At 40.9% G+C, this 109,194-nt stretch overlaps 15 protein-coding genes across 29 annotated transcripts; 9 read left to right on the top strand and 6 right to left on the bottom strand.

The window, feature by feature from the left end:
* Nucleotides 1-4,897: 4,897 nt before the first annotated feature.
* On the top strand, nt 4,898-5,303 carry RB195_013760 (uncharacterized protein; the record flags this gene model as incomplete). The annotated part of the gene is made up of 3 exons (XM_013451128.2): nt 4,898-4,973; nt 5,053-5,144; nt 5,214-5,303. 3 exons carry the CDS (start codon nt 4,898-4,900, stop codon nt 5,301-5,303), a joined length of 258 nt encoding a protein of 85 aa, XP_013306582.1.
* A 726-nt stretch (nt 5,304-6,029) lies between these two features.
* RB195_013759 (uncharacterized protein) lies at nt 6,030-12,618 on the bottom strand (the record flags this gene model as incomplete). The annotated part of the gene is made up of 10 exons (XM_064203735.1): nt 6,030-6,153; nt 6,216-6,310; nt 6,635-6,758; nt 6,908-7,027; nt 7,511-7,619; nt 11,310-11,419; nt 11,475-11,580; nt 11,665-11,775; nt 11,879-12,046; nt 12,576-12,618. 10 exons carry the CDS (start codon nt 12,616-12,618, stop codon nt 6,030-6,032), a joined length of 1,110 nt encoding a protein of 369 aa, XP_064059616.1.
* Nucleotides 12,619-14,211: 1,593 nt separating this feature from the next.
* Nucleotides 14,212-18,565, top strand: RB195_013758 (uncharacterized protein; the record flags this gene model as incomplete). Of its 2 annotated transcripts, XM_064203733.1 has the most annotated exons (9): nt 14,212-14,223; nt 14,282-14,315; nt 15,454-15,535; nt 16,645-16,726; nt 16,796-16,909; nt 17,213-17,248; nt 17,314-17,418; nt 18,304-18,389; nt 18,466-18,565. In XM_064203733.1, 9 exons carry the CDS (start codon nt 14,212-14,214, stop codon nt 18,563-18,565), a joined length of 651 nt encoding a protein of 216 aa, XP_064059615.1. The 2 variants fall into 2 exon arrangements, with proteins under 2 accessions (XP_064059615.1, XP_064059614.1); XM_064203734.1 differs by lacking the exon at nt 16,796-16,909.
* A 2,998-nt stretch (nt 18,566-21,563) lies between these two features.
* On the top strand, nt 21,564-24,906 carry RB195_013757 (uncharacterized protein; the record flags this gene model as incomplete). Of its 2 annotated transcripts, XM_064203731.1 has the most annotated exons (6): nt 21,564-21,580; nt 21,646-21,740; nt 22,107-22,246; nt 22,363-22,479; nt 24,530-24,659; nt 24,719-24,906. In XM_064203731.1, the coding sequence occupies 6 exons, from the start codon at nt 21,564-21,566 to the stop codon at nt 24,904-24,906; spliced, it is 687 nt and encodes a 228-aa protein (XP_064059612.1). The 2 variants fall into 2 exon arrangements, with proteins under 2 accessions (XP_064059612.1, XP_064059613.1); XM_064203732.1 differs by lacking the exons at nt 21,564-21,580; nt 21,646-21,740 and adding an exon at nt 21,988-22,063.
* Nucleotides 24,907-26,298: 1,392 nt separating this feature from the next.
* Nucleotides 26,299-33,193, top strand: RB195_013756 (uncharacterized protein; the record flags this gene model as incomplete). Of its 2 annotated transcripts, XM_064203730.1 has the most annotated exons (10): nt 26,299-26,315; nt 26,403-26,487; nt 26,807-26,858; nt 30,089-30,268; nt 31,383-31,445; nt 31,524-31,636; nt 32,186-32,238; nt 32,766-32,815; nt 32,906-33,006; nt 33,104-33,193. In XM_064203730.1, 10 exons carry the CDS (start codon nt 26,299-26,301, stop codon nt 33,191-33,193), a joined length of 804 nt encoding a protein of 267 aa, XP_064059611.1. The 2 variants fall into 2 exon arrangements, with proteins under 2 accessions (XP_064059611.1, XP_064059610.1); XM_064203729.1 differs by lacking the exon at nt 30,089-30,268.
* Nucleotides 33,194-34,337: 1,144 nt separating this feature from the next.
* On the bottom strand, nt 34,338-36,124 carry RB195_013755 (uncharacterized protein; the record flags this gene model as incomplete). Its single annotated transcript, XM_064203728.1, has 5 exons — nt 34,338-34,389; nt 34,530-34,628; nt 34,799-34,864; nt 35,864-35,922; nt 36,041-36,124. 5 exons carry the CDS (start codon nt 36,122-36,124, stop codon nt 34,338-34,340), a joined length of 360 nt encoding a protein of 119 aa, XP_064059609.1.
* Nucleotides 36,125-39,535: 3,411 nt separating this feature from the next.
* RB195_013754 (uncharacterized protein) lies at nt 39,536-49,741 on the bottom strand (the record flags this gene model as incomplete). 3 transcript variants are annotated; one of them, XM_064203725.1, is made up of 21 exons in its annotated part: nt 39,536-39,590; nt 39,641-39,688; nt 39,825-39,875; nt 39,926-39,979; nt 40,214-40,267; nt 40,337-40,396; nt 41,531-41,575; nt 41,878-41,925; nt 42,031-42,105; nt 42,461-42,610; nt 42,673-45,804; nt 45,861-45,920; nt 46,077-46,127; nt 46,520-46,588; nt 46,652-46,735; nt 46,857-46,958; nt 47,523-47,591; nt 48,671-48,755; nt 48,824-48,909; nt 48,979-49,078; nt 49,681-49,741. In XM_064203725.1, 21 exons carry the CDS (start codon nt 49,739-49,741, stop codon nt 39,536-39,538), a joined length of 4,539 nt encoding a protein of 1,512 aa, XP_064059606.1. The 3 variants fall into 3 exon arrangements, with proteins under 3 accessions (XP_064059606.1, XP_064059607.1, XP_064059608.1); XM_064203727.1 differs by having other exon boundaries at nt 49,720-49,741; XM_064203726.1 differs by having other exon boundaries at nt 48,824-48,897; nt 49,720-49,741.
* A 2,557-nt stretch (nt 49,742-52,298) lies between these two features.
* RB195_013753 (uncharacterized protein) lies at nt 52,299-55,844 on the top strand (the record flags this gene model as incomplete). 2 transcript variants are annotated; one of them, XM_064203723.1, is made up of 12 exons in its annotated part: nt 52,299-52,380; nt 52,471-52,584; nt 53,117-53,170; nt 53,315-53,475; nt 53,602-53,671; nt 53,730-53,815; nt 54,412-54,486; nt 54,680-54,772; nt 55,268-55,342; nt 55,410-55,542; nt 55,607-55,672; nt 55,744-55,844. In XM_064203723.1, the coding sequence occupies 12 exons, from the start codon at nt 52,299-52,301 to the stop codon at nt 55,842-55,844; spliced, it is 1,110 nt and encodes a 369-aa protein (XP_064059605.1). The 2 variants fall into 2 exon arrangements, with proteins under 2 accessions (XP_064059605.1, XP_064059604.1); XM_064203724.1 differs by lacking the exon at nt 53,117-53,170.
* A 232-nt stretch (nt 55,845-56,076) lies between these two features.
* On the top strand, nt 56,077-58,338 carry RB195_013752 (uncharacterized protein; the record flags this gene model as incomplete). The annotated part of the gene is made up of 1 exon (XM_064203722.1): nt 56,077-58,338. The coding sequence occupies one exon, from the start codon at nt 56,077-56,079 to the stop codon at nt 58,336-58,338; it is 2,262 nt and encodes a 753-aa protein (XP_064059603.1).
* Nucleotides 58,339-59,149: 811 nt separating this feature from the next.
* RB195_013749 (uncharacterized protein) lies at nt 59,150-77,988 on the top strand (the record flags this gene model as incomplete). 6 transcript variants are annotated; one of them, XM_064203717.1, is made up of 20 exons in its annotated part: nt 59,150-59,202; nt 59,443-59,567; nt 59,619-59,737; nt 59,798-59,898; nt 61,944-62,060; nt 62,115-62,199; nt 62,293-62,422; nt 68,500-68,645; nt 69,817-69,906; nt 69,966-70,050; nt 70,249-70,329; nt 70,520-70,598; nt 70,674-70,760; nt 70,849-70,909; nt 72,572-72,575; nt 74,289-74,372; nt 74,762-74,846; nt 74,941-75,047; nt 76,672-76,826; nt 77,501-77,635. In XM_064203717.1, the coding sequence occupies 20 exons, from the start codon at nt 59,150-59,152 to the stop codon at nt 77,633-77,635; spliced, it is 1,929 nt and encodes a 642-aa protein (XP_064059596.1). The 6 variants fall into 6 exon arrangements, with proteins under 6 accessions (XP_064059596.1, XP_064059599.1, XP_064059602.1 ...); XM_064203716.1 differs by lacking the exons at nt 59,150-59,202; nt 59,443-59,567; nt 59,619-59,737; ... (3 more) ...; nt 62,293-62,422; nt 77,501-77,635 and adding exons at nt 67,712-67,832; nt 77,953-77,988; XM_064203718.1 differs by lacking the exons at nt 59,150-59,202; nt 59,443-59,567; nt 59,619-59,737; ... (2 more) ...; nt 62,115-62,199; nt 62,293-62,422 and adding an exon at nt 67,712-67,832.
* Nucleotides 65,612-65,942, bottom strand: RB195_013751 (uncharacterized protein; the record flags this gene model as incomplete). Its single annotated transcript, XM_064203721.1, has 2 exons — nt 65,612-65,749; nt 65,865-65,942. The coding sequence occupies 2 exons, from the start codon at nt 65,940-65,942 to the stop codon at nt 65,612-65,614; spliced, it is 216 nt and encodes a 71-aa protein (XP_064059601.1).
* Nucleotides 66,053-66,265, top strand: RB195_013750 (uncharacterized protein; the record flags this gene model as incomplete). The annotated part of the gene is made up of 1 exon (XM_064203720.1): nt 66,053-66,265. One exon carries the CDS (start codon nt 66,053-66,055, stop codon nt 66,263-66,265), a length of 213 nt encoding a protein of 70 aa, XP_064059600.1.
* A 2,286-nt stretch (nt 77,989-80,274) lies between the features above and the next one.
* Nucleotides 80,275-82,029, bottom strand: RB195_013748 (uncharacterized protein; the record flags this gene model as incomplete). The annotated part of the gene is made up of 2 exons (XM_064203713.1): nt 80,275-80,456; nt 81,933-82,029. The coding sequence occupies 2 exons, from the start codon at nt 82,027-82,029 to the stop codon at nt 80,275-80,277; spliced, it is 279 nt and encodes a 92-aa protein (XP_064059594.1).
* An 819-nt stretch (nt 82,030-82,848) lies between these two features.
* Nucleotides 82,849-99,173, top strand: RB195_013747 (uncharacterized protein; the record flags this gene model as incomplete). Of its 2 annotated transcripts, none has more annotated exons than XM_013438779.2 (11): nt 82,849-82,903; nt 83,428-83,481; nt 94,023-94,130; nt 95,921-96,029; nt 96,103-96,160; nt 96,247-96,341; nt 96,402-96,492; nt 96,549-96,688; nt 96,761-96,917; nt 97,502-97,623; nt 99,167-99,173. In XM_013438779.2, the coding sequence occupies 11 exons, from the start codon at nt 82,849-82,851 to the stop codon at nt 99,171-99,173; spliced, it is 996 nt and encodes a 331-aa protein (XP_013294233.2). The 2 variants fall into 2 exon arrangements, with proteins under 2 accessions (XP_013294233.2, XP_064059593.1); XM_064203712.1 differs by lacking the exon at nt 99,167-99,173 and adding an exon at nt 97,891-97,900.
* A 1,472-nt stretch (nt 99,174-100,645) lies between these two features.
* Nucleotides 100,646-108,064, bottom strand: RB195_013746 (uncharacterized protein; the record flags this gene model as incomplete). Of its 3 annotated transcripts, XM_064203709.1 has the most annotated exons (12): nt 100,646-100,757; nt 100,833-100,951; nt 102,131-102,298; nt 102,743-102,900; nt 103,643-103,774; nt 104,075-104,144; nt 104,202-104,333; nt 105,797-105,867; nt 106,810-106,908; nt 107,604-107,751; nt 107,807-107,941; nt 107,993-108,064. In XM_064203709.1, 12 exons carry the CDS (start codon nt 108,062-108,064, stop codon nt 100,646-100,648), a joined length of 1,416 nt encoding a protein of 471 aa, XP_064059590.1. The 3 variants fall into 3 exon arrangements, with proteins under 3 accessions (XP_064059590.1, XP_064059592.1, XP_064059591.1); XM_064203711.1 differs by lacking the exons at nt 104,075-104,144; nt 105,797-105,867; nt 106,810-106,908; ... (1 more) ...; nt 107,807-107,941; nt 107,993-108,064 and adding exons at nt 103,961-103,979; nt 105,042-105,133 and having other exon boundaries at nt 102,131-102,229; nt 104,202-104,364; XM_064203710.1 differs by lacking the exons at nt 100,646-100,757; nt 100,833-100,951; nt 102,131-102,298; ... (4 more) ...; nt 105,797-105,867; nt 106,810-106,908 and having other exon boundaries at nt 107,590-107,751.
* Nucleotides 108,065-109,194: the final 1,130 nt, after the last annotated feature.

Genomic DNA, 109,194 nt, shown 5'->3' with positions numbered 1-109,194 from the left:
TCTGTTTTCGAATGTCTGCAACGTCTTCGTTGCTCTACGGCTGTGGCGTGGCCGTGTAGTGGTGTCCCGCAGCGAAAACGGGGCGCAGAACAAAGATAAGAGATAGCAAAGATAACATGTTCCGAGTGTTCACGGACTCTAGTTCTGTGCAGTGCCGAACTTTTGGAAGGAGGTTTAGAATGCCTCACGTTCACATCCAAGATCTATCAGTACTCACGCAGAGAAACCGTACGGGTATCCTAGTCTGTTCACTCTTTTTATCTAATCTCTTTTTCTGGTATCCAGAAAAACAATGGTAGCGGAAAAAGTTGGTCTTTGGGGCGCTGGATACTGCTTTCAAGACTGAGGGGGCCCTTGCTGGCGCATTCTTCGTTGCAGTTCGCCACGGTCCCACCTCGACTCCCACCGCGTCGTTTTGAGCGCAGCCGTTTACGCAACTGCAGCGTGCTTCAATTCGTTTTGACTAAAGTTCTGCATCTTTACGGCGTTCATTGAATCACAGCAGCCTAACGAGTTGTACTGCAAATCACTTCAAGTGATGTCATAACTGTTTGACAGTCTTGTATGGTTGTCACGACCCATATCGGTTGAATGGCGGGATGATGGCAAGATTTGTGTGGCTTTCTATGTTTACAATCCTACAAGCGAAGTTGAACTGATATCCAGGATTTCTTTCATCATGCTGAAGCCCCCGTACTGTGGTGTACCCACATACTACCATGATTTGATGCTAAGTCATCGATAAAAATTCCGTACTGTACTCCACCGTGTCTGAAATCCATATCGCATTTCTTTTTTCACTCATCCGCATGTAAACTGCAGATGGCGTTGGGTAAAAGTGCAGAACGCATAAGAATTGCGGTCCTTCTGTCTTTGTGGGAATGAATCTGTTTGCTCTGCTAATCATTTCAGTGCAAGCCATTTTTACAGTCTCACTCGGTCATTTCCTACAGCAATATGTCGCTGTGGATAGGGCGTAGGCATATGCAGTATGCATTGGCAACTCGTCACCACTTCGATCTGCGCAGTCGATGATTCTGAAATGCTGCCCCAGAGCAACCGAGGACGTTAAGATTTTACCTCTCCGTGGTGGATAAGCTGGTGCAGATTTTTACTACAATATGAAAAACTGACTTAAAGGCATCACCCCACGAATCTGAGGTGGTACGGATTTCAGGTGGAGTATTCGTATACGGGATCGTAGATAATGGGGAGGGTGGGGGTTGGTGATTCCGTCCATTTCTTCCTAATTGCCGCAAAAAACGGCCCGGAAACTGCGGCTTCGAGCGCTCCGGGGCGCTATTTTCCACGACGAGTTCGATTAGAGCGCGTCAGCTTTGTGCACACGCCGGATTTTCCTGGCCGTTTTTACACCAATTAGGAAGAAATGGACGGAATCGCCCTCGTCCACATAATTTGGGACCCCGCGTAGGCATAACTCACCTGAAACCCGCACCACCATAGATTCGTGGGGTGATGCCGTTAATACATCGGTTGACTACTGCAAGTCACCGTATCGCTTCGCAAGAGTCAAAGAGTTTTTAACGGGTTTTCGACGAATCGCAGGCGGGGCGGGGCGCAGTAGTTGCGCATTGCAACAGAAGCCGTCGCAAGAAACAGCGTTCCGGGGTCGTCCGTTTACACTGGTACGGGGAGAGATGAACGGAACCACCCTCTTCCCCACAATCTGTACCCCGTAGGGGCATCACCAGGCTGAAACCCGTACCACCCCAAATTCATAGGTTGATGCCTTTTCCTAACCGCTACGATTCTGAATTAAAGTCGAATGGGATGGTGCACTTCAAAGAAATTTGTCACTCGATCATTATTCATCCTTGATTCCGGCTGAGGAACTAGTAGTGACCGCAGGACATTAACAATAACTTCCCCAGAGAATTCACCTTGCGTAGCGGATGGGACCTATCGGGTTGGAGGCGTGGCACGGCCTCGCAATCACCCACCTTCACCTCTTTCAACAAAGATTTGTGAGCGAAGTAGCAGGGAACCATCGCCACCAGCGGTCCGCCCCCTCCGATAGCGGTCTTCATTCAGTTTTATGTGCACATATGCCACTTCGCTAATATTCAGCGTGTTTTTCATTTTTGTTTTCGCTGCCTCAAATTTATGGTGGTAGTCGAGATTAAATAATTAGAAAACCATACACTTCATAACAATATTTTCTAATCACTTGCTCCTGCTCGCTTGATTTTTTTTTACATTTTGTATTTACGCTTCTAAATGCTTTTGCGAAAATTGTTTCCAACTCTAAATAGTACACCACAGAGCGCAGCGTAGCAAACAGTTAATTCCAGTAATAATCAAATAACTAATCTATTCCAGTTCGGAAAATCGTCGCAAAAAGAAGAAGGAGTAAATGTTAAGTAGTATGTGCTCATCCCTGACTTTCTGAGAATGCTGGAATAATCAATACTAGCTGTGGATCTAAACGATTATCGATCTTTACCTATAACTGCAGTAACTTATAGTTATAGTCGGGCCAAAATGACATGCAGCACGGTGCATTTGGTTACGCGCTCGAAACGGCGCGGTGGAGGCAGGAGTTGGAACCGAGGTGAGACCATCGCTAGCTGTAGCGATGGCTGGTCCCAGCAAGGGTCCCAGTACGCTCCCAACCGCCACACACCCCCTCAAGACAAGCTGCGCACAGAGTTGCACCGTGCTTGATGTCGTTTTGACCCTGCTATACTAACTTGTTAATTCACTCATATTTCCTCGTTTAGAGCTCCTCAGAGGCCGTTAGGAAACCCAAAATCGTAAGTGACCTATCTCCTGGAACGTTTCGTCAGTTTACAACAAAGTTTTTGGATAGCAAAATCAAAGACAAACAAGCAAAAAAATAAAAACTGCATAGGAAATAATGTATAAAAATTATTGTTTACCTTGAATCGAGAGGTTTACTGGATAAGAGACCGCGTCCTGCCATAACGTAACCTTTGAATTTTAGACTTTGTGACAGACATCTTTAGAACTCCTGTAGATCAGAATCAGCCTGCCTGCGTTTGGCAGCGATCGCAATTGTTTCTGATAAACTCAAAGTTTGGTTCCTATTTTCTCGCCATTTTTTTGCGATTTAAAAAAAATCCAAAGCAACTTTTATGTCCTAGGAGGTATGACCTCGGATTCGTACCGCACAATGGTTACTTAAATTCGTTCGTCGGATTTTTCATGGTTCAATAAACGGAAAGCTCCAAGACAGGAGAATAATTTGCATTTTATAACCAAATTTGCATTTATAAATAGGTGAACAGGGTGAATGTAGAGAAGCCGTTCCTCGCGCCAGACATCTAGTCGTAACAGGCCATGTCGAGCCGTGCATAGCTGTGCAGCCTTCGAGTTCGGCCCGGTCACCGTTCTGCAGCCCTCTGTCGAGTGTCTGCAGTGTGCACATTGAAGGACGCTCGGTGGTCGCTGCAGATGCTCGAAAACGGAAGATCAGGTAATTCTGAACTGGTTGCATAAAGTGTTTCCGTTCTAAACTATGCTTTATTGAAGCTAGGAGCTAAACCGACGTACAGAGGACCCGTCCAGGTACCACACCACGCCCACACATGAGCATTAGGTTTAAAAAAAGTTCCCTGTTCCCGCCCCAACAGTGTCAAGTGCAATAACGTTACCTCATACAAATGGATGTCTTCCCTATGCATGCATGCGCTTGCTTTTCTGCTTTTCGACGAAATTCGGCGAAATCAAGAATTTTTGTGGATATTTCACATGGATCCCTTGATTGTTAACTCTCTCAAGCTCTGTCGATTTTCTATGTGTGTCTTTGAACAGATATGTCAATCACCTTTCCTTTCTTTTTTCTACGATATTTCAACGACGAGCAGTGACATAATAATATCTCATTTTAGATAAACTACCTCAGTTGTGATTCGCTTTGTTTATAGTACCAAATCGAAATATAAAGGAAAACTCCTTTCATGAACAAGGCTTTCACCAAACAATGTGATTGCGACATTTTTGAGCTTTGATTATTAACGATCGTTACTTCTACTCCATCTATGTAGAATTAATTGAGAATAATTTGTGATTTTCTACAGTGGAAGGTAGCAAATACACTGCCTACAGTCGAAACATGAATCACGACAGTAGTTTCGGTGCATTTGCGTACGCACTCGAAACGGCGCGGTGGAGGCAGCAGTTGGGACCAAGTTGGGACAGTCGCAACCTGCAGCGGTGGGTGGTGCCAGCAAGGGTTTCGCCACGCCACTAGTCGCTACGCTCCAGCGAAGCGCGTCGAGAGAAGTCGCGTTCGCAATTGCGTACGTGCTTCATGTCGTTTTGACTCCGCTATATTTCCTTCCTTTCCTATATACTATATTTCTTTGAATCTTTAAACTGTAGTCGGGTTAAAAGGAGAGTATAGTAGGCATGATGGAGTAAGTGTAAGTGTAAGCGATTGCGCTCGCAGCGGGGCGGTTAGTGGTTGAGACCGAAGTGGGACCATTGCGAACAGCAGCGATAAGTGACGCTAGTGGCAAGGGTCCCGTCTCGATCCTAACCGCAACACTCCACAGTCAGGCAGCCGCTTATGCAACTGCATGCCGAGCGTCAATTCGTTTTGACTCAACTATATCTGAATTTCAAGAGTTTTCATAAGTTGAGATATGGAATGCGTACTTGCTCGCGTTGCTCGACGTGACGCGTTACGCGGCCGTGATGAGTTCACCGTAATTCGCTCGCCCCATATACTCTTCCCTTGCTCTAATCGAACGCGCTTCGCAGTCGTCTGAGCAAACTTGAGTAGCGTTGTTTACAAACACTTCTGTTTCTTGTCGCTTTCCTCAGTTCTGTTTCCGCTTTCCTGTTTTTAGAGCGAGTCGTGAGCTGCCGACCGTATCAGAATAGGCTTTTTTACATCCCGTTTTTAGGTAATATGAGGAGTTTGCAAGTGATCGTCCTGTTAATCGCCATCATACAAGCGACGTTCACGTACAACCTGAAATTAGCAGGTAGTATTCTGTTGGTGTGATTCTTCTCGAATGAACGATGAACGAACGATCATCCCAGCCATTACCGTTGCAAATTTAGACGCATTACAATCGATGCCAAAAAGAGAGATCAAGCCGGATTGGGAAGATTTAGGATGGGCGTGGGGAAAGCGTAGTGTTCCTGATTCTGTGGTAAGCACTCTACTCCAAACATATCTTGGTTGGATAATTTCGTCCACCGTATATCAGTATCCTTTACAGTACCCTCAACGATTTTTACGACCGATGCAATTAGTGAAGAAGACGCCAGACTGGCACGATTTGGGTTGGACGTGGGGTCGCCGAAAGTAAAAGATCGCCACTAGCAGCATACGCACAGAAACACGGCCATCGTGAATGAAACATCCACACGAGGCGTATCGTTGGAGTCGCTGTTATCGCCATGTGCTCTCTTCCATTTTTCGCCGTAATTCCGTACCGAATTGTCATCATTTCAGCAGTTCAAGAAAATATAAATTATCGTTGTTATGAAATAAAACATACACTACACGTACAGTCAAACTTACATTAATAAAATGGATAAAACTTACAGTAAGCAAGGGAAGTACAGACGAATAACAGTTCCACTTGCTATGTTGAAAATGTGTAGGTTGAAGTTCTCAATGTTCCGTATATATTTGAATGTAAGTATCTGTACTTTTTTTGCTTTGGAAATTGCTAGAAACATAGTAAGCTTAGGTGTAATACCGCGTGAACGATCACGTACAAAATGGCTACGTTGCGGCTCACACTGACTGATGCAGTATTACGAGCCGAGTGGATCATCACCAGTCCGGAGGTGTAGTTGAGCGTTTTCCGCCATCCGCTGTGGAAAGCGCAAATTTCTCTCTGGATCGTGCTCTTCTTCATCAAGGTAGCCGCGACGCAGCGAATACAATACGCGCTCCAGCGTCGCACAACACAAATAAGCCTACAGAACAACGTAGGTAGGTTTTGTGTGAGTATTGAGAAATATCATACATCAGTTCGGAGAGAACAAACAATTATCCTCCGCTAATATTTATTCACCTGATAAACTCAAAATGCATTCCACAACATGTGCCATCCGGAGAACTGAGCAGCGCCGTCGGTGATAAAACGCATCGTTATTTGATTTCCACTGCTGTTAAGGCTTGTGCCGGTTACACTATGCCCGGAAAGGCTAAAATACCATTTTAAAGTAGATCCAGTAGATCTTGATTAACCTGAGAGAACAAAACTCACTTAGCTATTAGTGGAGCACTGATGACCCCACCATCATAGATTTCCAGGTAGTCGTATTCCTCCTCGGTGGAGAAGGCATCGAATTTTATGTTTATCTGTGAGGGATTATTTTGTTTTTGTTGGTTTTCACACAAATTTTTTAATACTACGTAGCATATAGTAGGGTTAAAACAAAATGAAGCACGGTGCAATTGCGTAAGCGGCTGCGCTCGAAGCGATGCGTAGGAGAGTAGAGGTTGAGGCCGAAGGAGGACTTTTGCTAGCACCATTCTTTCCTGCAGTTCGCAATGGTCCCACAACGATCTTACCGCTTTCTCTACTTCGCCGCTTCGTGCGCAGCTGCTTACGCAAGTGCACCGTGCGTCGTGTTATTTGGGCCCTACTACACATCACCCAACGACACAAAATCTCACACAAACCGATGTATTGCTTGGAGAAGTGATGTAGTACATTTGCTCCAAGAAGGTATCGTAGTTACTGGGATAATTTGGTGACGACATTGCTCCGGTTGTACCAGTCTGATTTACAGCTAGAGCGCTGTTTCTGATAAAAGGTAGCATAATTTTCAAAGAGAGCATTTCAAATGATTTTCCAAACTAGCTCTGAAATCTACACATAATAGCAAATCCACATGTGTTAGCTTCAATTTGGCCTTGGTATTTTCCTTACAAACGTATGAGAACACGTCACACTTTGCATTCCATTGCGCAGACCATCCTTTGTTAGTGATCATACCGTCGGTGTGGAAATAAACCAACATTTGGTTTGTGGTGCTTTCAAAGGTGGTTTTAGTTTCGGCAGAAGAAGACAGCCTAAAAACGAGAGAAACTGTTTCGCAAAGTCACAGTGATGTTGGTGGAAATCGTATAACGAGAGGGATAAGCAACCTTATTCAATAAATGCCCCGCATTGCTCAAAGAAATTTCTTCCGCAAAATACAGATACAAAATACATATTAGATCACGTCAGATCTTCTAAACTTTTCAAAATCGAAAGTAACCGAAGCATGAGCTCCAGCGCTTATTTGTGGCCAAGAGACCGTTGCGCGCGAGCGAAACAGTCTCGGGTCACGGGATCGTGTGTCAGTCAGGAAAAGTTCATGAGGTCCAACGAAAATACTGGTGGCTAAGGGAATCACTGGGCCTCTGCACATTGGATCAAAAAGTTTACTGATTCAGGATTAAAGTGTAGCCGGTTGAACAGTTGGTCTGAGGTTGATTGGCCGGATGCTGACGGAAGATAACGGGACGCAAAAAAAAAAGACTTCTTGTAGTTGTGTTGTAGAAAATACTCACTCTCCAATCTTTGTCCCCGTTGTGTTTCCTTCATAGATTTCCACGTAATCAAAGTAGTCTTCCACAAGGTATGGATCGAAATCTATGGTAATATAGGTGCTAGCTGGACCTGTAATTAAATCGAAGCAGAGCATTGTATGGCGTCAATAAGCGTGAGTGTCAATAAGCAAAATAAAAGACTTTAAAAATAAACTCATGAAAAATAATTGATGGCTGAGAAGTCTCTTCTCTGTTTTTACGAACATGGTTTAACTACAACACTTACCCTAAAATCCCATAGATAAGAGCGGTTTAATTTACCGGTGAAAAATGAATTGGAATGAAATTGAAATTGAATGCAGTCACCCCTCTAACTTGATGGATGGATAAATAAAAATCGGAGAAGAAGTTTAGAAGAAGCCCGCCCCTCAACTCTAAACCCCGCCCACTTAATAAACAATTCATATAGAAAAATAGCGATTTTAACGGAATTTCTGCCGGAATCTCTCTAGAAATGCCGAAATTTGATCTCTGGATAGAACTTGAAGAGCCCATTCGATCAGTAAAATTCCATAGATAAGAGCGGTTTAATTTACCGGTAAAAAATGATTTTGAAAAAATATTTTTAAAATTTTATTTGTATATTAAACAACAAGGACTCCAACATACCTAAACATAACACTAAACTTTTCCAATTTCTACTTCGTCATCATCGTTTATATTCATCATGGCAAAATCGTTTTTGAGATTTTCCAAATCACACAATGCTTTTTCAAAGCTATGTTGAATAACATCAGATGAAATGGATTGGAAACTTTCGCTAACTAAAAATGCAGCTTCTTCGTAGCTCATCCTTCTCCTTATTCCACTTTTTGTGTAAGTTGCTTTAGCTTCATCTCTCATCCATTTTTCCCAGCCAGCTTTCAAGTGGTCTTTAAACGGTTTGTTGATGCCGACGTCTAAGGGTTGCAATATTTTAGTCAATCCTCCTGGTATTACGGCAATTTTGCTATATTGTTGACAAAATTGTTTCACTTCATCAGTTACGTGGTAACGAGCAGAATCAAATATCAGCAAAGAGCGATCAGGGTCGGAATTGTGATTTTCTCTTTTGTTCCATACTTCAACGATCCATTCTTTCATCAATTCCTAATTCATCCAACCATTTTCATTTGTTTTCACAATAAAATTAGATTTCTCATGGCCGGTAGAATCAATTTTAATGTTCTCTCGTCCCTTCACATCAACTGTCCGTTCGTAGATGATATCAAAGGGAACTGGTACTTCATCAATATTTCCCAAATTGAAAGGGGATACGTTCAAGGCTTCAGCTGCAACGAACTTTCGAAAATCCGAGCATTTTTGTAGATGGTCAGAAGGTAATGGTTGACCGACACTTGTTCTTCTTCGTACAGAGAGCTTTTTTCGCGCCATAAACAAGATGCACCAATGCGCAGATGCTTTAAAATTTTGGTGACCATGCTCTTCTGCTAATTCCTTTGCTTTGGTCCTTATTTCTTTCACCGTGACAGCTCTATTTTCTTCTCGTTTTTTGACAACCCAGTTGTAGATGGCATCTTCAACTTCTTCAACGCTTGGTTTTTTGTATCGTCGGGCTCTCTTCGTTGCTGGCATCTCTTGAAGATTTTGTCGATCAACAACCCACTTTCTTATCATTGCTTCAGTGACTTCAAAATGACTAGCCGCTGCCAAGGTTCCATGCAAATCACGATAATTGACGGCGTCTAGCTTGAAAGCTGCTGTATACGATTTACGACGTTTCATAGCAGGTGATACAGGATAGAAAGAGTATAGAAAACAGTAAGAATAAAGGTAGAGTTGTAGGCTATTATTGCGATAATCATGAGCACACAACGCCAAAAAAACGTATACAAACGTCAATTTTCATTTTCTAGCACAAACCGCTCTTTCTATGGGATTTTAGGGTAATTGAAAGATATGATGCTGGTCTTAATAGGTGTTATAGTCGGGTCAAAATGACCCGAATCTTTGAGAAGTGTGCGTAAGCGGCCGCGCTCGAAGCCGCGAGGTGAAGTTAGCGGCGTGGGTCGAGGTGGGACCATCACGAACTGCGTGTGCGAACGTGCTAACGAGGGTACCTCTTCGATCCCCACCGCTGTGCTCTAATGTGCCGCATCGAGCGCTCCCGCTTACGCAACTGCACCGAGCTTCATGTCGTTTTAACTCGACCATGATTCTGCTAAACCATAATCAACCATGATATTAGGTTGGGTCATAAGTAACTTTCGTCCAGGGTCATGGTACCTATTGTTATTGTTTACGCATAGAATGGGTTACACGAGCAAAGGATTTCCTTATCACTAAGTAGGCAGAATTTCGGTTAGTTTTTATACAGGAGTAATGTTGTGCACGTTCCGTTTAATTTTCCTTGTTCACTTTGAGAATGGAGATTCAAAAAATACACTTACGTCATGTGATGCTTTGCGAATTTCAACGAGGGGATATTGCTGCGGCCAAAGCCCCAACTATGCAGTATGTGTGGGAAAGGAGTGATAACAGATCGGGAGGAAAGGGGAAATTGGTTTGTCTAATTCCGATCTGGAGATGTTCTAGCTTAGAAAAACGAACCAAAAGATCGGCCTTCGGATTTCGATACACGTTATTTCAAAGTAAATATTGGAACAAAGCATAAATCGTTCAACGAGCCACTTAGCAGAGAAGTTCAATCCTTCACAATCAACTTTTTGCAGTCACCGAGATAAATGTATGAGAAACAAAACGGAAGTTATTTTTAACTCAACAATTTCTTACGAAGAGTCAGTGAAATTATTTCATTCTTAGGTCCCATTCACAATGTTCGATTGTTACAAACTGTAAATCAAATATTTACGCATAATTGATCGTAGTGGTGAGTGGGTTAAGTTTACAAGTTTTTCTAGCGAATTGCGTTTGTTCAACATCACAACAGACATATCATAGAAACTATTAGGTTGTTCGGATATAAACGAGACGTTCGAAAATTTACGAATTTCGAACAGCAATTTGGACAGTTTTGGTTCCATTTTGTTCCTCGTTTTCCTGTATATTTTACTTTCTTTTTTGTTTATTTTTGATTTCTGCAATATTTTTTTACTTCATAAAAATAAAATTTTATTTATTTATTTATTTATTTATTTTTATTTTATTGAAGATGTGATTTCGCGAAGTCAATGCTACAAACGGTTTCAACGCTTTGAAAATGGAAATGAGAGCTTAGAAGACGAAGAACACCGACGTCGTCCTCAATTGGTAGACGACGAATTACTGAAGAAGGCGGTCGAGTCTGATCCGACACAAAAAGAACAAGAAAACGTGCCCTAGAGTTCGGATGTTCGAATTCGACAATTGACGAGCATTTTCATACAATCGGGAAGACAAATCGGTGCGGCAAATGGGTTCCTCATAAGCTGAGTGTTGGAAATAAAGCTGTCCGTAAATCGAAAAAAAATCGAAGAGTGGGGCTGGAAAGTTTTGCCGCATTCGCCGTATAGTCCGGACTTGGCTTCTTCGGACTACCATCTATTTCGATCGATGCATCACGGATTGTTGGTTAAAAGTTTAACAATATCGACGAAGTCCGATCTTGGGTCGCATCATATTTCGACTCACCGCCAACCAAATTCTTTAAGGACGGCATCCACAATCTGCATGATCGATGGCGAAGCGTTGTTGATAGTTGTGGAGAATATTGTTTGGAATAAAGACTTGTTATAAAAAAATTTTGTGATGTTTGAAAGTTTGAGTCGAAAGTCTCGTTTATATCCGAACAACCTAATATAAATCTCCTTTAAAAACTCACCTTCAATCTGATAGTAACAATCCAAACCATTGTAGTATTGATCTGGATAACCGGGACTGTTGAAAGTACCGAAGCGGATATTTGCTCCACCAAATTTTCCGCCATTACATCTACAAATAACGAGTTGACATCTTCTCTGACAGTCCGATTCGGCGTTCAACCTACAGTGGCGGTTTCAGCTTGCACATTGCCGGCTGCTGGTTGTAGCACGGACAAGCGGACATTCCATTCGAGCGCAGCGTGGCACAATCACCGTAAATGGACGGTTCATCTGAAAGTAGCATCGTGACCTAACGAGATGTCGAAAGAATGGGCACTGTTAACAAAAATTGAAAAAAAAAAATTAAAAAATTACTAGTCGCCCAATAGGTACTGGATACAGAGACACCAGTGTTCCATTTCCAATTCCCACTGGAAGTTCGTGATGCGGCGACCCATGGTGGAAGTCGTTGATTACTTGTCATATCTTAAAAATATCATCGGTTGAACTGGATAAAATTAATTAGGAACATTTGAAGAGGAAATTCCAACCCAAATAAATAAACTCCTCTTTCACAGTTGGAGCTTACTTGTAAGCGCTGAAAATTCCGTTTGTAATAGAAGTGTGGCAAGATCCGATCCTTGGGACCGGCAATAGCTGCTCGCATCGTCGGGTGAGAAAAGCTGACTGCTGATCATAACACAGTACGAGGTCTGTGTGATAAATTGCCATCCTCTCTGGCATAACTCGGATTGAGCTGGAAATTCTACTTTTCTTTTGTGTAATAAATTTCCTAAGCGTTTTTTTTTCTGGTGAGTTCCATGTGAGTCACGTAGATTATAAGACATTGACTGTTTTATTTTAGACCTATGAATACTAGTCTTTCAATCTCGGAATATCTCTCATCCAGATCAGTAACATACAGTAGTTGATAATCTATTTTACATTTTTAAAAGGAAACTTTTTCTATAATAATAACAATGAGGCACTTTCCGTACCACTTCCCGATTTTTACAGCTCAGTGCTTCTTTTCTTCGATTCTTTATAATCAACGACGTGGATGTTTCTCGAAATCGCAGTGCGAGATTAACTATTTCAAATAAGAACTGAAAGCCATCTAGAACGTTACGCACTTTTTTGAGCATCTAAAACTAGCAAATAAGGAAAGTATTTATTGATTGACGCTATGTGGAACACCTCCAATTTGTTGTCATTGAGTACCATCAAACATTTCCCGAAAATACTGATAAACAAGAGAAACGTTTTTTTATTCGTGAAAAAAGCACCTTGAAGAATGTTGATAAACAGTAGCAAAGTTGGGAGCAACATAATAACGTGCAATAAATTTTCGCAGTGATAGCTTATCACTTGGAGTCAGAGCTGTTGAAGCAGACGTCTTCATCGAGAAACTCTAATGCTATTACGATCCTTTACCGTAATGAATTACAAGATGCAAATGGAGGTGTTTTCTTTTTGAGTTCTCATAAGAAAAAGGTTTGAAAATATCTAACAACGGATTTTTCGAAACATCACATTTTTCTGGCGCAACTGTTGCCAAAGAACTCACTCTAACCGCTCTTATTTTCCTCTGGTATTTCCTGAATTTTCGCAAAAAATTCGGCACAATTTTTTTTTCTACAGCGATGATGTGTGATGTTGTGTCGATTGCTCGAAAAAAAATTGAAGATCATATCACAATACAACCAACTGATGTTTTTCACTACTGACTGAATCGGTTGTAAATTATTTCTTAATTATTTATTCTAGAATACAAAAGAAAATATTCGAAGAAATCTCATCCAGAATGAAACCTATCATGCTGATGTTTTCTATACAACAATTTCCAGCAATGTTATAGCAATGTTATATTGGGCGGAACAACTGAGACTTTATTGAATTGTTGTGTAGTTGGTGCCAATGGTTAAGTGGATAGCGATCTAGCGTAATGCACGTGCGCTCAAAGGTTCAAGTCCGCCCAATGATTTGAAAGACTATATGACTCCTAGGCCGTTTCGAAGCACTTTGCTGGAGCTCTGCTCTGGCGAAGAGCGATAAGGATCGGTTCGAATGATACAGATTATGAGAGATGAGGGCTTTTTGGAGTTGTTGTAAAATATTTATGCAACATAGGGTACTGAAGGCTCTCGATGAAGGTCCGTAGGCAAAGATCCACATTCTTCTTACAACAATTTAGTAGATATCTCAGGATACCTATTTCAGTAGAAGGAGGCTTAGTCGCGAAGGAGATTTTTACAGGGTAATTTTTCTTTTGTTTTACCTACGGCGTAGTAGTGGTTCAATTTCAGAAAGAGGTTGTATATATCCAATTTATGTAATTCGGAACACGATAGAAATCCCACGATATCGATTAGCTCTGATATCAGTACGTTGCGATACCTTGTAAAAAAATCGGTAGCAATAGTTTGAATTTTGATAATTTAAAGCTCTATTTGTTCAGATCTGTCAACAAATCGCAGAACTCCTCTATTCCCCTTAACTAACCAATTCCTTATAATTTTCTCTTTTTTTTTTTTGCAATGAAGAACCGGAAGAAAATCACTTTATTTGGTAAAGATTCGCTTGACATACAAAGCAAAAAAAAACAAGAAAAACAAAATTATATTCTTGAGAAGGAATCGTGAAGAAGAAGGAGAATTCTTAGAGTTTGGGATGTCGCCGAAGAAAATCGTGTCCTACGCGTCAGCCATTTTTTCAGTTCAGAGAACGAGATGGAAATTGCCAAAAGGTTGTTTTTTTTTGTTCCGGGACGAGCAACTCAGTTCTTTCATTCGAACACGGCCTAATCAGCGGCACTGATCTCATCATCAACTTTGCATTTTTCATCGTTAATGACTGAGTCATGAGTGAAGCGCTGTTCGTTCGCGGTGTAGTGTTGAGTTCAAAAACATCACATCCGTTCACATGCGCTGTGTGGTAGGTTTTTCGCTTTTCTCGTCGTTCTCATTGATATCACAGCTAATCGATATCCTAGGGTTTCTACCTCGCTCTGCTGGCCATTACATCAAGTGAGTTCCTAAAATTTTATTTATGATTCGATGTATTATTAGATTGAAGGAAAAAATTTATGCTGCTAGGAATGCCGATCACGACTGAGTTTATTTTCGCTAAGATAGGAGTCCCACAATTTTTTTTCTAATTTTTTAAATGAATTTCCTAAACTGAACAAAGAGAAATGTCAATTTTTGATCATCTACCTCAAATCAGGGCAATCGATTCATTGATTGTGATGAAAGTCACGTAGTCACAGATTCGTTCACCTTCGACTTAGTTATGAGGGTTCTCATTTAACACCGTACAGTCTGAAGTGAATTCCAGCAAATTTTCCGCAACACACACTTCTGCACTGTGCTGATATGAGTAAGATTGTAAAAGTTGTAGTGGGTGGTAGCAGTGGCCCATTTTTTCCGGTTTTTTCCGCCACTTGCTGCATCCAGCCGTCGAGTTTCTTCACATCCCTTCACTTCGCACACACTTAACCGATCCTCGCTCGCTCTGCGACTTTCCAAGCACTTTTCGGAACTATGTTGAGCACTGCAAACTTGTTTTCCTGAAGAACAGCGAACTATTCCCGATGCTTTCCAGTCTCTTTCGAATTCGTTTAGTACAATCAGCTCAAAACGACTTCAGTTGTTGTGTAATTGCGGGCAAAGCGACGCGGAGACTCTCTTTGCACCGGGGCTTGACTGAAGGCATAGCGGGGTCCCGTTGTTGGTGCAATGGCTTAAGGAATTCCAGCTTTTTGACTCCTTTTCACTCCCTATCATTTCAGTTGGTAAGCGGAGTGTGTGAAACAAATATACAGTGCTCAACTGCTACACGCAAAAGCTAGCTTTAAATAGGTTTTCACATGGCGCATATAAAGGTACCTAACATTTTCTAAGGAATTCATCCGAATATGAAATAGTTAACTTTGGCAGTGCAAAAGTAAATTCTTTCCGAAAGAACCTCAATCTACAAATCTAGCGAAGCTTTCTTTTTAACAACACTGGAAGGAAAACCAACATCTTTTTCTATGTTTTTGGGCTATAGAGTAAAGGGAACTAGGATTTATCAACACAATAAAGATAGTTATTTTTGACAAACTAATCGTTGTCAATGGAACTTTTTAGCCGCATACCCGTCCTTTGTTTTTGTATCGTTCAGGCGGCAGCGAGATATGCCCCGAGAACACAGAACAAACCGATGAACTGCGGAAAAAATTCCTGGACCTTCACAATGACTTCAGGTGCTCATTCAGTTCCTCATTGTTTTTTTTAAAATTGACGAGCTCCAATGTCTTTGAATTACTTGAGTTCAATGACCAGCCATAGCATCATACGCTAGATTTCGCTAGATTTAATAATATCTTATATTTTGTGAAATACTTTCTGGACATGAATTTATGTGGTTATTATAACAGTTATTATAACAACAGACAGTTATAGAGAAGTCTTCTCCATTGCTTTTGAATCTTTCTCGGAACCATGTTACAGATCTTTCATTTAGATAGTACTAGTTTTCCGAAGCACCAATTCGTTTATTGAATTTATTGAATTTTTGTTATATTTTGTTCTTGAATGCCTTTCCGTCCAGCCTAAAGAAGCAGCCCATAGTCGAAACTCTCGGATTTTTTACAATTTCTGATTGGAGCTACTCAAAGACTCATAGCCCCACTCATTCGACCATGAAATCAGTGATATTTCGGTCTCGTCAGAGTTTCGAGTCGAACTACGGTGTCAGTCGCTTGTTCCCTAAGTTTCTTTCCATCCATCCTTATCTTCGTGTTTCGTAGTGGCCTGGGCTCTGGGCCAAACGAATTATCATTCGATAGAGGAAGACCATTAATCACCTGAGTAGTAACATCGCTAACTGAAGAATCTTCGTTGTTCAAGAAAAACATAAGTAAAAAATCGAAAAAAAATTGAAGGAATCTTTCTGTTCAGCTCCTAAATCACTAAACTTTGTCTAGTGTAAGATGATTCGTCACGTGAAACGTGAGGTACAGTTCTCTCAAATGACCGATAAATAACTGCTAGAATGTGTTTTTCTTGGATGGGGACTTCTTTCTTCATTTAAGAAAAAATTGTTGGCCATCACTCTAAGTATGAGTTGTTAGGTTGTAGAAGACCTGAAACACATCGAGTTCACTTGCTTCTCTGCTAGAAGACTATCTTGTATTAGTACCCAGAGGAATCGATTGAGAGATTGGACAATGTTTTTAACATGGATGTCTAGCGACTTATCCAGATACTCATTTCGTTGTTGATTTCTTGTTTACTCTCCTCGCTGGTTTAGTGCTAATTGCAGTTCTCCTGTTTTGGTGCACTAATATTATAACTTTAGCCCTTTTTTCAGATCGAAACTAGCCAAAGGCCTAGTGAAAAATAAACTTCTATATAACGAAACGGCACTTCAGGCTTCGGCAATGCGGAAGCTGGTTAGTCAGACTTTATATATAAATTATTCAGAGATGGATGAATCGCAGGAAATAAAAGTAATATGTTAGAAATATGACTGCGTCGCAGAACGAGATGCTCTGCATGTCGCCAAGAAATGTATGAATATTCGTACTCCTTGTAAATGGTTACATGGATACGGCGAGAACATTGCAAGGGTTATGGTGAGTAGCTCAGGATGAACTGGTCTTGCCTTAGTATTATGCTACAGAAAAGCATTCGTATTGCGGAGCACCGCGACATTTTCTACGGCAACCTTGCAAGAAAGCGCTGACCTCAAAGTGCGTCCTTTTGTTCGAGTGCCGAGTTAGCAACAGTTCCTACCGCGCATTCGTGCACTGTACGCCTGTTAGAAGTGCTGTGGAATTTCTATTCTATGACTGGACTCTATGGTTCATGATATTTTATTTTCTATGTCACTTTATGTACAGGTATTTATTTTTTGAAAGTGCCCTCCGCTGTTTCAGGGAAGCGACCTTAATCAACAATTCGCTGCAGAAAGGGTTAATGTCTTGTTGCTTCTTTTTATGCTTTGTAAGTGAAATGAATGTGCATTTTGTCCTCTCAGGCTGTAACAAAATGGTGGGAAGAATTTACTCGTCACGGGAATCATTGGGACAACGTCTACACCACAGAACTTCACGAGAATGGTTCCCTCGAGCATTACGCCCAAGTAGTTTAACAATATAATCTTTATTATTATTATTCTTACTATTTTTGTTCTACTTTTTTCATCTTTTACTAACTTATACAGCAGTAATGTGGAACATTTTGAAAACCAGCAGAAATTTCCTTCCCTGAAAGTTTTTGTTTTGGTGTAATTGTTGGTGAAGGCTGTATAGTGAAAATGACGTGCAGCATAGTGCAGCTGTGTAGGCGGCCACGATCGAGGTGGGACCGTCGCGAACTGAAGCCAAGAGTGGTGCCTTAAGGGGTCCCCACTTAAAGGCATCACTCCACAAATCTGAGGTGGTGCAGATTTCAGGTGGAGTATTTGTATACGGGATGGGAGACTATGGAGAGGGGGGTGGTTCCGTCCATTTCTTCCTAGTTGACGTAAAAAACGGCCCGGAAAACACCGCTTCAGGCGTTCTGGCGCACTATTTCCTACAAGGAAACGACTTCGACTGGAGCGCGCCAGCCTTGTGCGGCGCCGCATCTTCCGGGCCGTTTTTTTTTACGGCAATTAGGAAGAAATGGACGGAATTACCCCCCTCTCCATAGTCTCCCATCCCGTTTACGAATACTCCACCTGAAATCTGTACCATCTCAGATTCGTGGAGTGATGCCTTTAATCGTAACCGTTATACTCAACCGCACCGCTTCGAGCGCAGCAGCTTACGCGGCCTCATCGTGCTTCATGTCGTTTTGATGCATGGTGCTCCACCATATACATGTTCCAGAACACTGTGATGTAGCCAGATTTAGGCGCTGTAACCCCGGAAAGAAGTCATACTGGAGGCTTTTTCTCAGTTTAGCTAATATCTTTCATAATCCTATGTCTCTTCAAGAACTGAGCACCTCCCTGCAAACTCCAGCTCTTGATAGTCTTTTCCAGATCGCTTGGTCACGAACTACACACATTGGTTGCGCCGTTCAGGACTGCAGTAGTAGTTCAATGGTGGTTTGTCGTTACAAGCCTACGTGAGTTTGTTTCCTGCTGAAGTATTGTGTTTACTCTTTGCTTTACAGCCTCGATGTTTTTCCTCTCGAAATTTAGTGGGAAACGGCTTAACGACGTGATATACGAAGTCGGTGACACATGTTCAGCATGTCCTCGCGGTACGATATGTGAACAACAAACAGGACTTTGTGTCTGAAACACTGAGCAAAATGTATCTATGACTCAAAGATGCAGTATTTGCTCTGTTAATACTGTTCACTCATAGTTCACATTCAAATTTGGAATTAATAAATGTACAGTTCCTTGCAGAGTGATTCATTTATTATAGTACGTGATCAAAATCTCATAGCTGTTGAGCGCATTGAATTCCGTTGCGATTTATGTCCGTTCGGCACATCGCGAAACCAACACACCACATCTTTGAGAAAGAGAGTCAGTCTTTAAAAGTAGAAAGGGTGGGTGGTGTATGTAGACGCCGGATTTGGTCAAAAAAGGTGTTCTGGAGATTGATTGCTTTTGTCTGAAATGGCCGAACTAGCATATAACATACATATTGGGTCGAAACTATATGAAGCACTGTGCACGCGGGTTCTCTCGAGGCGCTTCGGTGGAGCGTAGCGGATTAGAAGCGCACTGAAACTCTAGTTGGCACCATCCGTCGCTGCAGCTTGGGATGGTCCCACCTCGGTTCCAACCGCTGCCTCCACCGCGCCGTTTCGAACGCGTACGCAAATGCACCGCCTTTTTACACGAGTATAAAGACTATAAAAACTAATTAAAATAGTAACCTGCTGGCTGGTGCAAATCTTCTTCTACTTCATGGAAAATCTGCCCTACGCTCACATACACGCCTGTTTTTCACGGAATTTAAGAGCAGCATGTACTGGTTCATTTACGAGAAAAAGAAAACTGTGCGCAAAAAACGTTCATGTAGCGTAAAGACCATTCTTAAACTGTAAAATGTTTCTCTCGTTGGACCATTTGAGAAGGCGTTCATCAATTGACAGGTCATTACTATAAGTGCATAGCTGAGTCAGTCAGGACCCTAAAACCTCAGCATTAATCTTCTAGGATGACATGACATTCAAGTATCCTAGAAAACTAAGACGTACTGAGGGAAAAAAGGAAGGTGAAACTAGAACTACTAATGTTTTACCCTTACCAGACTCGAAAGAAATGACGGAAATGAAATGGAAAGAAATGACGAAAATGTAGGAGAGGGAGGTGATTCCGTCCATTTCTTGCTAATTGGCGTAAAAAACGATCCGGAAGATGCGGCGCCGCACAAAGCTGGCGCGCTCCAGTCAAACTCCTTGTAGAAAATAGTGCGCCAGAACGCCCGAAGTCGTATCTTCCGGCCCGTTTTTTACGGCAATTAGGAAGAAATGGACGGAAACACCACACTCCCCATAATCTACTATCCCGAATACGAATACTCCACCTGAAATCCATACCACCTCAGATTCGTGGGGTAATACCTTTAATTGACTTCTTCATATTCCTCGGTATGTAGTTGCTAACTGCGTTTTTTCTGAGGATTTGTTGCGAATTCGATTGCATGCAATATACAAGGTTAGCTTCACAGACCTGGTGAATTCTTCCGGCATGACGCCAGAATCGATTTGATCACGACATCCGGAACGTATCACCCATCGGTCAGCTTTCAAAAAATTGCCGAACCTAGGGGACGTGGGTAAAGTGTCATTGGGGGTTGGGGGTTGGGGGGGGGGACTCAGTGGCGCTCTTATTTCCCGAAGCTCTAACTTACTTTTCTCTCTTAGTAACTTAAGTTTACATGTTATAGATCCTCTAAGGCTAATGCTTAGTCCTTAGGGCCCCGACTGATTTGATTATTTGCTTCGAGAAATAAAGGCGCCACCGAGTCAAAACGATCTAAAGCTTATTGCGATTACGTAAGTGGCTCGAAGTGGTGCGGTGGAGCGTAGCTGTTAATATCGAGGTGGGACCATCACGAACTGCAGCGATGAGTGGTGCTACGTACATGGTGGTCTCGTACGTTACCAAATTCAGCAGATGAGCTTCTTACGAAGGTGATAACGCCGAAACTGTTAGTAAATAAAGAAAGATCAGTAGTAGTCGCGTCTGCAGTCCAAGTAAATCAATCAGAAGCTACGTGATACAATTAAATTCCAAATTGCTTCATTCGTAGGCTACGCTTATGTGACTTCTTTTTGTTATCAACTCTAAACGTGACTAAATGGGAGGAAATGTCTTTTGAAAGTGGACTAGGTCAATTTCGTAAGATAAATGAAGTAAATCGATGCTGCAACTTACTTTTTCTCTTAGTGACTTTAGCTTACATGTCATAGATCCTCTAAGTCTAAGTGCTTAACTCTTAGGGCCTCGACCGGTTTATTTATTCACTTCGAGATATAGGGGCATCATTGACTGCCCACTTCCCCCAACTACATTTTACACTAACTCTTTCTAGGGATGTTTTTGAAGTCATAAATAAGCTATGTAACCAAGGACCCTCATACAACTAATTCGCAATGTTTCATCCACTTCCACATCCACAAGTCGAAGCTCCATCTTTGTGATGAAACTCGTTTTCTTCCTATTTTGAAATTGTCAATTTCCATGGTCTTGCAGGCAGCTGCTTCGTCTTCCCATCAAAATTTTTGCATTCTATCCTGTACTGATGTTGCTCTCTCAAGCTCTTTTCTTTCTTTCTTTTTCTGTTTGCAGTTCTTCGTATAACTTTTTATGTCAGATCTTACTCTTCTTTATAATGGTGCCACTTTTCCAAATTGACGTATTCTATTTGCTCTCGTTCATTTTTAATTAGGAGACTTAATTGAATCCAAGGTGTGGATATGATGCCACGGATCTTTGTTCGTAAGTGCTCAATTTTTGACCTTAATTAAGCATCCAGGCTATGTCGAAGAATTCGCAGGCGGTTCTACGTCTTTTATGGAAAGAACCACTCCTACATTCATTACCACCTTGCTCCATTTAGTGATTTTCCCTGACATAGATGTGTTTGCAGAATGTATCTAACTATAACTGATCTGGTTTATCTGACTGTAGTTACTGTATTCGGTACGAGTGGTATATGCTGTAACTTGATATTGTTATACCTGATCATTTGGCAAAGCCCTTCCTATCTCACTCCTTACCGTATCTTTTTGGGGAACACTGCCGTCACTCAGTTGCTGTATTCTGTAGTTTCTATGTTGGTTGCGCCAAGGTAAGCTGCATTATAACTACTTGAGGATAATGACTTTGGTCGATTATTAATAAGTTTCCATTTAGAATAATTTCTAAAGATATGCGTATAATGGTTGTTTATCTGGGACCTATTCAACATCTTGGTCCATTTTGGTCTTATTTTATGCTTATAGTTCTACGTAAGTACATATTTCCCGCAGTAAAACTGCCTGGTATCATTTTTTAAAACTATGCCAGTATAAGGCTGTCGCCTTTCTGTATGAAGTTTATGCGTGTTCTAACCGATATGGAGCATTGTAAGGGAAAAAGAGGATGGAGTTGCTATGACTGGCTCATTGAAAGTTTAAGGTGCCTTTCTCCACGATTGATTTATTTATTTTATTGCATATTGATTTCAGTGCAGACCAGATACACTTGGCTTCAAATATGTCCAATCGGGCGGACGCGTCCGCGGCTGCGCGAGCTGCGGCAGACGCGTCGCGTTGGCCAAAAAAGCTTGCGGGTACAGAGGGATAGATCTGTGACATGAATCCTTTCTTTTGCAGTGCATTTTGCTGTGAACTCGTTCGTCTCTATTATGCTTTCCATGGTGTTCAGATGGTTGTGCTTACGTAGTTTGCGTTTTCCTACAGAAGCTGCTGTTGCAATGTGTCTCATTGGATACGTGATGCCGTTTTCTATGGTGGTCAGTCCCGCTTCTTTAATTTTGCTTCGAAGAGACAGTCATTGAGATTAGCGAGTTTCTTCCGTACTTTTTTCCCGTCGAAGGTACATCTCTAGGAATGTTTTTCTGAATTCCAGGTATTCGCGCCTTACATATCAGTGGTCAGCGATGCAGAAACAAACGACAAATATGTGAATTATACAATCCCAGACCTTCACAAATACACAACTGCTGTTGGAACTGAAGTGGCACAGGTACAGGTTGCCTTGCGTTTGAATAGTTGTTTTATTTCAAGTAATATTGTAGTGGTTCCGGGAGTGCGCTCGTTTTTCGAAGAAGACTGAAAAATTTTAGTTTTGGATGGTGCCATGGTCGGGCAATCCTATGAATAGTAGGGTCAAAACGACATGAAGCGTGTACGCAATTGCGTACGCGACTTCTCTCGATGCGCTTCGGTGGAGCGTAGCGACTAGTGGCTTGGTGAAACCCTTGCTGGCACCACCCATCGCTGCAGTTTGCGACGGTCCTACCTCGGTCCAACTGCTGCCTTTACCGCGCCGTTTCGAGCACGTACGCAAATGCACCGCAACTGCGCTCGTGATTCATGTCGTTTTGAACCGACTACATGTACACGCAGTTATTGAGGAAGTGTTTGCACTAGGGGCACTGCAGCGGCGATTAGGCAGTAGACGCGTCATGAAAATCCTCATAAGCAAGAATATCTGAGTTCAAAATTTGCAGGAACAGAGCTCGGAGTCCACATTTCGTCAATAATATTCTTGGATCAGTACCAATCAATATCAACATGTTTGATTCCATTCATCTAAATCATTCCCTTTATACGTTTCTCTTAAGTAGCTGAGAGCTGACAACTGAAGTCACTTCTAAACATAAGCCAATAGTTAGTCATATTTGAGAATGCATAGGCGGTGCAGGGCAGTCGGCAAGAGGTTCCGCTGTTGCTGCAGCATGATCGATCGGAGGTTCGATTTCTCCTTGGTGCCAACCAATCCTTTCATCCCTTGAACAAATTACTACCAGACGTGTCTGGGAGGATATAAACACTGAGTTGACAAGTGGAGGCCCACGCAATTTGAAAATGAGAAAGCTTCACAGGAAACAAAGAAAACCACTTTATTGATATTCGACGTTGGCGAAAACCATTTAAGAGCACGGAGGTTCCCGGACTTTACCAGAAAGACTTTACCTTAATTTATCCAGAAAATGAGCAACATCATACTCTGGAGTTACTTCGACTTTTTGCACATATTACCGAGGCTCGCCGCATAGTCCGTAGACCCAACGGAGTAACAACTGCGCTCCTCGTCGCTAGGCGTTTATCCCCGTCGAGGATCAGATAACTTGTGATATTGGTCAGACCGTGTCTATCCAAAGCACTTCACTTTGACATGTGATGTGATTTCATTGATACTTTACAGAAGAAATACTCGAATAGAGAAACGTCTTTTTTCAAGGCTCCTCTTCTTTACATCTTATTTTTCATCACTATATTCTTAATCCTGATATATTCTATAATGTATTATTCACGAATGAAGATTTACAAGTTGATCAATGCTCGACGATCATTCTTTCAACATCAGACAACCACTCATCATATTAGATTGCTAGTACAGGTGGGAAACCAACCTTTTTTCAATGAATTTTTTCTCATATTTTATCACAAACCTTAGTGTAGTAGGCGGCTGCGTATGGTGCATACGTTGAACTAGCGATGGCCCCACCTCGGAACCGCCAGTTTTACAGTGTAGCGCCGAGCGCAGCCGTTTGCGCAACTGCACAAAGTCTCAGTTCGTTTTGACTTAAATATGAATCACGAGCGTAGTTGTAGTGCATTTGCGTACGTGCTCAAAAAGGCGCTACGGGGGTGGCAGTTGGAACCGAGGTGGGACCGCCGCAAACTGCAGCGATAGGAGGTGCCAGCAAAGGTTTCACCGCGCTTCTAACCGCTACGCCCCACCGAAGGCCTCGAAAGAAGCTGCGTACACAATCGCGTACGTGCTTCATGTCGTTTTGAGAATACTATATATAATAGGGTACAAACGACATGAAGCACGTGCAACTGCGTAAGTGGCAGCGGTTTAAGTGGCGCGATGGAGATAAGAGTTGGATCGAGGTGGGACAATCGCAAACTGCAGCAAGGAATCGTGCCAGCAAGGGTCTTCACATAGATTCTAAGCGCTACGGTCCGCCAAACCGCTTAGAGCGCAGCCACCTACGCAACTGTACCATGTTTCACGTCGTTCTCACCCTACTACAATTTTTTCTAGAGAATTGCTATTACAGGCATTAACTGTCCAATCGATTGTGCCATTAGTTAGTCAATTCCCGGCTTCGTCAATGTTTGTGCTGGCTCAGATCGGACTTATCTCTTCCTACACCTACAGCTACATTATCATTCCATGTTTAAGTATAAGTGAGTAGAAGTCCGAATTAACATCATTAACGGAACGGAAATATTGTGCTGTCTTATAGGTTCGTTTGTCGATCCCATTGTCACAATTCACTACGTGGTCCCGTTCCGAATTTATATTCGAAGGACTCTCGGTATGACTGTAGAGGTGATCAGCACAGCTGGAGCAACACCAACCCATGGTGTATGGCGAGGAAGCGGTTACAGGAGCACAGATGGTGTTATAAAATCACGATCTAGTCTGTTTTGACTCACTTAATAAATTTCTTCAATGTGCTTCTGCTTATTCGCAGCAGTGAAGCTTAAAACCTATGATTTAAATCCGTTATTACAAATTTGTTTGCTATGCGAGTTTCGCCTTCAGTTTCTTAAAACTGCAGACGTACTAGGTGTCTTATATGGCCGCCTCAAATGGGCTAGTGCTACACGGTGCCGCTAAAAAAGAAATTCATCAATTGATGTTGTTATTTTGAAAATTTGCTCATTTGTAGGTGTTGGGTTGTTGCACATCAGCGTGATTCTACTGTACTCATGAAATTGAAAATTCGCACCAAAAACGGACTGTATTCGAACTATTTCCGCTATTTAAAAGCGCGGTGAAGCGATTTTCTGCGGCTCTAGTTCTGCAGCTCGTCCTACTTTTGACAACGGCTCTAAAGAACAACACTCTTCCACCAAAAAAGTGCTGGGATAGTATGATTCGGGATGAGCGTCGGGCTGATGGTTCAATACCAATTTGAGTGAGTAAATGATCAACGCATCATCAAATGCTTCCGGTTCACTTTCCCACGACCTTAGCATGATCAGGAACTTATTGGTATTATCAAATAAGCGTTGGATTTCATCGTATTCTTTGCTATACATATAATTCGACCAGGGAGCAAGTCTTCAGTCCATGTCTCCTTAGTTCTTGGTTGGATTTAGTCAGACTGAGATGCAGGTAACGTGTTGATGTGGTACGAGTTTTTCGTGGTGCATGGAGGTGCTATTCAATGGTTACACCTCGATCAAAGCGCTCATTCCAAATCGTATTATTCTGGGACTTAGTATATATTTAAAGTGAAAGTAGTATATTTACTTCCTTTCTATTTCCTACACTATAGCCGAATCAAAACGACACGAACTTCAGTGTAAGCGGCTGCAGTCGAAGCGACTTGGTGGACTGTAGCGATTAAGACCGAGCGGGACTATTCGAAGAGTCTGACCAAATCCACCTTTCTAACACCACTTATCACGGCGTTCGCAATGGTTCCACCTCAATCAAATCGCCCATTCCAAGTCGTATTGTTCTGACTGGATTTTTCACTGATGTTTTTCAAGCCACTTTAAGAACAACGATCGGGAACAGAACCATAATAACGAAAAATCGAAGCAGAAAAGCAGCGAAAATAAGTTTCGTTTCCAAAAAATTGGATGGGAATTGCATTCCACGAATCAATGAGATCCCATGGATTTGACTGCACTGTATCGGTATCGATATCATTTCTGCTATAAGCTCTATCTGTTAATGCGAGTAATCATCAGTCATTTATACACTTAACTTGACCGTGGTAAGTCGGTACTAACGCAGCTCGTTCTAATCTGGCTGTTGCCCGCTACTCCTCCAAATTCCAGAATCTGTGCGACCCTTTTCATTCTTATAATGTTTTCAAGGAAAGAGTGAGTTCTTATACTGGCTACACCAGAAGCTAAGTCTCTCCTTTTTATTTTGCCATCACACAAATTTTTAGCCAATGTATCTCTTAGGAGTTCAAATTCCGATGGTGAAATCTTCAATACCGATAGGGCCATTAGCCCCAGAACCTCACAATCGAGTTTTAAAGAAGCGCAGGTGCGATTTTTTGTGTGATTCAGTTTACGCAAGAAATTAAACCCTTTGACGACTGCGTAATTGGAAGGTAAGCCGCATTTGTTTTTTATTCCCCTGGGACAATTTGGCTTACCGATGAGCTGCACACATCTAACTGTTATTTTTCACGCTACCGTAATTTTTCAAATGATCTTTTTTGCACTCAATGTGTTTATTCTCACTTATTAATGTTATCTCTCTGTTCAAATATAGCTCATAAAATAAATAAATAAATTATTTTTGGTTTTGTATACTGTTTATATGTAATGCTTGATGTTCTTTTTAGCAACTTTTCTTACAGAGGAAGAAGAGCGGAAACACACCGGGGACTTTGTTACCATTCGGCGCACATGGTAGGAAAGAAACAGTTTAGGATAAGTTGAGCCAACTATCCGGTCACAGTGAAACGTTGTTCAGGCAAAATTGAAGGGCAAATCATTGCTAAATTGAAAACTGCACACCAAGAAATTGACGATGCTGGAGAGCACGAAAAGATGTGCTTGATAGCGTAGATCACGAGTATGTCACGATCACGCTCAGCTACCTCCAATGCTCTTGAAAAACGGCGTGTGAACGCCCATGGCGATCGAATTTTCCTACTAGGCACCTAACAACGTGTCACATCTGCCGGCGCATGCGTACGCGTTGCATCTAACAGCTAATGGAAAATAATTGGGGTGCTCTGGTGCTGTCTCTCTTTTCTCTCTCTCTACTTACAGACACGGCTCGTACGCCTCCGATCGCAGGCCTTCCGTTGCTAAGCGGATCGTTGGAAGTTTCAATCGCCAAGACCATTTCCAACGCCGTTTCTCATGACAGGTTGGGAGAATTGAGCGTGGCCGCTCTCATTCTTGTGATCTACACCTATAACTCCACTTGTCTGGATTCAAGACGATTCCCATCCACTCGTAGCTGCTTCCGATCGATTGACGTGGTCAAATAACTAGCAATCAGTAGGTAGAAAAAAGGAATTTGTCATTAACGGTCATTAACGGCGTAGTAAAATCTTGTCAAAACAACACGAAGCCTGATGAAGTTGCGGTCAACGTGGGACCACCACTAGCTCCACTTGGACTATGGAGAAGAGCGGAGATAGCGAAAATCGAAACGAGGTCTCCTCAGCGCTGCTTTCATTTAGCGGCACCGTCAACAAACTTCCTTTCGCTTTGACTACATAGCAGAACCTAACCCGGCGCAATATAAATAAAATTTTTTTGACTGAACTCTAACCTCATTTCAGCGAAATTCCTTCCTTCCTACAACCAAACTCATTTTTATTTTGTCCTTTGATTGAAATTTTCTGTCGATTGGTACAATTATTGCTACAAAGGCTTCCTTTCGCTTTGACTACATAGCAGAACCGCAGTCTAATTGTTACATGCTCGTGGTGTCCCTGCTTATAATAAACATCACTTGAGTATACCCTCGGGAGTACACGAGCCATAAAGTCTCCAGTGTTATATGACAAAAGCTTCCCATATATTGCGAAAGGTGATGTCGTCCAGCACCATACCAGAGCCTATACCCTGAAAGGTCGAATGCCTGAAGGAAACATGGAATCTTTGGCAACAAAGATCGAACAAGCATCGAACTGCTGGTCGCTGTCAAGTGAACTTTAAACAGCCGCTCCATACAGACCTCTGCGATATCTGCATCCACCGTTGCTGCATTGCAGGAAACACGGGATCGCCCCATCATCAATGTTGATAATCACCCATTTATTGCGACGACGCTGATGAAAGGAAAGTGGGATGCTATGCAGCAGCTCTGTGGGACGACTACAACAACCTGTTGTAGGAGTTTGGATCAACGTCATCAAGATGCAACTACGGAAACCGCTGAGGCCTACATCAAGGACGTTTCATAATGAACTCAATACGCTAGTATCCATGATAACGGAATCGATGCGAATGCAAAGATGGGACCTGAATAACAATCCGATGTGTTTAGAAAATTTTTCTACCCCACAATGGAAACATCGGATCGCCTAATCACTGAGTCCATTTTTAAGTGCACTCATCGACTCCATCAGCATACGTGGCAAGAGACAACCTCTTTACCGCCAGAAGAGAAGCGGAGGCGAGGATCCCTACTCCTAAGCTTCAGCTTCAATTCGATTACATCCTGACAAAGAACATCCCATTGTCATAAATCCAAAAATCTAGAACCACGTGAGGCATTGGATTCGATTCTGACCACAGTCCAGTTATTATCAGGTGAATTGTACGGTTCCAAAAAAAGGAGTCGCAAAGTTAAACATCAGCCGGTACATGACTTGGGAGGACTGAATTGCAATGCGACGAATGCCGAAAGAAGTCCCGCCAAAGAGTCTCGATCAACATTGAATCACGGACCAAGAAGACACTGGATGACGCTGATTCATTAATTAAATGCATGCAGGACGCTGCAAAGAAAACGCCCCGGTTTTAGCATCCAAGATCTGAGTACAATTCTGTAAGTGGCTCGCATCACTGGTGACTTTATCTAAGAGAAGCGCTTGCGAAGGAGGTTGCGTCGTCAGCCGAAATGTGATCGTGAGAACGAATAAACGACAAGAGCGAAGGAGTTTGAAAAGGCGTGGGAGAACAGGAACCAGAGAAAAGTCTATACTTTGGTAAGGCAGTATAGCGACAAGATTAAGAGGTGTACACCTCTCATAAATACTGCCAACGGAGTCGCTGTTGGGGAGGCAACTCTGCCCATCTGGAGGGAACTTTTCAACTCCTTGCTGAACCGGCAAACACCGTCAGCCCCTGAACTCGTGCTCAGCCAAAGTCCGATATACACCACGGTTAGCGAAGAACCACCTACGAAGTCGAAACTTCTGGTCGTATCCAAAAAATGAGGAATTGAAAATCTTGCGGAGACGATGGAAGTGGCAAATGGAATTAAAATGCGAAAATCTCTCCCTCTTTTTGGGATTCGTGAGATGACAGTTCTCTCATTTAAAGGCATCACCCCACGAATCTGGAGTGGTACGGATTTTCGGTGGAGTATTCGTATACGGAGTCGTAGATTATGGGGAGGAGGGTGATTCCGTCCATTTCTTCCTAATTGCCGTAAAAAACGGCCCGGAAGATACGGTTTCATTCGTTTTGGCGCACCATTTTGTACAAGAGGTTGGGTTGGAGCGCGCCAGTCTTGTGCGGCGCCGCATCTTCCGGGCCGTTTTTTACGGCAATTAGCAAGAAATGGACGGAATCACCTCCCTCTCCGTAGTCTTCCATCCCGTATACGAATACTCCACCTGAAATCTGCACCACCTCAGATTCGTGGGGTGATGCCTTTAATATGGATTGAGGAAAGGATACCTGACTAGTGGAGACACGCTATCATAATTCCTCTCCACAAGAATCTATCCGTCATAGAACCCAGAAATTACCGAGGAATATCAATGCTGCGTTTAATGTACAGTGTTTTGGAGTGCATCATCCTGGATCGGTTAAGCAAATATCGCCAAACCACCTGCGACGAACAAGCCGATTTTCGTTGTTCTCGATCGACGATTGATTAGGTGTTTATTGTGAGGAGAGTGTTTGAAACGTGGTAGCGGTATTCGAAGCCACCACAGTTAGCTTTTCAGAGAACTTCGAAGCTGCTCTTGATTCTACTCACCGATGCCGTCTTCTCAACGCGCTTCGCGCTGATGGAGTCCGAAGAAAATTTGTACACGTAATAAACGACAGTAATAGAAGAACAACCACCGCGATGCAAACACCAGCAAGATGTGTTCCAGCGTTTGAAGTGGAAACGAGAGACAAGAGTCCGTTGCGGGACCCTTCCTATTCATTTTTGCTTTCGATGAATTAATGCGAAGAACAGTTGAGCAGTGTCCTCCGATGCCGTTTGAACACCGTCTGCTCATCCCTTGCAGGATTCCGAGTACGCCGAAGATGTTGTGATGTACGCTTCAAGCTAAGCTAAGTTACAACACGTGCTTAACCTTGTATCCAAGTTAGCCTACGGACTGCGACTCCAGCCTGACAAATGTAAACGGACGTCGGTATCCTCAAGAACCTTCAAAGGGAATCAGGGTGAACAGGCAACCTATTGAACGCGTGGATTTTATTTGGGTAGTATGCTGGAAAACGATGGCAGCTACGAGGAAGGTGTTCACCAAAATGCGTTAAGCCTATCAAATGATTGACCAAGTGCATGTGGTCGGTCCCGTCGGTAACGAAGTGAAGCTGCAACTCTACCTATCTGAAATTCGCCCCATCATTTGACATGGGCAGCACCGTCGACGGAGATGGAGAAGCTTGACTGCTTGGAGAGAAAGCTGGCTAGTTCAGTATTGGCCGAGTGTGTGCCATAACGGAGAACTTTACACGGAAAAGTGTATGGTGTACGACACGCGGAAAACATCAGCATCTTACCCGCGCTTCTGAAGTACTCATAGAAAATAGTCTTCCCTTTTTTGCTCACATTATAAGGAGATTGTCTGAACGCCTTGACCAAGTTGTCCTGAGGATGCTCCCAGACTCAAACTCGAAAAAGCCTCCTGGTCGTAAAAGAAAGTTCTGGAGTTCGGAGGTCAAAGAAAATCTGAGGATATTTGACAGGAGGCAGCTCAGTCAAGACGTAAAGTCCCGGCGCTCCTGGAATAGCGACAGACCGATAGATTCTATGTGTGCTCTAGCTGAGGATCGAACGGGATGGGCTCCGATATTTTTGAGAACGACACAGCGAAGGTGTGACAGTAGCAGGTCAAAATCCCTTTTTTCTGCGGTACATTCCTTCGGGAAGCGTTTGCAGCATTTTCGTTATGGGACGTTCACTTGACGCTCCAGCACTGACGGTGGAAATTAATGTGCAGTGAAAAAGAAGGCTGACAACGGGACATAATATGGAAATCATATACCTGAGTATTATTTCAGCACTTTCATCCTCTCGACTAGCTGAGAGATCAAATTATACAGCCACTTGCAACAGTCCCAAAAGTTTGTTACCTCTTTACTGCTTAGGATCTTTCTCGTAGAACGTATTGAAATTCACCACCTTTGTTATTTTTTTTCCAGTGGTCCTATCGATTATCCTACCAATTCTTGCCCTACTTTCTGTGCTTATCGCCACAGTAGTGCTCATACTCACATTAATACATCAAATATTGAAACACCAGGATACTCAAAAAGTACGTTCATTTGGATCTCTGGGGTGTTAATCATATTTTGGTAAGAAATTAACTCAGAAAAATGCGCTTACTATTGTTCAGCGCCGCGATGCTACTTGGTGTAACGTTTGCAGAAGCGACAGCATCATACTATTGCGTCTTTACAAACTGCTGGTTGTCAACTGAACTCTCCCGCATCATTGCGTTCGATCGATAACCAGATCAAGGATTGTAGAGCAGGGTTTTCTTTCGTTTTGGTAAAGGAACCTCAGAAAGCTCTAATTTGTGAGCTTTTTTCCTGGGCCAGACGATGCATGTTCGGTCAGGGCAGCGCAGAAGGCAGTAGAAGCGTGCCCCGACAGATCGAGTGCACGAGTTACTGCGGACGCGTCGTGGTCGCCCTGCTAAGCTTAGGTGCTAGCAGATTCTGTTGTACTAGTCCATTGCGCTTGATCTAAAGCAATTTTTTCAAGGTAAAAAGAAACTCCTCCGAGGTGATTGCGCTCCATCGGCATTATAAATTTGTATGAATAAATTCTTATGAAAACATCATTGAAAAAGATTTTACAGTACGACACACAACCTCGGTTGTATCAAGTGCTCCGAATGGCCAGTGGAGACGAGTAGGCTTTGCATTCTCCATTCCATCCCTTTACCTTCAACGTATCTGTTGATTTTAAAGGCAGGGCATCACGAAACTGACGTAGTCTTGAAACCTTGTAGAAGATATAGATTACGGAGAGTAGATTACGAGTATTAACGTAGTCTCACTCGGTTCCCCCTAGTCGTTCGGAAAAACGGCGTAAAAAACTGCGTTTGTTTCTAAGAGGTAAGTGGAAGCGCTTTATCTCGGTGCTTGTGCTGCATCCAGGAGAGAGCGGTTAAAGATCGGTGAATCTGCCTTTTCAAGCAAAATGAATAGAGGAAACGTGAGGAGACCGAGACGTGTACAAAGATGGCGCCTTCTAACGCATTTCGTAGGAACAAATGCTGGTCCCATGCCATTCTTCAGGACGATTACGAGGAATCGAGTGGGGACACCTTAGTAGTCGTAATCTACACCCCAAACCCTATATTTTTCTACACGTTCCCCAACTGCGAATGTTTCGTGACACGCTGCCTTTACGAATAATGTCAGGAATTTTTGAAGGATTCAAAACAGCAGCCTGGTCAAGCTTAGCTATCCTAATTGTGGAAAAGGTATGCTACTTTTTTGTGTGCCACGATAGTCTCGCCACCATCTTTAAAGACATCATCACATTATATGGTGTTGTTAGAAACCAGGTTCAGATCTGTACATAGGCTGCTGGAGAAGGGTGGAGTCACTGTCTGTGATCAGTGATGACAAAAACTCAGTTCAGGACTTTTACGTAAGAAACGTATTCGCCTATGTGCGTTAGTGGTTTTTTTTTGTTCTTTCGAGTTTATGAATTTTTCTTAGCATATATTCTCGGGGTTTACGCGTACATCACACCAAAGTAATTTCAGACGCTGCCGGATCCCGATGTTTTCTGCCCCCCATCAATTTTTGTCGGCAAAAATTCACCAATGGAAAATTGCACATCACCGTATGACTGATGAAGCGTCTGTGTTTGAAGATGTTGTGAAAATAGTTTGGAATATTATTTGTACCGGAAATTTGAAATTGAAATAAATTTTAGACAATTTCTTCTTTTATGACGTATTTATAAAATCACTGATTCTTTGCCGCAGTCATTTTGACTTCCATTTATTTTCACTTTGTGAATTTTTTGAATTATTTTGAGTTCCCTGTTTTTTGAAGCTGGTTTTCTAACTTTTACATTTTTCAGAAGGCATTTATTCAAACGCCTTTGCTAATTGGTGGTTTCCAGGAACTGCCCATTACCATTACCATCGTCTTTTTTTCATCGATTTCCTTCATTTCATTCCATTTTTAGGAGATTTTGACTGTGGGCAGAGCGACTGCGTATCGGTGCACAGACCCAAAGTTGGGTCCCCAAGCCAACCCTCGATATTGTTCCAAGTACACCACACAAGACCTTAAAAGGAAAACAACTGCCCAATCAATAAAGCAAAACCCCGTTTTAGCCTTCTTGGTTAAATGGTGGTGCTGGGTTCATCATGCGGAAAACCGCATAATAGTCCTGGAATTGTTACAGGACCTACTTTGAGCTCACTGCCAAACTTCGACACGAAGCATTCGACGCACGCGTCTAGGTGGTAAAGGTTCGTAAATGCACAAAGATAGAAATATCAGCAGGAGGAGGAGGCAAAAGAACCGGTTACAGTATTTCCTTTTGATTGAATGAACAGTAGAGTTCAGTGATAAAATCAAATATATCAACAGAAAATGATTTTACAGTATTCTTTTGAAGAAATACTGACTTAAAACTACAAACATGAGATATTCTCAAAGTTCTGAGGACTTTAAATAGGAAAAAAACATAAAGATCAGCGAGTGAAGAGAAGTACAAAAGTGATGGAAGAGGTAAGTCAGATCAATGAGAGTGACCGTTGCATAAATGGTCGGCGTTGAGTGTGTTCAAAGAAGCGCACGCGACGCGTCGGCTCTCTGCTTGTTATCGCGACAACAGAAACAAGCAGAAGCGGTAAAATTAAATTAGTCGAAAATTAATCAGTCAACTCTCTTTTAGGTACTTATTACGTGACAATCTGTGGATACTCTCTGGTGCTGAGTCTGTCCGTCGTTCACTAAGCAGCGTTTGAATCTGTGGCAATCTCAGGGAGTTGTCTGATCCGCCGCTTCTGGACGACTGTTGCTCGATGCTGCCCTGAAACGTATACGCAGGATTTCGACTTCCTTATCTGCCTCTTCGATAATCAACTCAAGAATTCTAATTCTACTAAGAAATAAGCCTCTGAGAATTGCCAGAAATTATCCTAGTACAAGAAACTCACTTCTGGAACATACCTAGCCTCCGACGCATTGGTAATTGTATGAAATACGGGTTCCGTGGCACGATGCTGGAATCGACTACGCATCTTCACCAACAAATCGGAAGCGCTTGGTCTAAAAAAGAAAATTGCAAGATGATGTTATTTTCGAATAGTATATCTTATTTTCTCTAACGTAAATCACGCGTATTCATGCAACAAAGATCAGAAATGGAGCATTTTCATGATATAAAATTAAATTTGTAATTCCTCAAACTTATTTTTGAAAAAGTGCTAGAAACCAACTTCTTCTCTATTAGTTTTTTCTTGTCATCATCGCTTTTGGGTGTGGCCACTTTATCGGAAGACCCACTGCAAGAAAAAAATTTCCAAGAATATTTTAACACCTACAATTACCGTAATATATATATATATATTTTCCTGAGGAGAAAATATTAAATTTCTACGGGAATATTTTTCTATAGTTGATCAACTGATCTTCGCTTGTGACTTAGAGACCATTTCGGCAGCAACATCCAGAAATAGTGTGCGGCTAGAAGAGAGCAGTTCTTTGCTTTAATAGACAGAAAGAGTATTGCACGGTGAAAGCAAAGCGTAGTGTTACCGGGAACACATCTCGGCTGAGCAATAGAGAAACTTCTGGAAGTGATTCATGTGTAAGCAAGAAACCTTAACTTATAGTTCGTACCCTCACCTACTTTTTCCTTTTTCCAGAAATTCATTCGATTCTTTGTTGTTTTTATTTGAACTACATCATACTATTTCTTTCCGTTATTTATTTGCTTGCATTATTCCTTTAAACCAGATTACAATAGAAAAAACAGATCCATAATTGATCTGATTTAACTCCTGTAAATACGCTAGGACATAGCTCGCGAGCTATTTAGCTGTTGCGGGAAGTCAGACATTTATTGGAATGTTCTGATGGAAATATTGCTGAAATTTTCCCAGTTTCCAACGAGAAAGAAGCACAAAGTAAAGGATAAAGTATCCGGCGTTAGCCAATCCGTGGGATGCGCCCCCACGTTCACTTCAATTCAGAATCGTCTGAGGTTCACGAACGTGTAACTGGCCTATACAATGACTTGCGGTGGCCAGCCGATGTGTCAATTCAGTGTTTTTATCCTCCCAGACAAGTCTGGTACCAATTTATCGATCCCGGAGGGATGGAAGGCCTGGTGAGCACCAGGACGGATTCGAACCTCCGATCGATCGTGTAGACAGCGGAACTTCTTACCGACTGCGCTACACACGCCACATGAGAAAGAAAAGATAGAAGAAATTCGATGAACAAGTCTTGATTTAGCTATATATATTGAAAATACTCTTTAAATAAAAGGATAAACTTACGACACACTCGATTCACCACTTTCTTGAGATCTCTTTAATCCATCGGCAGCGGCGTCAACCTTAATTTTGAGGCTTAACAAAGAGAACGATGAATTATTATATCCTTAGCAAAGGACGGCTTCTAGGACTCCATCCTAGAAAAAATTACGATCTAGTAATAGTTTACAAGTAACAAACCTTTCTTAAAGTCTTGATAAATTCCACAGCACTTAATTGCTCGTCCAGATTATCACTTCCTGTTATCAACGTATTTATGCTCATCTGAAATCTTTGGTGGTGAATTGAAAAAGCAACTGCGAATACAAAACTATAGAAATCATTCTTTTGCGATAATAAGAACGCACAAGAGTACAATTTATTTGTAATATAAGAAAAAAAGTTCAAAGTAGAATCAATTCGGTGAATTATTTGAACAAAATAAAATTTCTTAGTTGCACAAGCGGCTTCGAAATGTTTCGATCTGCAGTTACGCAAACCGTTTCGCCTGACAGTGATCACAATATGAGTGAGTGAGTTTCAGCGAGAATGAATGTAAAAAAGGAGAAGAGGTGGATGAATGAAAGATCAGGAGATCAATTCGATCGATGAATGGCCGGGCGCCATCGCATCAGTGCTGGTTTCATGCCTGTCCAAGTAACCCAGTGGTTTGTTTCAATATTTTACTGAATTCATTGTGAGATGTACGATTTTTCTGTCATATTTTCGTCTAACTTCTTTTTCATTTTATGCTCATCTTTACTTGTTGCATATTTTCGTATTTTTGATAATTTTGATGTTTGATTTCTTCTTGTGGCTAGATAATTATCAAACTGTAGAGCATTCGCAGTTTTTCTGTGAATTTTTTTATAATATAATATCCGAGAATTGTTTTGGTGCATCCAGAAGAGTATCACGTAGAAATCATTCAAAAAAAGAAGATTACTATAGTTTTTCTTTCTTCAAAGCCATTAGAAATCTAAACTGCGTTATTATAATTGCAGACTGATAGTTGAGCAAAAATTTGAGTTCTTTCAGAACAATACATTATATCTAGTAAATCACTTCAAAATATCAGGCTTAATAATAAATGGATTTTTTATAAGGCGACATTTAATTTATTAACAATTACGTTGAACTGTTATTCAATTTATTAGTAATTCCCCCGTTTACGACCTGAGAACAATCGTCAACGTCTTGTTTTTCTCCTCTATTTGGTGTGCCTTGTGGTGTATTTAGATTAATTACTTAATTAAAGGTAAACAAAACACTGCGGATACAAACGACGATTAGACTCAATGACATTTCCGCTCTCGATTTCTCATAACTGACTCCCACACGAGTGTTGGTGAAGTATTATGGATATATGTATGCATGCCAGGTGCATTTTCAGCCGTAATTCGAGTAATCGATGTCGTAACAGTCAAGAAAATAATGTGCTATCAGATCGAATTACCAAGAAAACGATTAATTGCTGGCAGCTGTAGTGAAGAAAATAGCGAATTGTATTATTATTATTATTATTATTACTATTATTATTATTATTATTATTATTATCATTATTATTGTTATTATTATTATTATTATTATTATTATTATTATTATTATTATTATTATTATTATATCAAACCATTTAAAGAATTAGAACCATTTTTCATTCAGGGGATATGAATGAATAATAAACTAAGCACTTTATACGCCAAAAATCTATCGGATCAACTGAAAATTTCTCTAGGGTTCGTTTCTAAGATAGTTACCCGGTAGGAGAGATCAATTGCCGTTCATTCATCTATTTTCATTGTAAAAGGTGACTTGATATTTCAGTGAGTTCCAGAGAATGAGAGAAAAAGAGGTTAAATATAAGAGTAAGGAAAAACTGGAGTTTTTTCCTGGTCGTGGAGACAAATATCAGAAGAGTTATTTAGTCTCCGAATTGTAGTCGATTCCCACTTGCGACACTTGTCTTGTGATTAGCCTCACTACTGAGAGAACTCATATTCACACACAATCGTGAGCTACAGGAGCTGCAGGTGTAGATCAACGAGTTCAGATTTCTCCTTTTAAAATTTCTGACGAGAAAAGAAGCCCTATAATCCCATTTCAAGTACAGGATGAGTGGGGTAACGGCCTAACTTTAGAGGATTTTTAATCAACTAAAACCAAATGAATTACAGTTACAATAATTGCGCAAACAGAGATATTGTACGGACTCCAAACATTTTCTGGAAATGTCCTTTCTATTAATCACATGGAGCTATCACAATATCCCTACAGAGCTATTGATTTATGGGTAGAGAGTTTTTTAAATGAAAAATAATGGTCATTAATCATTTAGAAATGTTCATGAAGGTACAATAATTTTTTTTTGAAAAAAAAGAATTACTCTTTATTAAATTAATTACATTGACTGCATGCTGGCTTGCACTGCTACATCATCTTCATCTTCATCGCAGGAAAAAAGAACTAAAGTGGTCGTTTGAAGCAATTTCTTTCAGAAGTATCCTCCAGTATGATTCATTACTGCTCTTTCTACGTTTTTAGTCTCAGAACAATGAAACTTGAGCATTGAAAAAAATTTAAAAGTTAAGTTCTAAAAAGGTGTATAAAGATAGAAAGAATGGGTGAAACAAGAAAAAAATCGGAGATTAACGCCTTTTCTCTCTAGTCTAATCAAGAGAAAATGTGTTGGAAAGCATGTGGTAAAATGTATAAAAAAAGGTTTGAAATGTTCCCAAATGCGTAACTTGCCGTTGTACACATATGGTGATTATAAAATACATCTTTTTCTGTGGAGAAATTTCTTCGAAGAACATATATGAGGAACCAAGACGATGTGGATAGGCATGAAAGAGCGATTGGAATGTTAGGAATCGATCCGGGCGCCTTGCGGTAGGAATAATTTGTAGTGGAGTCGACATTGCGAGAAACGCATACCACCACCACCTCCGCTACCACCTCTATTTCCTTGACGACCATAAAATTTGCTCTTCGCTCACTCTTAAGCTTTGGAGCTGTAGAACAAAAACGAATTGGGGAAAAATGAGGACAATAGCAACATAATATAGGATAGATGCACAAGGAAATATATAAGGTACAATTTTCTTTGTACTAGAACTTTGAAGTCAACACAATACGAATTTTTTGGCCTTGGAAAATTTGGAGATTCAAGTGCTCAATGAAAAATTAGCCAGCAGAGTACCAAGTATTGAGAACTGAAAAGCAGGGAGGGCACAATGGCAGTTGATGTCCGAGACGATTTTTTTTTCGAACCGCAGCCCCGTAGCGACGGTTCATTGTGGTAATTGATCACTCATGAATTTGAACTAAGCATTAAACTTAAATCTAGTACTGAGCTTTAACATCATTAACCTTGCACCTTGAAGTGTAATAAATGGGAAAAATGGATTTCTATGACGCCTACTGTCCTTATTCGTTCATCATCATTTCTACGGTACTACAGGATTTTACATTCTTCGAGCAACAACTAGAAATTCAAGAAAAAATACCAGTCGTGTGCTTTATTTCACATTCGAAAATGTCCATGGTTAAACTCAAATTTTAAAAACCTCACAAATTTAATTAAGCCACAAGTAAGAGTCCATTTATGTATCTGTCGTAAATAATTAACAAATCCTCAATATCCGCTTAATGTTTCCTTTTTTCTTTCGATTTTTCTTCCTATCTTATCACGAATTTCTAAGAGTTTCTTCGATGTTTTCTTGAGAGACCACCATGCTTATTTTCAGGATCACTAACAAAAAAGAGTAAAACATTTGAAAATTAATTTTTCAATGCTCTTACCGCAGTTTCTTCCGCTTTTTAACAGAATCCGAATGCTCTGCTTGGGGTCTAAAATGGACAAAAAGCTTTTTTTGAGAACTACTTCAGAAGATTTTCGTATTGCAGGTTGAATTTGCGATCTCATTTGAAGAACTGACGGCATATTAAGCTACCTACTGTGTATTGGTAGTCAAAAACTGCTCACTTCTTAATTTTTGCTGAGTCCCCTTCTAGATCACGTCGTTTTATCTTTTTGCTGCAAGGAAAAAATGGTGTTTCTAACGTATCAGGAAAAATAGATCCAACCTAGATCCATCTGGTTCATTTCTGTTTTCCTTTCTAGATCCTTTCTCTTTCTGTCTAAAGAAAAAGATTGCCAGAGAAAGATGAAGAGATAGCATAAAAAAGAAAAGACGAGAAAGCTAGACATCAGTTCCAGGCATCCAGAAATTCGCGTTTTACAGTGGGCTACGTTTATGGATAGAAATCCTTCATTTCATGCTTTTATTGCATGGTTGAACGTTAGAGATGAACTCTAACAGCCCGATGAATTTCTAAGCACTCTTGGAAGAGAAGCATCGCAATCATCCTCACACTTTTAAAGATTTTCGGGACTTCATTTTCTTCTTGGAAGACGAACTGTCCACCCTGATGATAATTGTAGAAGTAATTTAACAAATAAATTATGTATGTGGGATTCGATAGCAAATTCCTTACTTTCTTGCATTTTTAAATTTTTTGAGGCTTTTCTTTGACTCGTTAAAAGGAAGCCCATATCTGAAAAAATTCGTTGTATTGAAGGAAAATATCGAAAAATATCAGCGGTTCTCGCTGATCATATCTCCTTTCCGAGATTTCAGGAGGACGAATTTCAAAACGTTTTCGTGCAATAGTTCTTATAAGTTTCTTTTCTACTTTTTTGATGTTTTCAATTTTTATTCAACGATAAAGATATTCCAAGCAACAATGTAGTCAGCAGAATAGTCAATACTCTTCGTCCATCGATGGGGCAGATTGCTAATCTTTTTGGCCGAGTACTCAGGCTACTGTGAATTCAAGTTTTGATGACCGTGGAAAGAAGGTTAGTGGACAATCTAATAGTAGGTAGGTTGGACCAGTGGTATTAAGGAGTTAGTTTTATTTAGTCTCATTTCTAATGAAAAAGAGTATTTATTTATTTATTTATTTATTCGCATACACAGATAGTGCACCAAAAAGAAAAAAAAACACATTTGTCTATGTCAGGAAAGTTAAGAAAAAGTCGACAAACTCAATGTCAGTGGGGCCTGATGCAGTATAGAAGCTATGGAAAGAAGGAGCTATGGAAATTTGCATCGATTGTAGTATAGTTACAGTCTAGCTAAAGTGACGGTCCCCGTTACCGTCAACCATCCCCCAGCGATCCGGAAGTTACTGGAGAGCACAATGTAAGCCACCTTGGTATCCCGTCGATTGCACCCCCTAGTCTGCTTTCGAACTCAACCCAGTCAGCGGGTACATTTACATGTATCCATTTTTGGTACTTCAAAACAAAGATAACTGACAAAAGTTAAGGCTGTATCCTACTAAAATCCTACCACCTCGTCTGCAACGCTTAGCACTTTTCATTCTGTACCTTTTCTACTATCTTTTTCGCTCCAAGTTACCCATTAGCCTAGTCTAGTAGCAGAAAGAAATGCACGAAAATAACCGATATTTCCAAGTCGATGACTTCTGAACTATGAAACAGATCTGAAAACACACAAAATGCAAAATAAGAGGTACATTTCTCTTTTTCTTGAGAAATTATCATTTTGTGAGTTCATCTGATACCGTTAGCACTGATCCTGTGTCATTTCCATAGCGATGGAATTGAACTGTTATTTTTCGTTGTAGAAATCAGCCTTGCTGACTAATAACTGATTGACTCACTCTTTACCATTTCCTCGATCTTCCACAGCATTTGGGTCTTTTCGGCTGAAATTTGTGGTATTTTACTTCACGAAAAGTCGTGTTGTGTTCGAATCAACTGAAGGGGTCAATCTGATTTGAGGTTAGAATTTCAGCTTTTTCTTCGTAGATTTTGTTTAGTATTCATCCTTTGAATGAATGAATGGAAATCTTCGAGACCACAAATTTCTTCTTTTTCTCCTATGCAAGCACTTCCCGCTATTTCACATTTCGTCACATTTATTTTATTCACATGTCTTTCTACGCATAGATGACGTCCACTCAATTGGTTGTTCCATAAATTTTATCTATTTGATGGCATCACTTACTTCTTTCCGTTTTCTGGTTCTTCTATTGCATTCATAATATTCTGACCGCTGGAAAGGGGCTTATTGAAGCACTTGCTTAGCAAGACACAATATATGTTCGATAATTCTAGATTTTTATCGTGCTATGGAGAAAATCCACATTAAAATAGTTACCGCTTTATTTTCCCAGGCTTGTCAGCCTTATTTCCATCTTCGGATGAGTAGTATTCGCTACGTAACATCGGAACTCTGAAAAAAAAATTTATACTGGTCTTCCTTGAGGACCACTTAATATCCAGCACTCTCTATAAGACATTTCTCTTGAATTTCAGCTGGATTCTTTGGAGAAATCAAGTTTGAAAGTATTCTATTCCTTTTTTCTCATTTAAAATGACCCTGTTGGACTTGGCGACACCACGCGACATGTGAGCGGCGTACTTACGTTCATCCACAATTAGGAATCGAATATTAATAAACACTTTCAGTGTTTAGATTCGTAGGACACTACCACGTTTTTCTTCGAAGTATGCATACATTAAACGTAAATTTTTTTCTCGAACGCTAATGTAACTCAGGTAAGCTCCACTAAATAACTAAACCTTACTGTTTTTTCGCAGGAAGAAACCTTGCAGATTTTTCAGGTCTTGCGAGTAGTACAGAACCGTCGTCATCGTTATTTCCAACAATATTTTCCTTACTGCTTTTTGCACCGTCATTAACCTCTTTGAATTCCATAAACTTTCGTTCACCCATGCTGGAAAAATAAGTCTCCCCCTAAAATAATCATATGGAATGCGTAGGGTGGAATCAACCTACTCCTGGAGATCGCGACTTCGCTCGTAGGACGGTCCTCCTCTCTCTTTCTGACTCATCATTTGAACTATTTTTAGTGCATCTTCAGGTTTTAATTCGCGACCTTTCTGAGGTGCGCCTTGATATCGAGCATGCTTCTTCCCTATCTTTTCCTCCTGCCTTCCAACGCGATCAATGTGGTCATCCCCAGCCGGCAATCTCTCGGAGTCGTCCAAGAGTTTTAGGAGCGATCGAACCTTTGCACTTGGTGTTTCTTCTTTCTCTCCTCCTTTCTTGGAACGCTCTACTTGTTTTTTCTTCGGTGAAACTTGTGAAGTAGGACGGTCTGCAGGTTTCTCACCAGAGTGCTCCTTTTTCTTTATTGTCTTGTCATTTCCAGAGCCTTTCACCATTTCCTTTCCCTTGGAAGAATCATCTTTTGATTTCGTCAACTCCTTTGCAGAGACATTTTTTCCGGGCTCTTTTTTCATGCTGCTCAGGGGCTTTTCCTTTTTTGAGAGATTTTTTTCTTCTACCTTCGTCGGGCCTTTTGAGTACTTCATTGAATCTTCTTTACTCTTAAATTCGTTCCTTTCCTTCACGGAAGACATCTTGAAAAGTTGTTCACGAGTCATTTTAATAACAGTAGTTTTGTTTGTGGAATCTCCTCTTCTTTGGAAATCTGCCGATTTTGCTGATGGAACGTGATCGTTTTTCGTTAGCTGCGATTTTTTGGAAGTCACTTTTAATCGCCCACCTCTTTGCAGCGACTTTTGGTCGTCATCAGAGTGTTCCAAATCCTCTGATTTCTTCGGGATCCCCTTAAGAGATCTGCTCTTTTTTGAAGAGTCACTGGCATTCTTTAGACTCCCAGACTTCACCGAAGAGCCTTTACGACTTACGAACTTCATCGAAGAGCCCTTGTTGCCTTCGGATTTCTTCAGAGTTCTGTCCCTCCCTGAAGGATCTTTGTTGTTTTTGGAATCCTTCAATATAGGGAGCTTTTTCAGGGATTCTTTTTTTTCTGAAAAATCTTTGCCGTCTTTAGAACCTCCCAGTGTCTTCGGTTTCCTGAGCGATCCACTCTTTTCTGAGGAATCTCTGCCGTCTTTTGAACCTCTCACTAAGTCCGGTCTCATCAGGGATCCTTTCTTTCCTGAAGAATCTTCGCCTTCGTTGGAACCTCCGGATACGATTGGTTTTTTCTGAGATCCATTCCTTCCTGAAGAATCTTTCCTATCCTTTGACCCTCTCGCTATGGTCGATTTTTTCGGAACCTCTATCAGAGGTGTACTTTTTTTCGACGAACTTTTAATTGCTACGGCATCGGTAGACTCCCTTGGTAAGTCGTCGTTGCTCTTCAGTGCTCCTGATTTCTTGGGAACTTTTTTGAGAAATCTATCCTTTCTCGAAGAATCCTCGCTCTTTTTGCGACCATTAGAATTCAAAGGAGCTTCTTTTTCTTGCGATTTCTCTGATTTTTTGGGCGATTCAAGAGATTTGCTTTTTTTCGATGAACTCTTGATATCCTTTCCACTCTTTCCATCCTCGCTACCTCTTGTTGATTTTATTTTCTTCGGAATTACGTCCAGACGTTTATTCCTTGAAGATTCACTATAAGACTTCGAAGCGCTTGATCGATCCTTCTTATTTCCAGACTTTTCTACTCTTCTATTCAGATCGTTGTCTTTCGTTCTTCCCTCCATCTTCGGTTTGGGGTCCTTTTGACTCTCCTTCGATTTTTTCGATCGATCCGACGATTTGATCTGGCTTGCGAATTTACCGGTCTTATCCGACGTATCGCTCTCCCTTTTTGGTTTTTTCCTAATTCCCGCTGATTCTTGTTCCTTTTTTGGTGATTTATCTCTTTTAGAGCTCTTTCCACTCGCAGACTTTTCTTTTTTCTTCAACAGATCTATTTTACTATCCGATTTTTTCTTCTTTTTTAGAGAAGACTCCCCTTTTTTCGACTCTCCAGACTTCCTCGTTTTCGCAGCCTTCTTCCCAATGTTGTCATTTCCGTTTTTACTTGACTTCGTGGAGCTTTCACTACTTTTTGATTTCATCTTCTTTTTCGAAAGCGAATTCTCACTTCTAGACACTTCAATCCGTTTTAGATTTGTTTTCTTTTCCACATCGCTTCTAATGCTCTCTGTCTTTTTCAATTCATCCTCCTTACTTCCTACCTTTTTCTTCCTTTTCAATGATGACTGCTCGCTTATTGACTTTTTTCCTTTACTTGAATGTTTTGTCTTTTCGGAAGAGGATTTTTTACTCTTGGATTCTTTCAATTTTCCTTGAATGTCTCGCTTTTCCTTTAGTTTTTTCGACTTCTTTGAAAATGTGTCTTTGTTTGTCGAGGATTTGCTGCTAGTTCTAGATAGACGCTTTTTTCTAGAACCTTTATTTCGCTTCTCTGCACTGCTTGATTTCTTGGAAGCACTATTCCTCTCTCCTGATTTTTCTTTATTCTCTGAAACAAATGCTTCGTTTTCTTCCCCCTTTGAAATATTTGCAACTTTTGGCGAATGTTCGTTCCTTCCGCTTCGTGTCGATTTCTTCGAGCGATCTTTACTTTTCAGGCTTCTCGATTTCCTCGAAGAAAACTCTTTTTTCTGGACCATTCCCGATGCGCTATTGCTGCTTCGTGAACTTGTCTGCTTTTTCGTTGATTTCTCCTTTTCTTTCAAACACCACCCATGTAATAAGGAATTCTCTTTGCTTTTTGATACGTCTCTCTTTTCCGGTTGCTCCTCGTTTATGATTTTCTTTTGATCTTCTTTTGGCGAAACTGGTTCGTAATCCAACTGTTCGTCTTTTCGAGGAGAAACGCTTCCATGTTCTGGTTGTTTTTCTTCCAGAAGGGGAATATTTTCTAGTGGTGACTTCATTCCTTCGCTTCCACTTCTCTTCTTCTCAGAATCCTCATCGGCTGCTGCTACTGTTTTAGAATCTTGGGTTTCTTCGACGCTTTTTTCCCTTTCACTGTCTTCCACGGCATCTTTTCCCATCCTTCGTAAACGCCTCTCCAATCTTATAGCGGTTAAACCTTTACTTCTTGAAGACGAAGATGCCCACTTAGATGACCTTGATGCGTTTTTCAACTTTGGATAGAACCTTTCGGACTGGGTTTTCTTCTTTTGCTTCCTTTCCGAGCTTAATTTTTCTTTTTTCTGGTTGGTTAAATGCTAAATCTACATGCAAAATCATACCCCTGTCTAACGCTTCCTTTTCTGCTCCCTTTTTTCTTCTTTCTACTGCTGCGAAAAATTCTGTAAAAAATGTATGCTGTAGAACAGAATCTGAGAATCAACTAGAAATGCGTGATATGACGTAAATGTCGAAATTTTCACGAAGTGGCTCAAATACATTTATCAAACAAATTTTTGAAATTTTCTAAGAAAACTAGGAAAAAAAAACAATCTCACAAGGATCTCAGTGAAAATCCTGACTTAGCAGTTTTGCAGGAGTCTTCCTCCCTGAAACAACTCTCATCCAATTTATTCAAAAACGCCTCTGTATCGATGTTTTTGTCTTTGCAAACGTCTTTTTTGCGTTCCAAGACGCTCATTTCTAATTTTACAATATCCAAGGGCTACTGCCCAATACCATGTGATGTGATTTCCTACTGTGTATAGTCAGATAAAACGACACGATGCACGGCGCAGTTGCGCAAGCGGTTGCGCTCGAAGCGGCGCGGCGGAGGCAGCGCTTGGAATCGAGGTGGGACCATGACAAACTGCAGCGAAGAGTAGTGTTAGCAAGGGTCCTCTCTTGATGCTAACCGCCACGCTCTACCGTACCGCTTCGAGTGCAGTTGCTCACGCAACTGTACCGTGCTTTCTTTCGTTTTGACCCTATTATATGTTACCTATCCGATGTATTCGCTTTTTGTTTCGCTTTGCTTATTCTGGTCGTTTTCTTTTTCTTTTGTGAGGAGCTGGAAATAATCAACAGTGGGGAACTCGTCCATTTCGAGAAAAAAAAAGCCACTTTTTTCTACCTTGTAGATCGACTTGACCCCTTTTTTGACTCTTTTTTGACTGCAGGCGGTGTTTTTCTGCTATGTATGACAATTTCCCTCGACCTGAATCACATATATTATGCGTTTTGCAGTTTTTAGCTTTTCGTTCCTAAGTTTCTGGACCATTTCCAGGCAGTGGCAACGTTAAAAAGGAGTTGTTGCAGAGGAAATCAAATATTCATACCTCCGGTTTACTGAGACAGGCCTGGCCGTTTGTATCCGTACTTTTGATTTTTGGGGCTCAGAAGAACTTCGTTTTTTATCACTCCTTGAGAGTATTGATATTCTGCAACAGTATGCGAGAAATTGATATCAAGAATTTTGAGAAAATTCCAACACGCAACTGCTATTTTTCTCTTTTCACTTGATTTCATTATACCTCAACCAATTTGTTTGGCTTTTCCTTATTTTGCCTGTAGTAGGGTCAAAATGACATGAAGCACGTACGCAATTGCGGAGCGGTGGAGCGTGACGAAATTCTTGCTGAAACCACCAATCGCTGCAGTTTGCGACGGTCCCAGCTCAGTTCCAAGTGCTGCCTCCACCGCGCGTTTCGAGCGCGCACGCAAATGGACCGTGACCACACTCGTGTTTCATGTCGTTTTGACCTGACTATAATTTGTGGATGTCAACATCTGAGTTTGAAAGGACCACGACATGCGATCATGTCGACATCATCTGCGACATGAGCTCGACCGGAACAATGTAGAGAACAAAGGGAGCGCGCGCTGAGCAGCGGAATTGCACCGGACGCGCCGCGGTCGAACTATATTTCCCTTTCTACAACGCTTCGGCTATTCCCCACTTTTTATTCAAACTATAAAATCTATAGAAAAAAAAAACATCTCACATAGAAGACTTTTGAGTTCCAGCGACATCCTTCTCAAATGAACCGCTGTTTCTCAACTGTTCTTCGGCTCTGTAAAACGTTCATTTTTTGGTCCAACTCATTTAATATTTTCCTTACTCAGATGCTCCTACTTCTTCATTCCCGCTAAAAAGAGTGGTTAAACTTGTTCGCACTTTGATGCGTACATGCTTCTAATTTTATGTATAGTTGGGTCAAAATGACATGAAGCACAGACAGTTGCGTAAGGGGCTGCGCTCGATGCGATGGGGTGGAGACAGCGGTTGGAATCGAGGTGGACCATGGCGAACTGCAGAGATTGGTGGCGGTAGTGAGAATCCGTGCACGATCCCAACCACCACGCTCCACCGCGCCGCTTCGAGCGCTGTCGCTTGCGCAACTGTGTGTGCTTCATGTCGTTTTGACTCAACTACAGTTTACTTCATTTTAGTAGTTATACTCGTGTGAAAACGAAGTGAAGCGCGGCGCAGTTGCATAAGCGGATACACTTGAAGCAGTGCTGTTAGGATCATGGTGGGAGGGAAGGGGGCTTGTTAGCCTCACTAATCGCTCCAGTTTACTAGGGTCTCACTTCAATCACGGACGCCAGTTCCACTGCGCCGCTTCGAACGCAAATGCTTACGCAAGTGCATCAGACCTCAGGTCCTTTCATCGTTCATCTTTCATATGTTTTGAGTAGAGCCATAGTTAAAGGCATCACCCCACGAATCTGGGGTGGTACGGGTTTCAGGTGGGTTATGCCTATACGGAGTTGTAGATTATGGAGAGAAGGGTGATTCCGTCTATTTCTTCCTAATTGCAGCAAAAAACGGCCCGGAAGATACGGCTACGAGCGTTTCGGCGCGCTATTTTCCGGGCCGTTTTTTTACGGCAATTACGAAGAAATGGACGGAATCACTCTCCTCTCCATAATCTACTTCCCTGTATAGGAACTCTCCACCTGAAATCCGCACCACCCCAGATTCGTGGGGTGATGCCTTTAACCGAGAAGTATCTACAGGCGCGAAGATCCTGGCATATCCTTCATTTCAGAAGTAGTGGTTGGGCTTCTAATCGTCATATAGACCAGAGATGACGCCACAAGTTGCTCTAGACAGCGACTAGACACACACGGTTTCTCTTAGCCTTACCTCTCTTCTAAAGGGATTTCCTCGTCTTCCTGCTTTGCTTTCTCGTGAATTGGTCTCTGTTTGCTTGGCCGCGATCGAGGCAGTTCTGAAGCAAAGTATCTGCGTATTCTGCGAATTGAGAACGTTGACTTGTTGTCAACGGAATACACATACCAGGTGGTATACTTTGTTTCTCATCTCTTTCTTGATCATTTTGATCCTCTTCTTGATTTTCTTCAGGAGCATCCCTAAGCACTTTTCTAGAATCAAATTGTTTGTAAGACATAGATGTCAGGGCATTTACGCTATTTCTAACTTGAGGAATTTACTTTGCTTGCCTTCCTCCTTTTCGTATGGCATTACGATTTCCAGGCGTACATTGCCAAATTATTAGCGTAACTGTCGCGACGGGAAATAAGAATGCGGCGGCTGAAATCGAGACATCCGCAGATATGTTCGAACCTCTAAGACAACACAATCATCGCACAGAAACAACCATGTATTATGTAATTCATAGAGTTCATACTTTCTTGGTGGGAAGTAGCAATAGGGTCAAAATGACATGATTTATTGGGCAATTTGACATGAGCGGTTGCCACCAAAGCGTAGCTTTTCCCAGGCGTTTGAAGCTGACTACGACCGTAGCATTGCAGTGCAACTAAGCAGAACTTGACTTCCCTTCCGTGTGCGGAGGTAGCACGGAGGTTCTATCGCGAAGATACCCAGCCCCCGCTTCCTCACAATGGAATATAGTCTTTTTTTAGTAGTTTTTTTTGAGTTTCTTTTTACCTTTTTGAGCATCACGGTTATTTCTTACTCAAATGCTTATAGTAGGGTCAAAACGACGTGAATTACGAGTGTAGTTGCGGTGCATTTGCGTACGCGCTCGGAACGGCGCGGCGGAGGCAGCAGTTGGAACCGAGTTGGGACCGTCGCAAACTGCAGCGAGGGGTGGCACCAGCAAGGGTTTCACCGCCCGTAGCCACTACGTTCCACCGAAGCGCCTCGAGAGAAGCCGAAGCTACACGTACACAGGGACACGAAAAGAGCAAAGCTGTGCTTATCTGCACCATGGGTGAAGCCGGCTTCCATTGGAGGAAGGCACCTTCCTGTGCTCTGCCACTCACATAAATGACTATGCAAGATGCCCTGATGTTGACTATTTTGCATAAACAGTTGTTAATCAACGACATGTGGTTCTGGGGTACTGGGATTTCCTTTACGTCGTGGTGTTGTTGTTGCCGCAAATGCGTAACCATACCACTTGTGTACAGCTTTTCCCCCTTTTTTTTTTCCCACAACAAAATTTTTTTTGTTAACCCCCCCCCCTTTTCCCCCCCCCCCGGGGGGGGTGTATTTTGCGCTGTGTAAATTGCAGAAATACATCACCTTTTACGATTAGGCGGTTCGATCTTGTACGTTGGATATATGACCCTTCACGTGGTATAGTTGGTTCAAAATGACCTGAAGCGTTTTTTTGGTTAGGCGGTTCATTGCTCGGTCGAGAAGTCAAGCGGTGCACTTAGTATCGAGCGGGGACACATGTTAACACCACTCATCGTTGCAGTTTCCAATTGCCCCACCTTATCCCAGTCGGTAGCTCCACCGCTCCTCTTCTAGCGCACCCGTTTGCGCAACTTAAGGATGTGAAGGGAGCTACGTCCCCACCTGTCAGATGTCAGAACTATACCGAACTTCATGTCGGTTTGGCCCGACTACACAACAAGGACGTAGCTCCCTTTACATGCCAAGATGCCGCAATCTGTCGAGCCAAGCTTTTGTCCTTATCGAATATGCTGGTCGGGTCTTCTTATGTCGCCGGCGGCATGTTCGAAATGTTAATGACAGAACTGAGCTGAACTGAATTCCGCCACTACGTTGCAACACTTGTAAGATTTCTGCGAAGTTTAGTTATTGAAGTTTCACTTATGTAGAAGAAAATCACTGGTGTGATTTTCTTCTACATAAGTGAAACTTTTGCAGTCTTTGACAACGCTTTTGTGGAGCATTTGAGAGAGCGATGGTGAGAAGAAGTCGCCAGTGAACTACTGCAGCACAAGTACGTAGTTGTGTGGTCTTGGATAGTGAGCTTCGAGTGTGTGTTCATAAATCTCGTTGGGAATTCCTTCTCCCCTCTCTGCTTCCACACCTGACTCATTTAGTAATTGGGCGGGCTGCTGTTATCGCATGATGGTGGTATTGTCGTCTGATGCGGTTGCTCGCATCTTTGCCAAGTCGCGTCCTTCTTGAGCATAACTCGGCCCAACTCCACGAGCTCGCACGCAACCCATCCATTCATCACTGTTTCATAGTTTGCGAGACTTGGCGTCTCGAGTCAACTGCTTGTCGTCACCGAATGAACCGAATACCTCAGCTTGACAATGTCCAGCAGGTCAACCTGACGAAACGAAAAGTCGAAAAATTCCACACCCCCTCTGGGGATTACACTTATTTGGGTTGATCTTGTTTACTATTTTTTGAGTGTGCTGGACAACACCACCTTTTTACAATTTTCGGGGCAACTTCTGCCATATGACTGTGCAAGTTATATTGCCCCTACGTGTCAAAGCACATACTCAAATACCTGCTAGCATTTAGTAGAAGTAGGGTCACCGCGAACAACAACAACATTTAACGATCAGACTCCTATTCTGCTTCCGCACGTAAAACAGAAAAACGTAAAGAAAAAGCACTAGGAAAGCTACGAAGCAGAATTGTTGTAAATATGTTGATTTACATTAAATACGCCACAAAAATTTCTAAGAAACATTGTACATTCAACAATATGTCTTCTCAAATGACCAGCGTGGGCAGCGACAGTGTATTGGATCAGTTCCTTGTGCTTCTACGGTTCAATTTAGTAGCCATTAAAGTTCACTAAGTAAATGTACCCCTACTCTCAGTCATGTATTCTTTCGTTCATAGGCGGTTTTCCTTGGTTGGAAACGTTCGATGTTCTTCGCTTCCAGTACAAACGCACAGCAAAGAGATTCTACTCATTCTTTTTCATGTTTTCCCCGCAGAGCGCGTATCCACCTTGAATTTCTCTTCCTGAAATCACTACAATGAGTAGTTACAGCGTAGTTTCCAGCGTCATGAGGATGAAAAAAGGAAAATACATTTAATTCCATTGACAATTACCATAATCTCCAATATCTTAAGATATACAAGTACAGCAATATCGTCTCTGATTAGGTCCAGTTCATTGAGTAGGGTATTGTCCACACAACCCTTATTGTAATTGACACATAAACTTGGGCGAAACACGGTGAGACGGTTCACTTCATCTTACTGGAAATTCGTCGTGTAGAGTGTTTTTCCGCAGCCCACACACCACAAATTATAATTTACACCTACGTTCGGGTGGGCTACGGTAGTGCGAGGTCGATAAGATCCACCTTGTGATCCATTATTATCTGTTGGTGTAGTCAAAAATGCCTTTCTTGTTCGATTTTTTACGTACATTCCTCCCTTGTTTGTTGTGCGTGTTATTATAGACTAGGATTTGAGGGTTATTTCCAGTTATTTCTATTCGTTTTCCTCAGGATCCTCTCTTCCTGCTTATTTCTTTTCGCGCACATCCCTTTTTGTTCTTTTTTCAAGTCGAAAAGTAGTCATTTGCAGAGCCAGTATTTGATATCAGTTCTAGATGAATACTTTGGCAGACTACGGGGATGAAAGCGACGAAGAATCACCGCGACGACGTTCATTTGTGGTTGAACGTGAGCCAGGTATGTTTTCAAAATCTCCGTTATCGTCATTCATTCGCTTTTTAATCAGTAATTTTGAAAAGTTCATCTACATCTAGATTGTTATTTTAGCTGAAGTAGCTAGTTCCACTAATTCCCAACACAACAGCACGCATTCATCCCCGCATCATAAAAGTCCTGATGTTTCACCGAGACCAAGAAGGGATTCTGATATGATGTTTGATGGTGAGTGTTTCTCTTTCATCTGTACCTCTGTTTTACATGACAGTTTTGTATGAACACTTCGTTCTTCTTAAAATGCAGCGTGGAAGAGAATTAATAGTTCTTCGTTTCACTAATTCCTCATAGTTGCACCCCAATTGCCTGTAAATTTCCCGCAACTCTTTAATCAAACATTGAACGGCGTAATATTGAGTCTGTGTAAAATAAGATTGTTTTTTCACATAATCTTTTTTTCATCTCATTTACCAACTTTTCAACACCTTTTTTTATTCTTTTTATGAAGTAGTACTGATGCATAGCAATCGAGAGACGAGAAACAACCTGTTCACTTCAAAATGAATTTCTGAAACATTGATTCTATGTTCTATGGTGGGGGAAAATATAGTTGAAGAAAGGGTGGGCACACAGTGGCGCCCTTATTTCTGGAAGCTCTATGAGCTCTTACTTTTTTCTATAAGTAACTTTAGCTTACATGTCATAGATCCTCTGAGACCAATGTTTATGTCTTAGGCCCCCACTGATTTATATATTTCAGGAATAAGGGCGCCACTGAGTACCTCTCCCTCCCGAATTACATTTTACCCCGGAGGTACTTTCCACATACATAAAGAAGCTTGACGGATTTTTATTTCGCTTTGTTTCTCTTTTATCTTCTCTCTTTTTCAAATCAATTTTAAAATCACCCAACTTCTCGTTTTCTTTTTCTGAAGACTAGTCAAGATTCAGTTTTCAGACGGCGACATGATGTTCGATGAGCCACGTCGTTACTCTTCGTTTAGTGATCACAGCGATCATAGCGATACCGCAGAATTTCGGGAACCACCACCACCGAAGAGGAAAGTGGACCATTCTCCATCACCATCTCTTCCTACCCCAACAAGCAAAATACCTCAAGTATGTTACTGTAATACTTTCACATCCTTGCTTCAAACTGTTTTCAAACTTATTCCTAGCTATTAGTGTTATCTAATTTCTCTTTATATCTCTTTCGTAGTATACGTAATAGAAATGGGCGTTCAGGTTTCATCAGCTGTTTCCCTTGTCTCATACAGTGGTGCCGAAGATGAGAAGGAAGATGCTTTTGAAAGAGGTACTGCTTCATCGTGAAAAATGTTTTTTTTTAACAAAAAAAGAACTACATTTTGTAGCCGATCGTGCAGCTGAAAACGTTTCGCGACCAGCGTCACCACCATCAGGAATGGTGGAACCTCGGCCGCCGGAAAGAGTCAGCCAGGTACCTTTTTCACTTTCTTCTTGCTGCTGTGCATTACATATTCTTTATCTTCGGTAAAAACGTTATTGGCTGCTATTAGTGAAGTTTTTGAGTTTATCTTTAGCATTCGCGACTGGGGAATTGGTAGTGAGATAAGAAATAAGTTTTCCCGCAAACATAGGTGCGATAGGGAGAAGCCGGACCCTCCTCAGGTGAAGTGGGTGCAGCTCAAGTGAATGGGGTCCTCTCGATAGCCGTCCAAAAGTGAAGGAGATAATTTCGCCAATAGTTTAGAAGTGAAGGAGGTCCTTTCCCCAACCGTTCAAAAGTTGAGGGGGGGGGGGTCGGAGCACCGGCTTCGAGTATCGCATCTATGCACGCAAATTCAGTTTAGAAGTTGTTTTAGACTTATGTTCTACGTTATCCTCTTCCCCATCATGGATTGACTGATTTTCTCCACGCAAAAGCTTTTCTTTTGTTTTTTTTCTAGGTTTCTTGGCTCTTTTTAGCTTCTTTCTTACTCTCATTTATAGCATTTAATATTTCAAGTCTCAACAGAGAACTAAAAATTCTCTTTAAAATCTTTTTGTTTTGTTTTGTGAAGGTTTCCTCTCCAGGACAGCGAAACCGATGACGAAAATGAGCGGCTCATAGATATGGCTCTCGAGGATGGCCGCAATGCCATGAAACAGGTGAACTCCTCACTCTTTTGAATACTTGACGCTGTATTTTTTGTCTTCTTTCTTCTATTTCTTCGTGACATTGATTCATGGTGTAAATTGGTGGGTATTTCCGGACGACTACAGTTCTGTCATTACTGTTATTTGTCGCCATTGTTTGCTAAACATTTTTGCTTCATAATGATGGTAACATTTTCAAATACAGATCGAAGACGGAGGATCCACGGGATCTGGCGGTTGGACGCCACGCCCATATGACAGCCCATTACATGGAGTAGATCATGAGATTGATTCAAAGGTAGGATATAGTGAAAAATGCTAGAAGTGAAGTCCTTTTTCATAGTTGTGGAGTGTTCTCTTTAAAAAAGAGGAAGCGGCAAAAATCTTTTACTTTTGTGAGCGATATAGGTCATGGTTTTATTTTAAACTTTTTGTTGCACCGGTTCTAACGTTTTTGACTCCCTTCCCTTTTTCCGTTATGCAATTTGTGTTTGTGAAATTTCAAGGCATCACTCCACGAATCTCACTTGGTATGGATTTCTGATGAACAAATATCTATACGGGTACATTGCGAGATCAGGGGTGTTCCGCTCATCTCCTCCTAATCTTATTAGAAAAACGGCGTAAAATAAAATCCGTTTTTGCGATGATTCCAGTTGCAACGCTTCACTTCACGCTTCCTGATCCCGCAATCTACAACCCATCTCTAGCTTTCCCCGCGGATTTCCCCACCACGTCAGATTCGTGGTATGCTGCCGTTAACCTCATTGCTTTCATTGCTTTTTCTTTACAGAGAGTCGACACACCACCTCATCAAGAAGTTAATATACCACCAGCACCAACTACCGAGTGCGACCCAGAATTGGTGGTGTGTCCTTTGTATTCTATTTTAGCTACTCTTTGAGTTTCATTTGTTCTAGTTACTTGCTTTTAAGGAGATTTTTTACAAACATTTTGAACGGAAGGCAGCTGGCATTGACGTAAATGTTTCTGTCCAAGCACGAAAGGACTTTCAAAACCCTTCCAGTTATGAACAATTGATTTTAAACTTTGGAATTGATGAAGTTGGTGAGTGTTCAAGTAGAACTTTTTCTTCATTTTTGTCTTCTTTTTTTTAATTTCATCATTCCAGCAACTCTTCTGCACCCGAAATTGCTTACGGTGAACTATCCTCGATGTTGCCGATACGAAAAAATAGGTCAGTCACATTTCGCTACGTTTCTGAAACTGTTTTGCTTGTTTTTCCTCCCTCGAATGAAGCTCTTTAAGCAGAGGACCAGAGGAAGCATATGGACAGTATAGCAGCAGCAAAGAAAGGAGCATCTAGCGGAGCGTCTTCATCATCAGCTACAGTTAAAAAGAAGGGCTGACACGAAAAAATTTGTTAAAGAAAGTTCTCATCATTGTTGTATGTACAAAGCACGAATTAAAACATTATTTTCTATGTGTTTTTTTTTTCTGTTAGTCGATCAGTTCCCGCCGTGAATATCTCAAAGTTTAGTTCATGCTGTTCGAAGGTGGAAATTTGTTTCTGCTGCATAATTCAACTTTGTAATGCTACTATTATTTAATTTAGGTTATAATTACCCACGTTTGAGTTCAATGTCGGGTACGCGGCCACAGACGTCAGGATCGAGTAGTCGTATGCGGATACGTAGTTTCCCTGCGGCAATGGACGAGAAATACGTCACACAAGTATGGGAAATGTTGAAGAAGGCTATTCAGGAAATACAGAGGAAAAATAACTCTGGCCTCAGCTTCGAGGAACTCTACAGAAATGCTTATACTATGGTGCTGCACAAGTATGGAGAAAGACTGTACACAGGACTAAAACAAGTTGTGGAGGATCACTTAAGAAACTACGTCCGAGTGAAGATAGTCGAATCTCTCGATTCCGGCAATTTTCTGGAAGTTATGAATGAAGCATGGAATGACCACACGACGGCCATGGTGATGATCCGCGATATTTTAATGTATATGGATCGAGTGTATGTGGAACAAAATAAGGTCGAGCAGGTTTTTCACTTAGGACTAGCGATCTTTCGTGATCATGTCCTTTATCAAGACTTCATTCATCTCCATCTGAGGACAACGATTTTGTCGCTCATTCAACAGGAGCGGCGTGGTGCTGTTGTGAATTGGACAGGAATTAAAAGCGCGTGCCAAATGCTGGTCGCGCTTGGCATTCATTCGCATGATGTTTATGTGGATGAATTCGAAACACCTTTCCTTGTTTCCACTGCTGAATACTATCGATGTCTGAGCATGTGTTTCCTTGTGTCGAATAGTGCTAGTCTGTACGTGAAAAAGGTCGAACAGTGTATCCGTGAGGAATCGGAAAGAGCGAAGCGGTACTTGGATCCTCAGACAGAGAGCAAAGTTCTGGATGTTCTAGAAAATGTTCTTATCAAAGACCATATGCATACAATTGTTAACATGGAACACAGTGGGGTTCATGTCATGCTTAGCAATGATAAGTTTGATCAGTTGGCTTCGCTTTACGGTCTCTTACAACGCGTGGAGAACGGACTCAACGTAATGGCAGATGCGATGAGCAAATATCTTCGACAAACCGGTGCTGCTACTGTACGGGAAGACTGCGAGCGGACGCCCGTTGTATTTGTAGAGGATCTGTTGGAACTGAAGGAAAGATTTGATGAGTTTCTTCTGATGTCTTTTCAACGTGACAAAATGTTCAAGAATAGGATTCAAACTGAGTTTGAAACCTTCATCAATCTCAATAAGAATAGTCCAGAGTACTTGTCACTGTACATGGACGAAAAACTGCGCAAAGGGTTGAAATCCGAAAATGATGAAAACGCTGAAAAACTGCTCGACAAATCGATGGTTTTGTTCCGTTTCCTTCAGGAGAAGGATGTTTTTGAAAAATACTACAAGCAGCACATGGCAAAACGTCTACTGCTGGATAAAAGTATTTCGGACGATATGGAAAGGATGATGATCAGCAAACTCAAGACGGAATGTGGATGCCACTTTACCCTCAAGTTGGAGAACATGTTTCGCGATAAGGAGTTATGGGCAACACAAGCGACAGACTTCAAAGAGTACAGAGAAAACTTTTTGCGAGGAGGAAACTTGATGGAGATATCGGTGCGAGTGTTGACGGCTGGGATTTGGCCAACTCAGAGTGTACCCGTATGCATACTGCCTTCAGCTTGTGAACATGCTTTTAATGTGTTCACCAACTTTTATATAAGCAAACACAATGGCCGCAAACTTACCTTGAACACAATGCTGGGCACTGCTGACGTGAAAGCTGTTTTCTACGGAGGAACTGCTGCGGCTGCGCGAAAAAAGGAGGAGAATAAGATTCTTATGGTTAACACCCATCAGATGGTCATACTCATGTGTTTCAACAGTCAGCCTCGCCTAACTTTCCAGGCTCTTCTGGAACAAACCAGTATAGCAGAAAGAGAACTGAAACGTAATTTGCAATCTCTTGCCATGGGGAAACCTACTCAGCGGGTTTTGTGCAGAAAGGGTAAAGGGAAGGATATAGATGCAACCGACGAATTCTCAGTTAACGACAACTTCCAGTCGAAGCTAACTCGAATTAAAGTCCAGCTGGTTACGTTTAAGGGGGAAACAGAGCCAGAAAAGAAGGAAACGAGATCAAAAGTGGAGGATGACAGAAAGCATGAAATCGAGGCTGCCATTGTGCGTGTTATGAAATCAAGAAAGGTTCTTGACCACAATAATCTGATCACGGAGGTGACTCAACAGCTTAGACATCGGTTCTTACCGAATCCGATACTGATCAAGAAGAGAATAGAGTCTCTGATTGAAAGAGAGTATTTGGCGCGTGATACTCAGGATCTCAAACTTTACAACTACGTCGCGTGATCTGGAAAAGTTTGTCAGTGTATCATGTCATGTATCTTGTTTCATGCTTTCCTGAATGGGAACCAGTAGATGTGCACCTGAAAGTGGCTCGACTGTCGCGACATTTTCATCCCAAGGAGATATATATATATGGCTTTCTGGATTACCTTGTATCTAGTGGTATCTTCTTTTGATTGTATAGACATTCTGATATTATCTTACATCATGTTCTATGTAATTGTTATCTTTTCTGAGAGCTTTTCGCAGCAAATCCGTTAGCGAATCGGCACAACGTACGTAGTACAGCGGACTCCTGTTTAACACTGGGGTCCCGTTGCTTATTTTTAGTACTTGTGTTCAGTTAACTTTTTGCTGTATAGGATTTTTGATTGCTCATCTTGCAGCATGTTCTTCACCGACTTTGCTCCACTTGCACTTTAAAAAAATGGAAATAATTTTGAGGAGTTCATTGAGCACTCTGTAGAACTGGATATTATTCAGCTTATGTTTGAAATGTCTGTGAAGATCTGAGAGTGTTTTTTTATTTCTGTTGTCAATACCGGTCGATTTAAAAAAATATTTAAACTCATATTGCTGTAACATGCTGTAAGTGACGGGTTGTCTTCATCCTCATGTCTTTTCCTTTACTGTTTTCTATATTAGAGAAATAATGACTGAACTCCCATAATTGCACGTCCGTCCTACCAGAAATTATTGAATGAAACTTCATTTTGTACTGAACACATTTCCGTCAGTTATTGTCTTTTTATTATAATGTGTACGCATCATTTAAAGAAAAAACTTCGAAATAAATCTTGTGTAATTTGCAGACATGAGACGCCCTCCAGTTATACAGTTAATTCAGAAGTGTCACTGCACAGAAGGGTATAGTTTTTCTTTCGTGTGAAGGGATTTTTGCACTTATATCGTATATCAAATCATGCTTTTTTGGTCGATGAAAGATGCTAAGAAAGGTTTGGCATATTAAGTGCTATGCGAAATTTCGTTCCACAAGTACACGCGTGCATTGCGCATTTCGTGAATGATTCTTTATTTCTTGAAAATATCATTGTTCCTAAAGTAGCTTGTATAATGCATTTAGTGAATCAGTGTTCTGTTGTTCAGACCATCAACTGGTCCAACTCGTCGCATATCGCAGCTTCTTCGAACAGCCACTCAAACGAAGAACTTTTCATACATTGATCAGCTCACTAATTATTTAAAGAATAATTTCGTATTACATGAGCCAGGTAGTGCTCCAATTCAGGCAGCCACAGGAAGCTCTCAGTACCTCATTTCAGGCCGATTCCTTATCGTTCCCAAGCCATATGGTGTTTCTTGCGTAGGCATATCTCAGAAAGAAGGAGGAGTTTTTGAGAATAGTGTTTATAACAGGAAAGATGCTGATGAACTGCCTACGGTGGGTGGCAGTGTGATTACTATTGGAAGCTTCGATTGCTTTAGAAATTTGGGATTCCAGAAGAAACTCATTGATCGAAGTGTGACTATTTCGGAATGCATTCCAGGACTCGCACAGTTTTTCAATGAGCCAAATCTATCATTTTGCACCGGACTGAAAAGGTGAAATCTACCATGTTTAGTCACACTTTCGCCTTTCATTCTACTACTTTTTCTCCATAATATTTGGCCCAAAGTCTAATTTACACTTGATGAAGAAGCTGATTCTTCCACTTTTTGATGGAAAATGGAGGAGTGAACATTTAATATCGTGGTTTGATATATTATAGGAAGCATAAAATATCTGTTTTTTTAACGATGCGTTCATTGGAATTAGTCAATGCAACCATGACATTTACAGAAGTAATCCATGCACGCACTCCATGGTCCACAGTTCTGTAATGTAGCTATTACAGTGTAGCGCTAAGGACTACATACTACAATGAAAATAACAGGAATTTAGATCGAGGGAAATTTTCTGTCTGTAGCATACTATCGGATGGACGAATGTTCCATCGGCACTATGAAAACTGGATGACGGTTAGGAAAATGTTACCACGAAAAAGTGTATAGTTCAACTGTTTTCAGTAGGAAAATTGCGTTTGGATGCTAATCTCTAGACTCGGTTGAGAATTGTCTGTCAACTTTTTTGTTCATCTTCTCTTTTTTCTTTTTTGTCCTGCTCTGGATTATGTTTTACTTTTTTCATCCTGCGTCAGAAACCCTTTATTTGACGTTTGCAAATGAGCTGGGTGAGTTAAATTCTTCACCTTGTCTGACTGTATCTAGGTGAAAACTTTTTTTGTGTTGTTGTCAACGTGATTTTTTTTTTGAACGAGAAACTCCACGAAACCAGATTATTGGAATAAGACGAACTTACCCTGCAAACCCATTTCACGCAGAAATATGAAGTGAATACACACGACCAGTCTCCCCAGTTACTGCCTCCGGCTTCTTTGAAGAGTAGAACTATGGTAAATAGCAAGGGAAAGATAGCTGTTCTGGAAGACACTAGATTTGCATCTAAGAAAAAAAAAGCTGGAAATCTAAGAACGGGGTGAAGTTTTCTACCTATGTAATCACTGAAAGTTATTTTCTTCTTACTTGGGGAAAAAAATTCCTCAAAAAATCGTTACAAGTAAATATTTTCGGTCCTTAAACTATCTGCTACAGAGCTGAAGGCGGAAACGAGAGAATGAAGTCCGTTATGACTCCTGTAGGAATTGGAGAACGACGCGGCAATAAAGGGTTGAAGAAAATTTGCTTAGGATGAGGAACACAGTTTCGTTGATAAGGTATTGGTCATAGGAGGAATAGCTTGCGATTTGCTGCTGCAGTCTTCACTTTTCTGGAGGCTATTTCCCTTCTTATTTTACTTCTTGGGTGAGTATATGGAGAACTACCATTAGCCTAAATAACTAAGATAAACACATACTTCATGTTCGTAGGAGAAAACTTCCAGCTTTTGGAGAATTGTAGGAAAGATAGGCGAACACACTTCTGAGTAAGTAATGTGATAAATGATGAACCTCACTGGTTAGCTTGTTGTTTTGGAGTTTTATCAAGTTCGCGCATATAGTCTGCTCATAACGACATGAAGCACCGTGCAGTTTCGTAGGCGGCTGTGCTTGAAGCGGTGGAGAAAGTTGGAGTTTGAGGAAGAACCATTGCAAGCAATGAACAATGGTAGTAAGGGTCCTCACTCGAACTTAAATGCAACGTTCCTTTGCACCGGGCCGTGCGCAACCGCGCAGGCAACTGGTCTCATCTAAATCTACTTAAACGGCGGCGCGGGCAGTTGCGACGTGGCCCTGCGGATTACATTTCACCAAACACTGAATAATTCCAAGAAAAAAAAAACAGTGGTTGTGCAAAAGGAATTACGCTTTTTTTGTTATTTTCCATTTCTTCGAACTTATACTCAAGTTGGACGGGTGAAGAGATCTGTTCTTCGTATTTGGTGAATATGAACCTTCATTTTTGTGCAGACCCTAAATTCATGCAGATTCATACATCCACAATACCAATTCTCTTCTTACTGGATGAGGTATTAGAATTTTTCCATGTTCAGAGAACTTCTAAGAAGCACTGTTTCTCAGTAGGTTTTCCTCCTCTCTCCCCTCCCGTTATTCTTCCTCCTGTTACACTCTTGATAGTTCCACTTTCAGATATCTTTCTGGAGCGATCGTGCTGCCTGCCAACAAAATTGACTTTGAAAACGTTAAAAAGAGTATCAAATATGCAGTAGCAAAGCCATCCGACTGCAGATATCACTACAATGCCGTGTAAGTTCACTGGAAGTATCTTCTACCAATAATTTACTCCTTTTTTCATTCTAGAGCAATTCTCGTGGGATCACCACCATCGACTACGGGCACTTTGGCAGGATACGCCACATTTCAGTCAAACGGAAAGGTGTCTGAGGTGAGTTTCTGAGAGCACTGATTCTTTTTTTGTAAGTTCTTCTACAATTCTTGTATTGCTGGAGATTCCCTTATCTTAAAATATGGTTTCAAGTACATCTTCGTGGAGGGACCAAGTAATGTGCGCGCTCGAACAGGAAAATTTGCAGTAGCTGGATCTATGGAGTGGCGGGTACTGGCCAAAAAGCACGGATGCTCACTTGTAGAATTTTCAGTAAATAAATGTGAGTGCTGAATATCCTCTCAGACAAATTCACCCGCTTGAAGGAATGATTAGTCTTCAAAAAATTCGATCTATTGAAGGATTTGGATCATTTATGTTAATTCCAGCAGTAGCTGTATGGTCGGCTCAAAACGGCATTAATCACTAGTGTAGTTGCGTGGTTTTTAGCAGCTCGCAGCATCCTGCGAGCAGTCTACTTGGCAATTTGTCAAAATGTCGTGAAGTGACGTCATTCGGATCGATTTTGCAATTTTCATTTCCTTCCTTTTTTGCTTTTCTTTATGGTTTTTTCGTCTTTAAAGTTCTTTTTTTTGTGTTTTTATTGAGTTTGCTGTATTTGCTCTTGTTATGTAGATCTATAATGCATCTTTATTGTTCTTAAGTTATTGTTTTTGTTCGTGTATTCAGTTTAGTCTAATGTTCCTTTTTGTTTGCAAAGGAGGAAGTGTGGACGAAGAAACAAAAAAGAACATTAGCAAATACAAGCGAAATAAACACAATTTTGAACCTAATTCCAAAAGCAAAGCATGAACAAAAGCAATACGATAACTTAAGAGCAATATATGCAGATGCAATATAGATCTCCTTAGCAAAAGCAAATGCAGCAAAAATTACAAAAATACGAAAAAATATTTGAAAGAATCAGAAAGAAAAGCCAGAAAAGAAAACAAACAAAAAATTGCAGCCAATATCGATGTGTGTGACGTCACTTGGCAATATTTGAGAAATTACACAAGCAAGCAAGCAGCCAAGCACACTTCTCGCAGGCCAAAAAAAGGTGTCAGCGGTCAAAAAAAACCGCGTTGCACCTGCGCGGCCGCTCGTGCATCATGCCGTTTTGACCCGACTATGGTATATGAGCAGGTAAAATATGCTTTATGGTTCCTAACGTAATCTTCTTTTTAAATTCAGCGAGAATTCATATCACAACCGAGCAGTGCAATACGAGTGCAGAGACTCTCACTTTTGGAAGAACTGACTGGACTTTAGAAAAATATTCAAAATTTCGTATTCCCTGGAAAAAAATAGACTGGTTCATCCGATGACGTATATTCTACGTCATCTCTTGGAAAGATATGCGTGTGTACGCATCATCACTGTACGTTGACAGGTCCTCGCCATCTGCATGGGACTAGATATGGTAGTACATCTCCTTAAATTCGTGTGTACTGTGATTTCTTTCGGAATTGTCGTTAATGTGCTAGCTATTAGCGCTTCCGCGCTTTATTTCTTGCACTAATTTGGAGGTAGGGATGATTGAGATCAATTCGTAGCATTTTTATTTTTGTAAGTTTTTTTTTGCACAAGAAAGTTCGCCAGATATCTAACCACTCATTTCAATTGTGATTTCAATAATAGTCTATGAAGCGCTGTCTTATTCCAGTACTTCGGTCTTTTTCACCCCCAGTTTCTCTTGTATTTTTTCAAATTTGCGCAAGCAGAATCGGTGCATCTAATGTTGAAAAGATCTATGAAAATCTGGTCTTTGGTGAATCCCATATTCAGTGGAATTTTTTGTGTTAAGAAAGTTAGCCACTCTGTAATGGACAAGGGAGTAGTGGAGGGCAACTTATGCTCGTTGTGTGCGTAAAACCGCAGCTGTATGTTGAAGAAAACGTCTGACGAGTGTAGAAACTTTCTTCATTCTACCTTCCAGCCGCCATGTTCCAAAAATGTTGATGTTTGGGTTGCTTCTATTCCATTAAACTGATGTTGTTCCTCATAGATTTATTATTTAAAGGCATCACTCCACGAATATGAGGTATGAGGTGGATTTCAGGTGGGGTATTCGTATACGGGATGGGAGACTATGTAGAGGGGGTGATTCCGTCCATTTCTTCCTAATTGCCGTAAAAAACGACCAGGAAGATACGGCGCCGCACAAGGCTGGCGCGCTCCAGTCGAACTCCCTGTAGAAAATAGTGCGCCAGAACGTCTGAAGCCGTATCTTCCGGGCCGTTTTTTACGGCAATTAGGAAGAAATGGACGGAATCACCCCGCTGTCCATAGTCTCCCATCCCGTATACGAATACTCCATCTGAAATCTCAGATTCGTGTTGTGATGCCTTTAAACGTGATACATCGGGAAAATCTAAGGCTGCAGATAGGACACAAACTAAGGCTATCAACATGATGCACGGTGGCGCTCGTAGCCAGCGTCAAGCATGCCCCTGAGAAATGACCTGTTGAAAACGACCCCTATACCGGAGCTCGATTACCCGTTGGAGCAGATTTTTGCAAACGATAAAAAAACTTAGAGCTGCAACTAAAAAGTGAATAGCTCAATATTATATAGTTTCCAATGATTTACACGTGAACATCCAACAGCTGAAATGCCGAGATTGTATGAGTATAATTAAGAGTTAAAAGTTCTTAATAACGCAGCTTGGGATACTTCCAGACGTATTTTGTAGGAGAAGGCTTGCTCTCTTAGATGTTTGAACTGCTTTTTTTAGGCTTTTAGTTTTTCTTCCGAAATTTAGGTGGAACGCAAATAGGAAAATTGCTACAGAATTTCAGCAAATCTTCCCTTTCAAGAAAGAAACGGCACAGTATTATGAAAAAGCCAGCGTTATATTCTGGTCTTGGATTCAAAGAAACCTTCATAGGCATTTTTTTTTCTCCAAGTAGATTCTCTTGAAATCCAGAAAGGAAAAGTCTAGAAAGAGTAGGATTTTTGATTTTCCTATTTCCTATCTAGATTTCAGGGAAGCTAAGAGTTACCAAAAAATATTAGTGTGGTTTTTTTGCACACCAAACCTACAAAACATCCCTAAAAGTCATTATCAAAGTGTTCTTTTCGCGTGGTTTTCAGCGATCTTCTAAGCCTATGTTCACACGCCCTGAGCTCCTCTTTTTTTTGTTAAATGTTTTAAATTCAAGTGTAAGATGTAGATAATTGAGTAATGTTGAACTGCTAAATTGCTAGAGGCAATTTTATGTCGTTTCGTTCTTTGCAAAAAACTTCGTTCGGGGGATCGAACTATTGAGGTCCTATGGGGTGCGTTTGTAAAACAAGTGCTCTCTTCTTTTTTTTCAAACATAACTGATCACTATAAGCTTCCTTCTTCCTTTTTTTTGTTTCACATCTGAACTCTTCGATATTTTTTTCATGAAATAGCATAAATACTAAGAGTAATAGAAAAATACCATTTATTGAAAAAAGGACAGAAGGGATAGTAGCAGAGATTTATAAAAACAGGCCCTCTGGATCAATGGGAAGACGACATTGAGAGCATAAAATCTGATTAGGCTTAGCAACTTCTTCGTCCTCGACGCAGATTTCCATGCATCTCTTGAATATTTTTTCTCGACGTTGTTGCATAACCTAGGAATAGGTGAAATTGGTTCCAGAAGGGACTTTATTTTTGAGGGTACTTTTCAGACGTATACTGGATTCTGTCTACTTTTGTGCGTTTTTGCTTTTAAACTTAGAAGCTTACTGATTTCGTGAGCACTGGATCCAAGCCTATGGAGAGCACGGTGGTGATTAGGAAGAGGAACAAGAGGAACAAGCGCATCCTGCTGGGAAGTAGAATGAAAGAACTCACCTCGCTTTTATATGCAACTAACCTCGTCTGTCCTGTTTTAACGGAAACGAACACGATAAGAACATGGTGATGCGAGAAGTATGTTTCACTCCGATATGGTGAACACCAACACTGACTGTGCTGTTTTTGTGTTCAGCAAGCCAATGGTCCCATCGCTACTAGCGCCCGAAGGACGTTCAGCAGGTGCCCAAGCAAGATGGGTGCAGCCGATGGGCGTGCTTGCGACAGCGATCGCCGCTGCTGCAGGCACACTCATCGCCTGTCCAGGCGCATCCTCACGCGTCCATACTTAGAACCACGTCCACGGAAGGCCTCCATAATATTCCTGCTTGGATAACGATAAAGGATAAAGTTTCTGGCGTTAATCAATCCGCTTGGGATGCCCCCGCTCCCCCCCCCCCCCCCTCCCACCTTCACTTCAATTCAGAATCGTTTGAGTTTCACGAACCTATAGCTGGCCTATACAATGACTTGCGTTGGCTAGCCGATGTGTGAAGCCAGTGCTTTTATGCTCCAGACCAGTCTGGTACCAATTTATCGACCCCGGAGGGATGAAAGGCTTGGTGAGCACTGGAGCGGACTCGAACCTCCGATCGATCGTGCAGGAAGCGGAACCTCTATCCGCTACACCACACCCGTCCCTCCTATTTGGATACTCTGATAAAAAGAGCATATAAGGAAATGGAATGGTAAAACTTGAATTCCACAATGAGAAACTCGTTTGTAAATGAAGATTGTCCGGTAAAAAAAAACGGGTAAATCGTTATACTTCCAAGAATGACGGAAAAACCATGAAATAACAGAATACAAAAGTAAAACCGACTAACTAATTGAGAAGGCAAAAGAAAGCTATGTTAGCTGTGACCCCCGCTGATCTTGCTTAAAGTTGCATCCACTATATAGCATTATATAATGTGAGATACTCACTCTGCGACGTTCATAGTTCGAGGAGGCAGTGTGAATGAAGTTCGTTAGGGTGAATATAAACTGTAGGGTCATTATGATACTTATTGACGCATTTCAAAGCTTGCTTTGTATGAATACGGCGAGCGAGTATCTCTACTTAATTCATACTTTGTTACGGAGAAGATTGTGTAAGAACTATATTTATAATATAGTTCTGATATTTTGATGGTTACGATTTCTATTTTTTCGTACTACGAGTAAAGATTTGGGTTTCACGTTGTACTCTGGTGATAAATGTGAGGTCATATCATGATATATAATAACGGGCTTATTCTGTCACGTGTGTGCAGGTGTGTGTCACGAAATTCGAAAAAAGGGGTGTGACGGGTCCACCGGCGCCAGATGGTGGTGGGCTCAGGAGGTACCCAAGCGAATTGGATTCAGCCGGTGTGTGTGTGGCAGTAGCGCCGATCGCCGCTACGCCTGTCCAGGCGCACTGTCCATCCTTAGGCTCCTTCCACCCATTCCACCTAAGACGCGCATGATATTTCTACCTGGATATCCTGACAAAGCGACCTTATAAGGAAATGATAGGAAATGAGCTCTACTATGAGAAATCCGTTTGCAAATGAAGATTGCTTGGTAAAAATAACGATATATATCGGTGAGTAACTAGAGCAGAACTTGAATACAAATCTTTACTCGTACAAGAAGGTAGAAATCGTATCTATTAGAATATATTTTTGAAAGTAAGTTTTCCCGTGATTTCACTCCATATTTTCTCATGTTTAAAAGAAAAAGCTTTGTCTAGAAACAATCGTTGACTGGGGATCATGCGGCGTCCTATTCGCAAGATATACCTGCAGGGATATGATCTGCCTGCAAGGCAGTTCTCGCACTTGCCAGGACGATCGATAGCATCAACAGTCAGTCGAACACCGATAAAACAATCTAGTATTAACTGAAACAAGTAAAAAAAATAAACTAAAGCAAAAACATGTTTAGAAGGGCATGTGAATAATAAATATCACCAGAAAAATAAGGCCAGCACGAACAGGATTTCAAAAACAAGTAAAAACCAAGCTTTAAGCTTCTCAAGTTTTGAATCCGATAAGAATCTCTTGAGTTTTACATGCTACCACACTCCATGCTCACTTTCGCCATCTACGTATATTGCAGCGGTCATTATCGCATTTTGGAGTTCTTAGATTTTTGGTCAATCTGTCTAGGGTGCAAATTACGTACTGAGATGCGCTTAGATAGCATCATTTCACGACTCCTTGTATTGCTGAGTAGTAGTTTAATGTAGGTTATGGGACCTCACCTGTCCATAGTGACAACTCAGTAATTTTTCTTTCATCTCACTTTTCACCATCTTGTCTTCACATCTTTTTGATTTTTTTTTTCGTTTCTTTTTTTTCGTGATGAGCAATCCAGCTGTGCTTTTTTCTCCGAAGTAGGCGAAGTGTCTGCCATTTTATTCTCACAGGAATGTGTTCCTATCTTAAAAAGGAACGATTTTTAGAAGGTGTAACCCTCGGCGTCGACTAGCCAATGGGAAGCGATCACAGTCACGCCCCTCGGAGAATTTTTTTTTTTACCAAATCTTGCACTTTTCCAGTTGCTCGTCATCTACCGCGTCTGATGTTTTCGCATCTTCTATGTCCGATTCTCGGAGATGAACTCTACTGCAGTCGTTTGATTGAAATTGATGGAAAACCTGCAACGCTTCAACCGAAAGATATGCGTCGTGCTCAAAACAGACGGGTACGTGGAGTTCTAATAAGTAAATAAATAAATAAGTAGGTAAATAAAGTTGATTTTTCTGATTACGCGGAGAAATGATGATCCAGAGTACCACACTGTAGTGAGGTACATTGCTATGTGGCTCGAGGTTTTCTCCCCGCAGGGCTTTCGCAAGATCGGATACCCGAAAGAAATGTGGCGTACTGTTCCGTCTTTATCCTTCACTTAACGCTTCTATTAGGTTGTCTCAAAAGAAACTGCTAGCAGCGCTTAGTTTTCGACGACGACTGGGCGCCTACCATGTTCTTTGTCTTCGAGGGATTCGTTTGCATTAGAAAAATGCTAAAACCAACGGCAGCAGTGGCTGCTGGAGATAACGTTTTGTACAAACGCGAATCACAGTGAGCGGCGACAATCGGCGGCCGTCTTGCCCTGCTTAAAGGCATCACCCCGCGAATGTGAGGTGGTACGGATTTCAGGTGGAGTATTAATATACGGGATAGTAGATTATGGAGAGGGGGTGATTCCGTCCATTTCTTCTTAATTGCCGTAAAAAACGGCCCGGAAGATGCGGCGCGTGCACAAGACTGGCGCGCTCCAGTCGAACCTCTTGTGGAAAATAGCGCGCCGGAACGCCCGAAGCCGTATCTTCCGGGCCTTTTTTTAGGGCAATTAGGAAGAGATGGACGGGATCACCTTCTCTCCATAATACCTCCATGTACTATCCTGTATACGAATACTTCACCTGAAATCTGTACCACCTCAGATTAGCGGGGTGATGCCTTTAAAGTCGTGCAGCATGCGTGCTGAATTTCTGATTTTCGGTCAATCCTCACAAAGCAGAAATATTTTCATTGAAAATTAATCAAATTCAATTATAAAAAATAAAAAAGAACAACAAAATGAGACACTGAAAATCTACCAAAACATTGGTTGAAAAATACTTTCGAAATAACTTCGAAGCAAGGGATTTACGCAGCGCGCATTTCTTTTGAGACAACCTAATATTATTTTCTATTAGGGAACCTATACGAATACTCGTGTAAGTGCTATGCTTACCCACTTGTGAAGAACGCTATTCATATGCTTAGCGTGCTAGAATTCCGTCGACAGCGTCGCGGTTGACCAGTGCAGGTTGCCACAGTGTACGTCGAAGTATGCGCAGTTTTAGTGGAAATTCTTAGCAATTCAGTACTTCCCGAAAGCTCTGACTGATCATTTCGGTGTAACTGCTTTGGAGTTACAGAAGTCGATGCCTCTTTACTGCCACGTTCATTCAACGGTATGCAAATAAGAGTTTAGTTTGATAACCATACGAACGCTTTTAATTTTTTTTCTAAGATTTTCCCTCGTTTTGGTTGGATTATTGGCCGACCGAAGAGTGAGCAGGATGTTGCGGATCTCTATGCGAACATACCACCTCCTCGTAAGTTCTAGATTGTATTATTTAATGTTGTATTATTTATTGCTAGTATATGAAGTAGTGATGAAGCACCATTAATATTGTATTATTTATTACGGTACTATTATTACTTCAGTATTATTTCCGACAGAAACTAGTTATCACTTCCGTAGTTGTTGTTGATTGTATTGAATTAATGTTGTACATAATTTCTATTTTCAGAGCATTTTCTCGCTATGGTGGAGGCGTTGGGAATGAGTGACAGTTTAGCGAAATACCTCCATGAAGATGAAATAGAAGATAGTATTATTGGAGGAGACGAGAGATTTTAATGCAAAAAAGTGATATTTACAGCAAATTTGCATCACTCTTGCGAGAAATTCGTGCACATTCATCAACTGCTCGTAAAACTCATTGTTTCTGTGGAAATTTCCTTACTACGGGATCTTGTTGATTTTTTTTTTTGTTGTCGTCACTACTTACTTCTTCTCAGTAGCACTGTTTCTGTTGGGAAAAATATGTTTCGACGTTGCCCGTTTTCGACGGTGCTTGAATCTTGGCATGTTGAACATGTAGGTTTTGCTTTATTCGCTTGAGTTGTCGCCAGCACTCGTATAGATTTTCTTCATTAAGAAGTAACATTTCAGCGTTGTCGGCTTTTTCTATATTGTTTTTTTTTTCTTCATACAACATTGTGGCCACCATTATTATCTGACATGTGTCTGTACTGATTGGTAACATGATTGTGTTTCTATTTGACTAGGAAGCTTGGAGTTGGCAAGGTTATAGTCGGACTCGATCGCCCAATTTTTCTTAATTAAGGCACCAGTTGGGCGGCAAATCAAAGCGATCGATTCTCGATGCTCGATTGACTTATACGTCGGTCAAAACTTCCTAATTCATCCTCATTTGTATCCTGGAAGTATTCGTTCATGAGTGAGCTCGAACATTCTGAATCCTAACATAGGGATCAGTGAAATCTGTGAGAAGTACAATTCTGTCCTTACATACCAGCAATTTATTTTCTCAATAGTAATGGTGTATTGATGCAACTCTGGTTAGCGGTAATATCTTTTGATAAAAATCTGCGTTTGTTTGACTGTTTCATCTGCGTAACTGACAGACGTAACACCATCCAGTCACCATCTCAATCGAACGTGTAGGCGTCAAATCTAGCTTGGAAATGAAAAAGCTGATGATTGATCCAACAACGAATTCGACGGGATCACTTTCTCTTTCAGCCTTCAAAGCGTTAAGCAGTCGAAGTTCAATTTGATGTCTTTATGATATGATGAAGATATAAGATAGGCAGCAATGCTATTTTTTTAGGTTCAAGTATCAATAGCGAAGAAAAGGCTTTGTCTATGTTCTACCAGTCCTGCTAGATCATCTCAGTCGAGCAAAACTGTCTGTTTTCGATATAGTCTTAGATCTAATCTAGGAACTTTAGATCTAGAAATTGTAGAGTTTTTCTCGAAATCAAAATCAGTGACTCAGCCGTTGTTCTCTCTATCGATCTATGTACGCGTCAGTTCAGCAAGATTTCATCTGACACTTAAAGAACTTTCTCCGCCTCAAAAATCCTCTTTAAATACTACAGAATGTTTGGCAGCGGTTATAAAACGGGAATTAGAGAGTCATCTGAGGTCTCTACTGGTGACATAGGTGACCGCAGAACCCTTGCTGGCTGATTCCAGGTTTTAAGATGAGGTTGAGGAACCTCAAGATCATTTGGTTACCACTACAGAGAAGAGAAGTACTTCCAGTGTGGCCCTACATTCGTTTATATGTTGAATACTTCGGATGTTGAATACGATCACAAATGTTTAAAACGGTTGCCCAATTTACACAGAAATGGGTACTGCGGAAATCAGTATGGAAATTTTTCTGTTTACAATTATGTATATAAGAGTTCCGAAAATGACAGTAGTCAATGTGAATGTTCGAGTTTTCTTCTTCCAAACCTCTCGATTAGTCTATCGATTTTGAGAATTTCCATAGCCATTAGGAGGAGTTAAAAGACTATTACTGAGCTTAATTTAGATTTGATTATCTTATTCTTAGCTTATTCCCCAAAATTTGCTGCAACTGCATTGCAGTTTTTTGTTTCAGAACAATAAAAAAAAACTTGGTCGTTTTTTCATAAATTGCTTTGAAGATTTTAAGAAATACTTAACTTGATACGTTATTCAACGAATGAACAGCAGTAGAAATCCACAAATGCTTGAAGCATCTGCCCCGGCTGCCTCACTGTTCTAAGCAGTTTCCGGGACATAAATCACTTCAAAAACCCGCAGTATCTCAGTTCGACGGCGGCTTCCACCGTATTCGTTCTGCTTCACTGTCCCGACGACTCTCTCCAATGATCGCAGTGTCTAGCCACCCCCGCTTCCCTGGCCGCCAATTGATCGTTTTCTTCGTGGGTGGTCTGCTCCCGCCCACCCGGGGACCTCCTCGGCTAGCTATCCTTTGATATTGCCGAATTTTCCCAAGTTTCTGTGCTGACAGATCGGGACAAACTTCGATGGTGGGCTGAGAGCTGGAGGCAGGTCAGTGATTCTGTTTAAGCTTAAATTCCTTAAATTTGCAGCTTTCGGGGATCTTGGTTGATATGAATTTGTTAAGCTGCTAAAATTTTAATTCTCTGTAATACATGTGGGGAATTTCCTTTTCTTCGAAGAGGCGAAATTTTAAACGAATTTCGAACAAGTAGATTCGATTACAAATAGAAAAAATCCTTGAAATCCAAATACGAAGAGCAAAGAATGAATCGATAATCAGCTCAGTTTTCACCCAGATGTAGGAAAGGTGGCAACGATTCCCAGGCTTGTCACCTCTACCAAAATATCCCCGTACTGTTTATAATTTGATCTATTCCCCTCGAGTACCATTCCGAGCAATCAGCCATAATTGAGGGTCGCATGATCTACGTTAGCGGTTTTGTCATTTTTGTTATTGGTTCCTTGAATGTTGTCGATTTCTGTCCGCATTCGCGATTCGTTTCGTTCTCGTCCGAATTTTTCTGTCTATTCAAACTGTTAGGTACAATATGGCAGTTTTAAACATGAAGCCTATTTTTTTTTCTGCTCAAGTTTGGACGTTCAGCAGATTTTTTTTTTGCTGAGAAGTAGAAAAAATCGCTATTCAGAATGGAATTTTGTTGTCATATTTTAGTGCTCCAAGAGTTATCTTCCACTTAAGAATACACATAGTACAAAAAGCTGAATTTGCAATTTAGTGTTAATTATAACATTGCAGGACAACCTCCTTAAAACTCAAATGTTAAGGAAAACGAAGTAAATTCCCCTAATTTTGCTATCCGTATCTACAAATTAAATTCTAATGAGTTATTTGTATTAGATGTACATTTCTTCACCTTCTCGACAATCCTTTGTCATCACTTTAAGCACCTGTCAGCAACATATTTAATTGCGTGCAACACAACTTTTCTTATTATTTTTGATTGTAAGCATTTTTTGGTTATCTGCATTTTCCTAGGTCTTAGTTCTACACTTCACTTATAAACATATTATTTGTTTCGTGTTTTTTTGCCCTTATATCCTTCATTTATTCCATCTTTTTATCTGTACATTGTTCAGTTTGAGTTCAAGATAGAAAGTGCCTTTAATTCCAATTGATGCTTATGATAATAATAAATTATTTTAATAAAACCAGTAATATTAACTTGAAAAGCTTGAAGAATGTGAAATTGGAGTCCTTAAAGAGTAATGTCGAGAAGGAGGAAAAAAAGAAAGGAACAACTCTATGAAAGATGTACCTCACGATCTCGACTCCAAAAGAGATACCATAATTTTGTTCAAATTTTGATTTTGCTATAAATGAATGGGTTTTTTTTTAGTAAACATGGTGGTGATTGGTGATGATGATGGTTTTATAAAGATCCGTTTCCAAGGAAGTCATTAAATTTTTTTCTTTTTTTCTTTTTTTTTCTCTTTGGTCAACTTCCGAATAAAAAGAGAAAAAATATAAACTAAATTTCAAAGACTGAAAAACACGGTTCTCAATGCAATTGATGCAAGCAGAAAAATTCTTACGTATTTGGAGCCGTTTTCACAGATAAAAAAAATAGGGAAAAAATAAAATCCAGTTCAGGAAGGAAATTCTAGCAATTTTCAGCAACTTTTGAAATAGGAGTAAAAAGCAAAATGCAGATAGTAAATTGAAAAAGAGAAAAATTTATAAATACTAAAGTAATACTCATCTCAGTGTAACTTACTGCTAGTAACTCATCGCTCGTTAAGGATTGCTCGGGGCTATGACCTACCGAGTTCCCGCCAACACAGTCCTTCGTGTCATTATCATAGCATCTGCGGTGCTTGCAACAGGTGAGCCATTTCTTGACCAGTTATTGATTTCTTCTTAAATCTTCGTAAGTTTCTTTGTAATATTTCGGTATTTTAAGTAGAAAATCATCTCCAAGTTGCATATTGTTGAATTCTTTGTTTTTGTGTTACTTTGCACTGATTCTATAAATTATATCATAAAAACAAAGATAGAGGCTGATATTAAAAAAAAAGATGGATTGTTTGAACTCCTGCTAATGGATTCACTTTTATATCAGCCTGCCCGGAGGCTCCCCAGTAGGGAGGGGAGGTCAATCCAAAACAAAAAAAAAACTAATATATTAAAAAAAAGCAGAAAAACTGGTGTATTGTAATAAGTACGAGTACAGTATATTAAAATCTTACATGTGTTCAAAAGCAATTCATCTCAGATGTGAAACTTGATTCCCGCCAAATTTCCGTCCACTGTTGCCCACACGAGAAGGCAGAATGCTGTGAGGATGTTATCGAAAAAAGGTAAGCCACTGTTCCATTTTTATTCTTAAAACTAATCTGATAACTGCTCATCTAATCCTCTTACTTTTACTGGAAATGATCCAGAAAATTCTAGGCTACCGCTTAACTGCTCAATGAATTTTGAAGATCTTTTGTCCGCATCCAACTGTATCCAGAAGGAAATCTATGGAGCAAAGAGCATAGAATTTGCAAGGATCGAGGGTGAGTTTTTTTTTTCGCGAAACTGAGATGCATACCCCAAAAAACTATCGTGTTAAGCTAGTGTTATTTTGAAATTAAGCGGAAAATAGCCCATTGTAGCCATCCTACGCCAGCTAAAAGATATCGTCGCATCGATTACTGTATGCTAGAATTGGAAACTCAACACTGTCATTGGTACTCCGCTAATTTCCACTTAACAGCGTAAAGTCCGTCCAAACGATTTCTTATTGTCTACTGCGAATCACCTTCAACTCTTCCAGCTACTGTACAACTCGCTGCACTAGTAAAGCAACAGTAGCGAAGCTCCTGTTAATTCCATAGCATAGCGTTTTTGATCTACTGAAGTTACGCCACCGGCGTTGCTTCAGGACAGTAAACATCGTCATAATTGCTGGGTATTATGATTATTATGTCCCCAGGAGTGACACATTGTAGCTCCGCTTACCTGAAATCGATTAGTAGATAACTAATTACCGTTGAACAGGCCGACATAAACTAACATATCCCTATTGGTCTATTTATTTACCAATAAACATCATTTGAAATGACTGCGAAACCAGCGCGCCTTCTAGTTCAACGTCTAAGCTTATACTGAGCTCTTGAGAATAAGTGAATAAATCTGTTCATCTCCACCAATCAGAGATTTTAGTCACAGTAGAATTGTAGCAATTCATTAAATTCGGTTAGTAAGTTACTTGTTTGAAAAGCAAGTTCAAAACAAACAGTATATATGTCCCGGACATGGTTAAAGTAGACAAAATAAAATGAAATGGAAAAGGAAATGGAATAAAATAAAAATAAACAAGATTAAAATAAAATATCTTCGCAACCATAGTTCAGATGCGGTATTATAATCCCATTTTCATTTGAAGAATTCTCTGTCCAACTATTCTAAAGCGTTACAATAGAAGATATAAATGAAACAGGGTCCCACAAAGAGAATTATGATCAAGTACGGTCAAGAGCTGGAAAAAATTTTGAAGAATTCATCGACCAGCTCGGTGCAGACATCATGCACACATATAGAAGGAAAACATTAACTGAAAATTGGAAGAAGTATGATGTAAGTGACGGCGCCTGCTGAACCTTTCACTCAGTACGGTTTTAACACACCCTTACGAGTGCAGCCGGGTTAAAGGCATCGAATCTGAGATGTTACGGATTTCAGGTGGAGTATTCGTATAGGAGATAGAGTAGATTATGGAGAGGGGGGTGATTCCGTCCATTTTTTTCCTAATTGCCGTAGAAAACGGCCCGAAAGATACGGCTTCGATCGTTCCGGGGCACTATTTTCCACAAGGAGTTCGACTGGAGCGCGCCAGCCTTGTGCACGCGCAGCATCTTCCGGGCCGTTTTTTACGGCGATTAGGAAGAAATGGACGGAATAACTAACCTCTCCATCCCGTATACGAATACTACACCTTTAAGACGACTTGATGGCCCAGGCGGCGATCGAGGTGGGACTCTCGCTAGTTCCAGAGATTAACAAGGGTCCCATTGGCACAGAGTCGTAGCCCCTCACGTAGTTGCACTAGGCTGTGGGTGGTTGTGGGGCGACTGGTGGTGATTAGCTGCGGAAAAATACTCTCTCTATTTTTGCAGTAAGGATTACCTCCACTTCCAGACGTCGAATGTTGTCGGGTTTTTTCGAACGAAGCGAAAGATCCAGCTGAAATATGCCTATCAACATGTATTCGCGTGCTTCGTTCACCATCTCTGCGATCAATCGATAAGCTAAGAACAATGAAAACCTGTCGACCTAACAACAAGGACTACAGTGTGGGTTTTCTATATATTTACATTAAACATCTAGCTGTAGAATTGCCCGCATTTCAAGCATTAGCGGATCAATACTTCAAAAAAGATAAGTATAGATAAGATAAGATACTATAGATAAGAGAAGTATAATCCATGGTTCTTATAATTATTTAGTAGTTTACTTCATTCTAACACAAACGCAGAGAAATGTCAAAGCAAGCAAAGGCCCCAATTCGCGACGGGCTGGATTTTTTTCGTTTTATTGCGATCTGTAGAATGAAAAGTAATAAAAACGTCGCTATTTTTGTGATTGCATTCAATAAGTGAAACGCGCAGCGAAATGCTCTAAATTCTGTCAAACATATGCTAGTTCGTGATTTGCTAGCTACGATCCGTTTACTGTATCCTGAGCAGAAAGAAAACCACAGAAAATCGGTGTTCGAAGACTAACTACAGGGCACGTGCTGAGAGTATGGTCGGGTCAAGACTGCCTGATACTCGGTGCAGTTGCGTAATCGGCTGCGCTCGAAGCGGCGGTTAGAATCGTCAGTCATAGCTGCAGTCCGAGTTATGTCCCAGCTCGATCACCGCGCCGCTTCGAGCACAGCTGACGTAGCGCCGCACGGAGGTTCAGTTCGTTTCGATCGTACTATACCGTACTCTGTTGTATCTTCACTAAACAAGAATGATTTCAGTGTTTTCGAAGATGTCAGTCTTTTCTAAAATCCAGGAACAGCACCTCCATCAAGTTCCCCTATCTAGCCGTTTGTGATCTTGCTGATCGTCTAGAGACCGGGGTGTTATATATAGGTCCTGAGGTGAAGGACTAAAATTTTGTAATCTCCGACTTGAAGTGCTTTAACATCGCGGGTACTATTGTCGGGCGAGTTTTATTTTTGTAATAATTCGCTGTTTTACCAGAGTCAAACGCCTTAATGACTTGTTTTCTTTCCTTTTTTTCCGATGTTATGCTAGGTCTCAATAGACCTCTCTTAGGGAGAATAGGGCTAATGTAAGAGGTGCGTATTGATCAAGGAATAGTTGCTCATTCTCTCTAATCCCTACGCAGTAGGTGTCATAAAGCATGTGAACGCATGCACAATTTTTTTCGTAATCATCTAGTTTTTTTTTCACAAGATGTTCATAGGTCCCTCATGCAAGAAAAGGTTCAATTTCAAATTAATTCTTCTCCGGGCATCTTGTGGCGCTATTAGCGACGGAGGCAGATATCTCATAACATTTGAAATGTTTCTGCAATTCGACGCTTAGATTAACATGCTTAACGATCTGTTCCTCTTCTGCATAATTCTTAAAATAAGTCAATATTATATTAGTGTTTTTCATCCTGAAGGATTAACATTAATCACAGTTTTGGTCAGTTTACAGAACATATTTGCAGTATTTTATAAGGATGTTCAAAATTGCAATAACTGTCGAATTTCCTACATCTTTCCTAACTAAATCATAGAAGTCGATCAAGTACCATATTTACTGCATGATCGCATCCCAATCGCAGCGTTTGTCATATGCATGTATACAGTTTAAGTTGTCATATTTTCTTTCGTCATTGTCATGCTTTGCTGTCATCATATCGTTGTCATTCTATGGCTTTAGGTCATTAGTGTTGTCATACAAAGCTTACTGTCATCTAAAGAATGTCATAATTTCGTAGAAGTGTCATTTTTCATGTCATACTTCCTTTACACGTTTTGTCATATTTTTTCTTTTTTTTTCTTTTTTTTTCTGGGTCAGCATGCGTAATGCCAATTTTTGGGTACTTGCTGATCACTGTTTTTGTTCTTGTACTTTATGTCGTTTTGGAGCGTTTGTGTCATCGCTGGTAATAAAACAGTTTAAAAAAAATCGTTCAAATATTTATTTGAAAAGTAAGGTTGGCGGAGGTGGGGTTGTGCTGTGATGATTGGCTTCTTTGTCGTTTGCAACAGTAACTCGTCCTGTTTCTCTGGCCCACTTGATTTGGACGTCCAGGGATTTAAAGGAAACTCAATTCAAAGCAGTTTGTGCGTGAAAAAAACTACGATTGACTGTTGGTGTTTGAATGAGACGGTGGTAACTTCATTCTGCATATCCTCTATAACACCTAATGCCTTGAAAGATGAAGACTCAGGAATAAAAAAAAAGGAATTAGATAAAGTTAAATTAAAAACGAAACTTATCGAAGGAAAGAAGATGCTTTTACACGAACAACCGTGATAATCCCCTCCTTGATACTTCGTTGTTTTTCACTTATTTTTCTCCTAATTCCGCGGAAGAAAATTCTGTGAGATTTATGTCTGGATGAACAGATTCAAATCTTCGTTCGGCAGCCTCAGATAAGCAGCTGCCATACGGCTAAGAAGAAAAATCAGTTCCTAAGAGCTTTGCGCTTTGAGCTGTGGATCAAAATCCTGCTAAAATCCATAGCTTAACAAAGAAGCGGATTGCAGACTTTATTCAGTTATCATTAGAGGAAAGGAATTTCGGTAGATTGTTGTGTTCATTTATTTCTTTTTTCCTTCGGGATTTTCTTCACAATTTTTTTCAAAATAACGAAAACACTCAAAGATGGAGTGGGAATGTTTCCTGAAAGTCGAATGATATTTTTACGACAAAGACTAATGGAGGGAGGTGTAGCGCGCTCGGTAAGATGTTCCGCTGCGACTTCGCGATCCATCGCTGGTTCGAAACCGCTCTTGTGCCGACCAAACCCTTCATCCCTCCGGCGTCGACGAATTTGTACGAGACTTGTATGGGAGGATAAAAAAAAAACACTCACTTGACACATTGGCTAACCTTCGCAAGTCGTTATATAGATCAACACGCGCTCCAAAACACCAAACAATTCAAAGTTGAAGTGAACGCGGTGGCGCATCCCAGGAGGATTGATTAACGACGGACACTTTATCCTTTATTCCTTATGACAAAGACGAAAGAGAACGATGTGAACATACATCGGTCAGTATCTATAGTCGGGCCAAAATGACCTGAATCGCGAGTGTAGTTGCTCGAAACAGCGCGATGGAGGCAGGAGATGGGACCGAGTTGGGACCCCCGCAAATTGCAGCGGTGGGTGGTGCCAGCAGGGTTTCACCACACTCCTAGCTGCTATGCTCCATCGAAGCGCCTCGAGAGAAGCTGTGTACGCAATTGCGTACGTACTTCATGTCGTTTTGATCCTACTATACTATATGTTTGCCAGCGCGCCCGCGACGTTCGACTGGGTGTTGGGACAACGAAGGGGGTGTCAGCAAAGAGAATGAGTGAGTTGCGGTCGCGTTGCAGGCGTCCGAACAAACATAAGTCCCGGTGACTACTAGCGACAGGGGCTTCCGGTGTGAATGATACCCTTGACCTAATGTCAGTACTGTGGTCGCGTAGTAGTTTTCCAGAAATGAAAAAGAACAATCTTACAAAGGTCCTGAGAGTCAACCGTTCGTTTAGTAAACAATGTTTTTTGTCATCGATCATCTCACGACTTACAATCTTCATCACGAGGAGAAATCCACGAAGTTTTACGGGTTTCCGTTCGTAGATGATGCGAACACGGAAGTATATAAGTCGGCCATTGATCGGCGGCGAATGGCTTCAGTTCATTTGCTTGTCTACAGTAGAAGAGGGATGTTACTTGTCTTCGATTTCCTTTCAGGTTCTCTGGAATGAGACTGCTTGAAGTGTTAGAATAACCAGTGGATCCTTATTCCCTAACTTGCATTACGTCTGGTGTCAGCTAAATTCATAAATGTGGCATAATCATCGACTCAGAAACAGCATGGAAGATGTTTAACATCGAGAAAATTCTCTCCAAAAAAAAGGGGCGGGGGGACACTAGAGAGACCTAACACTAATGCTTAGGCGTTAAGGCCGTGATTGATTTGATTACTTACTTCGAGAAATAAGGGCGCCAGTGAGTGTCCCCTCCTCCAACGACTTTTACCCACTGGTTTCTCTATTAACTCACTCCTTTGTTTCATCCTTCCTCTTATCTCCTCAGAGTTCAATGTTTCGAAATATTTTGGGTTTCCTCATCGAAGACGCTATCAAATTCAGTTATTATTTTAAAGAACGCCCAAATTCGTCACAGCCGTTTGAGAACGACAACAACGTTTGTTCTCGCTGATTCATATCTCATAAATGACGTCCTGCGTTTTCTGAACAGGATCTGCGCATCGATTTGCCCAGTCTGCCGCTGTGGTTATGTTTTCTACCGCAGTTACGGTGTTCGATTGCTTGCTTGCTTTCTTTACCTGTTCGTCAACGATTATTTGCGTATTTGTTCCCTAGGATAACATTTTTTAAACTTTATCGTAATTGGTGAGTTGATCGGCCGATCTCCTGTTACTCTGTGGGAGGTTTCCAGGTCATCTTTCTGATGTTGTACCATTGGTAGCCTCAAAAATGTTGCGGAACCCTCTTGATAGAGGATTCGCTCCGCGGAGCGATAAGATAAGCACTTCGATTTTCTACCCATATGATTGTGTTGCGTGCTCTCAAACATCCCAGAGAATTTCTCTTTCGTTCCACCGAAAAAAAAAGAAATCGGGCAATTTATAAGCGAGTTTCCCTTCACGTCCAGAGACTTCAATAGGAAGTAATTTGATCAGCTGAGAACGCTTTGCGAACGCATAGAAATGAGGACACATAGATTCAGGTGTCCAGGAACAACGTAAATCTTAGCTTCTTTCATTTCCTTCTCTTTTTTGGCTTTGTTCCGCTCTTTAGGTGTTAACGTCATTATGAATATGATTTTTTTGTTATGGTTTGTTATCGGGCTTGTATGTGCTTCCAATTCATCGTACGACTGTTTCCACCTGGCAAAAGTTCATGTAAAGATTGCGGCATCTGTCTTAACATTAGAGAAATCGCAGATTAAATAAATATGTAAGTAAGACGCTTAGGTACTATGACAATGTGGATTTTAGAATTTTTTGTACGAAAGGCATCTTTTTGGAACCAAAAAGTACAGAAATGTCGAGGGTTTCGTTTCAGTGTTGTGTTTGCCAGCTGCTCTGTGGTGAGCACAAAAGCAGTGATAAAACTGTGCTGACCATGCTCAGAATTCTTCGGGAATTTCCCGAGTATATTCTGAGAGTGACGTCTGCATGTTTCGCGTTTCTCGACAAACCTCACTTGATCTAGTCATTCGACTGGCCGATCGATCATTCAATTCGATCCCAAGCAAGGTATTGATCGACTTCGCCGAGTGGTTGACAACGTGGCACTGCATATCAGACCAGGACCAGCGACTTAAAAGATAGAATATTCTCGAAATTTGACTCTTCCGTCATGTGATTTAGAATGGTGATTTACAAGTGTGAAGCCAAATTTTCAAAGTTTTTTTCTCTGTTCCACTGCATATGAAAAGACCTTTTCCTGTAAATTAGAAGCTTTTTGAACTCACTTTATCGTCGACCCTTTTTTGTCTTATGGTTCGTTTCGATCGAATTCCAATGGTGGTATTCGTAGAAAGGTTTGCCTTATTCGTGGCCATCATCGGAAAAACATGTGATACGTAAAAGTCTACCTTCCTCGAATCTTGACTGCAAGTGGTCGATTGACGACGTCAAGCAACAGCCAAGATTGTTAACAGTTTTCATTACGGCTAACGTTTCAACGTTGTCGCGTAGTAATATCTGGAACTTTTGTGTAGTTCAGAAGTGTTAAAAGGGATAAATATTCTTTGTAGACCTATATAAAAGACGGTCAATAAGCTTTTATAACTCGAAATTCAGCCAGATTTGAATGGATAGCTCAAGTAAACCATTTTCATTTGAGCGAGCTGTTTAATGAGAACACCTCTGCCGTCTTCCATCAGATAGCAGAAAGCAAATCGTTCGTTGCCTAGGGTTCATCCTAACATTTACGTAACTAATCCTGAGATCCCGAACGTCACGATGTTGTCCTTTTTGTAGGTTTTAGAAGTGATTGTGATGATTTTAATGCCCTTCTAGTTTCCACAGTCTTCTCTTGTGATTATCCTTAAGTTAATTGAATCGACTACGTTAATGTTGCGTTGACTTCGTCGTTATTCCACTTGCTTCCAAACATGTCTGTTTTCAAGGCAATCGCTCTACGAATGTATAGCTCTGGAAGACAAGAGGGCAAGTTTATAAGTATTTCGTTTTTATTTTCTTGTATCTCTGGTTTCCTGGAAAAATCGTAAACGCCGCTCAATATCTTTCTGTACGTTTTTTTTTTTTTTTTTTGGTGAAAACAAGCTACATTTCCAGAAGGTATATGAGAATAAGCGAAATAAACCGTCATCTAAGCTCAGACCAAATTTGGATAAAATGTGGTTGGGTGGGGGGCACGCACCCTCATATCTGGAAATAAATCACTAAATCAGTCTGGGCCCTAGGATCTAAGATTAGTCTTAGAGGATCTATGGCATGTAAGGTAAAGTTACTAAGAGAAAAAAGTAAGATACAGCTTCCAGAAATAAGGGCGGCATTGTGTCCCCTTCCCCCTACTACATTTTCCCCCATTTTTTACTTTTTTGTTTTCGAACATTTCATTTATTCTGACAAACAACTCAGCGGTGAAAATTCCAGGAAAATAGTAAATTGTGTTTTTTCACTATTACATATTAGTTCGGTTTGCATGAAACAAAGTTGTAACTTTTCAGAGGAACATCTCAACCAGACGGGACGGCCTTACTACAACCAAGGCTACCCGGGAGGTAAGACATATCCAGATTTAAATGGGGAAATAGTTGGCCACTTTCCATTAAAGGCATCACCCCACGAATCTGAGGTGGTGCAGATTTCAGGTGGAGTATTCTTATAATGGATAGTAGATTATGGACAGAGGGGTGATTCCGTCCATTTCTTCCTAATTGCCGTAAAAAACGGCCCGGAAGATGCGGCACCGCACTAGGTTGGCGCGCTGCAGTCGGACTCCTTGTAGAAAATAGTGCGCCAGAACGCCCGAAGCCGTATCTTCAGGGCCGTTTTTAAAGGCAATTAGGAAGAAATGGACGGAATCACCCCCTCCCCGTAATTTACGATCCCGTATAAGAATACTCCACCTGAAATCCGTACCACCCTAGACTCGTGGTATGCTGCCTTTATGTTAGGTGAAGTTCTCATGTTGCTAGAAGTTACCAGTAAGTTGCTAGAAGTTAAGCTCATTACCAGTGCTCCTGTTGCTTAGACTGCTGTATAATTATGATTCTAGCAAGCGGCCGGCGCGTGACCAAAATATCGCGTCGCTTCTATAGCACCACCATGGAACACCACTAAGCCACCCTCCGGTTGACATTTATTAAACTGGATCCTGTATTTTATTTCACAAATTATCTCATTTGTGCTAACGTTCTCATGGAATGATTAAGAGCAGCTGCTCTGGATACATTGAGTTGAACTTCTTTCAATTTCAATTGGAATTTGAATCCTTGAGTGTTATCCAGGATTTTCGGTCGATTCCGTATTCTATTATATCGAAGCGAATGTAGAGCTATGAAATTGTTTACGTAGAGAAAATCGGTATCATGAACTTCTGAGAAAAGTAAGAGAGCAACGACTAAAATGAAAGTGAAGGAATGTTCCTGCTCATCTATAGCGGTGTTTAGATGTACATAATCGCAGCTCAGCACAAGGAAAATGAAACAAGTGTAAATCGATCCCCATGATTAATCAGTGGCTAAGATCGTGCATAATTGATAAGCAACAAAGCGCATTCGATTTGAAAAAAGCTATCTGTTCTCACCAGTAACAACACTGCAGTTGTCTCGACCTTTCTCTCTTTTACATCGTCTTCAAGCCTCACTCATCCAACATTCTTCTTTTTTATAACAATCGCACCATCACCATACTACGTTAGCAAAAAATATGCTGAATGGATCTTTACTGTAATCTGATCTCCGTGAGTGCATATACAATGCAACTCTTGTAAGTATAAGACACTACGTGTTGGATTTTAGGTTACCACAGTTGCACGCAAATGTCGATTTTCGCCGTATTATAGTAGGATCAAAACGAGATGAAGCACGTACGCAATTGCGTACGCAGCTTTTCTCGAAGCGCTTCTGTGGAGCGCAAACCCTGACCACCCATCGCTGCAGTTTGAGACGGTCCTAACTAGGTTCGAACTGCTGCCTCCACCGCGCCGTTTCGAGCGCGTACGCAAATGCACCGCAACTACACTCGTGATTAATATCGTCTTGACCCGACTTTATTTTTGTTTTCCGAGTGACTGCGGAGCCTCCGCAAGAACTCAAATATTTCTTCACGCCTCGCGTTTCTCTGGACAAAAAATGATCGCCTGAGTTTGTAGATGCTTTTTAGGAGCTTCAGCCTTATGTCCAACAGGAAGATGGGCAAGCGAACTGATTCTTAATTCTTTATTCTTTACATGCCAATCCATTTGTTTACGAATAGAGTATACAATGAACGAATAGCACAAATAACACCAGCAAAACAATAGCAGTGAGTACGTACGTAGGTTACCGAATACAAGAAACCTGGAGAAACCTCTAATTACTTGCTTGTTTGAGGAATCTTTCAACAGCCTTCTTAAATATTGAAAATTTAGCGGGTGTGGGTATTTTTTGGACATAGTTGAGTAGTCCGAGCCAGCTCTGTTAAAAGCATCACCCCACGAATCTGGGGCGGTACAGATTTCAGGTGGAATATTCGTATACGGGATAGTAGAATATGGAGAGAGAGAGGGGGGGGGGGGGTGATTCCGTCCATTTCTTCCTAATTGCCGTAAAAAACTGCCCGGAAGAGACGGCTTTTTTCTAAACGAGTTCGATTGGAGCGCGCCAGGCTTGTGCACGCGCCGCATCTTCCGGGCAGTTTTTTACGGCAATTAGGAAGAAATGGACGGAATCACCCTTCTCTCAATAATCTACGACTTCGTATAGGCATAACGCACCTGAAACCCCCACCACCCCAGATTCGTGGGGTGATGTCTTTAAGAGACCAGTTGGGCGGCAAATCAAAGCCATCGATTCTCAATGCTCGATTGACTATAATATGGATATTCCACCGGAAATCCGTACCATCTCAGATTCGTGGGGTGATGCCTTTAACGAAAAAGTGTTGTTTCACTGAAGACTTAGGGAAAGTAAAGTTAATCTTAAACGTAGGGCTACGTGTTATCGATTTTTTAAAAGAGAATAAATCAGAGATTTCCAAGTCTAAAGTTCAAGTCTTCGTTCTATTTCAGTCATTGCTTTAAATCATCCCTTAGAATTACTTTTGGAATTATATTCTAGTACTAAGTAGTCGGAGGTGAAGGCTGTTGGTTTCATAGGAGAAAGACACAAACATGACGCATTTTGATGTAGCCAAGTGTAGAATTGGTGCCTAGTCGGATTACACTTAGGAGATAATCACAGCCCAGCGGGGATCTACGCACATTGGAGATCAAACGGAAGGCGGCGAAAACCAGGTAGTGACGTTAGCAAGCACCATGGAGGAATAACGGATAAAGGATGAAGTGTCTGACGTTAATCAATATGCTTTGGATGCGCCAATGCGTTCACTTCAGTTCAGAACCGTTTGAGATTTACAAGGCGTGTTTGATCTATAAAATGACTTGTAGGGACTACCTGATGGGGGGGGGGGGGAGTGACGGGTGATATCAAATCAGTGTTCTTATGCTCCCAGATGAGTCTAGCCTCACCTTATCGACAGTGGAGGGATGAAGGGCTTGGTTGGCACTAGTGCGCTTTCGAACCATAGATCGTTCGCGCAGTTACAGCGGAACCGGTAACCTACTGCACCATAGGACACCATAGGAGGGATTTATAGAAACAAGTACAGTGCTTCTAAAGTTTATAATCAAGACACACCTACTTGTTCTCAGTGCTTGAATACCTATTAAATACATAATAACTATGTGAATTACCGCTGAGGATATTCATATGACTGTGCTCCAGTGCAACATTCACACACCCTCCTCGACAATCGATTGTGCCCCGTTGTTGTCGACGTGCTTTCGTCTGCGAGTTCTTTTACCGCGTGCTATTTCCCCCCAATCAAAACATCGTCGTTCGTCGTCAGCGTTTCGCAATACGCTCCACGATACCTCCTTCCAGTCAAGAAAACAGATGAATCATTATGTTAGAACTTCTCCATAATTAGTCATACTTTTCTATCGGTAGATATGCGTTATGCCATCGTATCCGCACTTTGTTTCATGCTTGCGAGTCGCACTTGATAATTCATCGTTTTATAGCTAAAGTTCGTTTAAAGATGTGAAGTTTCCTCGATGTTCTGGTTCTGGTTCATCACCGGATTTCTTAAGAGTTATAATCATCTATGTTGATAGGACTGATTTTTTAAGTCGATATCGTTGCTGTTGTGAATCAGTGCTGTAGTCAGTGCTCCGCAACAGATACTTCGCAGACTAATTTCCGTAATTAAAATGGAGGAAAGGAGCCTCTCTCGAGCTCACCGCAACTAAGTGAAATTTCATCGAAATTGAAGGTTTTCAACAGATGAGAATGTTTTGTTGCCCGAATCGGCTGCTTTATTCGTGTTCTCCCTGTTAAATAAACTAGTACCGGCCTTATTTAGGTGAACTCACTGTTGAGATGCGCTAGAATAGCTTCTAAAATAAGATATTGAAGAAATAGAAATCAAAGTTTGTGCACAATTAATCAAAGTTAATGGGTATTTTTTCAGTAGGATGGCTTTCAGAATGTATTTAGCATGCAGCTAGAACTGAATCAAGAAACGATTCAGTCGCTTGAAAGTTAGTAATCATTCCTATAGGTGATTGATTAATATTTCTGCGCCGCGTTCCGCGGACGAAGAAGTCAGTCACGAAAGCTTCGCTGCTTAGTGATTTTGATAATTTCGAATCCATGTTTCTACAATATGGAAGCTCTTATGCGGACGATTCAGATGTTAGTACATCTGAATCGTCCGCATAATAGTTTACAGGAGTTCTAGGTGTTCTCCTCAGTGGTGATGTAATTGAGGTGGTGAAAAGACTTGGCAGCTCTGTAGCCTTTTTTGAAATGATAAAGTATTAGGATGCCTTCTTCTATTTTCACATGGATTTCCATGTGAAAATATAAGAAGGCGTACTACTATTCTAATCTTTATAATTCCATAGTTTCTTAGTTATATGCTGATGATCATCCGTCAATGTATTCACCATGAATATATATCGCAGTGGAGTGTTGCAATTCCTTGGGAGGGTAAGAGACTCAAAGAACAACTCAACAGCGGGTTTCAGGTCTCTTGAACTATTGAATAGTAACGCGTGTGAAGAAGTAGTCAACCTAATATTTATCAATAATGAGCACGTTTGGCCAGAGGGCTAGTAGTAGAGGTTTTTAGAGAAGCTGGCAATTAAGTTCATGCTTTTTTAAAAAGGCCTAGTAGTGGTTGTTTGTCTTTTTTTTTGTCGTCTAAAATAGCTGCATGTATTGCTTAGGTAACTAATCACAACAACAACTAACTGTTCAAGAATGAACAGAATGGTTACGATAGTTGTGGCAATTCTGGAGCTTCTTGATTCATTTTGCACATTTGTGGTAAATGTGACCTGATGAGCACCTTTATTCGATCATGGGTTGAACCCTCAAGTTAATGGGAGGTTTATTTCTTCTTCTTTTGAAGAAATACCACGGAATTATTGACATCTTCACCTGACCGGCCATGTTTAGCTATGTTTTATTCCGTTCTACATAATGAAAAAGTGAACGTGGGAGACAGTGAATCATAGGTTCAGGGGAGATGCGCCTCCTCTTGCCATGCTTACGCGTCATCGTATTTTCAACATTTGAGCGTAAGAGATCAAAATTAAACTATAAGAGACTAAAAAGGAAAATGAGAGCAAAATTTAAACTGAATGACTTAACACAACGTTGTCTCTTCCTTTTGTTGATCTCATTCCAACTTGTGATTGCGCTTCATTATTTCTTTTTATTTTGCTTTTATTTTCTATAATAGTTCAGTGTTAGAGTCCGAACAAAGTGTAACACACTGGGTTATACTTCAACCTTTTATGCAGCATGGCTTTAACAACTTCCTTCGAGCGGTATCGATAGATGACAGATGACAGAAATCATTGGAGGCAGTGGCAGAGCAAATCTAATAATTGTTTCCTTTCGGGAGGCAATCTTTTTGCATACAATACCGTGAAAACTCTTCAGTGACTAGTGTTAGCGTAACGGTAGTGCATTCTGCAGCGTTACTAAGGGCAACTGTCGCGTACGCAGCAATAACTCTTGCCGTATGAGGCCTTCGTCTACATCGTAGAGTCATAAAAACTTAGGCTTGGGACGGATAGATATCCTAAGAAGGTCCGGAACGGATAGATATCCTAAGAATAATTAGCGGGTGGGTTTTCGAGAGCATTTATGGGTCCTTCGGCCTACGGCCATGAACTCGGCCTTTAATTCTAAAATTATGCCGATGCACTTGAAATTGTTCAGACAGGCTTCGTAAAATTACGGCTCATCGAAGTGGCCCTCGCACCTGTCAGTGGAAGTGTCTAGGCGCTGAATGCAGCAGCGCAGAAAGATCATGGTATTTTTACTGGGATTTAGAAGGTCGTAAAAAAAGGCGGATGGATGCACGTTTTCATTCACTCGGTTTAAAAGGGTTCTCTTGTTGCTTAAGGATGACTTTCTTTTCCTAATAACGACATTTATGTTTTTTGAGCACTAGCGTTTCTCGTCTTGCATCACTATTTTCCGCCCTCTGCATTCATTGTTATTTGATTTCGTCGGGGTAACTCATTTCTTTCATGATAAATACGAATCCTGTTTCACTGTAATTTGTCTTGTTACCATGGGAACAATATCTGTCAATTCCACTGCTCACAAAATTCATAACATTATCTGCATTTCCCGTGCTAGTCTTTTTTGCTCGATTTATAAACCAGTTTAGTACTACTCAATACTCGTGTATTGTTTCCAATCCGGTAACTAAGAAAGTTTTGGTTACATCGGAAAGGCTGCAGTTCCATTAGATATTTGGATTAGCTAAGATGACCTTTCTGCTACGTTATATTGTGTTTTTTCGCATTTCCCTTTGCAGTACTCTTCTAGGTAACTGACGAAGCAGCGTTCTCAACAAGTGAAAGACTTAAACGACGTGGATGTTACGTGAAATTGTTCTTTTTTCGCTATCAGAAAAGGCAACAGACACAAGACTTCTTCTGCAGACTGTACAAACCACGAGCAGAGGCAGGAACACAGTAGTCGCTCCATTATACCTCTGTGGCTTATTTATAGTGATGAAGTCGAACGACTATTGCTGCAGTGAACAACTCAAATCAATCTCTTTTAGTATTGGACTGATCAAAATACACTAGGGCTCACTAAAGGGTAATGTGGCTCAAAGCAAACAATCAATTTGGCTTTTTTAGGGAGGTGTGGGAGTGGGCACTCTAAAACTGCTCTAATTGAACTGCATTTAAAGAATAAGTGACAAAGTGTTTATTCAGACCGCTTAGGATATAAGTATAAGTAAAAGCGCCAATGTGTTTACTTCAATCCGGAATCCTGTGAGGTTTATGTGTGTATTTCGCGTCTCTAGCCTATAAAATGCGGGGGCTAGCCGATGTGTCAAGTTCTTTTCGGATTTTTTAGAGTTTTTATCCTCCCAGACAAGTCTGGTACCAGTTTGGCCGCGAAGAGATGAAAGGGTTTGTTGGGATTAGGATGGTTTCGAACCACCGATCGATCGTGCAGTCACGAAGGATTCTGTTCTGTTAACAGTTAGAGCACAAACTCGTTCTTAGAGCACTAAAATTGTTCTTAACTGTCAAATGTGGATTGTGGAGAAGCGATGTGTCAGGCCATTTTCGGTGCTTTTTCTTTGCTGAAAGTACTACATGATATTGCTCAGCTATTCTCTTCGAGTAACTCCATTTTGAGTGTTTGGTGAACTTAGAACATCAGTAATTCTAGCACTGTCTTCTTTTCTCTTAGTAGCTTTTGCCTACATGTCATGGATCTTCCAACACTAATACTTAGATTTTGGGGCTCTCGTCTCAGCTGTTGGCTTTCAGTGATGAACCGTCCATTTAAGAACTATCAACGAACTTTAACTTTCTCAAAAGCGAAAGCCCCTTCACAGTCAAGAACGACTTTTGCTTTTTAAGTGGAGTTCTATTAGAGTAGCTTGGAGCGTCTCCCGAGCACCTTTTTGCCAAAATTTGTCTTAAATGCATCACCCCACGAATCTGGAGTGGCGCGGGTTTTAGGTGGTTTATGCCTATTCGTAGATTATGGAGAGAAGGGTGATTCCGTATATTTCTTCCTAATTGCCGTAAAAAAAACGGCCTGGAAGATACGACTTCGAGCGTCCTGGCGCGCTATTTTCTACAACGAGTTCGATTGGAGCGCGCCAGCTTTGTGCACACGCCGCCTTTTCCTCTCCATAATCTACTATCCCGTATAGGAACTCTCCATTTGAAATATGCACCATCCCAGATTCGTGGGGTGATGCCTTAAAATTGTAGAATACGCCAAGGGTACCAATGAGAAATAATTTTGCATTGGAACGTAAATGGACTGCGCATGTTGTGGTTTTTTCATATTCCAAGGCTGCCTATGCATCTTGTGCGAAAGTGTCAATTGCTTATTTCTTTATTTAGATTGTTCTCTCGTATGCATGAAAGGAATCTAACGATACCACGCGCCCATTTTCCATGTCGTACTGTAGTCAGCGAGAGAACTTTGTTGAAATGGATCTTTTTCGTTGCGTAAATCTCGTTACAGCGGAAACCCGTTACTGGAACTCTAGTCTTTCCTCGCAACAGTTCTATTTCTATTTCGTAGGCATTTCAATTAATGTGTAACAAGAATTTTGAATCTGCTCTTAGTAAGTAACATTGCGATATAGAAAGTGTCTTTCAAAGTTTTCTAGAAATGAGGGTTATTTTCGTCAACGTTTACCTTGCATTCATATTCAATATGGTTATAACTGTTTCTTTCCATCTAAGTTCTCATTTGCCATAGTATTAAAATTTACTTAAGACCTCAGAAATCCTAATGTGTTTTACTAGTGTGGATTTGTTTTTGAGCGTTTTTAGAAAATTGAAATTCACTTGCATATGTGTTGCAAATCACATCACGCCGATGTGTTGCAAATTAATGTGGAAATGTTGCGTTTGAATAAGGTTGAGAAGTATTGAAAATGAGTTTGTTTGGATCCATGAATGAAACTTTTTTCTCCAAAGTGCAGATCGGAGATGGTGTAGTTTACTCCGCTTAATCGTCGCGACAAGCACTTAGCGAGTACCTAAATGTAATTTGCCCAGAATTTACTGACTACTTCAAGGAAGTGCTCTTCGATGACTGTTTCCTTGAGGAGTGTCTTCAAACTGACTGGTATATCTTCCTCCGTGTCCATCCGCTCAAAAGTTGCTAAGTTTATTGAACTGGCCAAATATTATTATGTAAAAGAGCGCAACCATTCGAAACAAAATCGATTTTGCTCTGATTAATGAAATCACATGATCGGCTCTCCCGTGTGTTTGAGCAGTCATCATATTAGTATGCTTATCCCGCACCGCACACTGCGGTCTCGTACTTCGAAAAGTTCCTGCCATATTGTAGTGTGTGTCTATAAGCATGTATCTTTATTCCGTCAACATTGCTACTAGGAACGTGGAGGGAACATGTGGCTATCGATCTAGCGTCTCGTTTCTTCCTATTCGAGCCGCAGGATAGAACCAGTCGCCAGTTTTGTTCACTGTTCGATAGGTAGTCCTGTTGGAAGTCATTCTTTTAGTCATCACTCTTAGAACCGATATCGCCGTCATGAAATCCTTGCTACGTCGTTATTCCTGTTCACCCGCAAAAAATGGGTGTTCTATGGACATCTTTGCAATCTGTTTCTATGTGGAGATAGATAGGTGCCGTTTGCAACTGTAGCCTGTTCCTACAGAGGGATTTTTTTCGCATTGGTAGCTGGATATGTTCGAGAACGAACGTTCGTTATTCTATCTTTCTGTTGTTTGTCGAGCTATATCGTTGTTTTGTTCGTTGATGAAATTACAACTCAGTGTGATCCTGAAAAGATAAAGGAACATCAACCAATTGAATGTCAAAATATTCTCGAGGCAGTAAATTTTGGACAATTCCTCAAGTCTTTTATCGCACATGATAGAAGTGTATATGTATTGGAGTTCTTTCGTTGTAAGTTACTGCGACCTTTAAGAGAAACTCAGTGCAACTCAAAGTTTTTACTTATGACTCGCCAAACCTGTCTCCTAACCAGACTCATCTATATAAAATCTACCAGTTCCTATCCATTGTTCAACTAGAAGTATTGGTTTTCCTGTCTATATCTCTACGGAAGCGTTCCTATAGTTCTAAGCTTAGTTAATCTAGGAAAATGCAAGTAGCAAAACAGCCCATAAACCTTTAGCTGATGTAGTGGCAGTTTTGCGCTGTAAATGCAGTTTACTTTTATTTATTGACACCAGAAGCAGTGGAAATTGCTTCAGGACGTGGTAGAATTGAACGGTTTTTCGTAGGGAAATAGTATAGAACCTATTTCTTCTCGGGGAACTATTAATTTCTTTCCACTTATTCTTATAGATATAGTGGCTGACTTCTCCAGACTTGAACCGGAATACCGTTCTTACTAGTCACAACCTTTGTTTTGAACCTAGTTCGCGTCGTTTTATTTGTGTGGACTGTTACGACAACTCTCGAAAGATTCTCTTAGTTATTTGTAGTCAACACACGCGAACATTCTGTCTCATGATGCATTCTGACGTAATCGTATGTCGTATTCACTCCCTTTATAAAGATGGCCCTGAAGATAGACGTTGGATGGGTGCTTGCGGAATGACTGGCTGACGTTGCCTGTTATAGTACATTCTCTTTATGAAATGTTTACAGAGTAAAATCGATTGGCACTTCTCGGCGGGGCTTATCGTTCAGCTGTGCTTAGTCTGTGTCTTGTACGAGTATTTTTATAGCCTTTCTCTTTTTGGTTGAATCCTAAGCCCACTGGTTCAACACTGATTTTGCGATCATAAAATTGAGAAATGCTACTCAAATGATTTCCTTGAACCACGATTGCAGATGGTGCCAGTGGCCGTGCACTTTTTTATTGGAAGAGATTACTCTTTTAAGTAGTTTGCTGTAAAATTGCCCTTAAAGCGCTTCTATCCTGATTCCCCTTTTATTCTCTTCGTAATTATTAGAGTAGCGTTGTTGTGTTCATAGTGTTTCTATTCAACCTATGCAACTTTTCTGAAAACCAATTCTCCACACAATCGTCATTATTTCAGCTATGTCAGGACCATACGGACAACCAGGCTACAATCCGCAATATCAAAATCCTTATCCAGCGGGTGGACCACCGCCACCTGGTTGGAATAATCAAGGAGGGCAGCAAGGTAAATTTGATCATGTTTTCCGGCCGGGATTGTTTTCCCATACTGGATTCTTGCTTATGCATTGCTGGAGCGTTGTTAGTGAAAAGAAGGAACTTGCTAAATGAGGAGTACTTTGCTCGAAAACTGAACTGTAGAGTGGTGCCCGTCTGGATTTTTGTTAGGTAGCTTGTCTTATGTTAGCTTGGTTGAACAAAGGTTTCTGCGTGTACAGTTAAGCAAGTTGATGTATTGCAAGATTTATTACGTCCGTGGTACTAACTCTGTCAGATTTAAGGGATTTCTTCGGGTGACGTGAGAGAAACTAATCGAAACAAAGCCATTTACTTTGATCTAGAGTCTTCCAGATCGCTGCTAGATATAATTATGGTTTTCAAAATATCTAGAATCATAGCAGTGTCTGAGAAAGATTTACTGATTTCTTCCAGTCCAATTTTACATCTCCATCTCTTTTACATAAGCACTATGTAATTTCTATTATTTGAGTGGTACGATGAGAGGAAATCCGAGTTTTTATTTGTAGTCTGATGTAAGAGGAGCAGTGGCGATTATTACCTAGCTTATTTAATAGTGGAAGATCTACATATTTGATCCATGAGATTACTGGGATTTTATCATATGAAAGCAACAAGGGCTCTTGACTTTTGTTTTGGTGTTTTGTGTTTTTATGAAATGGGATCAGAGAAGGTGTCGCAGTTTTGTTAAACCTACTTTTTTAACGTTGCAAATTCCATCTGATATTATAGCAAAGACATGAACTGGTCCGTCTTGTCATATACTTTTCTTCTAGAATTTGATGGATTGCAGGATTTTTATTTCACGGTTTATCGTCTGCAAGTTTGTGAACCTTTGGAACGTGGAAAACTACTGTATTGAATTAATTTGCTGGCAAAAAACGCTAGATCGATTATCGATATAAAACGAGGGTTTTGCGAGGCTGTTGTTATGCTTTTACCGTAGATGTTGGCGTGTAAACATACCATGATGTAGCATATAGAACTTTTGTTTGGTTCATCGGTAATGAACAAATCATTGTGCTGTAATTGATATTGCTCGCTACGTGCTCCACCATCCTGACTGGTTAGTTAAAATGGTAAATTTGAGTGCGGAAGATTTGCTCTAACAAATGTGCGTTGGGGTCTCGGTAGATGAGAGACGGCCTTTCTGAATCAATGAGTGATTGAGTTCTGCCTTCTGTGTACCTGTTCGTTGCTGCTTTCTGCTGATGTAGTCCAGTCGCTCCGCTGTCTTGTTCCACTGTTAAGTGTGACAGCATACCCTTTGCTTTCTGTGGCGATGCAGAAGAAGGTATTACTGCATTGTTGCAAAGGAACACTGGACTTGTTCACAGAAACTGTGCAAAGCCGATGTTTTTGCATAGTAAAATTACTAATTAGAAGATAGAGCGCAATTAATCTCATGAGTATGTAGTGATCGCTCGAACACCGCTGTTGCCATCGTCTTTGAGTATGTCGTGAGTGCGAAAAAATTCCCTCCAGTTTTAGTTTTTGCTCATACAAATACTTGGTGTCCTCATAAGAGTGGATCATGAAGTAATTAAAAGATGTGTTTCGGTATATCTCGCATACCTTTTGTTGGAGGTGCAGGTCCCGGTTCCTGGATTATGGGTTATTGGATTTGTATGTAATTATATATGAAGTTTTCACATAGTTGTGGTTAAAAAAAATCCAAACAGTGACGCTCCTGAATATGTTTTCGATGTTTGATTGGTCTGTTACATTTAGAAAGTGCATATATAAATGAAGCCAACAATAAAACTACAAAAACTTCAGGCTTTATGCCACCTCCAATGCCACATCCAAATATGATGGGAATGGGTGGTAATCCGAATCCGCATTACGCAGAAGGTGGTGAAGCAGATAAATATAATCTTCAATTCAGGTGATCTCTAATTTTGTACGACCTGTCCTTTCCTCTTGCCTTTGATACTCTTAATTTTCTTAATTATTTGCAGTGACCGTACTATACGTGCGGCATTCGTCCGAAAAGTGTTCTTTCTCGTCGCTATTATGGTAAGTATCAGTTGTAACTGGAAAATCACATTTTACATCTACCTTTAACCATAGACATACGTCCTTTCTCATTATTTTTCTCTTAGCTTGGTGTTGTGGCGATAATGACTGCGATTCCTTTCTTCAACCACGATACGAGACTTTTCGTTGCTAGAAATCTGGGGATGTACTGGGCAGCATAGTAAGTCGGCAGATAATTTAGGATCAGGTTAGGTAGAAAATGATGAAATTGAACTTCCAGTGGAATATTCTTCGCCGTGTATTTGTCGCTGATGTGTTGTGAGTCCGTCAGACGTTCGTTCCCTGCAAATATCATCATGACTGCCATTTTCGTAAGTTTTTTTGTTTATTTTTTATCTCAGCTGAGGACGTCAGGAATTTGTTGCAGACTCTGGCTGTTGGATACATGACAATGATGATCACTGTTCATCATAATGTTGTTTCTGTACTGCTTACTCTCATCATCTGCACGATTTGTTGTGGATCGATCATTATCTTCTCGACGCAGACCAAATACGATCTCACAAAGTACTGTTTAAATCGTTTTAGACAGGCTACCATAGGTATCAAGTGCATACTTTTCTATATTTTTTGTTCTAGCATGATGGGAATTATGTTTATCCTGTCAATGTGCCTGATGGTGTTCGGACTGGTAGCAATGATTTCGGCCATCTTCTTCAAAGTGAAGTTCATCTACATGGTTTACGCAGCGCTGGCGTCGTTGCTGTTCATGTTCTACCTGGCTATTGATGTCCAGGTGAGATGGTTGCTAGACATTTACAGAGCATCATCATGAGCAACTACATCCTAGTAAATCTTGGACTTCAATCAACACTATTTTATCCTATAAGATGAGCTGCATTTCATTTTGAAGAGATATTTCTCTATTGCTTAATGCTTTAAATGATTTTTGATTTGTGTTTTATGATCTATTCGCAATTAATCTTAAAACTTCTAACCAGGTGACTGAATGCACGTTCCCTTCTCCACTATTTCATCAGCGGGCTTCTTTTTTGTCTCGAAAGAAAAACACTATCGTCGGTCAGCAATGACTGTGGCTATATTTATAGCTTCTCTGAAGAGTGCGGATGTGCGACTTAAGTGTTATTGTTTGTGAATTCACCGGATACCCACTTTAGTCACTCATGTTTAATGCCTTTGCTCCTATTCCTTTGCTCTCCGCCACTTTTTTTTTAATTTGAAAGATGATTCTGCGAATATCCTGCTACACAAAAAATGGAGGCTACCATGACAAAACCAAAGCGGCTCTGTGACCACTAAATTGGCCTCATGATTTCCAGCATTGTTTGTTTGAGGAGGAACTGATGTAGGGTAATTTAGATGCTAATGGGCGGTCGCAAGTACGAGATCTCACCGGAGGACCATATCTTCGCAGCAGTCCAAATCTTCCTGGACATTGTATACATCTTCTGGATGTTGCTGTCATTGTTCGGATCGAGCAAGTAAGTTTCTGCGGCTACTCTTCTCGAAATCGCTTTCCATGCATGCAGCTTCTTTGTCGCACATCCACATAGTGCCGTCACACAAAAACATAATTCCTTTATGTCCTGTGTTCACTAACCTTTTTGCGTTCTGAGCCTCAGCTTCAATAGATAAAGAGCCGAATTCCTTTTTCCAGTATATTCCCTGCATGCCTGTAGGTATTACCAGCTAAGCTTTCTTATGTTTCAAACTCGAATTCGTAGTGAACTCATTTCTTTTCCTTCCAGCAGGGATTAGAACGAGTTGGAAACGGATCATCTGCCGAAAAATCGATATTCGATTATTGGGCGTCGGTTTTTGATACGTAACCATTTCTCTACAGCAGTTCCTATTTGTATTTGTTTTATAAATCATCCGTCAGGACTACTACACACCTGGTTATGTTCAGTAATCTGTAGTAGATCGCTGTGTCGTTTGTCTCTTGAACATGCAGGTGTGCAGGTAGTTCTTTGTTTATGCTTAAGCATGCCATCGTTCATGCGCTCTTTTTTTCCGCATTGGGATAATGGGTGGTGAAAAATGCTAACCTTTTTCCTTTCAAAGAAAAACTCGCGGAAGATGACACAATTCCTTCACGTCGAAACACCAGACTTTTCCTGGTATCCTTATACTATTTTACCCTTTGAAGGATCACATGTTAAATCGAGAACGGATATCCTTTGACCTTCTTACTGCACTTCCGGTAAGGTTGCCAACAGAATCTCAAGAGAAAGTTAGACGAGAGTCCCGAGGCTAAATTAAAGAGAAAAGAAATATACAGGTAGTTCGAATATCATTCTTACTGACGATAAATTCGTTAACTAGAATAAAGCGTAATGGTCATGAATAGTAATACTAGACTGTTTCAAGTACAGTTGACGTTGTACTTTTCATCGTCTTCACAACCACATCATGGAGTAAGTAATGACAGATGCAAGAATACGGTACTCTGGGAAAATTCTTGTTGTTGAGTTTACGTTTCCTGCGTATCGAGAATGAGTTAGAGATAAAATCTTGAAACATAGCTGCTAACCTTTCTTTTCAAGTTCTGAACATTTCCATCTGCATACTTGTGTAACCTGCTAGGAGATTTACTCCGCAATTTGAGGTATAGATACTTACTAACGCATGGGCAATGGTGATAGTGAGTTGTTTCGTTAAAGCGGGCAAAATTGGCCCTAGTTTCTACTCGTCTGCTATTATGTTACTTAGAGGTTTATCCTACTTAACAAAAGCAAAATTGAGAACATTCCTCGCGTTATTTTTATAGTTGTAGGTTGTGGTAAGGATAAATTTACTGTACATCATCTGTTGTGAATAAAAGTACACTTTTTTAAGACATTAGTTGCTTGCATCGACATCCATTGTTGATGTTTTGAACTTCAGAACAACTTTAATCTCTTGAAATGTCTTGTCCTTGTGTGCTATGTCTTATAACAATGATACATGTTTTCTTACAGTTTACTCAACACTTTATTGTTGTTCAAATGTGCTACATCTAATCACACACATGAAATATTTCAGCAATTAAATTATCAAATGAAGTTGCTATGCGTCTGTCGTCGAGTATATATGCTGTCTGGTGATTTTAGCATATTTACCGTGTTTCTTTTTTATTTCTGTACAGAAACGCCAACTGTATGCGTCATGACTTAGCTCATGATGTTTCTATCTGGTTCACTGGTGTTCAATTTTATCTTTTTCACAATGTGGCTGATTTATTCCTTGTTATTCGCAAACAAAAAAGTGTTCGTGAGAATGCTAGATGCTGTATTTCCGGCTACTCAGTAATGCAGGTTCAAAGGATATATTGGTATTGGAGTGGTTTGTTGTTCGTTTTGTCTCATAATCCCCGTACGGAATATTTTCCTCTTTGTAGCATGTTTTTTAGTTTCGTTCTTTTTTCTTTCATTTTGCAATCACAATGTAGAAACAGTCTGATCGAAATGTATCTTTCCAGTGAAGTGTTTATTGACGAATAAATATATCGAACGATATCGTGTTACTTAAAATTGAAGGTGAATTCATCGTCATTAGAAAAGAGTGGAGACAGTAAAGGGGTTACGTTGAAAAAACGCTTCTAAGCGTCTACATCACTGTTAAAACTAGTCGAGAGCTGCGTGGTATAAATGAGGATTTGAGCAGAAAAAAAGATAATTTCAGTGCAACACCCTCAGAGGTCACAGACATAGGTAGCATAGTGCTGATGTAATATTTTAATGCCCGTAGACAAATCTCAGACAACAAGGAAGGAAACATTGAAAGGGTTCTCGTATATCCAAGAGAAACTAAGTGTTAGCAACCAGAATGTGTGCTTGACAGTCGTTTGTGTTCTGTAACCTTTTTTGTCGTTGTATGAGCTTTGATTTGAATCCAGCCCCAATCGCAACTCCGGAATCCGCACCGAAGGTCAGTGTGGATATTCTTTGCAGTGTCTATCGAACTGAAGGTTGACTGTGAGGTTTGTGGTGTTTGGACATTACTCTAAGGAAGTTATTTTAATGTCGATAAAATATGCGACAGCGAAGAGTATATTTCGGGTTCAAATCGAAAGTGGAAGAGAACTTTTTGAGTCTTTGAAGAGGTCTTTAAGTATCCAGATTACATCTTCTGCAATATTTGACAATAAAGAAGAGAATATCGTTAGCACTTGTGCTTTTTCATGAAAGGATTGTGATTAAAGCAACAAGCAACGGGCACTTGATGTAATGAAGCAAATTGCTCCTGCTCTCGCCATGGGAACACCAGTTGTGCCATTATTTTGTATAAAAGTACTGCTGTTTTGACTTCGGCTTTGGATCATGTCTGGTAGAGGCAATTTGAGAATACAGTGGCTTTTTTCGATTGAGAAGTATTCAAACTATTAATTCTTCCATGATGTAAACAAGCGGTTTCTCTACAACTTCATTCGTTACTACTTGTTACGTCTACATGATATTTCCAATAATAAACTTGAATTTCGCATGAATCTACGTTAGAAAACACAAATGAACGTCTATGTTCTCAAACAACACGATAGTCGAGGCCGAAGGTGAGTTGATTGTAGCGGACTATACCACGAATAGTAACCAAATTGCTCACTGAAGTGTATGTCTGGCTAGATTGGCAGCACATTCTGTAACAAGCAATTCGTTAGAGAAGCAATGGGTTTTACTTCGATCACTCGTTTGAGTGTGAAAATCTCCCTTACATCATTCCGTAGAGATCGAATTTTCCGAGGTTGACCTCAATTCCTTGCCATGGGCACCCTTGCATGCAATTACTTGGCGGTGTGCTCAAACGTAGTTGAATTCTACGTCCAGCTGGTGCCTGCAGTAGTCTTTATTATTCATCACAGCTTATACAGCAGTAAATACTCCAATTCACAGTAAGAAATTAGTTATTGCGAATAAATGATTACAAACTACTACCTGTTACTATCACTAATGGCCAAAATTTTGCTCTATATGATTGTCTATTTAGATCCTGTGGACAAAAGCGATCCGTGGAAGGTTTCCGTACCGATGCATTTAAAAGTAGGATATCACGAAAGAGAAGATACTGGGATTTCTCCACGAAAAGGTAGGGGTAGTGGCGTACTTCACGATTAATGGGCGAGATCACATTCAGTCACCTCTACTAATCCAGAGCAAGGCGCGTGAAATACACTCCCCCTCCATTTCCTCGCTTACAATCCAACTTTTTACACGATAGGAGGCAAGCAAATCCGTCGTCTTCCGACGTCCGCAATCGCGCTAACATTACTAAAATAAGCGGCAGAAACTTCCCACCATGCACAGTCGCAGACGCGTTGAGGATGGCCACGTTCTACTATCCGTAATAAGTTGTATCGTTGGGGACATCGGTGCAACGAAGGCTGTTTCACACTCCTTTTCTGGATTAATAGAGAATTGAGCGTGATCACGCATACATTCGTGCATTAAATTCTCGCCTATGTCTATTCGTTTTGTGATCCCAACATCAAATATTTTGTGTTACGCTCTCTTTAAAGAACTTTAACCTACTGCTGTTCTTGATCTAGACGGTGGTGAAGATTGAAGATTTGAAGCGTGTGCCGAGAGAGAAAGAATGTGTGCGCAACAGTGAGGGAGCGTGCGTTGCGGCACGCGCGTCGCGGTTGGTAGGTTGTACACATTTGGTACGAAGTATAGATTACATACATACATTACATTTCATAATGAGTATCATGACCTTTCTTCTTGTTTCTGGAATGAAATAAAGCGAAATGATATTTAGGGATCACAATAGGGAGCACGAGTACATGATCGCTCATCTTCCTAACTTCCTTAAACGCCACCGCTTGAGATTTTCGTTGCAATAGCAAATGGTTCCCAACAACAACGCTGGTATTGTTGTTCATTGGAGTGCACTGATACTCAAAAATTGTAACATTGTGAGGTTTTGGGAACACTTGTGAAAAGTTACGGTAGATTAACCCTTCGGATAGATTTTTCCCGTGGCTTTACTAGATGAGATGGAAATCCTTACAGTGATATGCCAATAACAGTCCGTAGTATCTGTTTCCGGAGTATAACTGTTCGGATCCCCAGCAACACCGTTGAGTGTCGACCATGAAGAGGAAGTTGCCTGATATAGTTTACGTGTTTGCACATTTTGAAGTACTTGGAGTTTAGTTGCGTCCAAACCAGCTCGTAGCTACAGAATTATACTCTGCACTGTAGAATTATAGTCGGGTCAAAACGACATGAATCACGAGTGTAGATGCGGTGCATTTGCGTACGCGCTCGAAAAGTTGCGTGGTGGAGGCAGCAGTTGGGACCGAGTTTTGACCGTCGCAAACTGCAGCGATTGGTGGTACCAACAAGGATTTCACTATGCTCCTAACTGCTAAGCTCCACCGAAGCGCCTCGAGCGAAGTCGGGTAGGCAACTGCGTACGTGCTTAATGTCGTTCTGGTCCTACTATAGTTAAGTGGATTTGTTATACTTTCAAAGTAAACTCTTTCCTGAAGTACTGCGTGAATTCAATATTAAGCATATGGTGTCAGTTGAAAATCTATCTATAAAATGGAAAAAATAAATGGATGATTTTGGACGCAAACAAAACTTCTTTGACGATTCAACACCAGCAAATTGTTACCTGTACAACTGCACCGTTACAGTTCGGTGCTGAGCCGTCTGCTAGTTGCTCACAGTATTGTCCACCGAATGCTCGGGGACATTTACATGAATAACAATTTCGAGGATCTTGGTAGCCAGGTTGGCGACAAGGAGGCACAGGTACTCCCATACAGAAACCTAAAATTCAATTTTTGAGGGAATGTAGGTAGGAATTCCGAGCCATCCTGAAAATACGGGGGAAATCTTATTAAGCCCACCTTCTATTAGTTAATAAGTAACTGTTCAAATATTATGAAGCGGTTCATGTAAGTCTGATATTGTCCAGTAATTTACAGAGATTTTTTGTTAAAAAGGTTAATTCATTTGTAATTTTTCAACAGCTTACAGTCTACTGTTATGCGTATAGTTGTACAGACCGACCAAAGATCCATTATCGACTGCTACTTCCTCCCAGAGAATACATCGTATGCGGTTGTAATTGTGTTGAGAACACAGTTTGCAAGTACTACAGCAAAAAAAAAAACTAATTAGGAATCTGAGGCCTCCAGGACGCCTGAGATATCAGAAGATCAAATCCACTTTGTGCGGTCTCATCCGGTCAATCGTGTGAGTTGCCTCGTTGGATAGACTGGCACCTCTTCAGGTCTCTGAATCCTAGATCTTTCGTTTAAAATTCTGGCACTTGCAGACTACATCCGAGCTGTCTATCCATCTAATTATCTGGAGACCCAAAATGAAAAATTTTCAAAATTCTGTCTTTAATTTGTCGTTGATTGCAAATTAGACATTATTTTAAGCGCTATCTATGAGTCACGCTTTATTCCGCTAAAGATACGGCCTTTCACGTACATTGTCTCTATGATCGGATCACTTGCTGTTTTTTTTTAGATGAAGGATGAAAAGCTAAAGTACAACTCACTGGAGCAGTTGTATAGCCAGTTCATCATGCGAACATCCGAGAACGCAGGCGCTTCTCGTTGTCCCATAGAGTTCTGATAGGCCATATTTATTGCTGTTACCGTGTACTGATTTGGGTCTTCAGCGAACGCATCTGAAGAAAAGCCCTTTAAAGATCGGATTAAAAATATTAAAAAAGCGATAACGATAAAACCGATTTCTTTCGAAATTCAGATTTGGTGGAGTATCAGAGCCGAGAAGAGCAGGATGTTAACTGTTTCTATATTGTGTCACACACCGTTTGAAAACTACTGGGAAATAAAGAAGACCGTAAAATCACCGTTTGGAAATGCGTTTTCCTAATAATCTGCTCTGAAAAGTGGTTGAAAATGTGCACCTTGCACAAAAAAAAGCAAGAAAGGTTGTATAGGATGATAGCAGTCACAACACTCACACGGATCGTACTGCATTACACTTCCGAAGTCATAAGGTTGGCCAAAGTGGTTTTCTGTAGCCGGCGTCATCTAAAGTATATTTTTTTATTGGTGAAAAGATTTGAGAGTGCAGCAAGTCATCAGAACCTTTGCAAAATTGTATTGAAGATTTTGTGGCACGTTGTTCAGGTCAACGTAGACCCAACTGTCACGATCGTAACGAGATTGAGTATGAAAGAAACCTAGAGCATGACCAATCTCGTGGGTAACGGTTCCAAGCTGAAATTCCACTTCAACTCGGTAGAATAACCTTAGAGAAACAACTTGATTATAGCTGCACGTGCAAACTGCTTCAGTAGGCTTACTACATTCAGATCAATGTTAAACTCCGTACATTATTACATCCGTCCCCAATCGAGATATCCTGGCTAGTCCATGAAGCCTGCTTGCCCATATAAGACCAACAACCACTTCCAGCGTAAAATCGAAGATGATTCATTCCATAGGGGTTCTCCTGGAACACAACATAACGTGGTTATTTGGTCCTCTTCAACAGATATCGCTTAGAAATCAACCTATTTACATGCGTTCTAAATCGCTGCAATTAGTATAATTTAAGTATTTATCCGTTTATATCCACATACAACAAGCATTCATGGTCAGCTCCGAATGTTCAAATGGGCGGACCCGCAAGTTCTTCAGCCTTGAGGGGTCTATTAAAGGATGATTCCGTCCATTTCTTCCTAATTGCCGTAAAAACGAACCGGAGGATACGGCTTCGAGCGTTGCGGTGCCCTATTTCCTGCAACGAGTTCGATTGGAGCGCGCCAGCCTTGTGTACGCACCGCATCTTCCGAGCTATTTTTTACGGCAATTAGGAAGAAATGGACGGAATCACTCCCTCTCCATAATCTACGATTCCGTATAAGAATACTCCACCTGAAATCCGTACCACCTCAGATTCGTGGGATGATGGCTTTAACCCACAGCAAAACTGCTTCATCGATTGACGCGGGCGCAATAGCGTGCACAGGCGGAGCAGCGGAGCAGCAGTGGCCGCATGCGCGGCCGCGTAGCATTGAACTGGCTGAACTATACACTATGGTTATATATTATATTGTATTGAATAACGCAATAGTAAACAGTTCCGCTGCGACTACATGGTCGATAGTTCGGAATCAGTCTAGATCCTACCAAGGCTTTCATCTCTCCGAATTCACAGAAGTGGCAAGAGACTTCTTCATCAGAGATTAAAAACACTGGGTTGATACATTGCCCCCGCAGTTATTGCGTAGGTCGTATTCGTGTTGAAAAATCTCGAACAATTTTGATTTGAGGTCCATCAGGTTTTGCAGCGCAACGCTGCCGCTTTATCCTTAGTAGAGGATTGACGCTTTTAACTATTTTGAGTAACTATTTTTTTTACTTAGTACTACTGAGTGATACCCACCTATCATTATTTATTTAATTGTAATAAAATGAATATGTGGGAGGTTCTAATGCGTAGCATTTGAATTTCGGCTTCTTTTCAGAACATTTTAGAGTACAGCGTCAAGAATGTACACCGCTCAACCTTATGCAGCTAAAACGGTGATCACAAACTTAGCCCACTGTTCTTTTGAAAAAATCCGACAAAATACAAATATATAAATAGTTTGAATTTCCACGGTGTTCTGTGAGACTGTGATTGGTTAAGAAGGTAGATCATAATATTTCTTGATGTAAAAAGACACTTCGCTCACCGTGAAACTCATGCACGTGTTCGATGTCCAGTACTGTATGCCTTGGCGAATGAGAGCAACGACATCGCTAGCTGAAAATGAATGACAGTTAATGTTATAATCTAATGCGTCAATATGTATTTTTTGGTATGGCGAGTCAAAATTAATGAGAACTCTTGCATTTATCAATTATTCTGTACATTTTAGGAGGAACCTCCACATCGCTTGAAAGTTTTTACTTTACTGGGTCACTACAAGTTCAACCTACGTACACTGATGCTTCCTTCTATGCTCCTAAAATGACAACTGTAAAGCTGTTCGGAGCTGCTCTGCGTCATCAGCGTCATCATTAGGAACAGAGAGTCGACAAAAAAAGAAGCCCCAAAAAGTTATGTGATAGCGATTGAGTTTATCTTATCAGGTTAAAAATTGTTCCTATTCTTTGTGGTAGTGTGGCGATGGTTGTGATGCTGTGTATTTTTGGCTCAATTCAGTGTTTACTGGTTATGTATTGTTTTACGAATTTTACGAATTAGTAAATAATGAAAAGAGCGGAACTGTTTCTTCAGAAGCACCTCGGTAGCAACTTGATCACTCTTCCAGAAATTTTGAGGAGTTTTTGGAGTTTTGTTGATCTTATCGGACTTAAAAATGAAAAAAAAAATTTAGAAAGGTGGACAGGAGTAGAACATTGTGAGATATGTACAATGGAAAAATGAAAGAACAAGAAAAATAAAGAGATAAGGCTTGCCCATTTTTCTCTGTGTTTGGCGCGCACACCTTATGAAAGTTCCTGGCCAGAGATACACATAAATATGGGTGATTCTGGATTACTCTTACTTTTTTCTTTTCCTTTCTATTTTAAGGTAAAATTTCTACAGTTTTTTACAGTATTCACAGGAAAATTCGTTGCTTTACAGAAAACTAGCTGCATCAAAATGCAATTAAGAAAGCAAACTTCTTAAAATCCCTTTCCATTTACTTCAAAGTAAGATTATGGCAGTCGAGTTGTTTTGTATTTGTGAAGAACTTACTCAAAGAGCTATCGAACGTATACGGTATCGGAGTCAAAGGGTCCCAAAATTCAGAAGGATCTGTTATGCATGCCCTCTTCGAGCGTGTTGTATTCTTATCTAAAATAGTAATTATGAGAAATTGGAAAAAAAACAAAAGCTTCAACATGGCATGCAACTATTACATTAACTGTACGAAACAATCAATACTGTAGAAATTCGATCCAATTCCATGACGGCGGTGCGTGTTTCGCATGCGTCTGACCTGAGATCCATCGTAAACATACATTACAGTCGGATCGAAACGACATGAAGCACGAGTGTAGTTGCGGTGCATTTGCGTACGCCCGTGAAACGGCGTGGTGGAGTGGGAACTGAGTTGGTACCATCGCAAACTGCAGCGATGGGTGGTGCAAAGGTTCCAGTACGCTCCCACCACTACGCTCCGCCGCACCACTTCGAACGTACGCAATTGCATCGCACTTCATGTCGTTTTGACCCTACTATACTACTGCATAAATATTGCACAGAATGTTATAAATCAGCTGTTGCCGTAGCCGACGCGGGATGTTTCCAACCGGATGCAGACAGTGTGCTCCTGATTAAACCAGGTTAAGGGTGAGAAATAATGTGGTCGAGCAGCGCATGAGTTACCGCGAGCGCAACGCGGTCACACGGCTGATCAAATTTGGCACCAACTGTAGATGAGGAGATGGTTCTTGCGAGACGCAGTTCTGACGGATGTACCTACACCGAGACTCCTTTTTTGGTGGGGTAAATTTCAATTATTTAAGAAAACCGTCATGAAAATGCACCATTTACGCCGGTGACGATAAACTTTGCTTGACTTGGAGTAAGCACAATATCTCCCTCGTACATCCACTCAGCAATCTCTTGATTCGTTATAGACATAGGTTTAGTGAAATTGTTTTTTGGCCCAAGATCTGGCCTAGGCTGCATTGTCTGAAAGCGAATGAAAACATCAACTCACATGTGTACATGATCGAAAAAAACATACTGTTTGTGGACCACTGCCTTGACCTGCTCGATGAAGCTTTTGTGTGCGAATATTTAACGCTTCGAGCATTTCTTTCACAAGTTTTCGATTCTCAAATGTATCCGAACTTCCGGGGTGGATCAATTTTCCTTTCATCTAGAACAACCTCATCATTTTCCTACTACCTACAAAGAATTATTGACCTACTTCTTCGTCGCCACCTACAGGAGCTGAAGCTCCTTGAGCGAAAATAGTGAATAGTACTAGTAATATAGCCATTCTGCTGCCGACTCCAATAATTTCACTTCATTTTATACCAGGATCAACAGGAATTTTGATCACGATACCCCATTGGTGCAGCTATAATCGAACACAATAACTAAGCCATCGATATTGCTTATTTTCGGAAAATTATTGGTAAACAAATTTGCAGCTGGCGAATTCATTTGAACTTTGCAAACTTGTTTCCTCCAGCTAGTACTACCTACAAACACGCAAATATTCAGAAGAAAAATCATTTTGGATTTTATTCGCAAAAGTTTAGGGGAATAGCTTATTGCAACAGAAAATTAATAGAAGAAAGCGCAGCACAATCAAATCTGTGAAATGCAAGTCAATGAGGTGAAGCAGATCGGTCGGCGATGGGTTGATATAAAGTAGAGTCAAAACGACATGAAACACGGTGCAGTTGCGTAAGCAGGTGCGCTCGAAGCGGTGCGGTGCAGCGTACCGGTTGGGACCGAGTGTGGACCTTGCTGCCACCGCTTATTGTTGCAGATAGGAATGGTCTCACCTCGACTCCAACCGCCATCTCCACCGCACCGCTTCGAGCGCAACCGCTTACGCAACTACATCGTGCTTCATGTCGTTCTGCCCCGACTATACCTCTGACTGCATTCATTTGTGCGGAATACACTTCTCGGGTCACTGAGACTGAAGGAGGTTTCTCTCCTCATCGACACCAGTAATCGCCCTAGAATTCTCGTTGTTCGACAGTTTTTCGTTGTATTTACCAAGTTTTCTATCTTTTTGGGAGTTTCGTTATGTTCATTTTCGTTTCGTGTTGATTTCTGTCGTGGATTCATCGTTTCGCATTGATAATTTTTCTTCTTTATTATTGAGTGAACAAGATTTTGTCCATCCACTCTGTAGTTTTTGGAGCCGAGCTGTTCTTGACTCGTATCAAGACTTACACCCGGCTGCAGGAGGCTCCGCCCATTGGACCAACGCTAAAGCCCCGCGAAATTCGAGATTGTACACCGCATAACTAATTCTGTTGTTTCAGAGGAATAAGCTTAGAAATGAGTGAAAGTGAAATGGCGGGAAATGAGTGAAAATCTTATTACAAAACATTAAGTGGTACCGGAAACCCAGTAATAAAAACATCTTAATCCACTATCTTTCAGCGC

The sequence above is a fragment of the Necator americanus genome, chromosome V (assembly GCF_031761385.1).
Source record: "Necator americanus strain Aroian chromosome V, whole genome shotgun sequence".
In the NCBI taxonomy this organism is placed as follows: Eukaryota; Metazoa; Nematoda; class Chromadorea; order Rhabditida; family Ancylostomatidae; genus Necator; species Necator americanus.
This window is presented reverse-complemented; position numbering and strand designations above follow the sequence as displayed.